Here is a 144,179-nt window from a genome sequence, read left to right as displayed (position 1 = left end):
GACAGTGAACAGTACGTGCACGGGATGCGGCAAAGAATCCCTTGATTGGCTGGTTTCTGCTTCTGGGGGCACCAGACTGTCTAGTGCGCCTGTCGACCGTTGGCTAGCGCTGATGTGGCCACTAGCCATTGCATGGCTGGTACACCGGACTGTCCGGTGCCACGTGCGGACCGTCTAGTGAATTATAACCGTCGTAGCTAGGAAAACCCGAGAGCAGCGAGTTCAGTCGGACCGTGCACCGGACTGTACGGTGGGTGGCACCGGACCGTCCGGTGCTACACAGTCCAGCAGATTTTTCTCTGTTTCACGCTTTGTCTTCTTTTGTTCCTTCTTTACTTTACTTAGCTGAGTCCCTTGCACTTAGACAAATATGATTAGTACTCAAATCAATTGATTGAGTGTCCAGAGCATACCTTTTAGCTTGATCCATATAGCTTTGCACCAAGTCCTCTTCCGATCTCATTTTGACTCAGGCATTTTTGCTCAACATTATGTTAGTTCAAATATAATGTGTTGTGCATCTAATAACCAAAACAATATAGAAATGGCCCAAGGGCACATTTCCCTTTCAGAATCCAAGCCTCATTTTCGACTTCATACATCTTAAAATAAGCCTCACATCTAGAAATCCACAGACGGGGATTATCACCTTCAAACGCATGAAATGGTAATTTGGGTAACTTGCCCAAAGATTTAGCTCCCAGTTCACCCGATTGCATCCGGTGGCCTCCAGATTCAAACATGGACCCTGGCCCACAAACAATAGGTGAAAGAGGTGTGAAGGAAAATTGATTCGTACCCTTGGACCCATTAGGTAGATAGGTCATAACCGATCCAAAACCACGATCCTTGAGCGGTTGATCTTCACGATGTTCGGTCGGAGCATCATCATCAGGCCCGATGAGCAGCCTCCTAGCGGAACAGTCGGGCTTCTGTAGCAAGGGCAGTTCGGTCGGGCCTTCCAGGGACGCACGATCCCAGATCTTGTTCAACTTACGAATCTAGCTTCACATCATCCAGGGCGGCTTCGACTCTGGGTCTCCAGGATGAGAACTCCTCTCCCATCGCCTCTAGGGCTTCGATGCGATCATCCCGAGATGTCGCCAACTCGGAGATCTTCTTCTCCAACTTGTGATCCATCATCGAGAACTTCTCCATTTCTTCCAAAATCACCTTGGTGTTGATGTCCATGGCAACTTGATGATGTCATTGTAGAAGCGTGAAATGATCGTGAGATGGAACATGCTCCAGCGTGAATCGGCCAAGATCGTGAATCTGATACAGATGTTAACATCAACCAGGAAGAGTAGAGAATCGGAGATGGAAGAACAGCAACAAACTGGGGAACAAGCAGTTGGGTATTTGGTAAGGAAAACTGAATTTTGTTACATATTTTGATGCCTTTCTCTCTTGCTCACCACGACACTTATTTACCCAGCTCGTGCAAGAGCTCCCTCACATTGGACACACACACACAGCGTGACCCAAGCTAGGCCTTAACCCACTCTGGGCTGGATACACACACATTTGGCTTGTGCTCCCTTTTTTCTATTCTTGGCTCAGTATCATCTTCTTGCACATGATCAGCCTCTTCACACCTCTGGGTCGATTCCTTCTCCTCCTCATTGCTGACAGTTTTGTACCTCGCTCCAACAAGTAATTTTATTGTGCGCGTTCTAGGCTCCGTAGGGTGTGCGCGAAGGGCGCAAGATTTGTACTAGTTCGGGCAGAATGTCCCTACTTCCAGTCATCGGTGGCTTGCACTACCGGAACCACTGATGATCAAACTCGTTGTAGGGATTACAAGCAGTCGAGAGAGAAAGGAGAGGCTCCCAGATCTCTTATCGGGGGTGGAAGTGGAGCTTAGAAGCTGCAAGGTGTTTGGTGGAAGTGGAGTTAAGTCTTGGCTTGGCGGGGCTCTGGCATTCTTGTCCTCGTCGGCACTCCTCATCATATCCGTGCTTGTGGGTTTGTCTGCTTCTGAAGGTGTTTGGTTGTGCCCAAGAGTTCTCTCTTCGATTCCCTACCCGGAGGTCAGTCTCTTCCTTTTATAGGCCGGGGCAGGGGTTGGCCAATGATGGCTTCCCTAGGAAGGAGCCGTAAGGTAGGGGTAAAACCTAGTTTTACCCCGAGTGAGGCCACGCGTTCTCGTGGGACCCGAGGCTGTCTAGCTGTCTCATATTTATTGTGGTGGATGGCGTGGGGAGGCATTGTGAAAGTCACCTAGAGGGGGGGGGGGTGAATAGGCGAAACCTAAAATTTATAAACTTAAACACACACTAAGGCCAGGGTTAGCGTTAAAATTAAATTTGAGCGTGGAAGATTGTTTCTCTTGCTAAGAGTTTCTCAATTGATGCGAATGACGTTTGGAAGCAAACTCAAGTCAATGTTAGCAAGGAAACTTTAGAGAGAGGAAAGAGGGCAAACAAATCAAGCGAAGATCAATGCAAGTGAACATGGTGATTTGTTTTACCGAGGTTCGCTTCCAAAGAACCTAGTCCTCGTTGAGGAGACCACAAAGTCTGAGTCTATTTCAACCCTTTCCCTCTCTCAAACGGCCACTTAGACCGGATGAGCCTTCTCCTTAATCAATTGGGTCACTAAGACACCACAAGGACCACCACACACTTAGGTGTCTCTTGCTAGCTTTACAAAGCACTTAGATAAATAAGGATGAGAAGGATAAAGCAATCCAATCAATAAGAGCAACAAATGAACACAAAACTCTCTCTCTCAAGTCACTAAGTGGTTGAGTTGATTTTGAGACTTGGAGATGATTTGATCTTTTGGAATGTGTATTTGAGTGAATGTTATTGCTCTTGTATCGAATAGGAACTTCAGAAAACTTGGATGCCATTGAAGGAGGTGGTTGGGGGGTATTTATAGCCTCCAACCACTTCCTAGTCGTTGGCTGAGTTTGCTGGCGATAGGCACACCGGACAGTCCGGTGGCACACCGGACAGGCACTGTCCACTATCCGGTGTGTGCCACATCAGCATGCCCGTTGGGGTTTGGAGCAGTTGACCGTTGGAATCCTTTGTCCTTTAGCTGCACCGGACAGTCCGGTGCCACACCGGACATGCTCTAACTTCTCTGCACTGACTTCTGTCGTGCACTGTTCACAACCGTTCACTTTGGGGCAGGCGATCGTTGGCGCAGGTTACCGTTGCTCCGTTGGCTCACCGGACAATCCGGTGCACACCAGACAGTCCGATGAATTATAGCGGAGCGTGCCCTGAAGAAACCCGAGAGCGAGTTGTTCGAGTGTTGCTCGGCCTGGTGCACCGAACACTGTCCGGTGCGCCACTGGTAGCACACTCTCAAGTCCTTTGTTCCAAAATTATTTGAGTCCCCAACTTAATTTCTTTCTTGGTTTGTGTTGAACCTTATGCACCTGATATAAAAGACATCTTGGCAAACTAATTAGTCCACGTGGTTTATGATGGACGTCAACCAACAAAATCGATTATAGGAAATGATTAATCCCATTTTCCTTTCACATTGGTTCCAAACGTCATCGCTATGGCTACGCCAACCCCTGATTTCCGTAGTCTGCAGCTCGGCGTGACCCGTGGTGTAGTGCCCCGCGGGAGGTCTGCTCACTCAAGCCTAGTACGATAGGACAAAAATGCGGACGCAAGACGAGGGGCGCGCGGGCCATTAATGCACCGCAATCCGAGGGCTTGTATGTCATGAGCGCTATGTGGCCCGAGGGGTCCATAAGTCATGAGTGGGAAGCGGATCGACGCCCACATCGTGGCTCGGTGCGAGGCGTGGTTAATGCGGTCAGTTATTTATGGCGAGCCAGTCTGAGGCTAGGCGCAGGATCCACTCGAGTGGCTCCCTTTCGACATGCCCAACTTCCAAAGTCAGGCTCCGACACGCCCGACCCCGGGCTCGGTGTCGCGGGGTCCGATCGGGGGCGAGTCCTTCCTGGGTTGGCGCACCTGGCTCTTCGGACTGACTAACGGGCCCCAACCATCAGGGGCTCTTTCCTTAGTGCGCTCACTGAGCAGTGAGCCCTAGGGACCGGGGTTTGTTCCCATGACAATATTGGGTTTTAATATGGAAACTATACAACTGGATACCATGAAAACAAAGTAGAGTATTTATTGAATCAGGATACATGAGTGTATTCGATTAATTTGAATACCCTAGAGAGAGTACAATCTCTCTTATTATAGTGGTTCAATGGCGCACTAAATAAATTTCCTTTCCATATAGCTGAATCCCAAATAAATCTATACAGAGTAAACCAAAACTAAGTATAATTTTTGGATCATATAGAATTTGAATTTCATGACATAGGACATGATAATGTCCGGTGATACACAATGTACTACTTATGGTAGTAGAAAATTGGACTAGTTATATTTCCAAGGATAAGTTAGAGATTCTGGAAACCTCATTTGCTGAACTGAACATTAAATTTGGTCCAGTAACTCTCTTGCGTCTAACGAGTTAGAGGTATAGGTGTACCAAATATGTGAATTTGGAATATATGAGTATGCTAAGCATACAACGACACGTGTGAACAAATGTGAGATTTGTCACTATTGTTATATTTGTTTAAAAAAGACATCATACATTTGTAGGATCCATTACGTAATGAATTGCCATGGGCATTAAAGTCCTAATAAACAAGTTGAGTAAACAATCGTTTATGATTTGGGCAATGTTATGCTCTTTGTTGACTACTCGAATAAAGTAGTAAAGAGTGGATGGACCATACTCCTCGCATATTCAATTTTCTTTTAGAAAACTGATTGCAGGAGATGTATAAAAATACATATGCACATGTGTAGTGGGTTTAGTGGATGGACATACTTGTGGAGAATGAGCCATCATAACAATGAGGCTATAATACATAGATGATATCTTTTGATAAACAATGTCCATGTTGGAAATTTAATCCCATCAAACGTGAGTTATAACAATTTTCCTAATAGAAATATTAGCCATATCCTACATGGTGTAATCAAGTGAGTAATAAATTTACTATATAGTAAATTATATAGCAATAAAGCGTTGTGGTGTAGATTTTTGTTCTCAAGGTGGTACTTGAGTTTGGACTGACCATTTGAACAAACAGTAAAGCTATCACTAATGTTTTGGACTCAATTCCTATGGGAATTAGTTGGGATGAAAATGGTTACGGATTTTTTTGGAATTCCGGAAACCGATTTCGAAATTTTTCGATCGGATTCACCGGTAACGGTATTTTTCGAAAACGGATTCGGTTTTCGGAATTTTCTATCGGAATCGGCGTGGTGTTTTACCGACCGTTTCCTTCGGTTACCGATTTTTGTTAGAAATTATCGGATTTGTGTCTCGGAATTTTTTTCGGAATTTTCCAGCATGTGATTTTTTTCGCATCGCCTGTACGTCTCTGGATAAGAATTACTTATTTTTGTATTTTTTGGACACTTTGAGATTTTTTTGGGGATAGATGGTATTGGAAGACAGTTGAGATTAATGATTTGGTCTCTCGAACGAATCCACAATTTTCTATGCAAATGTTATGTATTAGTAATATATAATGATAGAGAGCCGACAGTCTGCCATTTCCACACACTAGATTTTAGTGTTTTCCTGTGAGGCTGTGAAAAAACTCTTTATGTGAGGAAAAATTATTTCATGAGTAAGCATGCCATGTCAGCTAAATCGAGTGAATATTGTGAATTGTGAACTTTGAGTCTGTGAACTTGTGATCTTTATGAACTTGTTATACTTTGAACTTGTTATATTGTGAACTTGTGATCTTTGTAAACTTTTTATATTATAAATTTGTGATCCTTGTGAACTTGTTATATCATGAATCGTGAACTTGTGGTCTTTGTGATCTTTTGTCAACTTTGTTGTATTGTGAAGTTTGATATGTTTACCGATCGTATTTTAGATTTCGACCGTTATCGGTGTATTTTCCGCACCGAACTTTCGTTTCCGAAATACCGATATCGTTTCCGTTTCCGGAGTTACCGTTTTCGATTTTGTTTCCGATAAAAAATATGAAAACGGTAATGTTTTTAGTGTTTACCTACCGTTTTCATCCCTAGGAATTAGTGATGTAAGAATCATTACCAAAACATTAATAGGGGGTTGTCACCAAAATAACGCAAAACTTTCTTGCTACGTATTTAAGCAAAATTGTTGCTCAAATAATCCTTAATTCAAGATGAGTCTTGAATTGGTGTATGGATACTATTTGTGAAGTCAAGATGAATCTTAAATCACAAATAGTATTGACCTTATATTGGTCAAAATTGAGGCCATATACAAAGTGCTACTTGGAGGATATTTTGTGAACAACAATTCTCTCATGGATTAAAAGTCCTAGAGATTAACTTGTGGCCAATAAAAATTGGTATTGGACATATGGCTGTGATTTGCTGTTCATATCACTCTTTGAGAGCAAACCATAAAGTTCATGGGTTTTTATCCATGATATACATAGATTTATGACCTTCATATGTATTTTATTGAGATAAAGTCTATATTTTACTTGATCTATAACTAATGGTGTTCCATTATAGGGGTCATTAATACCACTATGAATATATAGATCAATAGGATGAAATTTATATCAATTGACCATGTGGGATATTTGGGACCATCAAGAGGGACTTAATCTAACTCTTCCTTGATCACTATGGAGTTAATCTCAATGTGTGCAAATACTTTGGAGGTAATCACTAAAAATAGTGTAGATCTCATTATGGGGCATAGTAAGTGCCACTTGTGATTTGCAACTTCGTATTAACACATTAGGTAATCACTCATAAAAGTGTAGACCTTATTGATTAATTCATTTTTCATATTGGGTACACACGTTGAGGATTAATATCACGCAATAGTAACTATGATACTACCATGTGTATGGCCAATAGGAATTATGAATTATAGTAGTCACCTTTAAGAAAAGTGTAGACCATTATTCCAAATTTAGATATTGGGTATGCACGTTGAGAATAGGTATCCCACAACAAAAACTAAATGTTACCTTGTGTATTGCCGACATCCAAATTTTGTGAACATTGTGTTATACAAAGTGAGATAAACATATAAATGATTTTGCATTTAAATGGATTAAGCATTTTTGGCTTTTAATGATAAAAGCATATGTGTCGGGGGCAATAATTAGGGACACCCGAATTAACCCCCTAACAAACGCATTCAGAGAAATAAGGACTAAACTCTCGAGGGGTGACAGTCGAGCCACCTATAAAAACCGAGACATCTCTCTGAGAGTCTCCCACCTTGATCAGGGCTCCGCCTCGCTAGAGGTCGCTGCCGCTCAGACCGTCTCGCCTGAGCCAGCCTCAGGTAGATAAGACAAGGACGCCCGAAAATAGGTAGGGGACATGCGCATTTAATACGTATGCTGACCCACGATGTGGCAGCAGAGCACAGTGACGGACAAGATAGCGATCACGTCTGGCGCAACATCATGATTACGTCTACCCTATTGTGTGTGCACATTGCCTGACACCCTCCGATGGGACGCCTAATACAACAAGTCGAGCGGACTGGCCTTCAGGCGCAATTCCTTCGCCTCGCCCAAAGTAGGATCCAGCCTGCGGGCACAACCTCTCCGTCTCGCCCGACCCCGGGTCCAGCCTTCGGGCAATTTCTCCGCCTCACCCGACGCTAAGTTCGGCTCTCGAGTGAATTCTTCGCCTCGCCCGAGCTCGGCCTCGGCCACCAACTACGTTGCGAATCCCGTAGACGGTCACTCTACCCGGTTGTAGCGCACGTTAAGGGACGGTTTGCTAACGCCTCGGGAAGACTTCCGCCTCAACCAAGTAGGGGCTCTGATCTCGATGAGTGTAGCAGTCAATCTCGAGGTCATCACGTGCCAGGACGATGACGCACCCCGTAAGCAGCCTTTGGCCGATATCCTGGCGCTGTTACAACAACTACAGCATGGACGACCTCTCCCTCGGGGGGCTTGGGCGTACGAGCAACCCCTCGGTCTTTGCCTCAGCACTCTACGAGAAATCAACAGGCGCGAATCAACAACACAGTTCGTCGTCACGTCGGCTTGCAGACGTAGGGGCGTCCCTCCTTCAAATATAGCACTCGACTTCACTACAGACACTCCCTTTCGTGTATAAGTAGGGCAGTGGTCCCTCTAGGGAGGGACATCGACACACATGCCAACGAACGCTCACTCCTCCACATTGTCTTAGATATTGGCACTTGCCTCAATCATCTTTAGGGACCTGGGGACTTCCCCTCTCCCGCTGTGCTTATAAAACCCCTACTACAGACACCACGGTGAGAGTAATATAAGCTTCATCCCCCTCTGCTAGAAGTAGGGCCTTGTGCTGCCTGAACCAGGATATCTGCTTGTGTCTTTCCGCACACCATCTAGAGTCGGCCACGCGACACATTTACTAGTTGGTTAAGGACCCATGGTCCAAACACCGACAATACGACATAAACAAAAAATTGTATGAAGTCCAATAAATGGATCGTTGAATTGAAAGTCGCCTAGAGGGGGGTGAATAGGCGAAACCTGAAATTTATAAACTTAAACACACACTAAGGCCGAGGTTCGCGTTAGAATTAAATCCGAGCGCGGAAGATTGTTTCTCTTGTTATGAGTTACTCAATAAATGCGGATGACGTTTGGGAGCAAACTCAAATCAATATTGGCAAGGAAACTTTATAGAGAGGAAAGAGGGAAAACAAATCAAATGAAAATCAACACAAGTGAACGCGGTGATTTGTTTTACCGAGGTTCGGTTCCAAAGAACCTAGTCCCTGTTGAGGAGGCCACAAAGGCCGGGTTTATTCCAACCATTTCCCTCTCTCAAACGGTCACTTAGACCGGATGAGCCTTCTCCTTAATCAATTGGGTAACTAAGACCCCGCAAGGACCACCACACACTTAGGTGTCTCTTACTAGCTTTACAAAGCACTTAGAGAATAAGAATGGGGAAGGAGAAAGGCAATCCAAGCAACAAGAGCACAAATGAACACAAAAACTCTCTCTCGAGTCACTTAGTGGTTGAGTTGATTTTGGGACTTGGAGAGGATTTGATCTTTTGGAATGTGTCTTGGAGTGAATGTTATTGCTCTTGTATTGAATAGGAACTTCAGAAAACTTGGATGCTATTGAAGGAGGTGGTTGGGGGGTATTTATAGCCTCCAACCACTTCCTAGCCGTTGGCTGGTTTTGCTGGCGATGGGCACACCGGACAGTCCGGTGGCACACCGGACATCCATTGTTCACTGTCTGGTGCGTGCCACGTCAGCACGTCCATTGGGGTTTGGAGCGAGTTGACTGTTGGAACCCTTGTCCTGTAGCTGCACCAGGCAGCTCGGTGCCACACCGGACATGTCCGATGACCTCTGATTTTGCTGCTCTGACTTCTGTCGCACACTGTTCACTTTTGCAGTCGATGTTTGACGCATAGTGACCGTTGCTCCGCTGGCTCACCGGACATGTCCGGTGCACACCGGACAGTCCGGTGATTTATAGCGGAGCGCGCCCAAAGAATTCCCGAGAGTGGCTGGTTTGCTTGGTCGCGGGCCTGGTGCATCGGAGACTGTCCGATGCACCATTTTCCAGCACTCTCTCAAGTCTTGCTCCAAATAATTTTGAGTTCCCAACTGAATTTCTTTCTTGCTTTATGTAGAACCTTATGCACCTGAGGTAAATGACATCTTGACAAACTAGTTAGTCCACGTGGTTTGTGATGGATGTCAACCACCAAAATCGATTATAGGAAATAATTAGGTCCATTTCCCTTTCAATCTCCCCCTTTTTGGTGATTGATGCCAACACAAACCAAAACAAATAAAAAGTGTAGAAATATAACTAGTTTGCAATTGGGATAGATGTGCATAGGTTACTTAGAATTAAACCATTGAAAGACTTTATACATATGTCTAAGAGTGAATGTGATTGCTTTTCTCCTATTTAACATTTTGGACCATATTTGCACCACTTGTTTGTTTTCACAAATCTTTTGGAAAAATCATTTTAAAATCTTTTGCAAATAGTCAAAGGTATAGGAATATAATTGCAAGAAGCATTTTTTAAGATTTGAAATTCCTCCCCCTGTTTCAAATGGTTTTCCTTTGACTAAATGAAGCTCCCCCTGAAGAAATTCTCCCCTTAGCTTTCAAGTGGGTTTTTAAACGATTTTCCCTTTTTGAAATAGATGCCAAATGAAATTATACCTATTGAAATCTCTATCCTTATTGAAATTTTGAAGCCAAATGAGATACCAATTGAAAATCCATTTCCTCTAGTTTTTGACAAACAATTTGAAAATGGTGGTGGTGCGGGTGGTGCGGTCCTTTTGCTTTGGGCTTAATACTTTCTCCCCCTTTGGCATTAATCGCCAAAAACGAAGAACTTGAGAGCCCTCTGCATTTCTCCCCCTTTGGGGCCTAATACTTTCTCCCAAATGGTGAAAATATGAGTGAAGGGTCATACCAATTGAGAGTTACGTGAGTAATGACAAAGGGTAAATGAGACCGCAGAGTCGGAGTGGAAGCCTTGTCTTTGCCGAATACTCCATTTTCCTTTCAATTTAAGACTAAACATGGAAATATACTTGAAAGCACATTAGTCTTAACCTTGACACAAGAAGAATAAGAAATATGCATTTGTACCAAATGAAAGAGACATGATCAAAGATATATTCATGAGCTATATGTGCAATGTTTCAATCAAAATTCCGAGAATCAAGTATATTTAGCTCATTCCTAAGTTTGCTAAAAGTCTTTTCATCCAAAGGCTTGGTGAAGACATCGGCTAATTGGTTGTGGGTGCTAACATAAGTAATTTCGATATCCCCTTTTGTTGGTGATCTCTCAGAAAGTGATACCGAATGTCCATGTGCTTAGTGCGACTGTGTTCAACGGGATTATCCGCCATACGGATTGCGCTCTCATTATCACATAGGAGAGGGACTTTGCTCAATTTGTGGCCATAGTCCCTAAGGGTTTGCCTCATCCAAAGTAATTGTGCACAACAATGGCCTGTAGCAATATACTCGGCTTCGGCGGTGGAAAGAGCTACGAAGTTTTGTTTCTTTGAAGCCCAAGGTCAAGAGCTACCGACTTACTACCTTTTGATCTATGGATTTACCTCCCGTGTCGAGGTCGATATGCCCATTGGTTCCCATGGGTGTCTTGATGGGTTTGCCATTCTTCATTCCAAATTTCTTGAGTATATCTTGAATGTACTTAGTTTGGCTAATGAAGGTGCCCTCTTGGAGTTGCTTGATTTGAAATCCAAGGAAGTACTTCAACTCCCTCATCATAGACATCTCGAATTTCTGTATCATAATCCTACTAAACTCTTCATAAGATGACTTGTTAGTAGACCCAAATATAATATCATCAACATAAATTTGGCATATAAACAAGTCTTTTGCAATTGTTTTAGTGAAGAGAGTAGGGTCAGCTTTATCAACTTTGAAGCCATTAGTGATAAGAAAGTCTCGCAGCATTCATACCATGCTCTAGGGGCTTGCTTGAGCCCATAAAGCGCCTTTGAGAGCTTATACACATGGTTAGGATACTCACTATCTTCAAAGTCGGGAGGTTGCTCAACATACCCCTCTTCCTTGATAGGGCCATTGAGGAAGGCACTTTTCACATCCATTTGATATAGCTTAAAGCCATGGCAAGTAGCATATGCAAGCAATATACGAATGGACTCAAGCCTAGCTACGGCTGTATAGGTTTCATCGAAATCCAAACCTTCGACTTGTGAATATCCCTGTTGGGGACTTGTTCTCAAATGCTAGGAATTAAGAACAAGGAAACACAAAATGTTAAATGTTAATATCCTTCGCCCTTCGAAGCATTATTTCCCTGAGGATATAATGATTTTTGGACGAAGGTTATGAAGGACATACCTTCATCAGCATAAAATATAATAATGAAGAAGGAATCATATGAAACATATAAGTTAACATGAACGGTTATGTATTATTAACAACTCATTTCTATTTTATTATGATGGAAGAATAGAAATGATATCAAATTACAAATGTACCTTCAGCTTGTGAGAAGGTAAAAGTACAAGTGTGACGCAGCCAATGCCAAATCAGCGTGAACAGTACAGGAATACTGTTCACCTATTTATAGGCACGGGTCGCAGCCCATGCAAAATTACATTAATACCCATTACATTTAACAATAACCCTATAGTAATTCTTCGAGGTCTAATTTGGCTTTTCATCTTTAAGTCGGTTCCCCTTTTCTGCCGTTATGCCGAAGCTTTTCTGCACATAGCTTCGTGATCGTCTTATCCTTCGTCGTGATCGCCTTTCGTCCCAGTCAAGCTTCGTCTTTAACCGTGCTTTTGTATACCCGCAATCTAACTTCGAAGGTACCTGTTTACATATTTCTCTTGGAAAACATTGTTAAATCATGTTTTTGAGGACCTTCGGAAGCCGAAGGCCCCCAACAGTAGCCCCTCGCAATATTAATTTGTTAGAATGATAAATTCAGATTGCGAAATGGACAAAGGCTATAAGCCGAAGGTCCGAAAAAACACCTTCCTTTTGCTAGAATAGCAACAGTCATTGGCAAATGGGGCCCTCCAGTCTCCGACATAATAGGTTTATAAATACGGGCTCGCCACAATTTATTGGGCACGCTCTCTTGCCATCTGTTTTTCCTGCTCAAATAGTTTTCTGCCTACAAATATTTGGTTGCATCCCTAGTTTTAAGCTTCAGAAGCGAGAGGCAAGAATTCCGAAGGAATGTCTGAGGAGAAGAAGGTTGCTGCCGAAATGAAGCTGAGCCTTTCTGAAGAGATGCATCTGGGTTTTCTTGAGTCAATGGCGAAGACGAATACGGAGAAGATTACAAGGGAGATTTTAGAAGGTTTATCTGAAGATACTGGTGAGAGTGACAGTTACGATGCAGATAGCGGGGACCCTTCTTCCATTATAAGGGTGTGGGTTCAAACCCCACGGTTGGCGCCAATGTTGGGGACTTGTTCTCAAATGCTAGGAATTAAGAACAAGGCAACACAAAATGTTAAATGTTAATATCCTTCGCCCTTCGAAGCATTATTTCCCTGAGGATATAATGATTTTTGGACGAAGGTTATGAAGGACATACCTTCATCAGCATAAAATATAATAATGAAGAAGGAATCATATGAAACATATAAGTTAACATGAACGGTTATGTATTATTGACAACTCATTTCTATTTTATTATGATGGAAGAATAGAAATGATATCAAATTACAAATGTACCTTCAGCTTGTGAGAAGGTAAAAGTACAAGTGTGACGCAGCCAATGCCAAATTAGCGTGAACAGTACAGGAATACTGTTCACCTATTTATAGGCACGGGTCGCAGCCCATGCAAAATTACATTAATACCCATTACATTTAACAATAACCCTATAGTAATTCTTCGAGGTCTAATTTGGCTTTTCATCTTTAAGTCGGTTCCCCTTTTCTGCCGTTATGCCGAAGCTTTTCTGCACATAGCTTCGTGATCGTCTTATCCTTCGTCGTGATCGCCTTTCGTCCCAGTCAAGCTTCGTCTTTAACCGTGCTTTTGTATACCCGCAATCTAACTTCGAAGGTACCTGTTTACATATTTCTCTTGGAAAACATTGTTAAATCATGTTTTTGAGGACCTTCGGAAGCCGAAGGCCCCCAACAATCCCTTTGCAACAAGTCGGGCTTTGTTCCTTGTCACCACACCATGCTCATCTTGCTTGTTGCGGAATACCCATTTGGTACCTACAACATTTTGGTTAGGACGTGGAACTAAATGTCATACCTCATTCCTCGTGAAGTTGTTGAGCTCCTCTTGCATTGCCACCACCCAATCCGGATCTCTTAGTACATCCTCTATCCTGTATGGCTCAATAGAGGACACGAAAGAGTAACGTTCACAAAAATGTGCAACTCGAGACCTTGTGGTTACCCCCTTGTGAATGTCACCAAGAATGGAGTTGGTGGGGTGATCTCTTTGAATTGCTTGGTGGACTCTTGGGTGTGGCAGTCTTTGATCCTGAATTTCTTGTTCGTCTTCTTTGTCTTCATTATCATCATCTCCCCCTTGATCAATGTCCTCCTCTTGAGGTGGCTCATCGTCTTGATCTTCATCCACTTCTTCTTGAGCCTTGTCCTCATCTTGAGTTGGTGGAGATGCTTGCATGAAGATGATGGTTGATCTTGTGTATGTGTGGGCTCCTCGGATTCCTTTGGACACACATCCCCAATGGACATGTTCCTTAGCGCAACGCATGGAGCCTCTTCATCATCTAGTTCATCAAGATCAACTTGCTCCACTTGGGAGCCATTAGTCTCATCAAACACAATGTCGCAAGAGACTTCAACTAATCCAATGGACTTGTTGAAGACTCTATATGCCCTTGTGTTGGAGTCATAACCTAGTAAAAAGCCTTCTACTGGTTTAGGAGCAAATTTAGAACTTCTACATCTCTTAATAAGAATAAAGCATTTGCTCCCAAAGACTCTAAAATAAGAAACATTGGGCTTTTTGCCAGTAAGAAGTTCATACGATGTTTTATTGAGGATTCGGTGAAGGTATAACCGGTTGATGGAGTAGCAGGCGGTGTTAATTGCCTCCGCCCAAAATCGGTCCGGTGTCTTGTACTCATCAAGCATGGTTCTTGCTATGTCCAACAGAGTTCTATTTTTCCTCTCCACTATGCCATTTTTTGAGGTGTGTAGGGAGAAGAGAACTCATGCTTGATGCCCTCCTCCTCAAGAAATCCTTCGATTTGAGAGTTCTTGAACTCCGTTCCATTATCACTTCTAATCTTTTTTATTCTTAATCCGAACTCATTTTGATCTTGTATTTTTCCTGGAAAAAGAATACCCAAGTGAAGCGAGAATAGTCATCCACAATTACAAGACAATACTTACTCTCGTCGATGCTTATGTAAGCGATTGGGCCGAATAGGTCCATGTGGAGTAGCTCAAGCGGCCTGTCGGTTGTCATGATGTTCTTGTGTGGATGATGGACTCCAACTTGCTTCCCTGCTTGGCATGCGCTACAAATCTTGTCTTTCTCAAAATGAACATTTGTTAGTCCTAAAATGTGTTCTCCCTTTAGAAGTTTGTGAAGATTCTTCATTCCAACATGGGCAAGTCGGCGATGCCAGAGCTAGCCCATATTAGTCTTAGCAATTAAGCAACTGTCTAGTTTAGCTTTGTTATCATTAAAATCAACTAAATATAGCTGACCATCTAACACTCCTTTAAATGCTATTGAACCATCACTTCTTCTAAAGACAGTAACACCTATATCAGTAAAAAGACAGTTGTAGCTGAAAGGGAAATGTGCCTTTGGGCCATTTCTAAGTATTTTGGTGATTGAGTGCAAACACAAGTGCTTAAATGTGAAAATATGCCCAAGGATGAACAAAGTGCAAATCTTCAACAAAGGTATGTTTCTAAGTCTTAGTACATTGGCTTTGAGTACTAATATATTTGTTTAAGTGTTAGAAACAGAAAGAAGAAGAGAAGAGAGACTTGGCTGTGTGCAGCCAAGGGGCTGTTTCGGTCTGGGGCACCGGACTGTCCGGTGGTGCACCGGACAGTGTCCGGTGGTGCACCGGACAGTGTCCGGTGCACCAGGCTGCCTCGGCCGAAGAGGCCACTCTCGGGTTTTTCTCCGGCGACTTCGGGTAAAATTCACCGGACAGTCCGGCGGCCGGGCCAACGGTCGGCCGCGCGATCGGCGCGCGACACGTGGCCGAGCCAACGGTCGGAAGGAAGCACCGGACTGTCCGGTGTGCACCGGACTGTCCGGTGCGCCAGATCTGCAACGGTCGGCAACAGTTGGCTTCACCATTTAAGGAAACAAATCGGGCACCGGACAGTGTCCGGTGTGCACCGGACTGTCCGGTGCGCCCGACGACAGAAGGCAAGGATAGCCTTCCAGATGTGCTCTCAACGGCTCCTAGCTGCCTTGGGGCTATAAAAGGGACCCCTAGGCGCATGGAGGAGACAACCAAGCATTCCTTGAGCACTCTTGATCACTCACACATCAATCTCGCACACTTGTTCGACATTCTAGTGATTTGAGCTCCGTTCTAGTGTGCTAGTCTTTTGAGCTCAAGTCTGGGTCTTGTGTGTGCGTATTCGCTGTGATCTTTGTGTCGTGTGTGAGTTGCTAATCCCTCCCTTGCTCTGTGATTCTCTGTGAACATCTTTTGTAAGGGCGAGAGGCTCCAAGTTGTGGAGATTCCTCGCAAACGGGATTGAGAAAAGAAAAGCAAGAACACCGTGGTATTCAAGTTGATCATTGGATCACTTGAGAGGAGTTGAGTGCAACTCTCGTCCGTTGGGACGCCACAACGTGGAGTAGGCAAGTTTTGTACTTGGCCGAACCACGGGATAACCACTGTGTCATCTCTGTGATTGGATTCTTGTGGTTATTGTGTTTTGACTCCTCTCTAGCCACTTGGCATAAACTGTGCTAACGCCTAATCAAGTTTTGTGGCTATAAGTTTAAGTTTTTACAGGATCACCTATTCACCCCCCCTCTAGGTGCTCTCAATTGGTATCGGAGCCGTTCTCTTCAAGAAAGGGACTAACCGCCCGAAGAGATGGATCCTAAGGGGAAGGGAATTGTGATCAACGACAAGGAGAAGGAGTCCTTCGTCAACGAGCCAAGGGATGACAAGTCCAATGACTCGGGCTCGGGCCACAAGCGAAGAGATGGGAAGAAGAAGAAGACAAGACGCATCAAGGAGATCGTCTACTACGACAGCGATGAGTCCTCTTCTTCCCAAAAGGACGACGACCACGACAAACAAAGGAAACCGGTTAATTCTAACTTTTCTTTTGACTACTCTCGTATTCCGCAAAGTTCAAATTCACATTTGCTTTCTATTCCACTCGGCAAGCCCCCACACTTTGATGGGGAGGACTACGGATTTTGGAGCCACAAAATGCGTAGTCACCTATTCTCTCTCCATCCTAGCATATGGGAGATTGTAGATAGTGGAATGCACTTTAATAGTTCGGATAGTCCTATATTCATTAATGAGCAAATCCATAAGAATGCACAAGCTACTACTATTCTTCTAGCCTCATTGTGCAGGGATGAATATAATAAAGTGAGTGGCTTGGATAACGCCAAGCAAATCTGGGATACCCTCAAGATCTCTCATGAGGGAAATGACGCTACCTTGCTCACCAAAATGGAGTTGGTGGAGGGCGAGCTTGGACGGTTCGCGATGATAAGGGGCGAGGAGCCAACTCAGACATACAACCGGCTCAAGACCCTTATCAACAAAATAAGGAGCTACGGAAGCACGCGATGGACGGACCACGACGTCGTCCGACTAATGCTCAGGTCCTTTACCGTTCTTGATCCTCATTTGGTGAATAATATTCGTGAGAATCCCAGGTACACCAAAATGTCGCCCGAAGAAGTCCTAGGAAAATTCGTCAGCGGGCGAATGATGATCAAAGAGGCAAGGTATGTGGACGACGCCTTGAATGGACCGATCAACGAGCCGCAACCTTTTGCTCTCAAAGCCACAGGGAACAAGGAGGCGCTACCCAGCAAGGTGGCGCAAATTGAGGCGTCCGGTCTTAATGAAGAAGAAATGGCCCTCATTATCAAGAGATTCAAGACGGTGCTAAAGGGTCGCAATGGACAGCCGAGCAAGACTAAGACCAAGGGGAAGCGATCATGCTTCAAATGTGGTAAGCTTGGTCATTTTATTGCTAACTGTCCCGATAATGATAGTGACCAGGAAAAGGGAAACAAGAGGGAAAAGAAGAAGCATTACAAGAAGGCAAAGGGCGAGGCGCATCTAGGCAAGGAGTGGGACTCGGATTGCTCCTCGTCCGACTCCGACAATGAAGGACTCGCCGCCACCGCCTTCAACAAATCAACCCTCTTCCCCAACGAGCGTCACACATGCCTTATGGCAAGGGAGAAGAAGGTATGTACTCGCAACTCTACCTATGCTTCTTCAAGTGAGGACGAATCTAGTGATGAGGATGAAGTAGATTATTCATGTTTGTTCAAGGGCTTAGATAGATCTAAGATAGACAAAATTAATGAATTAATTGATGCCTTGAATGAAAAGAATATACTTTTAGAAAAGCAAGAGGATTTGTTGTATGAAGAGCATGATAAATTTGTTGAGGCACAAAAATCTTATACTTTAGAAGTTAAAAGAAATGAAATGCTTTCTTTTGAACTATCTACTTGTCATGAAACCATTTCTACTTTGAAAGGTGTCAACAATGAGTTAAATGCTAAATTAGAAGTAGCAAATAAATCCAATTCTTGTGTAGAACATGTTGAAATTTGTACTAGGTGTAAAGATTTTGACATTGATGCTTGTAGTGAACACCTAGTTTCAATTTCCAAGCTTAATGATGAACTGGCTAGTCTTAATGCTCAACTTAAGACTAGCAAGAATGATTTTGATAAGCTAAAATTTGCAAGGGATGCCTACACAATTGGTAGACACCCCTCAATTAAGGATGGACTTGGCTTCAAGAGAGAAGCTAAGAACTTAACAAGCCATAAGGCTCCCATTCTCGCCAAGGAGAAAGGGAAGGCCCCTATGGCTAGTAATGTGCAAAAGAACCATGCTTTTATGTACTATGATAGGAGATATTCTAGAAATGCTTTTAGAGGTCATGATGTGTTTGATTCACATGCTTATGACTCTTATGCTATGACTGCTTCTAGTTCTCATGTTATGCATGGTAGAAATATGTCTAGGAGAAATGCTATTCATCATGTGCCTAGAAAGAATGTTATTCATGCTCCTAGGAAAGTAGTGAATGAACCTTCTACAATTTATTGTGCTTTGAATACTTCATTTGCAATTTGTAGAAAGGATAGAAAAGTAATTGCTAGGAAGTTAGGGGCAAAATGCAAAGGTGATAAAACTTGCATTTGGGTCCCTAAGGAAATTGTGACTAACCTTGTAGGACCCAACAAGAGTTGGGTACCTAAGTCCCAAGCCTAAATTTGCCTTGCAGGTTTATGCATCCGGGGGTTCAAGCTGGATTATCGACAGCGGATGCACAAACCATATGACGGGGGAGAAGAAGATGTTCACCTCCTACGTCAAGAATAAAGATTCCCAAGATTCAATTATATTCGGTGATGGGAATCAAGGCAAGGTAAAAGGTTTAGGTAAAATTGCAATTTCTAATGAGCACTCCATATCTAATGTGTTTTTAGTTGAGTCTCTTGGATATAATCTGCTATCTGTGAGTCAATTATGCAATATGGGATATAACTGTCTATTTACAAATGTAGATGTGTCTGTCTTTAGAAGAAGTGATGGTTCACTAGCTTTTAAGGGTGTATTAGACGGCAAACTTTATTTAGTTGATTTTGCAAAAGAAGAGGCCGGTCTAGATGCATGCTTAATAGCTAAGACTAGCATGGGCTGGCTGTGGCATCGCCGCTTAGCACATGTGGGGATGAAGAACCTTCACAAGCTTCTAAAGGGAGAACACGTGATAGGTTTGACTAACGTGCATTTCGAAAAAGATAGACCTTGTGCAGCTTGTCAAGCAGGTAAACAAGTGGGAGGAGCGCATCACAGCAAGAACGTGATGACCACTTCAAGACCCCTGGAGCTGCTGCATATGGACCTCTTCGGACCTGTCGCCTATCTGAGCATAGGAGGAAGTAAGTATGGTTTAGTTATTGTTGATGACTTTTCCCGCTTCACTTGGGTGTTCTTTTTGCAGGAAAAGTCCGAAACCCAAGGGACCCTCAAACGCTTCCTCAGGAGAGCTCAAAATGAGTTTGAGCTCAAAGTGAAGAAGATAAGGAGTGACAACGGATCTGAGTTCAAGAACCTTCAAGTGGAGGAGTTCCTTGAAGAAGAAGGGATCAAGCACGAGTTCTCCGCTCCCTACACACCACAGCAAAATGGTGTGGTAGAGAGGAAGAACAGGACGCTCATCGATATGGCGAGGACGATGCTAGGAGAGTTCAAGACCCCCGAGCATTTTTGGTCGGAAGCCGTGAACACGGCTTGCCACTCCATCAACAGGGTCTACCTTCATCGCCTCCTCAAGAAGACGTCGTATGAGCTTCTAACCGGTAACAAACCCAACGTATCGTACTTTCGTGTATTTGGGAGTAAATGCTACATTCTAGTGAAGAAGGGTAGAAATTCTAAGTTTGCTCCCAAAGCTGTAGAAGGGTTTTTATTAGGTTATGACTCAAATACAAAGGCGTATAGAGTCTTCAACAAATCATCGGGCTTGGTTGAAGTCTCTAGCGACGTTGTATTTGATGAGACTAATGGCTCTCCAAGAGAGCAAGTTGTTGATTGTGATGATGTAGGTGAAGAAGATGTTCCGACGGCCGCTATACGCACCATGGCGATTGGAGAAGTGCGGCCACAGGAACGAGATGAACAAGATCAACCTTCTTCCTCAACTATGGTGCAACCCCCAACCAAAGATGACGAACAGGTACCTCAAGTGGAGGCGCTTGATCAAGGGGGAGCACAAGATGATCAAGTGATGGAGGAAGAAGCGCAACCGGCACCTCCAACCCAAGTTCGAGCGATGATTCAAAGGGATCATCCCGTCGACCAAATTCTGGGTGACATTAGCAAGGGAGTAACTACTCGATCTCGATTAGTTAATTTTTGTGAGCATTACTCCTTTGTCTCTTCTATTGAGCCTTTCAGGGTAGAGGAGGCCTTGCTAGATCCGGACTGGGTGTTGGCCATGCAAGAGGAGCTAAACAACTTCAAGCGCAATGAAGTTTGGACACTGGTGCCTCGTCCGAAGCAAAATGTTGTGGGAACCAAGTGGGTGTTCCGCAACAAACAGGACGAGCACGGGGTGGTGACGAGGAACAAGGCTCGACTTGTGGCAAAAGGTTATGCCCAAGTCACAGGTTTGGACTTTGAGGAGACTTTTGCTCCTGTGGCTAGGCTAGAGTCCATTCGTATTTTGCTAGCATATGCCGCTCACCATTCTTTCAGGTTGTACCAAATGGATGTGAAGAGCGCTTTCCTCAATGGGCCAATCAAGGAGGAGGTGTACGTGGAGCAACCCCCTGGCTTCGAGGATGAACGGTACCCCGACCATGTGTGTAAGCTCTCTAAGGCGCTCTATGGACTTAAGCAAGCCCCAAGAGCATGGTATGAATGCCTTAGAGACTTTTTACTTGCTAATGCTTTCAAGGTTGGGAAGGCCGATCCAACTCTTTTTACAAAGACATGTGATGGTGATTTGTTTGTGTGCCAAATTTATGTCGATGACATAATATTTGGTTCTACTAACCAAAAGTCTTGTGAAGAGTTTAGCAGGGTGATGACGCAGAAATTCGAGATGTCGATGATGGGCGAGTTGAACTACTTCCTTGGGTTCCAAGTGAAGCAACTCAAGGACGGCACCTTCATCTCCCAAACGAAGTACACGCAAGATCTGCTAAAGCGGTTTGGGATGAAGGACGCCAAGCCCGCAAAGACGCCGATGGGAACCGACGGACACACCGACCTCAACAAAGGAGGTAAGTCCGTTGATCAAAAAGCATACCGGTCAATGATAGGTTCTTTGCTTTATTTATGTGCTAGTAGACCGGATATTATGCTTAGCGTATGCATGTGTGCTAGATTTCAATCCGATCCTAAGGAGTGTCACTTAGTGGCGGTGAAGCGAATTCTTAGATATTTGGATACCAGAGCCCGAAGCAGGGCGTAGCAACCAAATCCTAAGGGGTCTACCTTTGACTTAGTTGGATACTCAGACTCCGACTATGCTGGATGTAAGGTCGATAGGAAGAGTACATCGGGGACGTGCCAATTCTTAGGAAGGTCCCTGGTGTCATGGAACTCTAAGAAACAAACCTCCGTTGCCCTATCCACCGCTGAGGCCGAGTATGTTGCCGCAGGACAGTGTTGCGCGCAACTACTCTGGATGAGGCAAACCCTCAGGGACTTTGGCTACAATCTGAGCAAAGTCCCACTCCTATGTGATAATGAGAGTGCTATCCGCATGGCAGAAAATCCTGTTGAGCACAGCCGCACGAAGCACATAGACATCCGGCATCACTTTTTGAGAGACCACCAGCAAAAGGGAGATATCGAAGTGTTTCATGTTAGCACCGAGAACCAGCTAGCCGATATCTTCACTAAGCCTCTAGATGAGAAGACCTTTTGCAGGTTGCGTAGTGAGCTAAATGTCTTAGATTCGCGGAACCTGGATTGAATTGTAGCATACATGTACTTATGCTTTTAATCATGTTCCTTTTTGCATTTTGTTGCTTATTATGGTGCTCAAGTTGTACAAACACTCCCTGGACCTCACAAGTCCGTTGCAAAGTAATGCACATATTTAGGGGGAGATGTGTTACAACTTGACCCTTTGAGACTAACCATGTGCTTGAGTTTGATGTTTTAGTCTCGAAGGAGGATTGAAAGGGAAATGGTGGACTTGGACCATGAAAGACTTCCACTGCACTCCGATGAGAGGGTAACTAATTCCAAGTTCATCTCATGAAATCTTATTGCCATTTGCTCTTAATTGAAGACTTTGGTGAGGCAATGGGGTTAAAAGGCCAAGATTGATCCCGTTTTGGTGCTTGATGCCAAAGGGGGAGAAAATAAAGGCCAAAGCGATTAAATGGATCAGCTACCACTTGAGAGATTTTGAAAATAATAGAATAGAGTTTTTGTGTTGTTAAACTCTTTTATTGTCTCTCTTGTCAAAAATTGGCTTCTTGTGGGGAGAAGTATTGATTATGTGAAATAGGGGGAGTTTTTGAAATCTTTGATCAATCTCTTTTAGAATGACTCTCTTTATACTTCAACATGTGTGTTTGACTTAGAGATAGAGATTTGAGTTTGATTTGCAAAAACAAACCAAGTGGTGGCAAAGGATGATCCATATATGCCAAAATTGAATAAAACTCAAAGTTAGTTTTTATTTGAAGTAGTTTTGCACTTGTTCCACTTGCTTTATGTTGTGTTGGCATAAATCACCAAAAAGGGGGAGATTGAAAGGGAAATGTGCCTTTGGGCCATTTCTAAGTATTTTGGTGATTGAGTGCAAACACAAGTGCTTAAATGTGAAAATATGCCCAAGGATGAACAAAGTGCAAATCTTCAACAAAGGTATGTTTCTAAGTCTTAGTACATTGGCTTTGAGTACTAATATATTTGTCTAAGTGTTAGAAACAGAAAGAAGAAGAGAAGAGAGACTTGGCTGTGTGCAGCCAAGGGGCTGTTTCGGTCTGGGGCACCGGACTGTCCGGTGGTGCACCGGACAGTGTCCGGTGGTGCACCGGACAGTGTCCGGTGCACCAGGCTGCCTCGGCCGAAGAGGCCACTCTCGGGTTTTTCTCCGGCGACTTCGGGTAAAATTCACCGGACTGTCCGGTGTGCACCGGACTGTCCGGTGAGCCAACGGTCGGCCGGGCCAACGGTCGGCCGCGCGATCGGCGCGCGACACGTGGCCGAGCCAACGGTCGGAAGGAAGCACCGGACTGTCCGGTGTGCACCGGACTGTCCGGTGCGCCAGATCTGCAACGGTCGGCAACGGTTGGCTTCGCCATTTAAGGAAACAAATCGGGCACCGGACAGTGTCCGGTGTGCACCGGACTGTCCGGTGCGCCCGACGACAGAAGGCAAGGATAGCCTTCCAGATGTGCTCTCAACGGCTCCTAGCTGCCTTGGGGCTATAAAAGGGACCCCTAGGCGCATGGAGGAGACAACCAAGCATTCCTTGAGCACTCTTGATCACTCACACATCAATCTCGCACACTTGTTCGACATTCTAGTGATTTGAGCTCCGTTCTAGTGTGCTAGTCTTTTGAGCTCAAGTCTGGGTCTTGTGTGTGCGTATTCGCTGTGATCTTTGTGTCGTGTGTGAGTTGCTAATCCCTCCCTTGCTCTGTGATTCTCTGTGAACATCTTTTGTAAGGGCGAGAGGCTCCAAGTTGTGGAGATTCCTCGCAAACGGGATTGAGAAAAGAAAAGCAAGAACACCGTGGTATTCAAGTTGATCATTGGATCACTTGAGAGGAGTTGAGTGCAACTCTCGTCCGTTGGGACGCCACAACGTGGAGTAGGCAAGTTTTGTACTTGGCCGAACCACGGGATAACCACTGTGTCATCTCTGTGATTGGATTCTTGTGGTTATTGTGTTTTGACTCCTCTCTAGCCACTTGGCATAAACTGTGCTAACGCCTAATCAAGTTTTGTGGCTATAAGTTTAAGTTTTTACAGGATCACCTATTCACCCCCCCCCTCTAGGTGCTCTCAGTAGCCCATTTTGCATAATTGAGAAACAAAAAGCAAATTGTAATCTAAAGAATCTACGAGAAAAACATTAGAAATGGAATGGTCAGGGGATATAGCAATTTTACCCAAACCTTTGACCAAACCATGATTTCCATCCCTGAATGTAATAGCTCTTTGTGGATCTTCATTTTTCTCATATGAGGAGAACATCCTTTTCTCCCCTGTCATGTGGTTTGTGCACCCGCTATCGATTATCCAACTTGATCCACCGGTTGTATAAACCTACAAAACAAATTTAGGACTTGTTCTTAGGTACTCAAACGGTCTTGGGTCCCTTGACATTAGAAACAAGCACCTTGGGTACCCAAACGCAAGTTTGTGGACTCTTGTGTTTGCCTCCAACATATTTGGCAACTACTTTGCCTGATTTGTTAGTTAGCACATAAGAAGCATCAAAAGTTTTAAATGAAATATTATGCTCATTTGATGCATTAGGAATTTTCTTTTTAGGCATTTTGATATGAGTGGAATGCCTAGAGCTAGAAGCCTCATTCTTATACATAAAAGCATAATGAGAAACATTATGAGGTTTTCTAGCATGGATTTTCCTAATTTTATGCTCAAGATAGTTTGCAGGATATAAAATGTAACCCTCTCTATCCTGAACCATGAGAGCCTTACCCTTAAGAAAATTAGATAGTTTCTTGGGGGCATTAAGTTTGGTGTTGTTTTCACTTCCTTGTTGGAAACCAATCTCATCCTTAATGCTAGGGCGTCTCCCATTATAGAGCATGCTTCTAGCAAATTTAAAATTTTCATTTTCTAGCTCATTCTCGGCAATTTTAGCATTTAATGTAGCTATGTGATCATTTTGTTAATCATGGCAAGGTGATCATCAATAGCTTCAACATTAATATCTCTACATCTAGTGCAAATAGTGACATGCTCGACAGTAGATGTAGATAGTTTGCAAACATTCAATTCTTCTATCCTAGTAGTTAAACTAGCAATCTCATCTCTAAGACAGGACATTGAATCATTGCAAATGCTATGCTCCCTAGACAAGTTTTCACATTTTTCTACTTCTAGAGCAGAAGCATTTTCCAATTTAACAAATTTTTTATTTTCCTTAACGAGCAAGTCCTCTTGGCATTCCAAGAGATCATCCTTCTCGTTAATGGTTTCTATTAATTCATTCAATTTTTTCTTTTGGTCCATGGTAAGGTTGACAAAGAGAGAAATTAAATCATCTTCATTATCACTAGAGCTACCCTCATCATCGGATGTAGTATATTTGGGGGTATCTCTAGAATGTACCTTCTTCTTCTTGCCATCCTTAGCCATGAGACACTTGTGACCGACGTTGGGGGAGAGGAGGCCTTTGTTGACGGTGATGTTGGCGGCGTACTCGTCGGAGGAGGAGTCGGTGGAGCTCTCATCAGAGTCCTATTCCCGCCCCATGTGTGCCTCACCACCCTTCTTCTTGTAGTACTTCTTCTTATCCATCTTCTTCTTCCCTTTCTTGTCTTCGTCCCTGTCACTGTCGCTAGAATATGGACATTTAGCAATAAAGTGACCGGACTTACCACACCTGTAGCACGCCCTTTTGGAGCGGGGCTTGTAGTCCTTCCTGTTCCTTTGCTTGAGGATTTGACGAAAGCTCTTAATGATAAGAGTCATCTCCTCGTTGTCGAGCTTGGAGGCGTCGATTGGTAGTCTACTTGGTGTAGACTCTTCCTTCTTCTCCTTCGTTGCTTTGAATGCAACGGGTTGCACCTCAGGTGTAGAGGTAGCGCCTTGCTCCAAGTTGACAATATGTTTGGAGTCTTTGATCATAAGTTCAAAGCTCACAAACTTGTCAATTACTTACTTGGGAGACATCTATTTATATCTAGGGTCTCCACGGATTAGTTGCACTTGAGTGGAATTACGAAAAACAAGTGATCTAAGAATAACCTTGCCCATCTCATGGTCATCCCACTTGGTGCTCCCGAGGTTGTGCACTTGATTGACCATGGTCTTGAGCCGATTGTACATCGCTTGCGGCTCTTCTCCTTTGTTGAGGACGAATCGACCGAGTTCTCCCTCGATCGTCTCCCGCTTGGTGATCTTGGTCACCTTGTCCCCTTCGTGCGCTGTTTTGAGGACGTCCCAAATTTCCATGGCGTTTTTCAATCCTTGCACCTTATTATACTCCTCTCGACACATGGAGGCGATGAGTATAGAAGTTGCTTGGGAGTTGAAATGGCTAATTTGGGCGACCTCGTCCGAGTCGTAGTCCTCATCGCTTACTTGAGGTGCCTGCGCTCCAAACTCAATAATATCCCAAATACTTTCGTGGAGTGAGGTTAGATGGTGCCTCATTTTATCACTCCACATTCAATAATCTTCACCATCAAAATATGGTGGTTTGCCTAGGGGTACCGAAAGTAATGGAGCGCGCTTAGGAATACGAGGATAGCATAGAGGCATCTTACTATACGTCTTGCGGTTGTGGCGCTTCGAAGTTGTAGACTCGGTGCCGGATGTGGAGGGTGATGAAGAGTCGGTCTCGTAGTAGACCACCTTCTTCATTTTCTTCTTCTTCTTGTCACCCCTCCTAAGTGACTTGTTGGAGGAAGAGGATTCCTCCTTGTACTTGTCGTCGTACTCCCTTGACGGAGTCCTTCCCGAGCCTACGGCCTTGTCGCCGGTGACGATCTCCCTCTTGGAGTGATCTCCAGACATCACTTCGAGTTTGTTAGACTCTTAATGAAGCACTGACTCTGATACCAATTGAAAGTCGCCTAGAGGGGGGTGAATAGGCGAAACCTGAATTTTATAAACTTAAACACACACTAAGGCCGGGGTTAGCGTTAGAATTAAATCCGAGTGTGGAAGATTGTTTCTCTTGCTATGAGTTGCTCAATCAATGCAGATGACGTTCAGGAGCAAACTCAAATCAATACTGGTAAGGAAACTTTAGAGAGAGGAAAGAGGGAAAACAAATCAAATGAAAATCAACACAAGTGAACGCGGTGATTTGTTTTACTGAGGTTCGGTTCCAAAGAATCTAGTCCCCATTGAGGAGGCCACAAAGGCCAGGTCTATTCCAACCCTTTCCCTCTCTCAAACGGTCACTTAGACCAGATGAGCCTTCTCCTTAATCAATTGGGTCACTAAGACCCCGCAAGTACCACCACACACTTAGGTGTCTCTTGCTAGCTTTACAAAGCACTTAGAGAATAAGAATGGGGAAGGAGAAAGGCAATCCAAGCAACAAGAGCACAAATGAACACAAATACTCTCTCTCTCAAGTCACTAAGTGGTTGAGTTGATTTTAGAACTTGGAGAGGATTTGATCTTGAAAGCATCTAGGCCCCTGTAGCATCCCAAAAATTCAAATCTTGAAATTTCCTCAAACTTGCTCTAAATTCAAAATGAATTTTAAATTTTGTTTCAAAATGTTTGTTTGCGAGTTGATATCAACAAATAAAATATAGTGGTCTATATTCTCTCTAAAATCCTCCTCAAAGTATCCTACAAATATTTCCCCAGTAATCCCCTCTGATTCTTTCCAGAATACTGCCCAAATATTCCACCGATAATTCTCCAAATATTTTCCTCCTGAGAAATACCTTCAGAATCATTTTTAAAATCCCTACAAATATTTTCTTCATAATTTTCCTCATGCTCATACGTATACGTATGCCTCTGGTGTCATACAATGAGCTCTACAAGCTAATTACACTTATACAAGACAAATCCATGCTTATCTCCCACTAATCCTCGCATCCTCTCACTAATCCTCGCATCCTCCCACTAATCCTTGCCTCCTCCCCCCTAATCCCCCACCTTGGCAATAAATAGAGGGGCAAGGGCCTCCTCTCAAGCCACCCCAAGCCATTTCATGGCAACTCTCCCCCCCACACGCCCACTCCACCTCCCACACAAGCACACACTAGCACAAGGATTGTTCAGTCGTTCTTCGATCATTCGTTCACCTGTTCTTAGTTTGTTCATTCGTTCGTCCGATCGTTCATGGTTCGTTCGATCGTTCGATCGTTCGTCCGTCCAAATAATCTTTGTTCAGCCGTCATGCTGCCGAAACTCCGATCGTTCGTTCGTTCGATCATTCGATCATTCGTCCGTTCATAGTTCCTATTCATCATTCGTTCATAGTCCCTATTCATTGTTTGTTCGTCCAAATAATCTTTGTTCAGCCGTTATGCTGCCGAAATTCCGATCGTTCGTTCGTCCGATCATTCGATCGTTCGTCCGTTCGTTCATAGTTCCTATTCATCATTCGTTCATAGTCACTATTCAGCGTTCATCATTCGTTTATACGAACTATTCAGCGTTACTATTCACTGTTACTATCCATCATCGTTACTATTTAATGTTACTATTCATCATTGTTACTATTCATCGATGATATCTATCGTTACTTTTTCGTCGTCACTATTCATTGTTACTATTCATCGATCATCCGATCGCCCCAGATTTCAGCTGCTCATCCATCATGTTGTCCAGCTCACCTAAGACCAGATAGACCAATATTCCAGTCATACGAACTCTGGTGACTGTGATTTTCCTTCCAGTAAGAACTTTCCATCTAGTCACCCATCCCGGGTTTCTCCAAGTTGAGCATGCTTAACTTTGAGATTCTTTCGAACCAGGCTTCCAAACTCAGATTCCAATAATTCTTGTTTCTAAATTCTTATCAGATTATTCCCTATCCAACCATGTCATCCCTTAAGCATGGTCCATATTCCAGAAAACTCCCAAAATACTCTTGTCCCATATTCTGCCTATAATTTCCCTCTACAGACTAAGTTAGACGATTCATTCGTCACTATTCTCACCAACAGTGAACTCCACTGTGCTACACCACATACACCCAGCTACCCTCTCCCTCTCCACACACTCAACACCCTCAACCAAGGCAAACACCCCACCCACTCAGTTACTCCGCTCTGCCGGCTACGCGCATAGTGTCGCTTCGCCTCCAATCCACCCTTCTGGTAAGCATCTCCGCTCCACCACCAGTAATATCACAACACCACATGACACAGATTCTACTCAAGACTCTACCCATCCATATATCGCCATTAGGACCACTATACTAAATATTTGTTGATATACTTACTGGTTTGTATGTTTGCTTGTTCATGTTGCATAGTTATCGGAGCGTTCGTGTCGTCTTGTGGAGGCCAGATTAGCAAGTCTACGCCCGGCAGTGGAGCTAGAAGCCAGCTCCGCGAGCTCTCACCCCTTCGCCGGTTTAAGCAACAACAAGCTCACTGGATCCCTTTGATGCATAAATTACCTATGTCTTTTCAACCACAACCCTCAGCCTGTTATTTTATGCATGATATGATTTTGCTGCTAAGAAACAAGTTATTATGGCCACCTAGCCCTTGCTGCAATCAATCTTTATAGTCCTTGACATATTTGTTACAAATGATTTGAGAAAAGGTGTGAGTTTTCCAAAGAAAATGTTTTTTAAAATGGGTATGATGAAGGGTTGTCACCCTTATCACCCTTGAGTGGGATGATCAGGGACTCCCTGGTTTAGGGGAGGGCCTAAGGTGATGGCTCAGCTGGTTTAGGTGTGAGCATGAAGGATTGTCCCTCTCGCCTAAGGACCGGTTTGTCATCACTCCTTACCTATACTCTTATCAAGTACAACCACTCGAGACTGTATGGGCGATCGCTCAATCTGAACTTGTACGGTCCAAACCCTAGGGTTTAGATGGCTGGGGAGCACTGGGAGGATAAGGAGGGGGAATGTTTTGTCCGGTTTGGGCATGGTGGTGGCCTGACTCCTTCCGGTATAATCGTTAAGGTAAGGACGTGCAAGGAAAGAGAGAGATTCGACATTCGGATCTCACGACGGTGAGATTGCAGAAACTGGACTAGTGGGTAAAGTGTACACCTCTGCGCAGAGTTTGAAAACCTATTCGAATAGTCCGCATCCACGGATATGGATGAGTCATGGCATGGATTTGACAATTAGTGTTTTGTTTTCCAAAAATGCTTTTGAAAAGTGGTTTTAAAAGGTCCAGTGGTTGAGCCGTGAGCTATGGTGGACGGGAAGTCCAGTAGCTGTTTTTGAAAATGAAAACTAGTGGGAAATTGCTGAGATACCTGGATGGTTTAGTCCAGGGGATTTTGTTCTATATTGAAAAACTTCCTGCTCCTTTGGGAGAGAATGCGCTTTGAAAAATACAAAATGTTTTACAAAATAACTCTGCATCAAACATTGCTCTTTCTGCAAAATATCTTGAGCTCCACATATTCCATGCATTATATCTGATTTCCCCATTCCGTGGGTGAAGGTGGGCTGCTGAGTACATAAGTACTCACCCTTGCTTATTTGTTGTTTTCAGAGAAGGAGATCTTTGATCGGGTAAGAGTTACGCCTACTCCCAACCTTGCCTGTGGCTGTTGGACCGCTGATTTGCTTCGCTGCGTATATCGGGCTGCTTCAGCCCCAATCTAATGATATGTCCCGAGTTGTGGACCAACTCTTAAAGTTGATCGCCACATTTATAGGTTTGTCTCGTTTGAGCAGATCTAGAATCATCTGATGTATAAATGTGTTTACTAGCCTCCCGGGACTAGTAATTTGTATCACATTTGAGTCCCAGAGGATTGGGGCGCTTCAGGTGGTATCGAAGATGTTAGGTTGGCCGCAGGACGTAACCCTTAGCCTTGATCCAAAAGTTTTTGAGTCAAAACTATTTTCTTAAAAAAATTCTTGCTCTCATCCCTTCATTTAAAAAAATGTTTTCCCCTTTCCTTCTCTCAGAAGTCAGATGGAGGTTCACGGCCAAACCAACTTTTGCCAGAATGAATATGGTTTCCCCAAGTTGTTGAGAGCATGCATAGTTCGCCTCGGAATCAGGAGCCAATCAGAGTATGATGGTCGTGAATTCATCGAGCATGGCACAGAGAAGTGTGTAGTGACTGTATACATTGGATCCAGTTCGCACCATGTGGAATGGAGTGTCACTGCTGCGGGGCACAGATTCAAAGATGCCTGCCAAGTCATCGCTCGCAAGGCATTGAGGGCCCTATGTCAGATTTATGAAGAAGAAGTGGCCGACACCCCGCTCAGACTCTTTCTGCCCTTTCAGAGAGACCGTCCAGTTTGGATGGCCAGGATGCGTGCATTGGAAGGGCAACAACTGCTTGAGGACGACCCCACAGTCATGTACATCACCGCATACCTACTCACCCTAGATGCACAGTATGATTTCTTGGCTCGGCACCACCGTCAGATGATTGCCCGAGAAGAAGATGCAGAGAAGCGCAGCCGTAAGCTCCATGTGGATCTCACCACAGCTCAAGCCCGTGCAATTGCCTTGGAGAGTCGTGAAGTCATTGCTGTTGAAGCCTTGAAGCAAGCCAATGATGAGCATGTCCAGAAGTTGATGGAGGCCTACTTGGTAACTCGTAACCAACGTAGAGCCCTGCGGATCCAAGAGCCCGCTTCATCCAACCCAGTTCAACCCATGAGAGGTGAGGATCCCCAGATTCTTGAAGGTCACCCGGTCTCTATCAGAGGAGAGAAGAAGGCTTGGGAACTCCCCGAAGGAGCCATAGTCTTGGAAGGAATTCCAGTCTCCCCTCAGGCTATGGATAATCAAGAGCACCCTGAATTCCCCCAAGATCCCCCGCCAGAGTTGTTTGAGCCCCTCACCATGAAGAAGATTCCAGCACCCTCCCTTGAGATCAAAGAAGAAGCTGCAAGCACCCCATCAGCACCATCGCCCTCTGAGGAGCTACAAGAGCTAGTCCCGCTTGAAGAGTTCGACCTCGTCTTGCCACCTCAGTCGCCGCTAGAAGTCATCAACATCAGCTCCCTCTTGACCCATCCAGGAGATGTCTCAGATTGAAGTTGTGTGCCAGCCTTGCTAGAAGAGAAGCTGCCATATCTGAGTTAGTTATGCCCAGTCCTCTACATGTATTGGGTAGTGAAGTTTTTCTTCACTTTGGCCAGAGCCCTGCATGTATGAGAGGTAATCGTGTAGACCCATGTTTTGAAAAACTCTATTTGTGTGGCCCCCTAGGACATTTCAAAATGAATTTTGCTTGATGTTTTATCCTCTTTTGAGTGCATATGTGATGCCTTAACATTAGTGCTCATAACTCGCATTTAAGCATAGTTCTCAGTTCAGGAGCCGAGCAATAGTAGTTATGCTTAGCCCTCGAATCTGAGTAGTCCGTGCTTTGGAAAAACTCTATTCTTCCCCCATTCAAAACATTTGATTTGTTTGTGCTTATCATTGCTGAGCTTGTGTGTTTTCTTTCTTTTTAAGAAAGGTTTTCTCTAAAAACATAAATCACAAATTAGAGCTAAATCTCACCTTATGCTTCCATTCTCATCTTAACCCACCTCAAGAGAAAAGTACCTTACCCAAGAAGATACCAGGAAGCTTACTCTTGAAGCCTGGAATAAGCTACAGAAGGAACCTGTCCAGCCGCTCAGTCAAAAGGACCGACCATGAGAATCAAAGCACTGCCCCCGAGTCAAAGTAAACAGAAAAAGAGGGCAGAAGAAGTTATTACCATACAGAAAGGCAAAGATTCTTGGACCCAGAAACCACAAACATCAGGGTCATCGACCCCACCACTCACCCGTGCCCCCTGCACGCGTACCCTGCCTCCATGCGCACTACCACCGCCGCCCACACCCCCTTTGCAGCGCACCCACCGCCGCCATCATCGCCTGCAACAGCCCCCCTCCCCATGTCACGTGGCACCTGCTCCATCATCACTGCCACACTGCACCGAGCACCACCTCGCATACCACTCGCCTATAAAACCCCTCACCAGCTCCCTCAACTCCCATCTCGCTCAGAGCAAAGTACGCACCTGATAAAATTCCCTCTACCAAACCACAAGCAACTCCATTTTCCACTCCCTCGCCCCTAAAATCACAATGCTTGGTGATTCTTGGGTTGAAGACTATTGTACATGGTTCATAGTCTTCGGTTTCCTCCTCTGTATGATGGTAATACCCTTTGATAGAATCCTCTAGTGGGAAGAACAAAGAGAAAGAAAGGAGCAGTGAGAAGAGAAAAGAAAAAAAGCAAAGAGAAGATAAGAAGAAGGTTCTCCCAACATCAACTTGGTGTCACTCATCTCTCCGCAGCCTGCTCAAGCAGCAACGGTAGAAGAAGGCCCAGTAACACCCTTGTTATGAGGTACTTCAAGGAGTTCAAATCCCCAAGATTCAAGAGTTCTACCCTCATTCTTTTAAGTGGGGTAGTGTTCCAGTAAGGTTCCTGCTATGGAGAAAAAGAAGAAGGCCTGTAGCAAGCTTGTGGAGGACCAGATCATCCAAGCATATAGTTTCTCGATGAGAAGTGGTCACCCAAGTTTTGTTGATGAAGCACTAGAAGACCAATCAAGGAAGGAATCCATGTGGGAGTTCACAAGAGGAAGGTTTGCATGTTGGCATCGATGCTTCTTCAATAAGCTAGCTGCCAAGCGAAAGCTAGAAGCCTGAAGATGATCTTTGAGTAGCCAGAATCAGCGTTGCAATCGGCAACCGGATGCTCCGCAAAGGCCGGATTTCGTTGAAGCTCCATCTCCTCGAAGGGTCTGCAAAGTGAAGATATGTAGCTGAAGTAAAGCTATACTCATAACCCTTCTAAGTTGAATCTCGAAGAAAGATTCATTTTAAGTGGGGTAGATTTGTAGCATCCTAAAAATTCAAATCTTGAAATTTCCTCAAACTTGCTCTAAATTCAAAATGAATTTTAAATTTTGTTTCAAAATGTTTGTTTGCGAGTTGATATCAACAAATAAAATATAGTGGTCTATATTCTCTCCAAAATCCTTCTCAAAGTATCCTACAAATATTTCCCCAGTAATCCCCTCTGATTCTTTCCAGAAATACTGCCCAAATATTCCACCGATAATTCTCCAAATATTTTCCTCCTGAGAAATACCTTCAGAATCATTTTTAAAATCCCTACAAATATTTTCTTCATAATTTTCCTCATGCTCATACGTATATGTACGCCTCTGGTGTCATACAATGAGCTCTACAAGCTAATTACACTTATACAAGACAAATCCATGCTTATCTCCCATTAATCCTCGCATCCTTCCACTAATCCATGCCTCCTCCCCCCTAATCCCCCACCTTGGCGATAAATAGAGGGGCAAGGGCCTCCTCTCAAGCCACCCCAAGCCATTTCATGGCAACTTTCTCCCCCCGCACACGCCCACTCCACCTCCCACACAATCACACACTAGCACAAGGATCGTTCGGTCGTTTTTCGACCGTTCGTCCACCTGTTCTTAGTTTGTTTGTTCGTTCGTCCGATCGTTCATGGTTCGTTCGTTCGTTCGTCCGATCATTCGATCGTTCGTCTGTTTGTTCGTCCAAATATTCTTTGTTTTGCCGTTATGCTGCCGAAATTCCGATCGTTCGTTCATTCTGAGAGCACCTAGAGGGGGGTGAATAGGTGATCCTGTAAAAACTTGAAACTTAATCCACAAAACTTGATTAGAAGTTAGCACAATTAAGCCAAGTGGCTAGAGAGGAGAACTTGCATAACACGATGACCACAAAGAGATCAACACAGAGATGGCACAGTGGTTTATCCCGTGGTTCGGCCAAGTCCAACACTTGCCTATTCCACGTTGTGGCGTCCCAACGGACGAGGGTTGCAATCAACCCCTTTCAAGCGGTCCAAAGACCCACTTGAATACCATGGTGTTTTGCTTTCACTTTACTATATCCCGCTTGCGAGGAATCTCCACACCTTGGAGCCTCTCGCCCTTACACTTTGAAGTTCACAAAGAAGCACGGAGTAAGGGAGGGATGAGCAACGCACACAAGACACGAAATCAGAATACCAACACGCACACAAGTCACAACAAGAGCTCACAACACAACCCGGCGAGTTCAGAACTCAAATGGAGCTCTAGTTGCTATCACGAAGAATCAAATGCGCGGAATCGAAGTCTTGGTGCTTAAGAATGCTTAGAGAATGCTTGGTGTCCTCCTCCATGCGCCTAGGGGTCCCTTTTATAGCCCTAAGGCAGCTAGGAGTCGTTGAGTGCATTCCAAGAAGGCAATTCTTGCCTTTTGTTGTCTGGCGCACCGGACAGTCCGGTGCACCACCGGACACTGTCCGGTGTGGATCTCTTTCCTTATTTGGCGAAGCCAACCGTTGCAGTCTTGGAGCCGTTGGCGCACCGGACACTGTCCGGTGCCCCATCTGACCGTTGGCTCGTGCCACGCGTCACGCACGGATTCCGCGGCCGACCGTTGGCCCGGCTGACAGTTGGCTCACCGGACAGTCCGGTGCACCATCGGACAGTCTGGTGATTTATAGCCGTACGTCGTCGTCGAAGTCCTGAGAGCAGCCAGTTCGCTAGAGCCAGCCTGGCGCACCGGACACAGTCCAGTGCACCCAGACCGAGCTGCATTTTGGCTGTACTTAGCCAACTTTTCTTCAAAATAATTTCTCCTGTTTCTAGCACTTAGACACAATACATTAGTCTTCAAATCAATGTGCCAAGTCTAGAAACATACCTTTTCTCTTGATTTGCACTTTTTGAGTCCTTTGCACAATTTAACACTTAGGCACTTGTGTTGGACACTTAATCACCAAAATACTTAGAAATGGCCCAAGCTCACATTTCCCTTTCAATCTCCCCCTTTTTGGTGATTTATGCCAACACAATAAAAAGCAACTAAAAGAAGTGCAACATCAATGCAAATGAAAACTCAAATTTGTTTTGAATCATATTTGGCATATTTGGATCATTCTTTGCCACCACTTGGTTTGTTTTTGCAAATCAAATTCAATTTCCTATCTCTAAGTCATACACACTTGTTGAGACATAAAGAGAGTTGTTCCAAGAGAAATTGATCAAAGATTCAAAAACTCCCCCTATTTCCCATAATCAAATATTCTCCCCACAAGAGACAAAGAAGAGTATTTTGACAACCAAAACTCTAACTCTACTTTTCGAAATTCTCAAGTGGTAGCTGATCCATTTGTTGCTTTGGCCTTATTTTCTCCCCCTTTGGCATCAAGCACCAAAATGGGATCAATTTTGGCCCTTAAACCTCATTGCCTCACCAAAATCTTCAAATAAGAGTACAAAGGCAATAAGAATATGGAGATGAACTTGGAGTGAGTTACCCTCTCATCGGAGTGCAGTGGAAGTCTTGCATGGTCCAAGTTCACCTTCCCCTTTCAATCCATCTTTGAGACTAAATCAAGTGAACTCAAGCACACATTTAGTCTCAAAGGGTCAAGTTGTAGCATGCCTCCCCCTAAATAAGTGCATCACTTGCAAATGGACTTGTGAGGTCCGGGGATCATGAGTACAACTTGAGCACCATAAATAAACAACAAAATGCATAAGGGAACATGATCAAAGCATAAGACACATGTATGCTACACATCAATCCAAGTTCCGCGAATCTAAGACATTTAGCTCACTACGCAGCCTGCAAAAGGTCTTCTCATCTAGAGGCTTGGTAAAGATATCGGCTAGCTGGTTCTCGGTGCTAACATGAAACACTTCGATATTCCCCTTTTGCTGGTGGTCTCTCAAAAAGTGATGCCAGATGTCTATGTGCTTTGTGCGGCTGTGTTCAACAGGATTATCCGCCATGCGGATAGCACTCTCATTATCACATAGGAGTGGGACTTTGCTCAGATTGTAGCCAAAGTCCCTGAGGGTTTGCCTCATCCAAAGTAGTTGCGCGCAACACTGTCCTGCGGCAACATACTCGGCCTCAGTGGTGGATAGGGCAACGGAGGTTTGTTTCTTAGAACTCCATGACACCAGGGACCTTCCTAAGAATTGGCACGTCCCCGATGTACTCTTCCTATCGACCTTACATCCAGCATAGTCGGAGTCTGAATATCCAATCAAGTCAAAGGTAGACCCCTTTGGATACCAGATCCCGAAGCAAGGCGTAATGACTAAATATCTAAGAATTCGCTTCACAGCCACTAAGTGACACTCCCTTGGATCGGATTGAAATCTAGCACACATACATACGCTAAGCATAATATCCTGTCGACTAGCACATAAATAAAGTAAAGACCCTATCATAGACCGGTATGCCTTTTGATCAACGGACTTACCTTCTTTGTTGAGGTCAGTGTGTCCGTCGGTTCCGATTGGAGTCTTTGCGGGCTTGGCGTCCTTCATCCCAAACCGCTTGATCAAGTCTTGCGTGTACTTCGTTTGGGAGATGAAGGTACCATCCTTGAGTTGCTTCACTTGGAACCCCAGGAAATAGCTTAACTCGCCCATCATCGACATCTCGAACTTTTGAGTCATCACCCTGCTAAACTCTTCACAAGACTTTTGGTTAGTAGAACCAAATATTATGTCATCGACATAAATTTGGCACACAAAAAGATCACCATCACAAGTCTTAGTAAATAGAGTTGGATCGGCTTTCCCAACCTTAAAAGCATTAGCAATTAAAAAGTCTCTAAGGCATTCATACCATGCTCTTGGGGCTTGCTTAAGTCCATAGAGCACCTTAGAGAGCTTACACACGTGATCGGGGTACCGTTCATCCTCAAAGCCAGGGGGTTGCTCCACGTACACCTCCTCCTTGATTGGCCCGTTGAGGAAAGCGCTCTGCGACTTGGGCATAACCTTTTGCCACAAGTCATGCCTTGTTCCTTGTCACCACCCCGTGCTCGTCTTGTTTGTTGCGGAACACCCACTTGGTTCCCACAACATTTTGCTTGGGACGAGGCACAAGTGTCCAAACTTCATTTCTCTTGAAGTTGTTGAGCTCCTCCTGCATGGCCAACACCCAGTCTGGATCTAGCAAGGCCTCCTCTACCCTGAAAGGCTCAATAGAAGATACAAAAGAGTAATGCTCACAAAAATTAACTAATCGAGACCGAGTAGTTACTCCCTTGCTAATGTCACCCAAAATCTGGTCGACGGGATGATCTCTTTGAATCATCGCTCGAACTTGAGTTGGAGGTGCCGGTTCACGCTGGGCATTCGGGTTAGCCCGAATTTTCGGGTCGGGTAGTTTGGGCTTTTAACAATTCGGGTTTTCAGAAACAATACCCGAATATGTACCCAATTTAAGCAAAACCCGAAAATTCGGGTACCCAAAAAATTCGGGTTCGGGTTCGGGTAGCCCGTTCTACCCGATTTCGTTGCAGATCAATGTGACATCAAATATTTGCACATGTATTTTTAAAAAAAATACCAGGAATCAAACAACATTATAGCGTTACTATTTTCACATATATTTTGACAAAAGAACCAGTAGACTTGCTGCTCACTGGTCACTGCCATAGACTTAAACCAGACAATGTCACAATGTAAAACAGGTGCACAGGCACAATACACTAGCAGAAGCGTACAACACATTATAAAATAGTACCATATTTAAAGTCTTAAACCACTTGAGTCAGACACAAACATAACAAGTGAGCCAGACACAAACGAAGTCACAATCTACATTTTTTATTAAATTGTAGATGTTCCAAGATCAATAGAGTTGCTTCCGATCTTGATTGTTACATTTGTCTTTGAACTAGCAGCTTGTTTCGCCTTCCCAAATTCTTCAAACAATTCTACAATGAGATAAGCCAATGCAATATTAGTAATGGAAATATGTAGTGACCAATTAAAGAATTTTAGCAGTAAGAGAAATAAATTTATACCTTCTTCCAACTTGGTTAGTTCTTCAATATTCTCTGTAATGTCAATTGGTATTGTCCATCTTAGCCAATCCTGTGTACAGACTAGAGATTCTAGCATGAATGGAGTAAGAGAGCTGCGAAAGTCATCTAAAATGCGTCCACCTGTGCTAAAAGCTGACTCTGAAGCTACACTTGAGATTGGTATAGCAAGCACATCACGAGCTAAGCGAGATAGAATTGGAAACCTTTGCTCAGATGCCTTCCACCACACTAGAAGGTCAAGCTTCATTTCTGTGTCTTCAGTTTCTTCAGCAAGATATTTATCAAGTTCAGACTTGTTATTGCTATTAGAACCAGTTCCTAGCTTCATCCTTTTAGCAATTACTTCTTTCAGTTTCCCTCCTCTACCTCCCTTTGATGCAATTGAATCACTTACATCAGTTGTCTCTTCACTTGAAGAATATAATTTCCTGTATTCTTCAAAAAGGTCATGAACACAATTATTAATAGCTTCCCAAACTACTTGCCCCCTTTCCTCACCAAATATCTCTTCAACAGTTATCTTTGTGTACATAGATAACTTGTATCTTGGATCAAGACAACCAGCAACAAAGATGAGTAAATTCATGTTTTCCTTCTCCTTTCCCTTTCCTCTCCCTTTCTCCTTATCATTGGCATTCCCATCGATGTTTTTGCTAGTGTGCCAAAGTCCCCAGTATTTATCAAATTTCTCCTTCATTCTTTTGACCATTGATGCTTGGAAAACATCCTCACTATTTAGCCATGATTGAACCAACAAATGAACTTCTCCAATCTCATGAAACAAAGTATGAGAAGTTATATGGTTTGTGGCTGAAACACGAACAGTAAGGTCATGGAAGTGTTCTAGAAAATCAGCCATGTTCTTTGCATTTTGCCAGTCATGTTCCTCTGGGTGACCATAACCATCCTTTTCTTCAGATAGGTCATTCACATAACTCATATCTTCATCAGCTAGCCTTGTGAACACCTTCTCGTAAACAAGAGCAGCTTTTAGCATGAGAAATGTGGAGTTCCATCTTGTTGGTACATCAATCTTCAAAAATTGCTTGTTGGTCAACTTCTCTTCCTCTATAAGCTCTTTAAATTTGACAATCCTTGAACCACCATTTCTAATATATCTCACAGCAGCTCTAATACGCTTCACAGAGAGGTCTACTTCTTTTAGTCCATCATGCACGATGAGATTAACAATGTGTGCTGCACACCTCATATGCAAGTACTTGCCACCAGCTACATTGGTTTTGGTCAAGTGCCTCTTCAAATACCCAATACAATTGTCATTAGCGCTTGCATTGTCCACTGTTACTGTCATAACTCTCTGTAAACCCCAGTCAGTCATGCATCTCAGCACATTTCTTCCAATATCATCACCTTTATGCCCCTTTACCATGAAAAATCCAATTACTTTCTTATGCAGCCTCCAATTTTCATCAATAAAACTAGCTGTCACTGTCATATAGCTGTCCTGTTGCTGTGAAGTCCAACCATCTGTTGTTAAGCACACCCTTTGACAAGAATCTTTGAAGAATTTCTTTAGCTTGGCTTTCTCTTGGAAGAAACAACGCACTACATCTCTAGTACAGGTTCTTCTAGATGGAGGTTGAAATCGTGGACAAGCTTTGGATAGAAACTTCCTCAATCCTGGTTTTTCCCCAAAGCAAAAGGGTTGCTCATCTTCTATGACCATTTCTGCGAAAGCCAACCTTAATGCTTCTTGATCAAACTTGAAAGTGCTGATACCTTCACAATGTGTTGCTTGTAGAATACCCTGTGATGGATCTTTATTGAACTTATTTGGATTGCGCTTACAAACGACAAAATGTCTCTTCAAAGAAGATGTGCCATGTCGGCCAGCTTCTGCCTTCATGTTTCGGTGGCAATATTTGCACCTAGCAGTCTTAACAATACCTTTATCATCTTTTATCTTAATGAAGTGTTGCCATATCTCTGACCTTGGTTCCATTTCCTTTCGTCCCCCTCCCTGATCCTCTGTTTGAGCTGAAACTGGTACCTCTTGTGGTTTTGATGTTGGTGCAACAATTACTGCATTATGATTGTGTGATGCTTGAGTACTAAGTTCAACTGATTCAACCTCCATCTCTGTGTGCTTATCAACTTCTGTCATCTACAAGAAATAGAATAATAAAAGTGAACAACATGCAGTCCAAACAGGATACAATATTTATTCAGAGCAAACTTGTTAGACATCTTGCATTATTCTTTTATTTATTCAGAGCAAACAACATGCAGTCCAGACGCTGGAGTATTCACAGCAAGAGCTAGTCCAGACGCTGGAGTATTCTTTTATTTATTTAGAGCAAATATTTCACCGTGCAACTTACCTTGATTAGTTGAGGAAATAACAAACTCTAAAAAGTGGAGTATTGGATGGAATCACGGAAGAGCACGGCGTGCTGGCAGTACGGCACCACGGCCAGGTGCTGGAGTATTGGATAGTTGGATGGCAGTGCTGGAGTATTGGACGGATCCGGCCAGGTGCTACGGGCTACAGAGTACGGCACCACAGCGTGCTGGTACATTGGATTATTGGACGGAATCAGGGAAGAGCAAGAGCTAGTGTAGTAGTGTACGCACCACATCAGCACAGTTGCACGCCTGCTTTGCTGAATCGCTGATGGCCGGAACTCAGAAGTCGGAAGCCGGATGCTCCAGACGGCCACGGGTGACACCGCGGCAGTGAGCTGTGAGCCAGCCAGCGACTCCTTCCTGGCGGCTTGCGTGGATACTGGATAGACTGGAGAGTGAAGACTAGGGTTTGCTACTTTCTAATTTTAGTTGGGCTGGGCCGATGTATGTCGTCTATGTGGTGATGTTTGTACAGTTCGGGTATTTGGGTATTTCGGGTACCGGGTGTTGCTACCCGATTAAGCCCGAAATAATATCGGGTTTTAAGGTTTACTGCCCGCATAAATATTTCGGGTATCGGGTATTGGGCTATACGGGTTCGGGCTCGGGTTTTTCGGGTTTCGAGCTTCGGGCTCGGGTTTTATGCCCACTGTGAGTGCCGGTTGTGCTTCTTCCTCTATCACATGAACATCTTGTGCTCCCCCTTGATCATACGCCTCCTCTTGATGAACTTGTTCATCGTCTTGAGTTGGGGGATGCACCATTGTTGAGGAGGAAGGTTGATCTTGCTCCTTTTGTTCCTGTGGCCGCACATCTCCAATCGCCATGGTGCGCATTTCGGTCGTTGGAACGTCTTCTTCGTCTATGTCATCAACAACTTGCTCTCTTGGAGAGCCATTAGTCTCATCAAATACAACGTCGCTAGAGACTTCAACCAAACCCGATGATTTGTTGAAGACCCTATACGCCTTTGTATTTGAGTCATAACCTAACAAAAACCCTTCTACGGCTTTGGGAGCAAATTTGGAATTCCTACCCTTCTTCACTAGAATGTAGCATTTACTCCCAAAAACTCGGAAATACGAAACATTGGGTTTGTTACCGGTTAGTAGCTCATACGAAGTCTTCTTGAGGAGGCGATGGAGGTAGACCCGGTTGATGGCGTGGTAGGCCGTGTTCACGGCTTCCGACCAAAAGCGCTCGGGGGTCTTGAACTCTCCAAGCATCGTCCTCGTCATGTCTATAAGCGTCCTGTTCTTCCTCTCTACCACACCATTTTGCTGTGGTGTGTAGGGAGCGGAGAACTCGTGCTTGATTCCTTCCTCCTCAAGATACTCCTCCACTTGAAGGTTCTTGAACTCGGACCCATTGTCGCTCCTTATCTTCTTCACCTTGAGCTCAAACTCGTTTTGAGCTCTCCTTAGGAAGCGCTTGAGGGTCCCTTGGGTTTCAGATTTATCCTGCAAAAAGAATACCCAAGTGAAGCGAGAAAAATCATCAACTATAACAAGACCATACTTACTTCCTCCTATGCTCAGATAGGCGACGGGTCCGAAGAGGTCCATATAAAGTAACTCCAAGGGTCTTGATGTTGTCATCACATTTTTGGCATGATGAGAGCTTCCCACCTGTTTTCCTGCTTGACAAGCTGCACAAGGTCTGTCTTTTTCGAAAGTAACATTAGTTAGACCTATCACGTGTTCTCCCTTTAGAAGCTTGTGAAGGTTCTTCATCCCCACATGTGCCAAACGGCGATGCCATAGCCAGCCCATGCTAGTCTTAGCAATTAAGCATGCATCTAGACCAGCCTCGTCTTTTGCAAAATCAACTAAATAGAGTTTGTCGTCTAATACACCCTTAAAAGCTAGTGAACCATCACTTATTCTAAAGACAGACACATCTACATTGGTGAATAGACAATTATATCCCATATTACATAGTTGACTTACGGATAACAAATTATATCCAAGCGACTCTACTAAGAATACATTAGAAATAGAGTGCTCATTTGAGATTGCAATCTTGCCTAAGCCTTTAACCTTGCCTTGATTCCCGTCACCGAATATGATTGAATCTTGGGAATCTTTATTCTTGACGTAGGAGGTGAACATCTTCTTCTCCCCCGTCATGTGGTTTGTGCATCCGCTGTCGATAATCCAGCTTGATCCCCCGGATGCATAAACCTGCAAGGCAAATTTAGGCTTGGGTCTTAGGTACCCAACTCTTGTTGGGTCCTACAAGGTTATTGACAATATCCTTAGGGACCCAAATGCAAGTTTTATCTCCCTTGCATTTTGCCCCTAGTTTCCTAGCAATCACTTTCCTATCCTTTCTACAAATTGCAAATGAAGCATTGCAAGCATGATAAATTGTAGAAGGTTCATTTATTATTTTCCTAGAAACATGAACAACACTTCTTCTAGGCATGTGATTAATAACATTTCTCCTAGCTAGTTTTCTATCATGCTTAATAGAAGAACTAGAAGCAACCATGGCATGAGAATCAAAAGCATCATAACTTCTATAACCATTTCTAGAATGTCTCCTATCATGATACATGAAGGCATGGTTCTTTTGAGCACTACTAGCCATAGGATCCTTCCCTTTCTCCTTGGCGGAGATGGAAGCCTTATGGTTTGTTAAGTTCTTGACTTCCCTCTTGAAGCCAAGACCATCCTTAATTGAGGGGTGTCTACCAATCGTGTAGGCATCCCTTGCAAATTTTAGCTTGTCAAATTCACTATTGCTAGTCTTAAGTTGGGCATTAAGACTAGCCACTTCATCATTTAAATTAGAGATGCAAACTAGGTGTTCACTACAAGCATCAACATTAAAATCTTTGCACCTATTGCAAATCATAACATGTTCTACACAAGAGTTAGATTTATTTGCTACTTCTAGTTTAGCATTTAAATCATCATTAACACCTTTTAAAGTAGAAATGGTTTCACGACAAGTAGATAGTTCACAAGAAAGCATTTCATTCCTTTTAACTTCTAGAGCAAGAGAATTTTGTGCACTAACAAATTTATCATGCTCTTCATATAAAAGGTCCTCTTGTTTTTCTAGTAATCTATTCTTATCATTCAAAGCATCAATCAATTCATTAATTTTATCAATCTTAGTTCTATCTAAGCCCTTGAATAAGCATGAATAGTCTATTTCATCATCATCACTAGACTCATCCTCGCTTGAAGAAGCATAAGTAGCATTGTTTCGAGTATATACCTTCTTCTCCTTTGCCATGAGGCATGTGTGATGCTCGTTGGGGAAGAGGGATGACTTGTTGAAGGCGATGGTGGCGAGTCCTTCGTTGTCGGAGTCGGACGAGGAGCAATCCGAATCCCACTCCTTTCCAAGATGTGCCTCGCCCTTCGCCTTCTTGTAGTTCTTCTTCTTTTCCCACTTTCCACTATTCTTTTCCTGGTCACTATCATTATCGGGGCAATTAGCTATAAAATGACCAATCTTACCGCATTTGAAGCAGGAGCGCTTCCCCTTCGTTTTGTTCTTGTTGGGGTGCTCCTTGCGACCCTTTAGCGCCGTCTTGAACCGCTTGATGATAAGGGCCATTTCTTCCTCATTAAGCCCGGCTGCCTCAACTTGCACCACCTTGCTAGGTAGTGCCTCCTTGCTCCTTGTTGCTTTGAGAGCAACGGTTTGAGGCTCGTGGATCGGGCCATTCAATGCATCATCCACGTATCTCGCCTCCTTGATCATCATCCGCTCGCTTACAAATTTCCCAAGAATTTCTTCGGGCGACATCTTGGTGTACCTAGGATTTTCACGAATATTGTTTACCATATGTGGATCAAGTACAGTAAAGGACCTTAGCATTAGGCGGACGACGTCGTGGTTCGTCCATCGTGTGCTTCCATAGCTCCTTATCTTGTTGACGAGGGTCTTGAGCCTGTTGTATGTCTGGGTTGGCTCCTCCCCTCTTATCATCGCGAATCTCCCGAGTTCGCCTTCCACCAACTCCATCTTGGTGAGCATGGTGACGTTGTTCCCCTCATGTGAGATCTTGAGGGTGTCCCAGATCTGCTTGGCATTGTCCAAGCCGCTCACCTTATGGTACTCGTCCCTGCACAATGAGGCTAACAACACAGTAGTAGCTTGTGCATTTTTGTGAATCTGTTCATTGATAAACAAAGGACTATCCGAGCTATCAAATTTCATTCCACTCTCTACTATCTCCCATATACTAGGATGGAGAGAGAACAAGTGACTACGCATTTTGTGACTCCAAAATCCGTAGTCCTCTCCATCAAAATGAGGAGGTTTACCAAGTGGAATGGAAAATAAATGAGCATTGGTACTTAGAGGAATACGAGAATAATCAAAAGAGAAGTTTGAATTAACCGTCTTCTTTTTCTCATAGTCGTTGTCGTCGTCCTTTTGGGAAGAAGAGGATTCGTCGCTGTCGTAGTAGACTATCTCTTTGATGCGCCTTGTTTTCTTCTTCCTCCCATCTTTTCTTTTGTGGCTCGAGCCCGAGTCAGTAGGCTTGTCCTCCTTTGGATCATTGACAAAGGACTCCTTCTCCTTATCGTTGACCACCATCCCCTTGCCCTTAGGATCCATCTCTTCGGGCGATTAGTCCCTTTCTTGAAGAGAACGACTCTGATACCAATTGAGAGCACCTAGAGGGGGGGTGAATAGGTGATCCTGTAAAAACTTGAAACTTAATCCACAAAACTTGATTAGAAGTTAGCACAATTAAGCCAAGTGGCTAGAGAGGAGAACTTGCATAACACGATGACCACAAAGAGATCAACACAGAGATGGCACAGTGGTTTATCCCGTGGTTTGGCCAAGTCCAACACTTGCCTATTCCACGTTGTGGTGTCCCAACGGACGAGGGTTGCAATCAACCCCTTTCAAGCGGTCCAAAGACCCACTTGAATACCACGGTGTTTTGCTTTCACTTTACTATATCCCGCTTGCGAGGAATCTCCACAACTTGGAGCCTCTCGCCCTTACACTTTGAAGTTCACAAAGAAGCACAGAGTAAGGGAGGGATGAGCAACGCACACAAGACACGAAATCAGAGTACCAACACGCACACAAGTCACAACAAGAGCTCACAACACAACCCGGCGAGTTCACAACTCAAATGGAGCTCTAGTTGCTATCACGAAGAATCAAATGCGCGGAATCGAAGTCTTGGTGCTTAGGAATGCTTAGAGAATGCTTGGTGTCCTCCTCCATGCGCCTAGGGGTCCCTTTTATAGCCCTAAGGAAGCTAGGAGCCGTTGAGTGCATTCTAAGAAGGCAATTCTTGCCTTCTGTCGCCTGGCGCACCGGACAGTCCGGTGCACCACCGGACACTGTCCGGTGCGGATCTCTTTCCTTATTTGGCGAAGCCGACCGTTGCAGTCTTGGAGCCGTTGGCGCACCGGACACTGTCCGATGCACACCGGACAGTCCGGTGCCCCATCTGACCGTTGGCTCGTGCCACGCGTCACGCGCGGATTCCGTGGCCGACCGTTGGCCCAGCTGACAGTTGGCTCACCGGACAGTCCGGTGCACCACCGGACAGTCCGGTGATTTATAGCCGTACGTCGCCGTCGAAGTACCGAGAGCAGCCAGTTCGCCAGAGCCAGCCTGGCGCACCGGACACTGTCCGGTGCACCACCGGACAGTCCGGTGCACCCAGACCGAGCTGCATTTTGGCTGTACTTAGCCAACTTTTCTTCAAAACAATTTCTCCTGTTTCTAGCACTTAGACAAAATACATTAGTCTTCAAATCAATGTGCCAAGTCTAGAAACATACCTTTTCTCTTGATTTGCACTTTTTGAGTCCTTTGCACAATTTAACACTTAGGCACTTGTGTTGGACACTTAATCACCAAAATACTTAGAAATGGCCTAAGGGCACATTTCCCTTTCACATTCGATCATTCGTCCATTCGTTCATAGTTCCTATTCATCGTTCATCGTTCGTTCATAGTCCTTATTCATCGTTCGTCCGTTCGTTCGTCCAAATAATCTTTGTTCAGCCGTTATGCTGCCGAAATTCCGATCGTTCGTTCGTCCGATCATTCGATCGTTCGTCCTTTCGTTCATAGTTCCTATTCATCGTTCATCGTTCGTTCATAGTCATTATTCATCGTTCATCATTCGTCCATACGACTATTCAATGTTACTATTCATCATCGTTAATATTCATTGTTACTATTCATCATCGTTACTATTCATCGCTGTTACTATTCATCGACGATATCTATCGTTCCTTTTTCGTCGTCACTATTCATCGTTACTATTCATCAATCATTCGATCGCCCCAAATTTCAACTACTCATCCATCATTCTGTCCAGCTCACCTAAGACCAGACAGACCAATATTCCAGTCATACGAACTTCGGTGACTGTGATTTTCCTTCCAGTAAGAACTTTCCATCTAGTCACCCATCCCAGGTTTCTCCAAGTTGAGCGTGCTTACTTTGAGATTCTTTCGAGCCAGGCTTCCAAACTCAGATTCCAATAATTCTTGTTTCTAAATTCTTATCAGATTATTCCCTATCCAACCATGTCATCCCTTAAGCATGGTCCATATTCCAGAAAACTCCCAAAATACTCTTGTCCCATATTCTGCCTATAATTTCCCTGTTAGACTAAGTCACACGATTCATTCGTAACTATTCTCACCAATAGTGAACTCCATTGTGCTACACCACATACACCCAGCTACCCTCTCCCTCTCCACACACTCAACACCCTCAGCCAAGGCAAACACCCCACCCACTCAGTTACTCCGCTCTGCCGGCTACGCACATAGTGTCGCTTCGCTCCAATCCACCCTTCTAGAAAGCATCTCTGCTCCACCACCAGTAATATCACAACACCACATGACACAGATTCTGCTCAAGACTCTACCCATCCATATATCGCCATTCTGACCACTATACTAAATATTTGTTGATATACTTGCTGGTTTGTATGTTTGCTTGTTCATGTTGCATAGTTATCGGAGCGTTCGTACCGTCTCGTGGAGGCCAGATCTGCAAGTCTACGCCAGTCAGTGGAGCGAGAAGCCAGTTCCGCGAGCTCTCACCTGTTCGCCGGTTTAAGCAACGACAAGCTCACTGGATCCCTTTGATGCATAAATTACCTATGCTTTTTCAACCACAACCCTCAGCCTGTTATTTTATGCATGATATGATTTTGCTACTAAGAAACAAGTTATTATGGCCACCTAGCCCTTGTCGCAATCAATCTTTATACTCCTTGACATATTTGTTACAAATGATTTGAGAAAAGGTGTGAGTTTTCAAAATAAAATGTTTTTCAAAATGGGTATGATGAAGGGTTGTCACCCTTATCACCCTTGAGTGGGATGATCAGGGACTCCCTGGTTTAGGGGAGGGCCTAAGGTGATGGCTCAGCTGGTTTAGGTGTGAGTATGAAAGATTGTCCCTCTCGCCTAAGGATATGGATGAGTCATGGCATGGATTTGACAATTAGTATTTTGTTTTCCAAAAATGTTTTTGAAAAGTGGTTTTTAAAAGGTCCGGCGGTTGAGCCGTGAGCTATGGTGGACGGGAAGTCCAGCAGATGTTTTTGAAAATGAAAACTAGTAGGAAATTGTTGAGATACCTGGATGGTTTAGTCCAGGGGATTTTGTTCTATATTGAAAAACTTCATGCTCCTTTGCGAGAGGATGCGCTTTAAAAAATACAAAATGTTTTACAAAATAACCCTGCATCAAATATTGCTCTTTCTGCAAAATATCATGAGCTCCACATATTCCATGCATTATATCTGATTTCCCCATTCCGTGGGTGAAGGTGGGCTGCTGAGTACGTAAGTACTCACCCTTGCTTATTTGTTGTTTTTCAGAGAAGGAGATCGCTAATCGGGTAAGAGTTACGCCTGTTTGCAACCTTGCCTATGGCTGTTGGACCGCTGATTTGCTTCGCTGCGTATATCGGGCTGCTTCAGCCCCACTCTGATGATATGTCCCGAGTTGTGGACCAACTCTTAAAGTTGATCGCCACATTTATAGGTTTGTCTCATTTGAGCAGATCTGGAATCATCTGATGTATAAATGTGTTTACTAACCTCCTTGGACTAGTAATTGTATCACATTTGAGTCCCAGAGGATTGAGGCGCTTCAGCCCCTGGTTGGTTTTAGTGATTAATGACAATGTAATATTATATGTGACTAACATGTGTTTTGCAGAGACAAATGGTAAGTTAGGTCGCATTACAGGTAGATGTACTACAACGGTGAAAACAATCCCGAAGATAAGAACTTGAAGCGACGGCTAAAGCGACGAAACAAAAAGTGAAGGTCTTCGTATTGCGAGTGTCAAGGAGTTGCGGACACTCGTTATATAATTAGGTCTTTTATTTTGTTTTAGTCATACTATAAAGAGGGGTTGTCGATGATTAGTTTGACCAAGAGAGTTCTAGTGTAGTGTTGGTGCATATTCACACTCACATATAGTGCTAGGTGTCACTCTAGAACATACTCACAAGTTAGAACAAAAATCGATTTGAAAAACAGAAGAAAACTGAAACTAGGGTTTCTGGCTTTGGGGCACCGGACTGTCCGGTGCGCCCTCTGTCATGTGGGGCCAGGTTGGCCCGGGGAAGGCCCTTCCCCTGCGCAGAAACCCGAGAGCGCACAGTTCAGAAGATGAATTATAGTGGCACACCGGACAGCGCACCGGACTCTCCGGTGCGCACCGGATAGTGACTGTTCACTATCCGGTGTGCCATCTGCCCAACGGCTAGCTGTCAGAACTAGCCGTTGGAGTCGACCATTGGCGCACCGGACTGTCCGGTGCGCCCATGCGCAGCAGAATTCCTGTAATGGCTAGTTGGTGGGTGAGGGCTATTTATACCCCCTCCACCCACCATATTGATGGTCTTGCTGCCCATATTTACTCCCACACTTTCGTAGAGCATTGCAAGCACCACAAAGCCTAGTGAGGTGATTTGATAATCTTAATCCTGCATTTGGACCTCATTAGCGCTAGCGAGAGCCACCTAGAACACACACTGCATGCATTAGGCTTCTCTTGGTCAAGTGAAAGTCTACGACTTGTTACTCTTGGTGATCGGCATCACCTAGACGGCTTGGTGGCGTTGGGAGCTCAGATCACCTTGGAAATCTTGTTGGTGACCTGACTCAAGTTTGTAAGCGGTCGTGAGGGATCCACCGCGCCGGAGTGGCAAAGGATCATCTCGTAGTGAGCACTTGGTTCTTGCGAGGACCAAGGGGGAGCGATACCCTTACGCGGGTGCTCCAACGAGGACTAGGGGAGAGTGCCGACTCTTCGATACCTCGGGAAAAATTGGAGGAGTCTTCTAAACCTTGCTTTACATTCCACACTTAATTGAAGTATTTTACATTGTGTATTTGTTTTGCAAGTATTTGAACTATTGTCTTAGTATTGTTGTATTTCTAGTATTATTCGCTTATTGCTAGTTGTTGGGGTGAAGTTGGACTCTTGTTTAGGTTTTAATTATTGTTGATTTTTAGAAAAGCCCAATTCACCCCCCCCCCCCCTCTTGGGCATCGTGATCCTTTCAATTGGTATCAGAGCCTTGTTGCTCTTAGATTAGCTTAACCGCTAGAGTAACGATGTCCTGTGGGGATGGACCTCCTCCCGTTTTTGATGGTGACGATTTTCCATATTGGAAAATTCGTATGGAAGCTTATTTAGAGACTATAGACATTGGTGTCTACAAAGCCGCCACACAAGGGTTCCCCGAACCTAGAGATCCCACAAATCTTGTAGGAGAAGAATTTAACTATGAGAAATGGAATGCTAAGGCCAAAACACTCTTTTTAGAGGCCTTTGCAAAGATGTGTTCAATAGAGTTAGAAACCATAGAAATGCTCATGATTTGTGGATGGACATATGTGCTCTACTTGAAGGAACTAGAAGTGAGCGTGAGGAGAGATATCACATTGCTATGAGAAAATTAAATTCTTTTCAGATGCTTGCTAATGAAAATGCCAATGTTATGTACTCACGCCTCAATATTCTTGTAGAGGAAGTAAATGCCTTGGGGCTTACACAAATTTCACAACCGGATGTTGTGAGGAAGATTCTCAGTTTCCTCCCAATTGACAAATATGGACACATTGTCACAGTGCTGCATCAGATGGATCTTTTAGTTGCCACTCCTACACAGATATTGGGAAAGATCAATATTCATGAGATGTACATGCACATCAATGACAAGGATGAGTCATCTTCCAAGAGAAAGGATTTGGCTCTCAAAGTAAATCAAGAAAGAAAAGGAAAAGCTAAAATACAAATTGAGGAGGAATCCTCAAGTGATGATGATCTTGATGCTAACATTGCCTTGATGGTGAGGAAGACCACCAAGATGTTAAAGAAGCTCAACAGAGAAGGCATCAAGTTTGACTCAAGAAAAAAGAAATTCTTTTCTAGTAAAAGAAAGCCCATTTCTGAAATGGATTGGTACAACTGTGGAGAGCTTGGTCATCTTGCTCATCAATGTAACAAGCCTAAGAAGAACAAGTTCAAGGGCAAGAAAGAAGATGACAGTGATGACGAGAAAAAGGAAAAGAGATTCTTTAAGAGGAAGGATGGGAAGCACAAGAGGTTCCACAAAAAGAAAAATGGGAAGGCATACATTGTTGGTGACTGGCTCACAGACATTGGGTCATCAAGTGGGTCTTCTTCAAGTGAAAAAGAAAATGATGAAAAAGTTGCCGCCATCGCTGGGGACTTCTCTTCACCACCACCATCACCCTCATCGACTTCTCACCTATGCTTCATGGCTAGAGGTGAACGGAAGGTACAAAATGATAATGATATTATTGATGATAGTGATAGTGATGATGAATTTGCTTCACCTTCCTATGATGAACAAGCTGACTTCCTCAAGGAATACACTCAAATCATTAGGAAGTCAAAAGCTAAATGTGATAAGTTGAAAGATGAAAATGAATTTTTAAATGCCAAATATGACATAGTTATGAAAGCTAGTGATGAAATGAAAAAAGAAAACAAAACTATGTCATCCACTGTAAATGAGCTTACATCCTCCCTAAAAGATGCTAAGGATAAGTGTGACAAGTTAAATGAAGCAAATAGGGAGTTCAAAGATAGACTAGTAAAAATTAAGGAAGACTATACTAAGATTAAATTTGATCATGATAATCTTCTTGTTGAAAATGAACTTTTATCTTGCAATACACATGAGGCTATTAACCCTGTTGTCAAGATTGATGTAGCAACCTCATGTGATGATTTGAGCCAAGATGATCAAACTAGTCTTCATGATGAATTGACCAAAAAGTTGAAGTCTTGATATTAGACAACCAAAATTTGAAGAAATATTTGACTGATGCAACTACTAGAGGAAAGGTTGCCATTGAGAACAATGACTTCAACAATGAGTTGGCAGTGGATAATGAAAGGCTTAAAATGAGGTCAAGAAACTTAAGAGTGAAAATGAACATCTTGCAACAAGTGTGCAAAAGTTCAACAAGGGCCAATACCTCCAAAATGAATTGCTCATGAACACTATCATGAAAAACAACAAGAGTGGTATTAGATATAATTCATTTGTGCAAAAGAAAGCTACAATTCAATACAAGCCAAAGCAGACTCATAAGCCTATCAAATGCTTTGAGTGTGGAAAAGAAGGTCATTTTCCCACAACTGCAAAGCCAAGCCACCAACTCCCTTGCCAAAGCACTCAAGAGCATTTGCCTTCAATGCTCATTATGTTCTAAGAAAAGTAGCAAATGGTAAAGTCAGAGTTACATTCCTAGGTCCACCATGCAAGAGTAGACCTAGACAAATTTGGGTTGCAAAGTCCTTGATTGAAAAAGTCACTGGTCCTACGCAAAATAGGGCCCTCAAAGTTCAAGCTTGATTTATCTGTGGATGTAGGTGACCTACAAGACCGGTGGGAGCCATTGGGTTATTGACAGTGGATGCACACAACAAATGATAGGCAACCCACAGATGTTCACCTCACTTGATGAGAATGTTGATGGACAAGACAAAATCACATTTGGGGATAATTCAAAGGGAAAAGTTCAAGGACTTGACACGGTGGCAATTTCAAATGATCTATCAATTTCAAATGTTCTCTTGGTTGCACCCTTGAGCTTCAACTTATTATCAGTAGGTCAACTCTGTGATCTTGGCCTTCAATGCTTATTCACCCCTACAGAGGTTATTGTATCAAAAATGGATGATGAATCAATGGTGTTCACCTCTGAAGATGCATACTTAAGAACTTGCCTCTTTACTAAAGCATCAGTTGGATGGCTATGGCATAGAAGGATTGCACATGTTGGAATGAGCACACTCAAGAAAGTATTAAAGAAGGACATGGTTAGAGGACTAAAGGGTGTTGTATTTGGAAAGGATAGGCCTTGTAGCGTGTGGCCTTCAAGTATTTCGTATTGTAACAATATTCAATCCATGTCAAGCTAGAAAGCAAGTTGTAACACACATCCTACAAAAGTTTTCATGTCAACATCAAGGCCACTGGAACTACTTCACATGGATCTATTTGGACCAACAACTTATACAAGTGCTGGTGGCAACCTCTACTATCTGGTTATAGTTGATGATTTCTCAAGATACACTTGGGTGTTCTTTCTCCATGATAAATCTGAAGTTGCATCTATATTCAAGAAGTTTGCCAAGAAAGCTCAAAATGAATTTGATTGCAAGATCAAGAAGATTAGAAGTGATAATGGAAAAGAATTTGATAACACCAACATACATGAATACTGTGATGAAATTGGGATCAAGCATGAAGTTTCAGCAACATATACACCTCAACAAAATGGAGTTGTTGAAAGGAAGAACATGACCTTGATCACACTTGCAAGGACAATGATTGATGAGTATAACACACCGGAGAGGTTTTGGGACGAAGCTGTCAACACTGCATGTTACGCATCAAACAGGTTATTTTCTCACCGGCTACTTGAGAAGACTCCCTATGAACTGCTAAATGGGAAAAAGTCAGACGTCTCCTTTCAGCTGTTTGGATGCAAATGCTACATCTACAAGAAACACCATCACCTAGGGAAGTTTCAAAGACGTTGTGATATTGGTTTTCTACTTGGTTATTCATCAAAGTCCAAAGCATATCGAGTATTCAATCATGCCACTGGCGTGGTAGAAGAAACATATGATGTGGAGTTTGATGAGACTAATGTCTCCCGAGGAGTACTTGAAAATCTTGATGATGTAGGTGATGAGCCACTTAGGGAAGCCATGAAGAACATGCAAATTGGAGCTATCAAACCAAAAGAAGATGAAGAAGAGGTGCAAAACATTGACAGACCTTCTTCATCAAGTGTACCACAAGATGATAAAAAAAGATGAGAGGCATGCAAATGAAGATACATTTGTCTCTCATGAACAAGCAAGGGTACACGCCGAAGATGTTGATGCTCCAGGATCTTCTTCCCAAGTGGTTGACAGGAGAAACTCATCACTACTTCAAGCACACCCACAAGATCAAACCATTGGGAGTCCTTCACAAGGGGTTATTACTTGATCACATAAACATGCTTCATTTATTGAACATCACTCCTTTGTTTCTTGTGTTGAGCCTAGATGTATAGATGAGGCGCTACGGGATCCGGACTGGGTGAACGCCAAGCATGAAGAACTAAACAACTTCACCTGTAACCAAGTTTGGACCCTGGAGAAGCCTCCACAAGATGTAAGGATCATTGGAACAAAGTGGGTGTTCAGAAACAAGCAAGATGATCAAGGCGTGATTGTGAGGAACAAGGCAAGACTTGTTGCAAAGGGCTTCTCTCAAGTTGAAGGCTTAGATTTTGGAGAGACCTTTGCACCAGTTGCTCGACTTGAAGCCATCCGTATCCTACTCGCATATGCATCATGCTATGATATAAAGCTTTATCAAATAGATGTAAAAAGTGCATTTTTAAATGGCTTCATAAATGAACTTGTATATGTTGAGCAACCACCCGGGTTTGAAGACCCTAGATATCCTAACCATGCTTACAGGTTGTCCAAGGCGCTATATGGGTTAAAGCAAGCTCCAAGGGCTTGGTATGAGCGTCTTCGCGACTTCCTCATCGAAAAGGGCTTCAAGATCGGGACCGTCGACACAACCTTATTCACAAAGAAGCATAACGGTGATATTTTCATTTGTCAAGTATATGTTGATGACATAATCTTTGGCTCGACAAATGATTATCATTGCAAGGAATTTGGTGAGTTGATGTCGTCAGAGTTCGAGATGTCTATGACTGGTGAGCTTACGTACTTCCTCGGCTTTCAAGTCAAGCAAATGAAAGATGGTAACTTCCTCTCACAAGAGAAGTATATCAAAGACTTGTTGAAAAGATTCAACGTGGAGAAGTGCAAATCAATCAAGACACCTATGCCAACAAATGGACGTCTCGACCTAGATGAGGGAGGTAACCCGGTTGATCAAACTCTCTACCGTTCTATGATTGGTAGTTTATTGTATCTTACTGCATCTAGACCCGATATCATGTTTAGTGTCTGTATGTGTGCTAGATTTCAATCAAATCCTAAGAAAGCTCATCTTCGCGCTGTTAAAAGAATTCTTAGGTATCTCAAGCTCATCTTCGTTGGCCTTTGGTATCCCAAAGGAGCTACTTTTGATTTAATTGGCTATTCCGATTCGGATTATGCTGGTTGCAAAATTGATAGAAAAAGTACTTCCGGGGATGTAATTTGCTTGGGAGATCACTAGTATCATGGACATCCAAAAAGCAAAAATAGTGTTGCCTTGTCAACCGCCGAAGCGGAATACATTGCCGCGGGTGCTTGTTGCACACATATTTTATATATGAAACAAACTCTTCTAGACTATGGTGTAGTTCTAGAAAAGGTACCTTTGTTGTGTGACAATGAGAGTGCTGTTAAAATTGCTAATAATCATGTACAACACTCTCACACCAAGCACATTGATATCCGTCATCACTTCCTTAGAGATCATGTTGCTAAAGGAGACATTATTTTAGAAGGAGTGAGGTCTGAAGATCAATTAGCGGATATTTTCACTAAGCCACTTGATAAAACCCGCTTTTGCATGTTGAGATATGAATTAAACATACTTGATCTCAAAAATTTTATTTAAGATCTCAAAATGGTGTTGTCAAGCCTGCATTGCATATTAAATTTCTTGTATTGCATCTAGGGCTTGTCTAACCTAGTTAAGATAACCGCCAACAAAGCGAGTGAAAAAGCTTAACTTGGGCTCAAACTTGACAAGTCTTAGTTTTTAAGCTTTTGGTACTTAAATTCTTATTTACTATGCAATTATTGGTTCTTGAGATATGCATGTGGTACTACACTTAGGGGGAGTATTCAAAACTCAAATTGTTCATGAAAACCCCTGGTGCAAAGCCAAAATGCAAATCTCACCATTTGACTATTTTCTCTAAAAATTAACTAGCCTATGGCAAAATATTTTGAAAATTATGGGAAAATATATGAGGGTGCCAATACCTGTCCCAACAGGTGTTCTTTTGTGCGATTATAAGTTGGGATTTGGTTTGGTTAAAAACTAGATAGAAATTTTGAAAATTTTCAAAATTCCCTCTGTCTGGGCTCACCGGACAGTCCGGTGTGCACCGGACACTGCACTGTCCGGTGCACCAGCCGCGCGCGCAGATCCTCTTTCTGCTGTGTGCTGCCCGGTGGTTCACCGGACAGCTACTGTGTGATGTCCAGTGTGCATCGGACAGGCATTGTAGACTGTCCGGTGCACCCATAACTCGTTTTAAAAAACGGCCTCCAGCCCGAGACCGAGCCAGAGGCCCACTCCTTCTCTTCGCTCTCTGGCTCTTGTCTCTCTCTAGCGACTCCACCTCACCGGCGACGACCCCCCTCGCCGGCGGCCACGCTCCCTTGGTGGTGCTCCTGCTCGATCTCCTTACCTCTTCTCCCCTGGTGAGCTTACCCACTGCTTTCCCTCCCCTCTTCTCCTCTCATCTATGTCAATGAAGGCAGTTTTCAAACCCTCTTTTGAACTCACTTCAAATCTTGTGAAATCTGTTGATCCAAGCACTTGTGAGTGTCCATGTGTATCATTTGAACACCCCTGCAGGTTCCTAGCTCCCTTTGGGAGGGTTTCAATCTCTAAAATGGCTATTTCACCAAAACCCTAGAACCCTGCACGCCACGTGCTCGGTGAAATGCCCAAACCAGCCAAATTTGTTCCAATCAATCCCAATTTTTTCAGGCACCTTCATGATACCTCCAGTAACATATTCACCAAATTTCACGCCAATCCGATATCATAGGCTCCAAATTTCCACAAATCCCCATATCTAGCGATCGATTCCGAGCCGTGTGTCCAAATTCCAGTTCCTTCGCCTAAAATCAAACCAAGCGCACAATTCACTCATATTTAACCATATAAACCTATTCGTGAAGTATCGGCTCAATTCCAAGTCATTTCATGCTTCAATTTCAATTTCAAACCTCCTATGGTACTATTCCTCGTTCAAACGTCGTTTTCGCGTCGTTTGACCTCTATATCGTCAAATCACTCGTTTTCTGTGTCATAATTCTATGTGTATATATTTATTCACATTTCATATACTTATGACTATGTGACTAATACATGCTCACCTCTTCTGTCATTTCAGTGACCTCGCTTGCTCGTGAGCCCGTCACCTGTCCTGCCTAGATTCTCCCTCGTGGGATTTCTAGGTATTTATCACCTCAGTCATAATCATTTCCTCTACTCTCTTCTGGTGCTTAGTTTTTCTCTCTCATATGCAGTCTTCAGGTCAGGATGGTGCACACGAAGAATGTGTCAGCGCCAGGGGGAGGAGACGACGAGGACCCTCCTCGCCCCTTCAGGCAGGTCAAGGGGAAGACCGTCTACTTGGAGCAGCAGGAAGGCTGCAAGAAACGGCGTTTGGATAGAGCAGCTGAGAAGGCAGAGAGAGGTGGTCAGCTGCAGATTTCATCCGATCAGATTGCCTACAGAGTTCGTCGACTCGCCTCTCGGCCTCGCTCCTCCGCTCCCTCTACACCCGCCACTGCTACCACTCCACCTCCCACTTCGCCCGCTCTAGTCACTCCTGAGCCATCCACCACTTCAGCCATACCTACCACCTCCACCACTCATGCTTCCACTGCTCCTCCTCCCGCTCCACCCATTCCACCTGCCCGCTTCCGGGAGCGAGATGAGACCGAGGTGTGACCACTGGCTGTCGATCCTCGTTTGATCGATCTTCAGCGTGCTACAGCGGCCCGGGTACGTCGGTTCAGACACGTACCCGTGGAGTCATGGCTACCTACTCAGAGAGACCCTGTAGTGGCAGATCTATTCAGCACCAGGATCCAGGAGTCATTCTTTCGGGCATAAATGTCAGCCCAGATAGCTCTGCGAGCGCACCAGCTATTGGATCTCCCTGCGTTTCTGCTAGCCACTGGTGCGGATTCTGAGGTGCACCTTTCCTATCTACCTGGTCTACTCACTCTACTGACTACCAGCGGCAGATATGTTGAGGAGTGGGTCCGAGTGTTCTATGCTTCAGTATGGATCGACCCCAATCACCAGTGGATGAGGTTCCGCTTTGAGCGAGAGGATGTTACTATTCATGCCAGCCAGATTCGCCAGCTGTTTGGATTTACCGAGTCGTCGACTCGCCTTCATAGCTTGTGCTACGGTACCTCTGATCCTCCTCGTTGCCCTCACGGTGGTGTTGCTCTAGCTACAGCCCACGTCGCGGCCCTGTTCCGACCGCCTTTCACAGATGGGTCGCGACGCTCTCCGACAGATTTCACTCCAGCGGCCAAGTACTTATATCAGCTCATGAGACGGACGCTACTGCCTCGGATGGGTTATATAGAGGCCACCACTCACATCCAGCTCTGGCTACTTGGTGCACTGATCTCTCATTCAGAGTTTGATGTGGTTGATTATCTTATATGTGAGAGATCGAGGACACGGTATTGGATGGTCTTCGTGCTCGGCGACAGCTGCCGTATGCACATTATCTCTGCTACATTTTCGCACAGCTGATCCAGCCACCGTAGTTCCAGGGCACTCTTGAGGCCTCACGCCTCCACTTTGGCTCCTACGGTCCAACCCCTGAGGACCAAGTGTTGGTACCTAATCCAGTGACAGACATTCAGGCAGAGGATGCCACATTCCATCAGTTCAAGTCACAGGGCACAACAGTTCCTGATGATGATGATGATGATTTTGGGATCCGCCTCCGCCTCCTATGCCTCCACGCTCGCATGATCATGAGGCCAGGAGTTCCCGTGCTACCCCTGCTGCCCCTCCTACCGTTGATCCTGCTCTGGCTACGATCCTTCAGTCTCTTACGCAGCAGCAGGATCTTATAGGATCCGAGCAGGCTCGACAGGCAACCGAGCAGGCTCGATAGGCAGCTGAGTAGGCTCGTCAGGCAGCGGTCCAGCAACATATGTCCGAGAGGATGCTTTCCCTGTTTCAGACTATTCAGGACAGACAGGACACTGCAGCAGCATTTTTTGGCAGACAGGGCTGAGCACCGGGCCTTCATGACTCACATTCTTCAGCATACCAGTGTTCAGATCCCTCCTGTTAAGCCTCCACCCCCTTCAGCTCTTCAGGCCGCTGTTGTACCAGCAATTCAGACAGGACCCCCACTACCTTCATTCGGTCCTTCTTCCTCTCCGATTCGGCCGGTCACCCTGGACTTCTCGTCGCCGGTTATCAGCTTCGTCAGTGCTCAGCCGCTAGTGCCACCAGCTCTTACTGTTACCACTGCTGTTGTGGCGGTGTCTGTGATTTCTTCAGCTCCGGCAGCTCCTGCAGCGCAGCCTCAGTCTGAGTCAGTACCAGCTCCAGCTTCTACGACAGATCCTGGATCCGAGACTGACTCTGACCCTGAGCTGGCGTTTGCTCTTCTGCCACGATCGTGACCGGATGCGCCCCCGCCTCCTTCTTCCTCTTCTGGTCTGTAGGTTCGGGTTCCCTTTTGGTGTTTGATGCCAAAGGGGAGAGATATGAGAGTTGTGAGAGCTAGGGGAGTTAGGGAGTTAGTAGAGAGTCTTGTGTATTTTGATGTAATATATGTGCTTGATACTCTCTGTACTAGCTCCACTTTTCTATGACGATTTTGGCTCACAAACTCTATTATATACTCTCGATGCTTCTGTTGACTGTGTGTGTGTTGTGTTTTCACCTAATATGTTATCACCAGCCTTCTAGTTCTTGTTCATCGATTTCATTTCACTTTTATATGAACAAGAAACTTACGTTGTGTATGCGCTCATTATTATTATTACGTTACACACTCCTTCTGTAAAAACTTATAGAGTATAACTAACTATCTTCTCTATTGACAGAAATTTCAAACAAATTACTCTCACAATCTTGTAGGGTTGTCATCAATCACCAAAAAGGGGGAGATTAAAAGCATCTAGGCCCCTGGTTGGTTTTAGTGATTAATGACAACGTAATATTATATGTGACTAACGTGTGTTTTGCAGAGACAAATGGTAAGTTAGGTCGCGTTACAGGTAGATGTACTACAACGGTGAAAACAATCCCGGAGATAAGAACTTGAAGCGACGGCTAAAACGACGAAACAAAAACTGAAGGTCTTCGTATTCCTAGTGTCAAGGAGTTGTAGACACTCGTTATATAGTTAGGTCTTTTATTTTGTTTTAGCCGTACTATAAAGAGGGGTTGTCGATGAGTAGTTTGACCAAGAAAATTCTAGTGTAGTGTTGGTGCATATTCACACTCACATATAGTGCTAGATGTCACTCTAGAACATACTCATGAGTTAGTACGAAAATCGATTTGAAAAACAGAAGAAAACTGAAACTAGGGTTTCTGGCTTTGGTGCACCGGACTGTCCGGTGCGCCCTCTGTCATGTGGGGCCAGGTTGGCCCGGGGAAGGCCCTTCCCCTGCGCAGAAACCCGAGAGAGCACAGTTCGGAAGATGAATTATAGTGTCACACCGGACAGTGATTGTTCACTGTCCGGTGTGCCATCTGCCCAACGGCTAGCTGTCAAAACTAGCCGTTGGAGTCGACCGTTGGCGCACCGGTGGCCCACCGGACTGTCTGGTGCGCCCATGCGCAGCAGAATTCCTGTAACGACTAGTTGGTGGGTGAGGGCTATTTATACCCCCTCCACCCACCATATTGATGGTCTTGCTGGCCACATTTACTCCCACACTTTGGTAGAGCATTGCAAACACCACAAAGCCTAGTGAGGTGATTTGAGAATCTTAATCCCGCATTTGCACCTCATTAGCGCTAGCGAGAGCCATCTAGAGCACACACCGCATGCATTAGGCTTCTCTTGGTCAAGTGAAAGTCTACGGCTTGTTACTCTTGGTGATCGGCATCACCTAGACGGCTTGGTGGTGTTGGGAGCTCGGTGATCACCTTGGAGATCTTGTTGGTGACCCGACTCAAGTTTGTAAGCGGTCGTGAGGGATCCACCGCGCCGGAGTGGCAAAGGATCATCTCGTAGTGAGCACTTGGTTCTTGCGAGGACCATGGCGGAGCGATACCCTTGCGCGGGTGCTCCAACGAGGACTAGGGGAGAGTGCCGACTCTTCGACAACTCGGGAAAAACTGGAGGAGTCTTCTAAACCTTGCTTCACATTCCGTACTTAATTCAAATATTTTACATTGTGTATTTGTTTAGCAAGTATTTGAAGTAATGTCTTAGCATTGTTGTATTGCTAGTATTATTCGTGTATTGCTAGTTGTTGGGGTGAAGTTGGGCTCTTGTTTAGGTTTTAATTATTGTTGATTTTTAGAAAAGCCCAATTCACCCCCCCCCTCTTGGGCATCGTGATCCTTCCAGATCTTTTGAAATGTGTCTTAGAGTGAATGCTATTGCTCTTGTATTGAATATGAACTTCAGAACACTTGGATGCTATTGAAGGAGGTGGTTGGGAGTATTTATAGCCTCCAACCACATCCTAGTCGTTGACTAGTTTTGCTGGCGATGGGCACACCGAACAGTCCGGTGGCGAACCAGACAGCCAATGTTCACTGTCCGGTGCGTGCCACGTCAGCACGCCCATTGAGGTTTGGAGCGAGTTGACCGTTGGAACCCTGTGGACAGTCCGATGCCACACCTGACATGTCCGGTGACATCTGACTTCGCTGCTCTAACTTCTGTCACGCACTGTTCATCACTGTTCACTTTTGCAGTCGACCATTGACGCGCAGTGACCGTTGCTCTGCTGGCTCACCGGACATCTCCGATGCACACCGGACAGTCCGGTGAATTATAGCGGAGCGCTTAGAGAATTCCCGAGAGTAGCTGGTTTGCTTGGTCGCGGGCCTGGTGCACCGGACACTGCCCGGTGCGCCATTTTCCAGCACTCTCTCAAGTCTTGCTCCAAATAATTTTGAGTCCCCAACTGAATTTCTTTCTTGGTTTGTGTTGAACCTTATGCACCTAAGATAAATGACATCTTGACAAACTAGTTAGTCCCCGTGGTTTGTGATGGACGTCAACCACCAAAATTGTTTATAGGAAATGATTAGGTCCATTTCCCTTTCATGAATAAAATAAGTTGATGTTCATTGGGTTTGTTGCATACATACTCTTTGAACAACACTAATAATGGATATTTTACACTAATAAAACATCAATGGGACAATTGTTAATAAAGTCGGCCAAAACAATGGATTGAGCGATGACAAACTCTACCAACAAGATGGAGAGCCGGAAGCGGAGCTCCACTTGCGCGTGGAGAAGGCACATGGCTCTCTACAGAGTTACTCAACCATGGTGCTTGGTCCTCGCGTGGGCTACCCTTTGCGTTGGGGCACCAACGAGGATTAGTCGGACCTTGCATGGTTCCGGATACCTCGATAAAACTACTAACATCATATACGAGAGTTTGCTTTCCCTATAGCTATTTAATCTTTTGCGTTTACTCTCTCTACTTAAGTTGCAATCTTTAATATTCTTAGTGTAGAATATGTAGGATTAGAACTTAGGTTGCATAACTGCTTTTGCGGTAGATATAGCAACACATAGACTAAACCTAGTGTACACATTCTAGATTATTTATTTACGTAGGTTTTTTCTAGGGATTTTTTTGTGGGCTAGCTTAGAAATAAGTTTTAGAAGTTCTAATTCACTCTCCCCTCTAAGACGTCATCGTTTACTACATATCCCCAAACGAAATTTATCTCTTGTAGAGCCCAAATTAATTATGACCAACAAAAGCGACAAATTCTGTCCCTCAACTAGTTTTACCCTCACTATTGGTCTACGAAAGGATAGGTTGGGGATGGCACCAGGTAATACATGCAACTAAAGTCGTATTTATTTCTTACTATGGTAAAATTAAGATTAAAACTTGCACTAGCATAAACATGTGTAAATAGCTTAAATCAAATAGTATGAAATACATAATAAAGGGAGAAATTTGTACGTTTATTTCTTGATGACGATCGTGTAGAAGAAGACGACAGCGACATTTAGCACCATCTTGTTCTTGCTGACGAAGTAAAACGTCCACACGACGAGGAGAAAGATGAGTCATGTTATCAAAGTTGAATATGACAAGTGATCGAGCAGTCACATAGAGTGTTTCCTAAAAATATTATTCGTACTCTGTTGGTATAGGATTGCTGAGCATGCCAGTTTTAAAGACCTGAACTCTTATTTGTCGGTGCACGCTGATGATCAAGACGAAGTAGCATATGCAACGGTGCAACAGACGAAGAGGCGAAACCTAGATACCTTGGTGTGTTTTATTTATCGATGAGAACATCCATACGAATTTACGGGAAGAAATCACGTTAGCGTTTTGATGTACCAAAACCGAGTCGGTTCTGTACTTCTGTAGATAAAAAATCCCTTAATCAACGTGTAGTATATTCCCTCTGCCCAAAATAGTATTCATTTTAGGGGTGTTTTATATATGTGTCTAGATCTATTATCATCTATATGAATATGGACATAAAAATATGGAGCTAAAACGAACAATAAAATAGGATGGAGTGAATATTATATAAAAAGTAATGAGAGAAGTCTATTTGTTCACTTTGTGTGACATCTCCCCCGCCAAATTCTGTGTAGTTGGAAAGTGAGACATGACACAAGCGTTGAGAACTGAAATGTAAAGTGAAAGTAGAGAATGGAAGAAGTGTATCTTTGTATTGATCTATGTACATATTTATACAAGAATGGAAGAAGCATATGTGTCGGGAGCAATAATTAGGGACACCCGAATTAACCCCCTAACAAACGCATTCAGAGAATCTCGAGGTCATCACGCGCCAGGACAATGATGCACCCCGTAAGCAGCCTTTGGCTGATATCCTGGCGCTGTTACAACAACGGCATGGGCGGCCTCTCCCTCGGGGGCTTGGGCGTACGGGCAACCCCTCGGTCTTTGCCTCGGCTCTCTACGAGAAATCAACAGGCGCGAATCAACAACACAGTTCGTCGTCACGTCGGCTTGTATACGTCAGGGCGTCCCTCCTTCGAATACAGCACTCGACATCACTACGGACACTCCCCTTCGTGTATAAATAGGCAGTGATCCCTCTAGGGAGGGACATCGACACACACGCCAATGAACACTCACTCCTCCACATTGTCTTAGATATTGGCATTTGCCTCAATCATCTTTAGGGGCTTGGGGACTTCCCCTCTCCCGTTGTGCTTATAAACCCCTACTACAGGCACCACGGTGTGAGTAATATAAGCTTCATCCCCCTCTGTTGGAAGTAGGACCTTGTGTTGCCCGAACCAGGATAACTACTTGTGTCTTCTCGCACACCATCTAGAGTCGGTCACGCGACACATTTACTAGTTGGTTAAGACCCATGGTCCAAACACTGACAATATGGCATAAACAAAAATTGTATGAAGTGCAATAAATGGATCGTTGAACAAAATAAGTGTATGTTTATTGGGTTTGTTGCATACATACTCTTTGAACAACACTAATAATGGATATTTTACACCGATAAAACATCAGTGGCACAATTGTTAATAAAGTCGGCCAAAACAATGGATTGAGCGATGACAAACTCTACCAACAAGATGGAGAGCGTTGAACAGAAACTTGGAAAGTACGAGAGGGCAAGTGAATTCTTGTCATAGGACATAGGTACTCACAGTGGATAACAGTGTCATTATTCTTCTTGTCAAGACCATACCTGATCTTGTTCACGTTGTGATTTGGAAAGAACATTGAAAATGTCCTAAATGCATATAGATGCAGATAGAAAAAGGACCAAGAACAGAAAATAGAGTAGAAGACAATCATACTCATATAAGACTATTTATCTCCTTTAATGTTCTCATGGTGAAGAACAACTTGAGTGCTTGAGTGCCTCTATTCTTCTTTCTCTTATGCTCAGAGGAGAGCGTGCATGATAACGTGTTGAGAACTGAAATGTAAAGTGAAAGTAGAGAATGGAAGAAGTGTATGTTTGTATTGATCTATGTACATATTTATACGTGCGGTGAATAGGTACCTAATCCTAGCAGGCAATTGTTCACTGCATCCATGCCAAAGGACATGCCCTTTTGTTACATAATTAACTAACTAATCTATGTCTAATCCCCTTGCTTGAAAAGATGTCTTGTGGTAGATGAGATCACTTGAAGAGGTGTCTCTTTGGGGAGACATCTTTTCACAACAACAAGGTTGTAGAAAGTGGCAATCGTGTCCATGTCACAAGGGCCTGAGGGATAGCATTGTTTAGCCGATGATCTAGAACCGTCGCTGGTTCAGCTGTTGAGGCCTGCAACTGTCAACACATGATGACTGCGACTGTCAATAGTAAGATGATGTTTGGTTCACGCATTTGTAACGTAATAAGGGCATGTTTGGTTCGCTACCTAACTTGCCACACTTTGCCTCACTTTTCTGCCTAAGGTTAGTTCTTCAATTCGAACGACTAACCTTAGGCAAAGTGTGGCACAGTTAGCCACGAACCAAACAGGCCCTAAGTAACTAGTAATGTTAAACTATGTTTATTTAAGTCCAGTCGTAATCAAATACCACACTAGAAACTGATACCAATCTATTCAAACTTATTATCGCTGCTATTCGAGCGTGAATCGTTATCTTTACCGTTTATGTTATATCTTGTGAACTAAACATCATCTACGTTGTAGGCTGTAAGAAACTGCTCCGAGTTTCTCCATACTCTTGTGTGGGCCAAAGAACTTTTATGAAAGTTTAGGAAAGAGGCGATTGGCGACCGAAGACGATGTATATGGATGAGTCATATCAGAACTTTATCTCCCACTAAGAATTGTTGTTCATCAGTACGGTTCTTGTTGGAAAAAATAAAACATTTAGTTTTATTTTAATTCAAAAATAAAGTAAGATTATCATAACATATATGTACATAAAACAAATAGATTAAACATGCATATCATGTAGATTAAAATTTACACTAGCTAAAAAATATTTAAACTATATGAAAGACATGATTAAAGAGAGATGATTGTACGTTTCTTTTTTTTATGATGATTGGGTAGAAAAGACGATGCTGACGTTCTTGCTAACGATGTGAAACACCTGCACGACAAGGAGGAAGACTAGCCAGCCGTGGTGACGGAGTTGAATACGACAAGTTAAGATAAGTGATCGACGCAAAACGCTCAAGCTTTTTACATTCCTGGTTTGACGCAAAGAAAGGCTTTGCATTCATTGACTGGCTTGTGAGCTGAATATACAGGCTTATACAAAAGAGATTGCCTCTAACATGGACCTCAACGGCAAAAATATACAACTGGGCCCAGTGTCGTGGTTACAATTTGACGACTCAAGGAGTTTGCCCTCACAAGAACCACCTCCAGCAACCTAGGGTCAAACTACATGGAAGGTAGCAGTGTGGCACCAAAATGGTGAGGAGAAATAATTATCTACCTGACACCGAGGAGGCTACAGTTAGCTCAAAGTTGGGAATAAAGAGCACTATCATCCGCACACATCTTCCACAGCACGGACGCCTACAAAAGCATAGGAAGGTTATCAGAAAACTGAAAACAGAGGCCCTGCCATTCCATAGATGCTCCAGCAGCAAATAAGGCCCTGGTGACTCTAGTGAGACAACTCTCACCACTGCACCCCAGACCTGTGAGCATGTCTGGATAGTAGATACCTGTACAGGTAACTTTACAAGGGGAAGGGAGGCTCTTCAGAAATGCAGGCCCAGTATGGTTCAGCATCATCCTTGTCCTGAATTTGAGGGGTGAGCATATACACCACCTTGGACAACAGGCCTCTGCTGCTGCTGCTGCTGCTGCTGAGACTGGAGTTGCTGCCGAGACTGTTGTAGCTGCACCTGGCCACCAATGCCATATCCATGTACAGGCACACCACCGGACATTTGCCTTTGCGGCATGCTTTGGCTGGATGATGGCAACACCCTATCACTTCCAACAAAGGTGTCTTGAGGTGAGCTAGCTAGCTGCGAGGTTGAGGTAATTGCACTTGGGTCATGAGATGACTCTTGTTTCCGCTGGCTTATAGATGAGATTCCTGGGCTGCCTGAATCTGTACTTCTTGCAAGTGAGGCAGATGACATTACCTGGTTATGCTGTACTTGGTCAGCAGGTAACTCAATCCTGCCATCTGTGTTCACATGCCGATTCTGTTGCATTATCAACCTTTGCATATTATTCTGTGACGGATTCATGAACCGTAGTTGCTGCTGCTGCTGCTGTGCCAACTGTGAAGGCGTATGGAGTGAACCTTGCTGGGAAGTTAACAAGGCATGGTTGGAAGAACCCTTGACTGCACCCTGATTACTAATATCCGGTGTCTGCATTGGAGACGGAGGCATCTGAGAAGTGTATACATTTGGTTGATTCCCAGGTTGAGGTATCAATGGGATTGATCCTTTACTTACAACAAAATGCCCTGGACCCTGTTGCATCATATTCTTATCAGGAACTTGATCTTTACAGCTTGTTGATATGCCACTTGCTTGAATAACATCCACAGGACTCTGCTGCATCATGTTCCCTCGGCCTAAACTCTTCATAAGCTTAGCTTGTTGACTGCCTTGATTTCGTTGCTGTTGATTTTGTCTAGGCTGCTGCTGGCCCTGTTGCTTCTTCTGTTTATGTGTAGTGGTGGCTGAAGGCTGATGGGGAAGCATTGAGTTATCTTGTGCATTTTGTGCAGGATATTGCTGCTTATGTTGTGTCTGTGTAGCTGGGATTACGCAAGTTGCAGATCCTTGGCTCTGCTGTTGCATCGGTGAGCCATTCTGTACAGCTGACACTGCACTGGCAACAGATAATGGACGCTGTTGTTGGGGCATCATCTGTTGCATATGCCTCTCTTTGGCCAAGCGCATAGCATAAGCCTGCTGTTGCTGTGGATTTGACTGGTTTGTTCCTTGGGTATGAAGAAGGTGTGTGTTTCCATACATGTGTGATTGTTGTGGCATCTGATGTGGTTGGGACTGCTGGGCAGGTAAAGATTGAACAGGTGAAGATGCCCCAGTGTTGGAATATGGTGGACCGCTGAAATGCACAGCATGATTATTTCCTTGCGAGACTTGTAACTGAAACTCTGGCATCATCATCTGTCTATGCTCCTCTGAATTCTGGCCAGGCTACAAGAAACAGATAATAGTATTAGTAACTGCAGAAAAGCACAAATGGAAATTCTAAATTTATCCATAACTTTCCTTGCTCAAACAAAATTAACGAACTAAGCTTTTTATTTGACACAATAGTAACCAGTAAACCTTTTTGCCTCAAGCAAGTTAGTAATAGTAGTAACAAACATTAATATCCTAGGTCATGGTTCTAACATAGGGACTGCTAATTTCATCACGCTATTAAAAAAACTCGGCCGGGGAGGGAAAGACTGTCCTCCCGGTATTATATTAAGAAGAGACCGAAACATGGTCCCGGCCGAGAAAATCCCCGAACACTGGCCCCCCATCACTAGCGGGCCGTCACCGCCCACTCTGCAACGGCCCAGCCGGAGGGTGGCGCACAGGACGTAACCCGGGAGTGAGCGGAGCACAGCGAGGGGATTTTTTTAACCAAGCCAGAAATTCGCCCCCGAGGGGGATCGAACCCAGGACCTGGAGGTGCTACTCGAAAGCCTTAACCATTACGCTAGAAGCCCTTTCGCTCATCACGCTATTATATAAATACAGTTCCTTGGAGTATAATCCATCTACTCTAAATATCTCTTAAATGCTTCCACCCATGTCTGGAGGCTTCGCCGGATATGTACAAAATTCTGAACCCACCACAAAATAACATTGGAGAATCTTTTTCTTCGATCCACCCAAACGCCAACCCCTACCACAACCTGTCCACATAGATCATCATTTTAGATTCGATAGCTTATTCTATAACCACAGATCCAATGTTGAATAAGCTTTTCTATACTCATTGCCACACCTTACCCTCTTCGCTACACAACATACATATCTCAACTAAACTTAATTGTTGAATGTGTCATCTTTAGGTCACATGGGATACAACACCACAAGGGTGGTCATCGTCCTGTAGAAACTTTTGGCTTTTGTGGTTCCCGTTATCACGTTACTTCCTACCAAACATAGGCTGCTACCTTTATGAGCACACACAATGACAAAAAATTCTTAACATGGAGAGGAATATTATCAATTCAAAAAGAGTACTACAACAGCACGATAAAGGGGTCACAAAAATTTTCTGCTCAACATACCAGCATTTAACCATTTTCCTTGAATGTCCCACTAACATATGGCAATATTTCAAGCCCTTCAAGAAAGATGATTAAGTGTCGCCCCCTATTAATTTGTTCTCTGGCTACTTTGTTAGACTTCGCTAATCCTACTTGCCCTTTTTCATGAAACCATAGCCATGGTATGAAGTTGGTCATAATATTCATTATTCAAAAAGGATCAAGGGAGCTAATTTCCAGTGAATATTCAATAAATGACTAATCAGGCAAATTGCCTCCTTTGCTCCAATTATTCAAGTTTTCGGAACTACAGTTGCCGCATTTTCAACGCATCACTAGCGATTCACAAACTCAAGGCCAGCGTTCAACCAAGTTCACCTATATAGCGATTCACAAACTCAGGCGAATGTCTCTCTCTATTGGGTTGGTCGGTTGTGAATCATGGCAGCTAATTTGGAAATCATGGGCACCCACCTAAAAAGTGTCGATTTGTCCTTTGATTGGTGGCACAAAATACGTGTCGGATGACGGACAGGCTAGCCCATAGAGGTTTGCTTCACCTGGCTAAATGTTTGTTCTGTGATCAGGAAGCTGAAACCACCCAGCATATCTTATGTGCATATATTTTCTCTAGACAAGTGTGATCTCTCTCACCTTTCTGTCACTATGATCTCCAAGACCTCTTGCCGCCTCCTCTGGATAGCGACTTCTTTGGATGGTGGATAAGGATAAACGAGTTGACCCCTGGTGATTTCAAGCTAGGCCTGAATTCTCTGATGTCTGATCACCTTGGTTGCATGGTTGTTGTGCAAGCACCGCAATGATGCTGTGTTCAATGGCCGATCCTATCATGCAGAGTTCTTAGACAGGTTTATGAAGAGGGTCACCCTTGGTGTCTGGCTGGTGGCAGGGGTTTAACCCATATGGAGACGTATATCAGTTAAAGCTGGCGGGTAGTTCCAATCATGCTGTTTTTTTCGATCAAAAGGCATAAGTGTAACTTTGCCATAGCGAAGTGGACGGGCGTGGATGGGTGCATGTGTAAATCAAATTGAATACTTACCAAATCATAAACACAGCAGAATATGTAACGAGATTAAAAAATCTTAATGCATATCAGATTGAGTGCTTACTCTAAACATCTGCATTGGGTCACGTGGCCTCAACATAGTACTTCCAGGTCCCAGTATGGCACCAGGATGAACGTTTACAGTATTTTTTAAGCCTTGACCATCGGTGGGTGACATGTTTCCAAGAGAACCAAGCCTTGGAAAACCTGGCCTAGTAATAGGTGTACCTCGATTTAGTCCAGCCATGATTCCAACACCATGGGCAGGTGGCATCATTCGGGCACCCCGATCAACACCAGATGGCAACACACCAGGAACAGGAACTCCAGGTTGCTGAAGGTTTCTGCCATTTACCATCTGGTTATAATGAATTCTTGATTGCTCGTCACCCTGTATCGAGGTTGGTCTAGGCACACCATACCTCTGAACATCCCTGCAATTGAGATTTTGCAGAAACAAATATAAACACGGAATGTTTTACATATCAGCTAGAGAATAATCAGACCATTTACCTAGAGGGAGCATTCAAAGGCAATGGTGAATTGCTTCCCAAAACCATACCAGGAGAACCTGGTAATCTTAAGTTCATATTTGATGTAGGAAGAGTAGGACCAACAGAGCAGTTATTGTTTGAAAGACCTAACCCACTTGTATTGGATCCTGTAAGTGCATCCGAGTTCGAAGGTCCATCGCAAAGGTCAAGTGGCCTATAACAAGATTAAAATTAGATAAAAAACATGGTGGTATAAATATGATATGGACAATATAGCAAGTTGTAAGTTCATAACATAATTAGATAAGAGAGGTAGTTCAAACTTCAAAGTGGATAGTTCATACGTCAAAATGACACCAGATAAGTTCCCTGGACATGCTTGAGAAAGTGCAAAACCATGAGAAGTATGAAGTGGATTTTTTTGCCTCAGCTCATGGATCTCATCCTAATAAGAAAAATATGTAGAGACATGAATATCACTGTGAGCAAATGCCAATGATACAAAAAAAAGAGTTCCAGATTGAAAGAAACATTAGAGGCAACTTATCAAAATAACTTAAATACTCCCTGTCCTGTAATCCAGTGTATTCAAAAATTGCATCAAAATATCAGGGATTTGTAGGGAAAAAGGATAAGCTTGTATCAAAATTTTGTGCTCTTGTATCATTAAATTATTATTTTTTAAAGTAAACTAAACACACATCCTTTAATCATGCGGAGGATAGCCATGTATATGTGGGAATTCCATAAATTACAAAATCAAGTCAGGGGTACATGCATCTATCATACTCTCTGAATTTGTCTGAATCACAAGAATACACTATTACAGGATAGAGGGAGTAAATATGAATATTCAGAAGAAAAAAACATGGTTCTGGTTTCACCATACATCACATGATAGGTTGTGCCCTGACTTGAAATGCAAATTGAAATATTCAAAACTTTCAAATTAACCAAAAATAAGTATAGTTAAATCATATAATGCATGGTTGACTGTAATTTGAATTGGACTGCAAATTGAATTATACATTCTAGAAAAACAAAAAACACCATAAGCAATTGTCAATAACATAATATAAGAGCCTATATTCATACCAATATCAATGCAAACATTTTTTTCTATGTCAGTAGGGATAATGATTTAGTAGCTCCACAGAATAATAAAGGCATATATCACATAGAGGGGAGGATAAAAGACTAATCCATCAATGCACCAGAACATGCAGTTAGCATCTCCATTACTTTCCTTGCACATGCCTAAAACAGTTAAGTTGTCCTAACAAACTGCAATGACATGGTCTATCAAGTATCAAACAATAGCAAAAAAAGAACAAAAGAATGAGCAGATACTGCCTACATCCCAGAATGGAAACACATTCTGAACAGGGAACAGTCATACAAAATAGATTTACCCTTACAATATTTGTCAATTGCTAATATCAATATCATCTCGAAGAACTTTGAAAGTTTGAATACAAATCTATTGATGCAAGTTTATGTCCTAAACTTGTATTTAACTTATCTTTAGTCAGTTTGTGAAATTTGACTTTCCTGTGTCTTTGACGGTTTTTCTCCCTGTCTTAATGTAGCCATCAAGAGGACCGAGGAGGAGAGGGATCTGTGGGTGTTAGGAGGGGCTAAAAACTTAGATCTCCTAGCAGCCCCAATCCTAGGTCTTTAGATCAGAGTAGTTCCTGGTTTTTTTCCTTATGGATGTCTTTTTGTTTCTCTGTTTTCGGCCGCCTTAATGGGGTTTTTTGTATCTCTCTGTACTGATCCGTCTGGGATCTTTTCCCCTCTCTTCTTAATGAAATCATGTGCATGTCTCTTGCGCGTTCGAGAGAAAAAAAAAATTGACTTTCCTAACACAAAATATGCTTATCATTTAAGGGCAGAGGGAGTAGTAAATTACACATGTTACCACTCCGATCGAAAACAAAGTTGTTAGGACATTGACACTAATGAAGTAAAATTATAATATTGTTTTATGAAAACATTCTTTAGCAATTATTCTAGTAACATAAATTTTATTTCATTAATGCATGTGATTCTTCATATATTGACGATTTGACGGTCAAAGCTCAAAAGATTTGAAGGGAACATGGAAGCAAGAGATTACAAACATATTACATCCCAACCACGAATCATTTATGATGTTTTCAAAAACATAACACTAACCTTTCTACGAGTTTGATGCAATTTTTGACCAAGCAATATTATTTTCTCGAAGTGTGTCTTGAGAGTCCCTTCCTCAAACGGTCCTTGAAGGCGCTGAAACAGTTGCCTTGCACTACCCTGGTATTAAAATAATGAGGGTCAGTGTTAAAGACTGATAGCAAAGTTCTTGTAAGTTGCTACGGTTTCCATTTATGCTTGAGTATAGAGTATAAAACACAAAGTCATGTACTAGAAGTTGGTTGGGTGGGTGTGAATGTGGGTGTAGAGCCAACAACCATGGTCTGATCCCCATTTGTATATAATTTTAGCTTTTTACCATTTAAATGTGAGGGGTATAACGACGGTGGAAACCGTGGAAATCGATGCTTTATATAGTAGAGAAGAGTGTATCTTTGGTCAATACTCCATTCCAAATTATAAGAAATTTTGGTTTTTCTAGATACTTACCTGCTATGCACTTAGATATACACTGTTAGAGATGTAATTGCCTTGCACTTCAAGCCATATTGGCCCAATATATATGGTCAACCCTCCACCTAAGGGTGCGGCGTTTCCCATCTATCTTTCTACATGGTATCAACAGTCTAGGTTTTTCTCCTGCCCCAGCGCAGCAGCCGGCCAGCCGCCTACCCCGCCACCTCCCCTGTGGTCCGACCCTCCCTCCCTTGGGCGCCTCCTCCTACACACCCCCCAACACCTGTCAGCACTCCTTTCCAGCCCTGATTGCCGGTCTGCATCTTGTCGTCCATCACCACCACCTCGACGACCAGTCCATAGCAGACCAGCGGCAGCCTTCCTGCTTGGCACCCACATTCTGCAAGTCTACTCAGGCCTCATCCCTAGGCCAACACCACCTTTGATGGGTCCCAGGCGTCTCCAACCACCCATCCATGGCCGCAGCAAGCTGGGGCTGGTCTCAACCTGCCCCTGGGTGGCAGCGGCAAGCACCCTCCCCCAGCTAGGATCCATCTGGTCTGGTGGCTGCCCTGCAGCAGCTACAACCCCAAGGATCCAGTCGCTAGGTCCTCAACATTGTCGCCACCTTCCACATGCCATCCATCAGATGGTATATTCCTCTCCCGCTTCCCTCCCTTCCACTCTTCCATTACTGTTAACAATGGCAATCTCTTTCTGTTCTTGTCCAGGGCCACTCCCTTCTTCCAACTTCATCCTCTACTTCTCATCGTGGGCTCTAGGCAATGTTCTTGGTGTCCCCTCTCATTCGTAATCTGTTGTCCGCTCGTCGGTTTACTCACAACATCCTTTGCTCCAATGAATTTGACCCCTTTGGTCTCTCTGTTAAGGATCTTCAGACCAAATGAGAGATGCTTTGCTGCGCTAGTGACGGCGATCTCTACACCTTCCCTACCGCTCATGCCCATCCGTTTTACGGCACCATCGTCTTGGTCACCCTGACCTAGCTGCCTTACCCTACAGAATACCAGTCATCTCTTGTAATAAAATAGATCGCTCTATTTGCCACTCCTGTCAGCCTTGCAAACATATGCGGCTACCTCTCTTGTAACAAAATAGATCGCTCTATTTGCCACTCCTGTCAGCTTGGCAAACATATGTGGCTACCTTTTGCTAGTTCGAACTCATGCACCTCTGCTCCCTTTGAGCTTCATTGTGATGTCTGTACTTCTTCGGTTCCTATTATTTCGGGTTGTCTTTACTATCTTGTAATTCTGAATGATTTTAGTCATTTTTGTTGGATGTTTCCCATGCAACATAAGTCTAAAATGCATTAGCTAATCACTAATTTCTTTCATTTCATGTGTACCCAGTTCAACTCACCCATCAAGTGTTTTCAGACGAATAATGACAGAATTTTAACAATGCCACCAACTCCATCCTTGCTTCTCATGGCACCCTATTACGCCTATCTTGTATTCCTGCCCATACACCTCCACTCAAAATGGGAAAGTTGAACGCATCCTCCATGCGTTTAAAAATTCCATCCGCCCCTTGCTCCTTCATGCGTCCATATCGTCCCCTTATTGGGTCGAGGCCCTAGCAACTGCCACCTACCTCATCAATAGGCACCCGCCATCCACAATCACATGGCCCACAATTACATGCCCTTAAAGATTCTCCATGGCACGACCTCACCTCACCCATCTTTGAGTTCTTGTTCGCATGTGCTTTCCTAACCTCTATGCCACTGCCCCTAATAAACTCGCTCCCTGATACATGGCTTGTATCTTCATCGGCTATCCCTCATCGCATAAAGGATACCACTACCTCAACCTTGCCACTCATTGTCATCATCTCCTGTCATGTCATCTTCAACAAATAGGTCTTCCCTTTGCATCCTTCTCTACCCCATCGTTGCGCTCTTTCGATTTTTTTATTACAAATGATGTTGTGCCTCCCCTCGTCGTCTCGACTACAATCACACTGTCCTGCATGGGTGTTGAACAGTCTCTCCCTTCCACGAGCGTTTCGCACTCCGCCGACATTGAGAAGACCCACTCCCATGTAGGTCCTCTGGGCGAGTCACCTGCCTTAACCCGTTAGCCTCCCCTATTGTTGCTGCTCCGACCATCCATGTTGTGCCTTCTGCAGTATCACCTACACCAGCACCTGTTGTTGCACCGACCCCGGCTAATGGCCGGTTTGGGCGGGTCTATGAATGTCGCCCCACACCTATTCCACCAATCCTTCAAGCTGGCCAGTTCGGTTTGGTATACATGTGCCGGCTTTGGCGGACCAACATCCATGGGTCGTTGCCAACTAGGCGCCCAACTACTTCACCTGGCACCCCCTGCACCCTCTGCTCCACCACGATGTCCCATGCAGGGCGCTCTGCCTCCGGCACTTTTGTGGCGCATCACCGGGTCCATGACAGCTTCCCTCAAACTGCATGTCTACAACTCTAGTGCTACAAATTCTTTTGCCTCTCGGGCGCCATCAAACTACCATAGCGCGCCCAACTAACAACATTGGTGGGTTCTTATGGTTGATGAGTATCGAGCGTTGATCGACAATGACACATGGCGTATCGTCGGCATCCTAGCGCCAATGTGGTTGATCTTCAAGCACAAGTTCTTGCTCGAATGGTACATTTTCCCTCCACAAGGCATTCTGGGTGGTCTGGGCTTTTCACAACAACACGACGTCAACTACGATGAGACCTTCAACTCGGTAGTCAAGCCTTCCATCATTTGTGTCGTCCTGAGCATTGTTGCCTCTCATGCCTGGCCCTTCCATCAGCAAGACGTCAAGAATGCATTCCTTCATGGCCATCTCGAGGAGACAATCTATTGTCAGCAGTCGTCTGGCTTCGTCGACCCCTCCACTCTTAATCATGTTTGTCTGTTGCAAAAATCCCTCTATGGTCTAAAGCAGGCTCCTCGAATGTGGTACCAGCACTTTGCCACATACATACACAACCTCGGGTTTGTTGCTTCGACCTCTGACATGTCCCTCTTTGTTTACAAAGATGGAGACTATGTTGCCTACTTGCTACTCTACGTTGACGACGTCATCCTCATCGCACCCTTAACGCAACTGCTGCAGCACTTCACCGTGCGTCTCCAAATCGAGTTCACCATAACGAACCTAGGCGCTCTTCACCACTTTCTCGACATCTCCCTCACGCGCTCCACTTACATGAGTGTCATCTCTTGTTGACACTCATGTAAAGCTCTCTTTCACTAACGACGCGCCTATTGCTCATTTGACAAAGTATCAGAGCCTCACTGTCGCTTTGTAGTATCTTACACTTACTCGGCTCGACTTGGCGTATGTTGTACAACAGGTTTGTTTCTATATGAATGATCCCAATGAGCCCCGTCTTGTGTTGATAAAGTGTATCCTCTGGTACATCAAGGGCATGTTGTCCTATGGCCTTCACATCGGCATTGGCCCGGTCTAGACCTTGACTGCTTACACAAATGCAAACTCAGCTGGTTCTCCTGATTCCCGACATTTTACCTCCGGTTATTATGACTACCTTGGTGATAATCTCGTCTCTTGGCCCTCAAAACACCAGACGACTCTCCCGCTCCAGTGCCGAAGCAGGTTATCGTACCATCACCCATACTAGTTAAGGCAACTAATACAGAAACTTCACATCTCCATTCTTTCGACGACCATTGTGTATTGTGATAATGTGAGTGTTGTATACTTGTATATATGACGGTCAATCTAGTGCATTATCGTCGCACAAAGCATATTGAGATTGACATACACTTCATCCATGAGGTCACGTTGGGACAAGTTCAGGTGCTCCACGTGTTGTCCTCTCACCATTTCACCGATATCATGACCAAGGGCTTGCTTGTTCAGTTGTTTACTGAGTTTTAATCTAGTATGTCTCCATGATTCTCCTGTGCACTGCGGGCGAGTATTAGAGATTGTACTCCAAGCCATGTTGGCTTTGTTGGAATCTGCGCCGGAGAGACAACCCTGCAGGTTGTCGGCGAGTTCCTACCTCCCAGGTAAGTTCTTCAGGTATGAGAAAACCTCCCAGGGACTCACGCGCACGCGAACTCTTTTGGAGAGGAACACAGCAGATTTGGTGGCGGCCTATTGACTGCCTTTTCTTAGCCTCTAAGGCCATATATTTATAGACTTTCATAAGGAAACAAACTAGCTATTACAAGGGAATAATCCGGACTGCTATCAGTCCTGATCTTGCTGATTGGATCCGTCCATATAAGATTGATCCACTACCATACTAGCTATTTCCTAAAACAGAATAAGTAAACTAGCACCAATCAAGGATTACTTTCCTAACAATCTCCTCCTAAGCCTTGTGGTGCAATCTGTCTACATCCACCAGTCCGACCTTAGAGCGCAACTCTTGAAATTTGGTCTTCCCAAGCGGTTTCGTCAGGAAGTCCCCCAGCTGTTCTTCGCTCCTGATGAAGTCCACTTTGATCTGCCCATTCTCAGCACACTCCCGAACAAAATGATACTTCACTTCTATGTGCTTGCTCTGACCATGTAGCATTGGGTTCTTAATGAGGGCAATAGCTGATTTGTTGTCCACTTTTAGCATTGGAGCTTTCAGTGATACTCCTTGTACTTCGGCCAGTACCCTACTCAACCATAATGCCTGACAAGCCGCATTGGCAGCAGCTATATATTCTGCTTCACAGGTTGATTGAGCCACCACCTTTTGTTTCATCGAAGTCCAAGTAACTGGACTATTGTTCAGGAAGAAAACCACTCCAATAGTGCTCTTCCTGTTGTCAACATCCCCAGCATAATCACTATCACTATACCCAATCAGCCCAGCCTCCTTCCTTCCTTTTCTTCCAAACCACAAACCCCAATTCTTGGTTCCCTTCACATACCTCAGAATGTGTTTCACAGCCATCATGTGATCTTTGTGGGGTTCTTCCAGAAACCGGCTGACATATCCCACAGCAAACGCAAGGTCAGGTCGAGTGTTGACCAAATACCTCAAGCTTCCTACTATGCTTCGGTATACCGTGACATCCACTAGGGGTTCAGTGCTCAGTTTGCTCAGCTTCAACCGTGTCTCCATGGGAGTCTGACACGGGTTGCATTATCTCATTCCATTCTTCTCCAGAATTTTTTCTGCATAGGCTCCTTGGCTGAGAGATATTCCCTCCTTATTTTGCCTTACTTCAATTCCCAGATAATATTTCAGTAACCCCAGATCTGTCATCTTGAAAACAGCTGCCATCTCTTCCTTGAACAGCTTGATGTCCTCACAATTTGTTCCAGTGATTATCAAATCATCAACATACACGCCAACCACCAACTGTGACTTGATGTTTCTTCTGAGATAAATAGCAGGTTCTGAAATGCTCTTTCTGAAACCAAGAGATTTCATTGTCCTGTCCAGTTTCTCATTCCAGGCTCGAGGTGCTTGGTGTAGCCCATATAGTGCCTTCCTCAGCTTGAGCACCTTGTGTTCTTTTCCAGTGACCACAAAACCTGTTGGCTGCTGCACATATACCTCTTCACCCAATTCACCATTTAAGAATGCTGATTTCACATCCATATGATGTACTTCCCAACTCTCATGTGCTGCAAGTGCAATAAGCAACCTCACAGAATCAAGCCTGGCTACTGGAGCAAATACTTCATCATAGTCAATACCATGTTGTTGTGCATATCCCTTCACTACCAGTCGTGCCTTGTGTTTGGATACTGCACCTTGTTCATCCCTTTTCACCTTGTATACCCATTTAAGACCGATTGCCTTGCGCCCTGGAGGAAGATCCACAAGAGTCCAGGTCTGGTTATCTTCAATTGATTTCATCTCCTCCATCATTGCTTTTCTCCAGCTCGGACTCCTTTCTGCTTCACCAAAAGAGACCGGTTCATCGGCGCTTACTGCATGTAACTCCTCATCTAGCAGCCTCCTTGTTGCATAACCAGGTGGAGTTTTGGATTCCAGTAGTCCATCTACCTTGCGGAATCTAAGTGGATCATCTTCTGCTCTATAGGCATCTAGATACTCATCAATATTTCCCTCCGGTGGTGAAGCAAACTCCACTTCCTGCATTTCATCCTCCTCTTCTGAAACATGCCCTGTATCAACATGAGGGGTCCGAGGGGACAGACCTCCAGCTGAATGCTCATCTTCAGATTCCCCAGCAGTTTTCTCATCTCCTTCAGGATGTGTCTGCTTTCTGATGGCATATTCCATTGTGAACACATCTTGATCTTCATTTTCTGAATTGATGTCCTCCTGGGTTTCCCAATCCCACTGAGCCTGTTCGTCGAAGATGACATCCCTTGAAATATGAACACGCTCGGTGATGGGGTCGTAAGCCCGGTATGCCTTTGTGCCTTCTTCATAGCCAATGAAGATCATTTTCCTTCCTCGATCCTCCAACTTCTTCAGATGAGGAACAGTGTTTCGGACATAGACAATGCAGCCGAACGTCTTGAGGTGGTGAACTGCTGGTTTCTTGCCATGCCATGCCTCAAATGGAGTCATCCCATCTACGCTCTTGGTTGGGCACCTGTTCAAAACATAAACGGCAGTTTTTACTGCCTCTCCCCAAAACCAGCCAGGGAGTTTCTTTGCCTTCAACATACTCCTTGTTGTGGCCACAACAGTCCCATTCCGGCGTTCCACTACGCCGTTTTGTTGAGGACTGTACGGCGCAGTGTGTTGTCGGTGAATACCACTGGCCATACAATACTCCGCAAATTCACCCGAGGTGAACTCCCCACCTCGATCAGTTCGAAGTGTCTTCAACTTGAGTCCAGATTCCCTTTCAGCTTGCATCTGAATTCTTTTCACTGCATCAATAGCTTGGTCTTTCGACGAGATTGCAGCCATCCACATATATCTACTCAAATCATCCACCAACAGCAAGAAATATTTGTTACCTCTTGGTGTCATTGGGGCAATAGGACCACACAGATCACCATGTACCAACTCCAAGCGTTGTTTTGCCCGGTATTCTGCCTGCGCTGGAAAAGAGGTGTGTTTCTGTTTGCCTGCCTGGCATGCCTCACACACCCTTTCAACCTGTCCGAGCTTGGGCAAGCCTTGGACCAGTTCTTCCTTCTCCAGTTTCCGCAGTGCAGCCATATTAACATGACCAAACCTCTCATGCCACCGCCAGGCTACTTCATCTTCGCGCCCACGCACTGCTAGGCACACAGACTGTTGTATCTTCAAATGAAGGAGGTACAACCTGTTTTCAGCCTGCACTATTCTTGCCAGTAATCTTCCATCAGGTTCCCTAATATGCATCACCCCATCATCAACATGAATCTTGTACTTTGCTTCATCAAGTTGCCCAATACTGATGATATCTGTTGTCAGGCGAGGAATAAAATAAGCCCCAACAAACGACCGGGTCTCGCCATTCTTGCGCATAAACTTGATGGTTCCTCGTCCCTCAATCTGAGCCACCAAGTTGTCATCGAACCTGACAGTACCCAGCACTCTGGTATCCAGATCGGTGAAAACAGCCCTGGATCCGGACATATGATTTGTGGCTCCAGTGTCCAGGATCCAGGTTCCCTCCTCTAATTTCTCCTCTTCTTCATGCCGTAAAAACACCTTCTCCTCCCTGATCTCTAGATGAGAACTAGACATCTTGCAGCATGGTTTAAGTGTTGAGGTTTTTACCGGGAACGTCTTTGCCACAAGAAGTGTAGCCTCCTCTTCTTCTTGGACAGCATGTGCTTGCTCCTTCTTGTGCCTTGACGGACACTCTCGCGCCCAATGTCCCATCTTGCCACACCTTCTGCACTCATCACCAGTGACCTTTCCAGCCGGTGGTCCACCTGATGAGCACCCTCCTCTGCCCCGACTGCGGCCACGGCCCCGACCACGGCCACGGTACCCTCCATCATGGCGCCCTGATCTTCCACCCGAGCTGCTGCCAGGATGGTGCTCGATTTCCTTCTTGCGCCGGGCATTCCACTCTTCTTCCGTGAGGTAGAGTCGACCACTGTGCTGAAGTGATCCTGGGGCCTCCTCAAAGGCGTCCTCCGCTGCCCTCAACCTCCCCACCATGTCAGACACAGTGAGGGTTGACAGGTCGAGAAGAGTGGTGATGGAGAGGACGATTTGCTTGAAGCGTGGTGGAACGCTGCGAGCAATCTTCTCCATGATCTTCTCTTCTTCCACGCCAGCTCCAAGAGTGGAGAGTTCCGCTGCCATGCCATTTAGGCGCAGCGCGAAATCTTCAACGGACTCACCGTCATTAAACGTTGCCAAGTCGAACTTCCTCCGAAGCAGCACAGCAGCAGTCTTCTTCATGCGATCATCGCCGACCCGTAGGTCTGCAATGGTCTTCCACGCCTCCTTTGTCGTGGACTTGTCTGCGATCGAAGACACCATCTCTGGTGGCACTGCGCTGCAGAGAGCGTCGAGTGCCATCATTTCTTCATGGATGTCTGCTCCTCCGTGCTCGATGACGTCCCACAACATCCTCGCCCTCAACTTCACCTTCATCAGGAGTGTCCAGTCCGAGTAATTGGTCTTGGTGAGTGTGGGATATCCACTCCCTGCACTCACCTCACAAATTACTCGCTGGACCACTGCTCCATCTTTGGAGGTGTCGTCGCTGGACTTCCTGAATGTCGCACTGCTATCAACAGTTTTCGACATCTTGCTCCTCCTTAGCTTTGATACCAGTTGTTGGAATCTGCGCCGGAGAGACAACCCTGCAGGTTGCCGGCGAGTTCCTACCTCCCAGGTAAGTTCTTCAGGTATGAGAAAAACCTCCCAGGGACTCACACGCACGCGAACTCTTTTGGAGAGGAACACAGCAGATTTGGTGGCGTCCTATTGATTGCCTTTTCTTAGCCTCTAAGGCCATATATTTATAGACTTTCATAAGGAAACAAACTAGCTATTACAAGGGAATAATCCGGACTGCTATCAGTCCTGATCTTGCTGATTGGATCCGTCCATATAAGACTGATCCACTACCATACTAGCTATTTCCTAAAACAGAATAAGTAAACTAGCACCAATCAAGGATTACTTTCCTAACAGGCTTGCCTTCTACTCCAAGCCATATTGGCCATATATAACCCCACACACACATAAGGGTGTGTGGTGTTTCTCATCTATCTTTCTACACTATGTCTAGATACGTACTAAAAAGCAATGTATCTAGAGCCAAAACATCTTATAATTTAGATCAGAGTGTGTTGCATTGTTGAAGAAAAAAATTCATTTCCTTTCTATAATCGCCATAATATTTTTGGGAAAGATGTAGCAGATAGAAGCCACTTGACCGAAAATCTAGAATCATAATCTTCCAAAAAAAATCATTTCCATATACAAGCTGAGAAGTGAAATAGATGAAAGAATAATGGGAATTAACCTTTGGAATCCCAGGCAATGCAGAAGGATAGTGTTGAGATGAGCCTGAGTCATCAGCGCTGTCAGCACCGTCGCCACAACTTCTATCGGTGAGAAGTTTATGGCGTTCCTTACACTCATTAGGCCTTCTGTATATGCACTGCGAAGAAGATGCTAAAATCTTGAATCAAGTAATAAAATATAAAATGTTTTTCAATTAGCAATAGACTATTGCAAGTTTACAACAATTAAGATCCAAAGCCCTGGAATATTATATACATAAATCAGTTACAAAGAGGAACACAAATAACATAAACTTACTCGTAACAGGTTGCAACAAAATAGTTGCTTGGCACATTTTGATGATTCAGGAGAAAAGTAAATGACTGATACCAAATCAAAACAGTTATCCTCAATAAAATGTTACCTTCAATTGGATGATGCTGTTAAGGGCATCACTAACCAATTCCCAGTTTTCACCCATATCATGGACAAGGACAACAAGAGCCTGGTATGAAAGAAAATTAGGGTATTGCCAACAAATAAAAAATAAGACCCACAATATTGCAAAGACAGTAACCTGATCCTCAAAACTTGACCATGGACTTCCAGGACCTGAATGACCAGCTCGCATCTAACAAAAAGATAAGAATTTTAGAAAGCTTTTTCAATAAGAAACACAAACTATAAAAAGCAAAGAGTGGCCACTGTGGCACTGTCTAGTGGCGTGCAGTAAAGTGTGCCTCCCCAAAGAGCTTGGTGGATTTCTTGGAATTTCTAATATCCAAAACCTTGGCTGGGCTCCTCGGTTGAGATGGTTGTGGTTGAAGAAAAAGAGATCCTACTCATCCTTGGACAAATTTTCACGTGCCGGTCCATAAGTGTGTCGAAGTGAAGCATTCTTCTATATTGCTGTGGTTTCAGAGATTGGTAATGGTGCTGCGACTTTGTGTCGGACTGACAAGTATATTTACAGCCAGATCTTGTCCCTCAAGTCTTGGTGTTAGTTCCCAAAAGAAAAAAGGAACAATTGAACAGTTCTAAAAGCTTTAACTAACCTTAGCTGGGTTCAGGATATTGAGGGTGCCTTATCTGCTCAAGTTTTCAGTGTGTTTCACCCTTTTGGATCTCATCTCAAAAGTGGTACTAAAATCAGAGGTGGGAGACACTGACATTTGGAGGCTCTCTGGTGATGGGCATTATTCAGAAAAATCCACCTAGGAAAGCCTGTTTCTTAGTATGGTAATTTTCAGTCCTTATAAGAGGATTTTGAAAACTTGGGTGTCTAGGAAATATCGTTTTTTAATGAGGGTAGTGGTACGTGAAAGGTGTTGGACGGCTGATCAATTGGCACAGAGGGGGCTTCCTCACCCTTCCTGCTGCCCCTTTGTGACCAAGTTGAGGAAAATATTAACCACTTGATGTTGACATGCGTCTTCACACAAGAATTCTAGTTTTTCCTTCTGTGGCCAGTCAGCTTAAACATTATCACTCACCAATCTAATGAGATCTCCTTTGAGGATTGGTGGTGTTAAGGCCCATTAGACTGTCTCCAGTAGAGTGTAAAAAAGGGATGCGGAACTGTATATGACACTGTTTGCATAGAGAAGTTTGAAATGGGGGATGGGATAGGGGATCTGTTGGAGATAGCCTTAGGCCCAGGCCTACTGCCTATATATATTCTATAGTCCATAGGGACTAGTTATCTGTTGTTTATCCCGAGGCAAATCAATGATGGCAAGGTGATGGTTGCAATGGTCAATAGCACTAAACCATCTATGATTATGAGCTTGTCCAAATTCACAACTTCTAAGGCTATTTGGTCTCATATGGACCGTTTTGTTCAAGATAGTGGTGCTCTTTTACATACTCTTATGCAGCAGACTCATGTCATTGAGCAACATGATATGCCCATTGATGAATATTACTCAGCTTTTGATCGTCTTATGAGTGCATTGCCCTCCATGGTGCCTGCTTGTACAGTTGTGCCTTGTCCAACTCATAAGTTCATTGAGAAGTTCTTTAACAACAAATTTGTTATGGGACTTTGAGTTGAATTTGATTCTCTTCGTGCAAGGTTGCTTCATAGTTTTGATACTCTCACCATGGCTCGGGTGTTGTCTGGATTATTTGCTGAAGAGACTCGTCTTAAGTCTATGTCTTCTATTACTGGTGTTGGTTCTCACAGTGTGTTGGTCACTGCTCAGATGCCCAAGAGTACCTCTTCTCAGCCTTGTGAGCATTGCAAAAAGACCACTCATCGCTCCGAGAACTGCTTTGCTAAGTTCCCGGAGAAGTTAGCTGATTTTCGTGCACGTCGTGTTACTCGTGGTCGTTGTACAGGACCATCTCCTAGAGGCTCATTTGTTGTTGCTACTTCGTCTGCTGATGCTTTGCCATCATCTTGGGTTCTTAGCTGTGGAGCCTCATTTCATGTGACATCTGAGCAGTCGTGGCTGACGTCTACTACACATGTCACTAAGGGTGCTCCCATTCAGACTGTTGATGGTACATTATGTGATGTTAACCACAAGGGTTCTCTTTCAAATCCTAATTTTATTGTCCCAAATATTTTCTTTGTACCTGAGTTATCAATGGATCCGCTATCAGTGGGACAAGTTACAGATCACAATTACTTGGTTGGATTTGATGACTCATCTTGTTTTGTACAGGATTGGCGCACAAGGGGTGTGAATATGTGATTGGGACTGATCGTCGCCGTAAATCTTCTCTCCTCTACATCTTGGACACCTTGTGTCTTCCTTCATACCATACATTCACCTTGCTCTTCCAAACCACCTGTCATCCAGACCTACATTCGTCGTTCCTGCTCTATTTCCACGGCTAGTCCTGATACTGATCCTGTTCTAGATTCTTGTACTAACAATATTGGGCCTCATAATGTTTTTAATCAGGGCTATCGTCTTCGTGATCGTGGCTCCATTGAACCTCTGGATCGACACGGTTTTCCGCGAGCTGGTGCGGCAATTGTTGAACCATCCACTTATCAGGAGGCTTCTGGGATTCCTGAATTGTAGTTTGCTATGATCAACGAATTGTCTGCTCTTGAACGCACTAGCTCGTGGTTTTCAACAGATTCAAGGACTTGATTGTGAGGAGACTTTTGCACCTATTGCACATATGACTATTGTCTGTACCTTGATTGTAGTTGCAGCCTTATATTCTTGGACTATCTCTCAGATGGATGTCAAAAATAATTTTCTTAATGGTGATCTGCATGAAGAAGTTTATATGCATCCTCCTGTGGTTGATGCTCCCCCAGGGCATGTTTGTCGTCTCCGACGCGCCTTATATGTTCTGAAACAAGCTCCTCGTGCTTGATTTGAGAGATTTATTTTTGTCATCACAGCTACTAGTTTTTCTTCTAGTGATCATGATCCTAAATTATTTATTCATATCTCTCCAAAAGGCCGCACTTTACTTCTATTATATGTGGATGATATACTGATTACAAGTGATGATTCAGAGCATATTTCTCATGTTAAGAAGCATCTTAGTAAGGAATTTCAGATGGCTGGTTTGGGTCCTCTTACCTATTTCTTAGGCATTGAAGTTCAACAGACTCCAAAAGGTTTTAATCTGGCACAGTCCAAGTACATACAAGATCTTGATCGCTCTAGACTTACCGATACACACACAGTTGTGACACCAATGGATATTCATTTACAACTTCGTCCGACTAACGGGACACTACTAGCAGTTCCATCTTGATATCAACATATTGTGGGCAGCCTTGTTTATCTCACAATCACCAGGCCTGATATTGCTCATGATGTTCGTGATCTCAGCCAATTTGTATCAACACCTACCTCAGTTCATTATGGTCATTTGCTTCATGTGCTGAGATATTACGCGGAACAAGATCTGGATGTTTACTCTATGCTTCTGATAGCCCAATTCAGCATCATGCTTACTGGGATGCCACTTGCATAGTTGCATAGTTGTTAAGGCGGTAAGTCGAGGTAAGGCGAGTGATCCCATTGAACGTCGCTCTATTACACGTTATTGTATTCTCCTTGGATCCTCTCCTATTATCTGGAAATCCAAGAAGCAAGCGACAATATCTCATTCAAGTATTGAAGCAGAACTTTGAGATCTTGCTATTACTACTCCTGAAATTATTTGGCTACGCTGGCTCTTAGCTGATCTCGGTGTCTCTTGTGACACTCCTATACCTCTGTTATGTGATAACATGGGCGCTATACAGATTTCCCATGATCCAGTGAAGCATGAACTTACTAAACACATTGGTGTTGATGCATCGTTCACTCGGTCTCATTGTCATCAGAAAACTATTGATCTTCAATATGTACCCCCAGAATCTCAATTGACAGATTTCTTCACCAAAGCGCAAACCAAATCACAACATCAGTTTCACTTGATCAAACTCAATGCTTCAGATCCTCCACTTCCACCTTGAGTTTGAGGGGGTGTTAAGGCCCATTAGGACCGGGCCTACTGCCTATATATATTCTATAGTCCATAGGGATTGGTTATCTATTGTTTATCCCAAGGTTAGTAATAGGTGGGACAGAAGCTCAGGGAGGGTGTCTGATCACTTAAGAAAGGGTCTGGACTACATCATCTTAGAGGTCTGGACATTGTGGAATCTTCATAATGGTTGTGTGTTTAATGGTGCACCTCCTAACCTAGCTAGAGCACTACTGCTTGCTAGTAAGGAGCTTCATTTTTGAGGTTTCTCAGGGGTGAGAGGCATCAATCGCCTCCTTGCCCAGGGGCCGATTGTGTATTGATTGTGATAGTGGTCAACTCCAAATATTGTTATGGGCACGACTGTTTGTGATAATAACTAGAATGATAATTACCAAAAGATAATAATACCTTGAGTCCTTTACTTTTTCTTCCACGGGTGCTGATTTTTATAACCCTCGTAGGATTTGCCATGTTGCTCATTTGTGATGCAGCAAGAGAGGCCATTGGACCAATTGGTTTAAGAGCTTCCAGTGAAATATCTGGTGCTTGATTCAACAATTTAGGCTTCTTAGCAGCATGTAGGCCATTAACCACTGTTGATAAATCAATAACACCTAACATGTGAGGAGCCATTCACATTCAAATGATAAGAACAAGTTGTGCCCATGTGACATTAGTGAAAATATGATGATGAAGTATGCTATCCGAAGAATAGATAAGAGAGTACCAAAATTCCCATTTGTCTCCTGTCTCTTTTTAATATAATCCTTCTGGTACAGAATAGAGAAAACATGTTAGAAACTAAGTATAGTGATGTTAGGTTATCTTGTCGAATTCCCAGATCTCAGCATTAGAACACACAGAAGAGCACTACACTACATGATGCACGTCTAAATTCAATTAGTAAAAATATTTGTTTTCAGAACCTTAAATCATTTCAGACCATTGTTGAGCAATTTGTGACTAAATAGAAGTATGAATATCCACCACAAAACTTAAATCTTGATATAAGATGTAGTTGCAAACATAGTTATCAAGGTGACATAAGGCGATCGACCCCCTTTTACCTTTTTAGACAATGAAGCGTAAAACAAGGCGACGAAAATTATTTTTTAGATAAATATAAAAAATAGGAACAAATATTTTATTTATGTATATATATATATATATACATAAATCTTAATAAGTAAGCTAGCACAATCATAAAGCCTATTAGGCCCATTTCAGCCTAGTAGAAGAGAGAAACAAAACAAGAAAAAAAAACCCAGGTACAGCCCAACCCAGCCCAACATACCAGGGTTAATCTAACCAGCTGCCTATCCTCTCTCTCTCTGTCTCTCTCTCTCTCAGGCTCTCAGCCGCTCTCTCAACCGCCGCCGTCGTTCTCCTCTCTGTCCCTCTCCCACGCGCCGCCGCCGCCGCCGCACTATTCTCTCTCCCTCTCCCCAGCACGCCGCCGCTGTGCCTCGCCTTGATGGCAACAGACGCCTTACGAGTCCAAGCTCGCCTTACCGCTTAAGTGACGCCTTAATAAACTTGGTTGCAAAGATCTATTCCAAGCAATATAATCAAATATAGCAGAAATAATATACCTGCTCATACTGAGCTATCATATCGATCTGAGATCTATGATCATAATTGCCCTGAAAAAAACACCAGAAACTTCCTCTATCAAACAAAGCCAACAACAAATATAATTAAAATTTTGCACAAAGCATTAACCTTTCCAGGAGCCCTCAACGAACAAGATTCGGACACATTTGGTAGTGCCTTGTACCCTGGGTGCTTAGTCTTTTTCTTCTTTTTAGATTTTGTCGACACCTCACTACCATCATACAACAATTGCCTGTCAAAATCAACAGTGGACTCTATATCTGCATTCTTCCTAGAAAATGACCCTCCATGTAATGAACTTTGATCATCTTGACAGGAGTTTGTATCTCCACTAGATGCGTCCGTTTTATTTGTGAATTGAGGGGTCCCAGAAGCACCAGCAGGAAATGGACTCACAACCCGCTGCCTAGCTGCTGTGCGGATGCGTTTTATAGGAATGGAGAGGAAGTCTGTTTGTTTGCCATTCGATAAGAGTTGCTGGTTTCCTGATTTACTTTCCAAATACAGTGGTTCGTAAGGACTGTCAACACCAATTTCATATGACCTTGCGCCATTCATCCTCTGAGGCAAATGGTGCTTCTTTTTGTGACTATTTTTTGATGCCAAACCACCATTATAAGCTCCAGGCAATAAGTAGGTGTGTGCCTCACTTTCGTCATCTCCATATGCATTCTCCATAGGGACATCTAGACCAAATTTAGGGTTGGCAAGAACATGAAAAAAACACATAATAACACAGTAAATTAGAGAATAGTGGTATACAGTTCATGTTGGTAAGAATATGGAACACATAATAATACCTGTGACAGATGCATATGTTGATGGCTCATAATCATCCTTGAGTACAGTGTCACCAATTTTCTGGAACAAATATATAAGTCCGTTTTTACCACAAAGAAAAGGGCAGAAATGTAAACGGACATAACAGTATTGTGTCAACATGTATCTTATAGCCATTTCTTGTTAGCAATTTAGTGTTGACAAAGTAGCTATTAACACCCAAGATTCTATATCCCATAATACCAAACAAAATACATAAAGCAGATACTTGGGAAGAGACTAGTGCATTTTGTAACTCCACTGCTTAACATTGACACATGAAACTTTCTTCGAAACCAGCAATTGAAGATCAATCACAAGTGAAACGACAGCAACAACAAAGCCTTTACTCTTAAGCATGTTGAGGTACACTAGTGAATGATGCTCAACAAGAGCCATAAGAACCAGAGAGAGAGAAAGAAAGCGAGAAAGACAAAAACAATTTAGTAACATAGTATTACTGTTAACCATTGCAAAATGATACACAAGTGAAACACTTGGCCATGTGTTCTACCAAAAATATAAATGTTTCAGTGTGTGCTCAAGTTTTCGACATTTAAGGGCATGTTTGCTTTGCTCCCAGACTGCTATGCCTGGCACGAGCATCGCCCTTAGGCATCCGGTTTCGGAGGCAGGCAGCTCGCCTGGGATGCCAGGAAGCAAACACGCCCTTAACAAATAACCTGATGATCAAAAAATGCAAGGGCGTAATTCAATAAATCTTAGAGTACCACGAGTACCTCGTTACCTTGTTATTATAAATAAGGAGACGGTCCATAGACTCCCTGTATGCCTGCATTGCACCGGGTGCTACGCCATAAAAGAGATTTGCCTGAAATTAGGGGGGGGGGGGGCATTACCATTTTTTTCACCTCCTGTGAGATCATATCAGGTTTTACTTTTTATTTAAAAAAATAAAAAATAAAAAACTTGATCAACCTAGGGTAGATGGCATTGTGCGAATAGGCACCCAAATTTGAGCCAAAGGAGACACAAGTCTGTCATGTACGGTCGCACATACAAGCGCGCCCGTGAAACGCGTCGGGCAGCTGAACGCGCTGGGCGCGCGCGAGAGCTGGACGCGGCCAGCAGCTAAAGAAGGAAACAGCAGCGCAGAAGGAAAGGAAGCAGAGCAGAGGGAAAGCAGTCCTAGAATAAAGTGATTGACAGCGGCTAAATAGGAAAGTAGCCAGGGGCTAAGAAGGGAAGTAGGATATCCTTTTCCTAGAATAAAGAGGTTTCCTTCTGCAGTAGGGATAAGAAGGAAAATAGGGTTGCTATTACTATAATCAGGGAGTAGTTTCCCTCCTTGTGGTCGGCCATTTGGCTATAAAAGCCTGTGCCAGCCCACTGGAGAATGACAGCAAGAATTTACCCATAGTCTTCTTCTCCCTACCGATCTCAAGCCACCAGCAGAAGGGTATAACTTTGTGGTGAGGTCTGGAGCGCGACTACGAGATACGTAGTCGCGGTCCGGCGACTCTGGGAGCCGAGACACTTGACAGCCTGGTATCACGATCCCGGCGATCCTCTCCTCCACGTTCCACTTATCTGCCACCAGCCGACCCACTCCCAGCCGCTGCGCCACCATCACCCACATCTTCGTCCGCTGCTTCCTGTGTTGCGCCCATGGCCGACAACAGCGACCTCAGGGTCACCATTGTGCAGCTCGCCGAAAGCGTCAAGGCCGTCAAGGCCCTTCAGGCGACCGCGGAGGCCAACGCCAGGGCCATCCTCGAGCTGTCCGGCTCCAAGCAAGTCGTGGGCGAACACAAAACCGACCGGCCACCTCCACGTTTCCAGAAGCTCGATTTCCCCAAATACGATGGCAAGTCCAACCCCCTCCTTTTCATTAATCGGTGTGAGTCGTACTTCCACCAACAGCGAATCATGGAAGAGAAGGTCTGGATGGCGGGGTACAATCTGGAGGACGGCGCCCAAATGTGGTGGATCCAAGTCCAGCAGGACGAGGGCACGCCATCCTGGCGCCATTTCACCGAACTCATCAACCTCCGGTATGGACCACCACTTCGATCCGCGTCGCTCTTCGAGCTCGCCGACTACCGGCGCACGGGGTCGGTCACAGAGTACCAAGACCAATTCCAGGCGCTGCTTCCCCGCGTCGGGCACCTGGAGGAAGCACAAAGGGTCCAGCTCTTCACAGGCGGCCTGCTACCCCCGCTCAGCCACGCCGTCCGCATCCACAACCCGCACACGCTGGCGGCTGCGATAAGCTTGGCGCGACAACTAGAGTTGATCGCGCACTCAACGCCGGTATCACCACCGCCGGGTCGTGCCGCGCGCACCGCCGCAAGGCCCTCAGCCGCGCCTCGCCCTGCCAGCACCGAAACTGGCCCCGGCGCCGCCTCCAATGAAGCGCCTCTCCCAAGCGGAACATGTGGAGCGACGGCGCCTCGGTCTCTGCTACAACTGCGACGAGAAGTACACACGTGGCCACAACCGCACCTGTCGCCGTCTCTTCTTCATCGATGGGGTGGAGCTCTCCGACGCCGACGACGCTGCAGGGGCCATAGACCAGGACACCGAGGCGCCTGTCTTCTCCCTCCAGGCCTTGGTCGGGGTCCCCGTCGCCGAAACGATGCAGATCGCGGTCGCACTTGGGCCCACGTCGCTGGTAGCTCTGCTGGACTCCGGCAGCACACACAACTTCATCTCGGAGACGGCGGCCCAACGCTTCAGCCTATCGCTGCACCAGCGACCCCGCCTAACGGCCATGGTCACCAACGGCGAACGTGTTACATGGGCGGGCGTCATCAAGGCAACACCACTCTTCATCGACGGCGCACCATTCCCGACCGACCTCTTCGTGATGTCGCTGGCAGGCTACGACGTGGTGCTGGGCGCACTGGGACCCATCATCTGGGATTTGGCCAACCACAGGATGACATTCCAGCACCAAGGGCGCACTGTTTGTTGGTCCAGCGTCCCGACACCATGCCCGCCGACTCTCAGCGCTACCACAGCCAGCGAGCCCCTCCTGGATGGGCTCTTGGCCACCTTCGAGGACATCTTCGTCGAGCCCACAGGACTACCTCCCAAGCGCGCGCATGACCACCACATCATCCTCAAGCCGGACGCCCAGCCGGTGGTCGTCCGCCCCTATAGGTACCCGGCGGCGCACAAGGACGAGCTCGAGCGCAAGTGTGCCGCCATGATCGAGCAAGGCATCGTCCGTCACGGCGACTCTCCGTTCTCGTCGCCGGTCCTCCTCGTCAAGAAGCTAGACGACTACTGGCGCTTCTGTGTCGACTATCGCGCCTTGAATGCACTCACCGTCAAGGACGCGTTCCCCATTCCAATGGTCGACGAGCTACTCGATGAGCTCCATGGCGCGCAGTTCTTCTCCAAGCTGGACCTTCGGTCCGGGTACCATCAGGTGCGCATGCGGCCGGAAGATGTGCACAAGACGGCATTTCGCACCCACGACGGCCTCTACAAGTTGCGGGTGATGGCATTTGGGCTCTGCAATGCCCCGGCTACGTTCCAGGCCCTCAAGAATGACGTACTTCGGCCTTTCCTGCGTCGTTTCGTCCTCGTCTTTTTTTACGACATTTTGGTCTATAGCAAGACATGGGCGGATCATCTTCGTCACCTTCGGGCCGTCCTCAACGAGCTACGCCATCACCATCTCTTCGTCAAACGAGCCAAGTGCTCCTTTGGCGCCTCTTCAGTCGCCTACCTCGGCCATGTGATATCTGCGGATGGAGTCGCCATGGATCCAGCTAATGTGAAGGCCATCCTCGACTGGTCGACTCCTCGTTCGGCTCGAGCCGTCCGTGGCTTCCTCGGCTTAGCAGGCTACTACCGCAAGTTCGTCCACAACTACGGCACTGTTACAGCGCCCCTCACTGCCCTCCTCAAGAAGGTTACTCTTGGGACAACGAAGCAGCCGCGGCGTTCGTGGCCCTCAAGACCGCGGTCACCACAGCCTCGGTTCTGGCCATGCCAAACTTCGCCATGCTCTTCATCGTCGAATGTGATGCGTCGTCCCACGGGTTCGGCCCCGTCCTGGTACAGGATCGGCACCCAGTCGCCTTCTTCAGCCGACCCGTCACCCCACGACACCGCGCCCTCGCCGCTTACGAGCGGGAGCTCATCGGCCTTGTCCAGGCAGTGCGGCATTGGCGACCGTACTTATGGGGGCGACACTTCACTGTCAAGACGGACCACTACAGCCTCAAGTACCTTCTCGACCAGCGTCTGGCGACGATTCCGCAACACCACTGGGTCGAGAAGCTCTTGGGCTTCGACTTTTCGGTGGAGTACAGGTCGGGTGCAACAAACACCGTCGTCGACGTCCTCTCCCGCCGCGATACGGAGGAAGGCACCATGCTGGCCATCTCCGCGCCCCGATTCGACTTCATTGATCGACTATGCCACGCACAGGCCACGGATCCCGAGCTGGCCGCCATACATGTCGAGCTTCGCAGGCAAAAGAACGGCGTCGTGGGCCATGGTGGATGGCATGATAGTGTTCGATGGGCGCCTCTATATCCCACCTGCCTCACCGCTCCTGCAGGAGATCCTGGCCACAGTCCATGACGACGGCCATGAGGGTGTCCATCGTACTCTCCACCGACTCTGCCGCGACTTTCATTTCCCCAACATGCGCAGTTGGGTGCAAGACTTTGTGCGGGCATGTGCAACCTGCCAGAAGTACAAGTCCGAACACCTCCACCCGATGGGATTACTGCAGCCTCTACCGGTGTCATCCATCGTCTGGGCGGACATAGGTCTCGACTTCGTGGAGGCACTACCCCGCGTGCACGGCAAGACGGTCATTCTTTCCGTCGTGGACCGCTTCAGCAAATACTGCCACTTCGTTCCCTTGGCGCATCCATACACCGCCGAGTCCGTGGCGCAAGCATTCTTCACCGACATAGTGCGCCTCCATGGGATCCCACAATCCATTGTATCCAACCGGGACCCAGTATTCACCTCGGTGTTCTGGCGTGAGCTCCTACGCCTCATGGGCAAAAAAACTACACATGTCGTCGGCATTCCACCCCCAGACGGACGGCCAGACAGAGGCACCAAACCGTGTCATTATCATGTACCTACGGTGCTTCACCGGGGATCAACCCCGACAATGGCCGCGTTGGCTGTCGTGGGCTGAGTACATCTACAACACCGCTTACCAGTCCTCACTCCACGAGACACCATTCCGGGTGGTCTACGGACGCGACCCGCCTTCCATCCGCTCCTACGAGCCCGGTGAGACTCGTGTGGCGGCTGTCGCCCAGGAGATGGAAGATCGTGCGGCCGTCCTCGACGATGTCAGGTACCGACTCGAACAAGCACAAGCAGTACAGAAGAAACACTACGACAAGCATCACCGCCAGGTGTCCTACCAGGAGGGCAACTAGGCTCTTCTTCAGCTCCGTCAGCGCCCAGCCACATCCCTGCCGCATGCGTCCAAGGGAAAACTCAAGCCTTGTTACGTCGGACCATACCGCATCACGGAAGTCATCAACGACGTAGCCGTGTGTCTGCAGCTTCCGTCGGGAGCCCGTCTTCACGATGTGTTCCATGTCGGCATGCTCAAGAAGTTCGTCGGCACCCCACCAGCCACTACTCCACCAATGCCCCATAAAGTCCATGGTGCGGTTGTGCCAGAGCCCGCAAGTGTCACGCAAGCTCGCCTGGCACGCGACATTCGCCAGGTGCTTGTCCAGTGGAAAGACGAGCCTGATACATCAGCAACATGGGAAGACCTCGACGATTTCCGCGTCAGGTACCCAGACTTTCAGCTCGAGGACGAGCTGGACTTCGACGGAGGGGGAGATGTCATGTACGGTCGCACGTACAAGCGCGCCTGTGATACGCGTCGGGCAGCTGAACGCGCTGGGCGCGCGCGCGAGCTGGACGCGGCCAGCAACTAAAGAAGGAAACAGCAGCGCAGAAGGAAAGGCAGCAGCGCAAAGGGAAAGCAATCCTAGAATAAAGTGATTGACAACGGCTAAATAGGAAAGTAGCCAGGGGCTAAGAAGGAAAGTAGGATATCCCTTTCCTAGAATAAAGAGGTTTCCTTCTGCAGTAGGGATAAGAAGGAAAGTACAAAGTAGGATTGCTATTACTATAATCAGGGAGTAGTTTCCCTCCTGGTGGTCGGCCATTTGGCTATAAAAGCCTGTGCCAGCCGACTGGAGAAGGACATCAAGAATTTACCCATAGTCTTCTTCTCCCTACCGATCTCAAGCCACCAGGAGAAGGGCATAACTTCGTGGGAGCCGAGACACTTGACAAAGTCTGAGAGATGTAACCCATGTCTCCCACCAACTGAGCTAGGAACAGTTGTTGTATCAAGTCTATTTACTAGCACTTTGATGAAATGAAGAAAAAAGTAAAATGGTATAAACAAAGAAACAGAGTGTTCAGAGAGAGTACTTCTGAAAGTTGATCAGGTACTTTCAAAATGCCAAAATCATTTAGCCTGTCAGGAGTTGATGGTGCTTCGGCTAATGGCAGAAATTCAGATGCATTAATGTTATACTCAAGAAACCTAAGTGCAAAGCTCTGAATAGGAGACTGGCGCGACTTTTCTTGCTCCAAACACTCCTCATCCTGTACAAATTCAAATGACACCTCAATATCATATGCGATTATGCAAGATACACCAAGCTATATAAACATGAAGCTCAAGTGTCAAGAGCCATAAACAATTCCATTAAACTGCGACGCTTACAAATAAGCATGACGTTTTTAAGGCTATCTCCAGCAGCTTACACATCCCTATACCCATATTCAAACTCCACTCTATGAACAGTGCAAAAGTGTGTTTTGGGTGACCATATGGATGAACTGCTGGGCACGGTCTAAGCATTCTGGCACACTAAAAAAATAATCAGCACATTCATTTTGCTTACCGCTTTTCCGGATTTGAACCCACCAAGCTTATTTTCCTCTAGCTCATTCGGTTGCTCGATTTTTATTGGTTTAGGAATACCACCACTAGCTCGTAAAGTATGGACTGAACACCAAAAGTTCATAATACCATTGGCTAGAACTCTAGCAACAGATTTCTGCTTTCTCTGAATGCTTGCTTCTTCAAATACCGCTCGACCTCTAGAAGAAATCCAATGGGACATCTGTGCTGCAACTGTATTTTTCCACAAACGCTCCTATTATAGAAGCAAGTTGTTCAAATAAGCTTTTCGAATCAACGATGGGGAGCTGCAAAATATTTCAGTTTATAGAAGGAACACTTGAGGAAGAACCTGTGTGAAGTCATTTGCCATCCAGACCATCTCCTCCAGAACAAAATCCCAGTGGCTCTTCTGCTTCTTCTCTAAAGAAATATTGCAGAGAGACCATTCACCAGCCCTCTTAATATTTGCCTGTCCCAAGTAATGTGTTTTCCCTTTTTAGAAGCAAAAAATAGCACTATGAGAAAGGAGGGGATTAGATACTAGGTATACCTCTATATACCGTGCCCTTCTGAGGATAGCATCTTCGTGATCCTTCTTTGCCACGACAGAATCTTCATATTCCTTCTTTGCTACCTTCTCCTGATCTCTGCTAGATTTATCAACATCATTTTCTACAAAATTACTCACATCGCCTGCGTCTGAAGCAGGGGGCACAATAACAGACACTAGCTTTTGGGCAACACTCAATTCACTTGCATTGTTTCCGTCAGAATCTTTGCATTCCTCCATGTTCCCTTTTCCCTGATTAGAAGAAGCAAGCTGTTCTGCGTTATTTTTTGAATCTACTGCATTGTTAGAAACTTCTGTTCCATCTCTTGCATAAAAGGAATTGCTAAATTCAGGATAGACAGGAGTAGAACTGTCATTCAAAATGACAGGCCCACTACTAACTTCCAGTTGACAATCTTTCTTGTCATCCTTGTCATCAGGTAGGATCTTATTCAAGCCTTCATCAGCCATTTCATCTGCATTCACTGGTACAAGATTCTCATTTTGGTCTGGATGTTCAGTAACAGCTTTGGCAGCATATTCATGAATTGGATCAACTTCATTTTCATTCAAACTAGCACTTTTCACAGCAGAGTAAGGTGCTGCACCATTGTTATCCATACCATATGCATGAACGTCAACCACACTTACCATAGATGGGTTATTACCTGCCTTCTCAAGAGTTTGTGCTTCTTTCAATATTTCATTGGATATATATGGGAGAGAACAAACTATCCTTGAAGCAGCTACTTTTGAAATAGCATCTGGGGATTCCACAGAAACAAATGCAGTAACCATCTGATCACTTACAGTAAGACGAGAATTATCCGGCACACTGTTTGGTGAAATCTCAATAGCAGGACTACCATTGTTGCTGTTTGATAACTCATTTTTCGGTGCTTGATTGCCTTCAGGAATTGCTTGAACATTTTCTGTCTCCATTTCCACCTTATCATTCAGTAATGATGCATTTGTCACCAAATTTTTAGAGTTAGGACTAGTCGGTTTTGAATCACCAATGGATGAAACACCATTATCCTCAGTCTTGGTTTCTGGGATTAATCCTGTCACATCTTTTTGCTGAGAACTTAATGGAGGAATTGGTGGATACCTAACAGATACACTATATGCATTCTCTCTGATAGGCTTTGACCTACGTCGTGCATACGCTTGGCTCTTTGGACCAAGACGGTACAACCCAGAATCTTCTTCTTTTGCATTGTTCTGACCATCACAGTGCAGGAACTGCTCAGCTTGAGCTGAATTAGTTCTCTTTGTTCCACGTTTCACAATTTTATCCACACCCATGCTGCTGGCATCTCCATCCAAAAGCGTAATATTATCGGCTGTATTGCCTTCACGGCACAATGAATTTCCTGGCTTGTCGTTACTTTCAACAGAATCCCCATGAGGTGATGTAGCAAATGCAGAACTACCTTTGGCCTCACTGCAGTACAACAGATATTAGATGAATAAACAATGTTATCAAATGATAGATTAGTAATTAGGATGAATAAACAATGTTATCAAATGATAGATTAGTAATTAGGTATCACCTTATCACATTTTGTTCAGCTATCTGTTCTGTCACAGAAGTGGACTGTACACTAAGGGAAGCTACATGGCCAAGTTTGAAATCCAAGGGATTGCCTCCCTGCAACAATAAGTAAACAAACAAGGAAAAAAGTTCTGACGCAAATTCAGTGTGCAAACCATAAGGATGACAACGCAAACCTTCTCCAGAAATTCAAGCTCTCTCCTTCGTTCTTCACGAACATCATATTCCTGCCTGGAGTTTTGCATTACTGAGCATCAGGTATGCAGAGAACCAATATGCAAGTTCAGAGCAAGGTCTATTAGTTTATGTACCTGAGCTCGTCCTGAGCTTTCTCTATGGCTGCTCGACGTGGTGAAGCTTTAGTGTCAATGCTCACACCACATTCAGCAATACCTCCCATAGAGCACAGCTCAATAGCCACTAGACCAGAGAAGCATGGTTTGCCCATGCATCATTATATGTGCATATAGTCAGCAGTGTGTGCCATTAAACTGCACAGTATCCTCTCAGATTCCCAAGTCCAGAAAAGAGACACGCTGTTTCCTGCAAACCAAAAGCCATTCAACATACGCCCAATTGATGATATAACAAACAATGAACCACTCGGAGTTTCTAACAGAAACGTAGTCTATTCACAACAATGCAATGAGCCAATGACATACTTTGACATAACAGCATGTGACAAACAAACGAGAGCAAGCACTGCAAATGACATGGCATCCCTTGCCAAATTAACAAGAAATGGCAGCATTTGCCTTATCAAGTAATAAAAAAATATGACCTGAGAGGCTGCTTAAACGATGTTATTAGTTTCCAACCAGAGGAAAAGTCCAGGACCGTCAGAATAAGTACAGAAAAAATCACATTTTTGAGCCCGCCCACACCATTTTCCCAAAACTGAAAAGTGGCATGACGTGCTTTAGGCTCATGCACGTTACTAGTTAACTCTGGCTCAGGGACTATTACGTGGAGCGGACCAGTGCATGTACCACCCCACGCCCGCCAAAACCCAAATGCAGAACAATTCAGCAGCAACCAGCGCAGTCCCCCCGCACTGACCACTCGGACCTCCCACATACAGCACGGCACGGCATTCTACATACCTGAAATGCAACCCTACGGGTCTGTGGGGGGGCAGAGGGTGCCAAATGGGGCGCCCGATTGAGCAGGGAATGAACCTGCACGGCCCCACGCCAGGAGCTAGGGTTAGGGTTTGGGGCAGGGGAGCTCGGGGAAACCCACGAGGCAGTGTGCGGAGGGCTGAGAGGCACCTGTGGAAACCTCAAGAGCGGAAAAGGCCTCGCCGGAGGCGGTGGTGTCGACGATAGAGATCGGGCGCGGTGGAGCGGGGTTGCAGGGGCAGGGGCAGGGGCAGGGGCTGGGGCTGGGTGGTGCGTCGTCCGTATGCAGGCGAGGAGGTGTTTTTTCCCTGGGGAAGAAGGGGAGGGAGGAGAAGGTGGTGCGCTCGGCGCGACGGGACGCGAGACGGGCCGTTCCGGTTCGGTCTGGTGCGTGTGAAGTGGTCCGATCTGACCCGGTGGCCTGTGGGGTTAGGTTCGGGTTGCAGGACTTGTTAGGCATGGATGAAATTGCTTGTGGTTCGTTGGTTCGCTCGGTTCATGATCGGCTCTGTTTGTAGAAGTCGTTTAAAAAAGGGTGAATAGGTGAAATCTGAAATTTATAACTTTAAACACACGCTACAAGCTGGAGTTAGCGTTAGAGCGAATATCAAGTCCGGGAGAGAGGGAAAACAAATCAACCAAGAAAATAAAGTGGATGACACGGTGATTTTTATCGAGGTTCAGTTCTAAAGAACCTAGTCCCCGTTGAGTTGGTCACAAAGATCAGGTCTCTTTCAACCCTTTCCCTCTCTCAAACGGTTATTTAGACTGAGTGAGGCTTCTTCCTCAGTCTCACGGGTCACTTAGACCCCGCAAGGATCACCACACAGTTGGTATCTCTTGCCTCGCTTACAAAGCACTTCAGAGTAAGAAGTGAGAAAGAAAATAAAGTCAAGCCAAGCCAAGGAAACAAGAGCAACAAGAAACACAAGTGATCCTCTCACGAGTCCTAATGCACTAGAATTGAATTGGGGACTTTGATCGGATCGGTGGCTTTGATTTGTGGCTTTGAGTGTTGCACTTTGCTCTTGTATTGAATGAGAAGTAGTAAATGCTTGGATGGTTGATGTGGAGGTGGTTGGGGGTATTTATAGCCCCAACCACCAAAACAACCGTTGCGGGTGGTTGTTGTTGATGGGCGTACCGGACAGTCCGGTGCGCCAGCCACATCACCCAACCGTTAGGGTTCTGACGCAGTGGATCGTTGGAGCGCTGACTTCTGGTGGCACCGGACAGACATTGTTCCTTGTCCGGTGCGCCTCTAACCTCTACTCTGACTTCTGTCGTGAACTGTAGCGCTGTCAAAGCACTGTGCAGTCGACCGTTGCGCGAAGGAGTCGTTGCTCCGCTGGTGCACCAGACAGTCCGGTGGCACACCGGACAGTAGGACTGGGCATTCGGTTCTTCGATTCGGTTCGGTTCCTCGGTTCTTGTACAAATTCGGTTCTTCAAAAAACTAGAACTGAAATAGCAAGATAAAGAAATCAGAACCGACTAGTTCGGTTCTCGGTTCTTCGGTTCGGTTCCTCGGTTCTAACCGAACTGTAACAGCCACTCTAAAATTCTGAATAACGACAACTTTTGTGAGAAATTTCAGCAACATCTCCCCACAAACAACCATAAGTGCACAATGACCATAATTTCATAGATAATATATGGATAATTAGAGGTTCAACATAAGTCGATAACACAACATCTGAAGTTACAAACACATGTAACAAATTGAATCTAATACTTTTGGGTCTTTCGGTTCTTTGGAGTGCAGAACCGAAAATATCTCATTTATTTCGGTTCTCAAAAAACCAGAATCAAATTTTATAACGGTTCCTTCGGTTCGGTTAGTTCGGTTTCGGTTCTCGGTTATTTCGGTTCGGTTCCTCGGTTCCGGTTCTTTTTACCTAGGCCTACCGGATAGTCCGGTGAATTATAGCGGAGTGGCACTGAAGAAACCCGAAGGTGAAGAGTTCGTTGTTATACGGTCCTAGGGCACCGGACACTGTTCGGTGGCACACCGGACAGTCCGGTGCGCCAGACCAGGGCACACTTGGTTTTCTTTGCTCCTTTCTTTTTGAACCCTTTCTTTAATCTTTTTATTGGTTTGTGTTGAACCTTTATGCACCTAGGGAATATAATCTAGAGCAAACTAGTCTTTATCTTTACTACTCTATTAAGAAGGGAGTGTCAGCGTCCACAACTAAGGTGCCCCCGCCTCCCCCCGCGCGTGCCCTCGCCTCCCCCCAGTCCGCCCACGCCGCGAGCCCCCGCCTCCCCCTAGTCCGCCCACGCCGCGAGGCCCCGCGCCGCCGTGATTCCCTCCCCACGCTCGCGCCGCGTCCGCAGTGACCGTACCCCTCTTCCCCCTCCGCGACCGCGACCGCCGTCGCCCCCACGCATGACCGTGCCCCCGCCGCCCCCCGCGCGTCTTCCTCCCCGCATGCCGCACGCGCCAGCCATCGCCCCCGCATGCAGCACGCGCCCGCGAGCCCCCGCCCTCGAGCTCGCCCGCGCACCAATCTCGCCGCCGGGTATCCCGCCCGCCACCAAACCGCGCCCCCTGCCCTCGCCCTCGCCCTCGACGGCGCTGCCCTGTGTGATGGCGGGATCCGCGGATGCGCCGCCACCAATCCCGCACCGCCATATTAGGGTTCGCGCAGTGATCCTGCCCCCACCAACGGCGTCACAGAGCCCGCCTACACCAAACTATGCCCCCTGCCCTCGCCCTCGCAAAGGGCAGCGACCGGTGGAGGTGGCGCGCGCGGTGGCCGTCCGAGGTGAGCGAGTCGTTGCAACGCACGAGAGGAATCGCGGGGGCCGGAGGAGCAGCGGCCGGTGGAGGTGGCCATCCGAGGTGAGCGCTCCGCTTCCCCACGACCGGGCTCGCTTGCTCGCTGGGAATCGGGTTTCAGATCCGCGGATGGGGGCTCTAGATGCGGTCGCTGTTCGATCCGGGTTGCGCGGATTTCCCGCTGAATTAGTTGGCACCCGGATCAGACACGTGTTTCATCTGTTGTGTGGTTGCAGCCGTGGAGAATTGTTGCGATTGGGTCTCATTGTTGCGATTGGTACACGTGTGATGTCCCTAACTGAGGGGAGTGAGGATCTGCGTAAGTAACTGGTTTCGAATTTATCGACAGTGGGCTCGCTGGCGTCGGCCCGTCCAGGAGGAGCACGACGGCAATGGAGTCCTCCTTGGGGAAGTCGAGGAGGTCGTCGATGTGGTGAGCCGTTGTTCTTGGCCCCCGCCCAGCCACGCAACCCTCTCCCCCCCGCGAGATCAGCCCCTAACCTGTTTCAACAGATCTGTCCCTCAGTCACGCACCTCACCGCCAACTCGGTGTCCTCTCCCCTCCGTGTCCGGCATGGCGCAGCTCACCTCCATATAGTGCCTCTGCCCATGTGCTGTCATCCTCTCTAGAAAGCTCCACTCAGTCCATGCCCCAGGGCGCCCTCCTCCCTCGAGGGATTCCTGGGCTTCGCAGCTGCTGCGGGCGCTCAAGTGTCTCGCGCAGTCCCTTGGCAGTGGCGTCGTACACTTTCTCGTGTAGTCCCTCAGCGGCGGGGGCGGCTGCGTGCAGTCCCTTGGTGGCGACGTCATGTCTGGGAGTGTCGTTTCAGATGAGGTATAGCATGGCACAACCGACCAAGCTGGGCACTGTAGTGCATCCATCGATCTGATCCAGTCTTGCCACGCCCACCTAAATCCTATCTGATTTGTACACCCGCCTCTCTACTCTACAAGACCTGGAGGACGAGCCCAGCGTGACAAGAAGTTCGATGGTGCGGCAATAGGCCACACATGTAATATATTCAATCCCTTCCCATTGAAACTACAATATTTTTTACTGCATTAGTTAAGAAAGCATACATGTACAATAGATATGCAATATGCAGCAATAGATATAACAAAAGATCTAACAAGTATGGAAACAAACTAAATAAGCATGCCTCAATATAGCAATCGCACAGTTGAGCACCACTTGCTCATAGACATAACACAATGCATATATATGATATAAAATCGATAAAAACATGTAATGGGGTCATCCAATCAGGAGACTTTCAAAAACACTAGGACAGTCAAGTGAGTTGGAGAAAACATTAAATATATATAACAAGTTCCCCAAGCCACATTGGTTGCCTTGCATTAGATGTTATTTTCCAATTTGAAGTCGGTGCATTTTTGTTGACAATTCTTTCTCTTTTTATTTCATTTTTCTATATTATTGTGAATTACTAAACCTTGGTGATAGGCCAGAGCAACTTATTGTGACAGAGATTGCAGTGCCACCTGTTTCTATATGGCCTTCTGTTGTTGTTGGTAATAGTAGAACAGGGTTTGCTTTCTGTTTCTTAAGAGCTACTGTGCTTATCCTCATTTTTGTTTGGTGATTCAGAATAGCAGAATAACCTTGTGATCATGAATTGCAGTGCCACCTAAGCTCGCCCACGCTATGCATGGAAGGAGCGGTCGCAAAGCTCGCCCCAAATCTGCTTTGCCCCCGCCCTGGCTCTCAATCCCGCCATCCTCCAATCCGCCGATACCAGCACCCTTCAACCGGCCAATCAGCCCAAATCGACATCGCTCCATGGATACTGAGAAAGGTTTCCATCGACGGCATGACCTATTTGATAACATGTCAAGCTGGACACCACACCAAACCCCATCCTTCTCTACTCTCGCCTAGGAAGACTACAGTCAGGTACGATGATGCAGTGTATGTAGTTGACAAGCCAGTGTATGTATTTGAAACTTCTACTGTGTGCTACTGGTATCCTAGGTTTTTTTATCAGTTGCATTTTTAACCGATGTAAGATTAAGCAACCGATAATTAGAGGTACACGTGAGCATATGTTTTTTAGCAAATAATTAGAGGTACACTTTAGCAACCTATTTGATAATACACAGTTAAATGTGAAACTTATACCGTTATTGCAATTTTTTGTTTTTTCAATTTAATCATGTGCTTCTGTATCATAAGTTTTTTTCCACTATATAGATTGCTCTTATCAGTTGCTTAATCTTGTGCTTCTGAATCATTGACACTGGCCTGTTATGCTACTCCCTAAGTGTAAGTGAAGATGTACAGTCTCTACCCTCTTTAAATACTGCCAAGACATGCACATTTCTCACTGATTCACTAGCATTTGCAGGAAATGATTGACCAGAAAGAACCATCATGCTTGCTGCTGCAAGTTTGTGGCCTCCAATCCCTCCTTTATGTTCTTGGCTGGTACCATTGTTGGTCGGACAAGATAATTCATTCTTCACACATGGTTCCTTTAGTTGTGAGAGATTTTCTGATTTTATCTGTTCTGTCAAAGGGCACAGATTATTTGCCTCCAGACTTATTTTTGTAAATTCATACCTGGGCAACCTAAATCCAGTGTCTGATCTTCATTCTTTTTCTGTTCAGTGCTAATAGAAGAAGGAATCAATGGTACTGTTGATGCCTGTGACATGTAGGAACGTCTTGGGCCATCAGTTAATCTGCGAACAGTCTTGGAATCTTGGACCTTTTCCCGTTTGACACAGGAGCTGAAACTTAATCCAAGATCAGAGACACCCCATCTGTGAATGGCACTTAGCTTTCCCCCTGAATCACGGTAGAGCAAACTGTAATAGCTCTTCAGTTGGTATATATTATGTTTAACTGTATCATGCTTGACTATTACTTTCGATGATGACAGCTCCTGAAAGGTTGCCATGCCACTTCGAAGTATCTAAAAACTAAGTGCCTCCCTGACATGATGTTGAATGGTTAAATAATTCAAGGTGAAATCGGATCTGTAGGTGTTGATTTCCCCCATTTTTCACTCCAATATTGCATATTCCATTAGCCTGTGCAACCGATTGAAACATGTTTTCAAGAAATCCTTTTTATGAGTGCAGGTGCAGTACAATGTGGCATTCGGCAATTCCTTCCCTTCAATGCTACCGAAGTCTATCTGTTTTTGCTTATTAAACCTACTATTGGTTCAGTAATGGATTGCATATACTAAAGTAGTCCTGAAACATCACATCATTGTCTCTGCACCTCTACATAATTATATTATGCTTAAAGTCTACCACAATTGTTATTTCAACATGAACCACAGGTTGCCCTGAATACTTATTTTTTGTTGCATTTTTATTGACCTTACTGCTAGATGTTGGACTTGGGTCCTAATACAGACCAACAGTAACTAGAGTAGTAGTAGATGGACAACCATTGATTTGATTACTGTGTCTGCCTGCCTCCATTGATTCAAAAAAGAAAAAAATCATGTTGATTGCTTGATGTTGTCCTATTCTCCCAGGTTTCACTAAACAACATGTTTATAATTGTAAATCCATGTGTGTACTCTGATATGGATACTGGTCACATTTCACAACACACACTTTTCGTTAAATTGGTACATGATACTGTACCCTGCTTGAATATCCCATTGAATTTTATTTCTGTAATTCTTGCAGTGTGATCTATTTTACATTTTGATTATGTGGGGTAGACATCTCATGTCGCGATTAGATCACGTCCCATATCCCATATGAACAGTTAAAATAGATCAAACATGGGGATTGGATGAGCAAGAAGATGGTACCAGAACTGTCGGACGAAGATGGGTAGGAGGAACACCATAGGGAGTAGCAGGAGAGCTGCAAAAGGTTGGATTTGAGTTATAGCATGGGCCAGTAATGAGCAAGAAGATGGTACCAGAACTGTCGGACGAAGATGGGTAGGAGGAACACCATAGGGAGTAGCAGGAGAGCTGCAAAAGGTTGGATTTGAGTTATAGCATGGGCCAGTAATAATAAAGCTGGTAGGCAGGTAGGTGAAGATGGAGAAACAAGAGAAGGGGTCTTTAACCTCATGTAGTGTTTTTCTTTGCTTGCAAATATAAAAATAGAAAGTAATGACCAGGTTAAAGCAGTGTCAAATCAGAATTTTGATCTTCAGTGGCAAATTTGAATTTGGTTTTTTAAGGGCAAGTTTGCAGTTGGCGTGTGTGGAAACAGAGGTAAATATGCAACTTTTCTGGGCTATGATGATGTTGTTTATCATGCCTAAGTGCCTAACAACTTAATATGTATATTGTATACTTGTATATTGACATTTTAGTCTCATATTGTTGTCACTTGATACAGGGATTCACAACATATGCTGAGAGGAGGATTGTTGAGGTTGTGCAAGGGGAGGAGCGGGCAGCCTTAAACATGGGGATTGGATGGAGGGGGTTGAACAGGATGATGGAGAGGTTTAAGGATAACATGGAGTTCACCAAGTTGAAGCCGAAGATGGCAGGGATTGACCCTGATGATGTTTACTCTGAAGTGCCCTATGAGAAAGGTTTCCAGTTCCTTTGGAGAATTGAGCGTGAGGTGGGTGGAAGTATGGAACATGGCAACTCTTCTACTCTTCCTTGCAACATTCTTTCAGTAAAATTACTTCAGTATTGGACTAATTTCTAACGTGATGTCTTATGCATGTTGCTTGTATCAGATTGGCAGGCCTGCTTTCGACGAGTTTTTAAAGAAGTACATTGCAACCTTCAAGTTCCAATCAATAGATACAGAGACATTTCTTGAATTCCTCAAAACCAATGTACCTGGGATAGAAAACAAAATTGACCTTCACCTGTGGGTTGAGGGGACTGGTATCCCTCCTGATGCCATGGAACCAGATTCAGCTACTTACAAAAAGATTTGCTCCTTAGCTGCAGAATTCAAATCTGGAAAACTTCCAAGTGAAGATGAGGTGGCAAAGTGGAGTGGGCAAGGATGGGAACTTTACATAAAAAATCTACCAGCAGATGTTGAAGCCTCACAGGTATGGGCTCTTATCAAATACCAATGTTATCTCTCATTTATTGGTGTCTGAGAGTTACCCTGGTGCTTATGATGATTCTATTCAGAATATGATGAGTCCCATAGCACGACACTCTTGTTTTTGTAGTTTACGCTGTATAAATGAACCTTGAATCCTGGTCATGTATTTTAGAAGTTTCCTTTGCTATTTATTCTTTCTGAACATCTTATGAACAGTCGTAATAGGCTAGAGCTAAGCATGTCTTTTACAGTTTTCCTCTGTGTTAGAATTATAGGGGAAATCACTGTGACTTTGGTTATCCGTACGCGAGATATTTCTCTAGATACAATGGATTTTTATTTGTGGCAAATCCTAATGTTCAATTACTTTTCCAGTTTGATAGATACAATTTCCAAGCTTGGGTTGCAGATATCATCTGTCCTGCTTCATATGACTATTGTGATTGATAAAATCTTGGAGAAAGGTACCGTTGAGTACTTAATAGTGCACACGACCATATTGGAGTACTTTACAATTGCAGATAAGGTAATCGGATTGTATCCTGTGTTGTGCAATGTTTATTTTACCTGCCCTCTGCTGTGAACTAAGTATTCAATTTATCACATTGTAACCTATGTCTTTTGTAGACATCAACCTCGGATGCTATTTGTCAACTTATCCCCCTTCTTACTCAAGGGGCATTAATCATAGATGGAGATGAACCTACAAACGCTCCAGAACTACCAAAGAAAGCAAAAGCTAAGAAGAAAAGGTCGAAAGAGCCACTTATTGTTCGGATCATGCAGACAAGGGAAGGATTAAAACTAGGAATTAGTTGCCTCAAGTATGGCAGTGCAAAGGTATATCTGCACAAGTTATTATATTTTAACTTCAGGTCAAACACTTTCTCCGCTACTATCCACTGGTGTTTTATTCAGTGTTGCTTTAGTTTTGTAAATTTCTGTGGTGCTTGTATATCTTTGCAAATTGAATTATGCACTACACCGTACCAAGTCCATCTTTACTGCTCAAGAGGTTACTGTCGGTGGCCATGGGATGTTTTCCTCCCTCCATGATCTCTGAAATGTCTCCCGTATTTATAGATTAGCTTTGGAAGATACACGATTGGCCAAGCTTGAGCATGGATGAAAATTCCCAGATGATCGCAAAGATTGTTGTGGTTTGTAATGATGCAATCATTGGCCACTCTGAGCATCAATATGTTGCTACAGGGATGCCCACAAAAGCTGCTCTGAAGGTATAATTTCTTCATGTGATAAAATTTCCTTTCATTTGGGGTGCTGTTATAGTTAAGTTGTTTTTTTACTGTGAAATTATCTTCCATGTAGCTTTGGAGCAGGAAATGTATATCTGCAAAAGGTTAATAGCAATTTATACAACAAAAGAAAATATGATTTGCCCTCATGTTTCAGCACAATGCTTCCACCACCGCGGCCGTAGAGGCGGAAGCAAGGGGTTGGGCTTCTGTCGGTGTTGGACAGCGCGATGCCAAACGTGCCAGCCACTCTTGCTGCCGTCCGCCTCCCTCTTCCACGATAGGTTCGCCCGCACCGAGCCTAGACGCAGATAGCTCTCGACCGTCCGCTACAGCGCTGTCGAAGGTGAATCTTATTCTCTTCTGCTCACAGGTTGCGAGGCTTGGGCTGAGAAGTTAATTTAGCTGCTCTTTTGACGTGATGGTACGGTTCAGAGACGGTAATGGAGGAGGCCTCGCCCGAGACGGTGGAGGAGCCACTGCTGGTGAGCGCAATCAGAGGGAAAAAGGTTGAGAGGGCACCAATCTGGCTCATGAGGCAAGCCGAGAGGTACATGAACGCAAGTCCACTTCCATTTTGTGACAGTCTTCTATGTTGGTCTGCTAAGCATTTCTGTAATTAACATTCCAGTGCGTATCTCGAAGGAATGAACTAAATTGTTTAGTAGTATTATATAGTAGTAGTCTCCAAAACCGATTGATAAAGTATTTTAGAAATAGAGGAATTAACCAATATTCTTCATAGTAGTGAACATAAATGCTAAATGTTTGTCGAGTGCTGTGATATGTGTCACTTCATGATCTGTTATATAACGTGCTTTCGAACTGGGCCTTATTGCTTAGGAATATGTCCCATATGGTATTCACTACAAGTTTTAATATTAGATTACAGATATCATACTGTACCCAAAAGTTGCCTTCACATGAGATACAAAGCCTGATTTTATTCTTGACCCAAGAAATGCAAACGCCTTGAGACCAAAGAAGGTTGTCATAAGGTCAAGGATAGGGATGGCAGTTGGACCCGTGGGTATGGATACCCGCGGGTTTCGTACCCACCGGATATGGATACGGGTACAAAAACTCACCCGTGGGTCCTATCGGGTCGGATACCCGAAATACATCGGGTCGGGTATGGGTAAAATACTTTACCCACGGGTATCCAGTGGATACCCGAAATATCAATATACCTCTTTAAATGTGCTACATCCACTAAAAATGTGCTACATTCACTAGAAAAACTCACTCGCATGTGTTGTTGATTAATGAATATTAATTTGTGTTGTGTTAACAATCAGCTGTAATGTAATCGAGACCAATGAGACATTGACAATGTTATAACTGTCAACTGTCATGAACTCATTAAGCTTTTATTCTCTATACTCAAATTTAAATTTATTAGATGTGATAATTATGAGTTGAGATATTGTATCGACGTGTAGCCAAATATAGTCATTCTCGTGTTGCATTGGTGCTTAGATATAAAATAAAATATTTTATGCATTTATTATAACACTGACCGGATGTTATTTAGTCCACAATAACATATCCACTGGATACCCGATACCCGGTGGATACCCGATGGGCATGGGTATGGGTACAGTTTCTCGCCCGATTGGCTTGGTGGGTATGGATATTTGTAGAAGTCTCGGGTACAATTTCGGGTCGGGTATTATTACACCCGAACAAAACCCGACCCGCTGCCATCCCTAGTCAAGGAACTAGAAAAGTTATATGTTTTTGTGACAGTATGACCTGAGTTGTCTCTCATAGCTACAATAACTTTCAGGATTACCATCTCTGATGAGTGATAAAATGTGTTAATGGTCATTGGTGCTTAACTGAGTTACCGCCTAACATTTTATATATGTATATGCTTTGTGATAGTATTGGACTTTTTTTCCTTATTGGCACAATCGTTTTTGACTTGTTCTGATTTTCTTTTTTTTCTACCGGCTTGCAGTGCCTCAAGATTCTGAAGGTTTCTGTCAACCTGACATGCACCACGGAATGGAGGTTCGCCTTGGTTTGTCCAAGGGACCTATCTGCCCTAGCTTCAGTTGAGGCAGTGAATGTAGTTCTGCGGTTCTGCCGCACATTGATGCACCTTAGTACAGTACACTCGGGTTAATAAAGACCACATTAGGATGGTGAAACGGTGAAAACTGATGGCTTGCATATGTTCAGAGTGTTATGTTGTAATGAATGCATACTGCGAAGCATCGCAGTTGAGCTTTAGGATCTCTGCAGCTGCAGGTGACTTCTTTCGTACTCGAATTAGAGTTAGCTGTGAATTGCAATTCTTTTGTTATTTTTCTCTAACTTGTACGAGGAAAGCAATCCATAGGAATTTTTAAATATGCAAACAAAATCCATAGGAATATTTGGTGCATGGCTGATTTTTTTCACTAATTATCTAGATCAACTCACTTGTTATTATTGTTGAGTTGATTCTTGATAGCATCACTAAACAATGACATATCCGTGTACAAGTATCCCCTGTTGCAATGCACGGGCATATACCTAGTTAGTCCAATTATTTGTGTAGGGCATTCAACCACCAAAATTATTTATGGGAAAAGGTTAAACTCTATTTCCCTTTCAATCTCCCCCTTTTTGGTGATTGATGCCAACACAAACCAAAGCAAATATATAAGTGCAGAATTGAACTAGTTTGCATAAGGTAAGTGCATAGGTTACTTGAAATTAAACAAATTTATAGTTTTACTTGATATGCATGGTTTGCTTTCTTTTATTTAATATTTCGGACGACGCTTGCACCACTTGTTTTGTTTTTGCAAATCCTTTTGGAAAGTTTTTTCAAAATCTTTTTGCAAATTGTCAAAGGTATGTGAATAAGATTTCAAGAAGCATTTTCAAGATTTGAAATTTCTCCCCCTGTTTCAAATGATTTTCCTTTGACTTAAACAAAACTCCCCCTGAGTGAAATTCTCCTCTTAGCTTTTAAGAGGGTTTTAATAGATATCTGTTGGGGACTTGCTCTCAAATGCTATAAATTGAGAACAAGGCAACACCAAAACATGTTACTTGTTAATGCCCTTCGTCCTTCGAAGCATTATTTCCTCAAGGATATAATGATCTTCAGACGAAGGTCATGAAGGACATATCTTCATCATCTCAACATACATATATGTATAAATATTAACAACGAATGAAGCATATAAAGCATAAAAAACAATGTGAACAATAACATTATCATATATATATTTCTTAGTATATAATCGTAAGTTAATATAAAGACAATATTGAATTACATTTGGTACCTTCGGCTTGACAGAAAACAAAGGTACGGGTGTGACGCAAAAGCAAATGCCAAGTCAGCGTGAACAGTACGGGAGTACTGTTCATCTATTTATAAGCACGGGACGCAGCCCATGTGAAATTACATCCATGCCCTTTACATTTGCTAATGACTCTAAGGTAATCCATCAAGGTCTAAATAGCCATTTCCCCTTTAAGTCGGTTCTCTTTTCTGCTATCATGTCGAAGCTCCCTTGCGCGTAGCTTCGGCGTTGCGTCAACCTTCGTATTGTTCGTGCTTCTCACACTATGGTTCTGATCCGAGTCCGAAGGTACCTATTCATGTATTACACTCCGAAAACATTGTTAAATCATGTTTTTGAGGACCTTCGGAAGACGAAGGCCCCCAACAGTAGCCCCTCACAATATTAATTTGTTAGAATAACGAAATCAGATTGTGATATGGACGAAGGCTCTAAGCCGAAGGTCCGAAAAAACACCTTCCCCTTGCTAGAATAGCAACAGTCAATGATATACGGGGCCCTCCAATTTGGAGCGCACTGGGCGTATAAATAGGAACTCACACCGACTGCACTTGATACACTGCTTGTGCCATTTGCCTTGTTTTCTCAATTTTACAACTTGTGCTTACTAGCGCTTGGTAGCCTTCAAGCTTTTGAGCTTCGGTTTGAAGGACACGTTTTCGACGTTTCCGAAGACAAGATGTCTCAAGACAAGAAGACAGTTGCTGAGACGAAGCTGAGTGAAGAGAAGAAGCTCCTTGAGGAGAAAACTGCTGGATTTGTTGAAACAATAGCGAAAACAAATACAGAGAAAATTACCAAAGAGATACTGGAAGTCTTGTCTGAAGATACTGATGATAGCGACAGCTATGATGTGGAGAGTGGAGGCGAAGACTCTGAAGATCGGCCTTGGCGGCCAAGTCATGCAGTCTTCGGGAAATCAACTATCAAACAAAGTCATCTTGATAATATGAGAGGAAGGTATTTTCGAGATATGTCTATTGTGAGGGCTGACGCAGACAGAGTCGTTCCTGCTCCCGAAGAAAACAAAGTTGTGATCTTCCGAAGCTTCTTCAAAGCTGGACTTCGGTTCCCGTTGAGCAGATTTGTGGTTGAAGTTTTAAAGACAAACCAGATTTTCCTTCACCAGATTACTCCCGAAGCAATTATCAGAATGGGGATCTTCATCTGGGCTGTGAGAAGTCAAGGTCTAGAGCCAAGTGCAAGATGCTTTTGCACTATGCATGAACTTTCGTATGAGACGAAACTCTGGGGTAAAGAACAATATCATAATAGCTTTGGTTGCTATAGCTTTGTCGCTCGTTCTGGCACAAGCTACCCAGTGCCAACGTTTCGGAAGAGATGGCCCGAGGCCTGGATGGAGGAGTGGTTTTACGTGAAAAATGATTTGAAAGCAAAAGAGGACATTAAAGAAATCATCATGTCCCCATCTGGTCCCGCTTCGGCCTCCGAAAACCGAAGGTAGAAATTGATGAGGCAGTCGAAGCATGTCGAAGGGCCTTCAGCACAGTTTGCTCTTTTATTGGGACAAGAGACTTAATTCAAGAGCATGTAGCCTACAGGATATGGCCACTGGTAGACAGCTGGGAAATGCCGAAAGAAACCATCACTAACCCTAGCGAAGGCGGCCTGGTTCAATTGAAATACACCTTCAGATTTGGAGACCAGTTTGTCGAACCAGATGATGACTGGCTGAAGTGCATTGAAAACACTAGCGATGAGCTACTTGGAGCATATTCCAAGTCCGAAGATAATGCACTATCTGCGGCCTTCGGGAGCCGAAAAAAGAAAAAATTAAATAGGGTTTTTGATGCTATTGGATTTGTATACCCTGACTATCGCTATCCGCCACGGGGCAGAAAAGAAAGGGTGCAACCTCTGGAAAGGTTGCTGCTTCGGCTGCTCCAAGCGAGCCTGCGCCGAAGAATAAAAAGTTGAAAGTTCTCACCCACCGACCCTGCTATATTGAATCGGCCATAGTGCCTGAGTTTAGCGGGGAAACTTCTTCATCTATTGAAGCAAAAGGAGCTGCTCCTCCTACGCAGAAGATTGAAGAGCCGACTGCAATGCCGAAGGCACCTTCGGCCAAGTTAGCTGAGGCGAAGACTGATAAAATTGAGGAGCCAAGAATCGAAGGGACAAAAACATTAGAAGTTTTAAGCCCTTCGGCAGAAGTGGCGGTGCCGAAGGCGCAAAAAGGTCTTATGGCGACTCCCAAAAGAAAAAGGATGGCAAGTGTATTAGATGTACTAGAGTCAGTAAAAGCTTCAAGTTCTATTCCTTCAGGGAAAATTGCCGAGGTTAAAACAAAACCGGCCGAAGTTGAGGCTGAAGTGGGCCAAGGTAGCGACGAAGCTGGGCCTTCAGAGCCTGCTGATAAACAACCCTCGGAGTTTGAAGAGAAAGTGGCAGAGAAAGAAGCTACAGAACAGAGTTTGCCTGAGAAAACTCCCGCGCCTGCTCCCGAAGCTTTAAAGGAAAAAAATTGAATATATCATCTGTCACGCTTCGGGAAAGAGACTCTCTAAAGAACAGGAACGAGAAGCCCAATACTATGCCTAGAAGCTGAAATATCCGAAGGGGGCGCTAGTGTTCAACGGCAGCGGAGAAGAGGATTTTTTGTATTATCTCCCGGACAGCAAAGAGATATCTGTCTGCCGGGAGATGAGCAGAAGCTTCGGATTCCCAACATTAGAAGATGGGCTTTCAGTATTGTCGAAGGATGAATTGGCCGACAGCTTAGCATATAACAGTATAAAGGTGTGTAAATCAATTTTTAAAAAACTAATTTGTTCATTTGTTTATACTTAATACTATACTCCTTTTTCAGGGCTTGATTCTTAGCAATGCCCTTAGGGCACAGAAAAATATTGAAGACGAAGGATGCACAATAGCTCTGAACAACCTTCGTTCGGAAGTAATTGAACTAAGAAACGAAGGCCTTGAAAAAGATAAAATATTACTTTTATTGGTGAGCAAAATAAAATAAGATGAGGCTATTTCCAAGGCTCAAGCTGAGGCCCAAAAAAGCGAAATTGAAGACCTTCGGAAACAGCTAGCCGAGACCAAATTGAAATGTGTTGTTGCCGAAGCTGACCGAGACGCCAGTGAGTACTGGAAAAATTATTTTGAAAAAAACAGTTGCAGAACTTCGTGCATCAAAAGAAAGATGCTTTGAAAAATCTGTGGAATGTGTAAAAAGGATAAAAACTAGCTTTGCCAACGTGGACGCGTACTCAAGCGAAGACAACTTCATACGGGGCGATCATGAAGGCGTAATCGTGTGGATCAGTGGTGAAACTGAAGCTTTTGAAGAGATTTTGAGTGACCGCGGGGACGTTTGTGCCTTTTCTGGTGCGAGGGGAGTTGCAGCCATCTTGGAGAAGGCAGGTTGCAAACATGTTAAAACCTTGGCCCAAGCCGAAGCTGCCTTCTCCATCGACGATACAAAGGACCCCTCGGCCGAAGCAAGCTCAATAGGCGGAATTTTTTTCACTGATATCTGGGAAAATGGCGGCCGAGGGATGGCCCATGAAATAATGAAAAAGAGCGGAAAAGATATTCATGACACTCGAGAAGCAGCGAAAGCAGCTGAAAAAGCTGCGGAACTTGAAAGACGGATAGGTATTACTTAATGCAGGGGTGAAAACGGTCGGAAACGATAGGTAAACACTAAAACCATTTTCACTTTCATATTTTTCCTCGAAAACGACATCGGAGACGGTAACTCTGGAAACGAAAACGACATCGGTAATTCGGAAACATCGGAAACGAAAGTTCGGTACGAAAATTACACCGGTTACGATCGAAATCTAAAATTCGATAGGTAAAAACTTTAACATGTACCCTTAATTGACTTCAAAAAATCACGCAAGTCATACATTTATATAAAATTAGTAATAATATATAAGGTAGGAAGTCATAATAAATATATAAGGTAAGAAGTATACAATAATAAAATCATTATTATGCATTTAAATAAAGTAGAATCAATATATGTATAATGATATGACACTTACATTCTATTTGTACCCCTACTATTTGGCATAGTCAATATAATTAGTGTCCTCTTAGTCCATTTAAGTTCTCGTGCAAATTATGAATATATGTATCAAGAGTAATAATAGATAAGAAAACATAAATAAGATTTATAAAAGTTTCAAACGATTCTAAACTATATATCATCAGATAGATCTTGATTTAGAAAAATAATAAAATTAGTTTCACATTTTTCTAAGCTAAGATGAATTTATTATGAATTTATAAAGGTCAGCTCAGATTTAATATTTTCCTGAAAAAATACCGAATTTATTACCGACGGTAAAATACCGGATAAAAACGGTAATTTTCGAAAACAGTCGGAAAAAGCCTAAAGTGTTTCCGTTTCTGATTCCGATTTTTTCTACCGATTTCGTTTCCGTATTTTTGGTAACTGTTTCCGTTTCCGTGTAGATCTAGATTTCGATAAAACTTCGAAAACGATTTCCGGTATCCGAAAATTACCGTTTCCATTTTCATCCCTAACTTAATGTCTTTTAACTTTATTGTTGTTTTTTTGGCTTCGAACTAGTTCATGTCTTCTACTGCAGCTGAACTATCTCCTCTCCCAGAGCCATTCGACCCACTGGCCAACCTAGAGACAAAGAAAACAATAGAAATTATTAATATGGTCGAAGCTATTGTAGACGAAGTCGTTGCCAAACTGCTGACCGAAACTGCAGATAAAGTTTTGAAGGAAGAAGAGTAGCTATTGTAAAAATATTTCTAGAATATCAACGTAACATTTGCTGAACTATGCTTGTAATATTTGGTGCTTGAATGTAATATATGAATTGTTTGTAATTCAGTTCTTTGCGATGCATGAAACTTTATGTACATACCGTTTTTGAGCCTTCGGCGAAAAAACACCTTCCCTTCTTTTCATGCTTCGCAAAGAAGAGCTTTTATGCTTCGTAAAAATCATCCATACTTTGTAAAACATCAATGTTTCGTGAATAATAGATCCCTTTTTCTGCACCGGAACTGATGAAGCTTGTAATTCTCAGCTTACTTTGTGCCTTGGTATCTTTTCATTTTTTGTAAAGCATTGCCCGAAGATCGGCCTTGTTTTCAATTGATATCATTGATGTGATACGATGTTTGATGTGATGCTATGATGTATGATGCGATGATATGATGCAAAGAATGATGCTAATGTATCGTGCAAATGAATGCCCAAACACACACATCTGAAGCTTCATCCACAACCTTCATTACCTAGGGAATGACTTAAATCTCTTTGCCGTTTACTTTTCGGTTGCACCGTTTATTTTTTGGTGTAAGTTCTTCATTCCCTAAGAAACGTCTTTTGAACTTCTTCGCCTTCTATTTCGGTGGTATTCGCGTTGACTTTTCGCGCTTTGCCTTATATTTCGACGGTATTTGGCTCTGCATTCCCTAAGGAACGACTTTTGAGCAGAAAACTTACGCTGCGCTCCCTTAGGAACGGCTTTTTGAAGCTTCAGCAAACTTACACTGCGTTCTTTAAGAACGAATTTTTGTAGCTTCGGTGAAATTTTTAATGCGATTTTTATTTCTGTATTCTTGAAGGAATGTCTCTTTGTAGCTTCGGCATTCTCGTAAGTCTATGACGAAGGTATATTTCATTTTGACATAAACGAAGCTAGTACAGCGAATTAAAAATAGCAAGAAAACTAGGTTTACATTGATTGTTCCTTATTAAAAAGAAAACGACAGTGAATGTAAAACTGTGCCAAAGGTAGGATATCTCTCAATATATATGTTTTGATTCTGGCATAGTGCTGTTAACTGTGCGAGCTTCGGACCCCTCCCTGAAATCTCGCTGCTGATGGGTCCGTTGGCTCCCTTCTGGCTGCTGACCTCGTTAGTAGACAGGCTGTAGTGGCGGCGGAGGTGGGAGCTGTGGCCAAGAAACTTGCGGCTGACTAGCCGAAGCAACAGAAGCTACGGGATGATTACCCACATGTTCTGGTATGTAGGGTGAATGACACGAAGCAGTGTGCTGGACCTGCTTCGGCTTCTGCAATTTCTTTTTGCTTTTGGATGGTGATTTGACACGTTCTTGTATTGTGGACCTTGTCTTCTCCACAAAATAGGCAGTAGATTTTCCTGGGCTGGTCTCCATATCTTCCTCCGAAGCCCCTGGCGCCTCTACCTCTTGGAGCTGGCGGCCGGAAAGAGCTTTGTTGATGTCTCAAAGCTTGCGAAGAATACTGTGGTCTCTGCTGTTGACTTCCTCTGTCGTCACTCTAGATGGAGTTGTGAATGGACCTGACATGCCTCGGGTGGATTGTTCCTCCGAAGCCCCTAGTCATTTCAGAGAACCTATATGTTTCCTCCCTTCTTTGGCGAAAGTCATTGTCGGCCCGGATGTACTCATCCATCTTCTGAAGCAGCTTCTCCAGAGTCTGTGGAGGCTTTCTAGCGAAATACTGAGCAGTAGGTCCTGGCGAAGCCCCTTAATCATGGCTTCAACAACAATTTCATTAGGCGCTTGTGCTCTGAGACGCAAGAACCTTCGGACATATGCCTGGAGGTACTCCTCATGATCTTGTGTGCACTGAAACAAGGCCTGAGCTGTGACTGGCTTCGTCTGGAAGCCTTGGAAACTTGTCACCAGCATATCCTTGAGCTTCTGCCACGAAGTAATGGTCCCTGGCCGAAGAGAAGAATACCATGTTTGGGCCACATTCCGAACTGCCATGAAGGACTTGGCCATGACAGCTGCATTGCCTCCATATGAAGATATAGTTGCTTCATAACTCATCAAAAACTGCTTCGGGTCTGAATGCCCATCATACATAGGAAGCTGAGGTGGCTTGTATGATGGAGGCCATGGAATAGCCTGCAGTTCTGCTGCCAAGGGAGAAGCATCATCAAAAGTAAAGGTATCATGACTAAAATCATCATACCATCCATCGTTGTTGAAGAAGCCTTCTTGATGAAGCTCCTGTGTTGGGGCCTTCGATCTTGTTCGTCTTGAACAAGATGGCGTACTTCTTCGGTGGCTTCGTCGATCTGTCTTTGAAGATCAGCCAGTCGGGCCATCTTCTCCTTCTTCTTTTGCACTTGCTGATGGATTATCTCCATGTTTCTGATTTCTTGGTCCAACTCCTCCTCCTGGAGTGTTGGACTAGTGGTCTTCCTCTTCTGGCTTCGGGCCTCTCGAAGAGAAAGGGTCTCCTGGTTCGGGTCTAGTGGCTGCAGTGCAGCAGCCCCTGTCGCTGAAGCTTTCTTCAGTGGCATGACGAAGGTCAGTGCTTGCCGAAGGTGGTCGAAAAGAGGGTTCACTGGAGGTGGGCGCCAATGTTGGTGACTTGCTCTCAAATGCTATAAATTGAGAACAAGGCAACACCAAAACATGTTACTTGTTAATGCCCTTCGTCCTTCGAAGCATTATTTCCTCAAGGATATAATGATCTTCGCACGAAGGTCATGAAGGACATACCTTCATCATCTCAACATACATATATGTATAAATATTAACAACGAATGAAGCATGTAAAGCATAAAAAACAATGTGAATAATAACATTATCATATATATTTCTCAGTATATAATCGTAAGTTAATATAAAGACAATATTGAATTACATCCGGTACCTTCAGCTTGACAGAAAACAAAGGTACGGGCGTGACGCAAAGGCAAATGCCAAGTCAGCGTGAACAGTACGAGAGTACAGTTCATCTATTTATAGGCACAGGACGCAACCCATGTGAAATTACATCCATGCCCTTTACATTTGCTAATGACTCTAAGGTAATCCATCAAGGTCTAAATAGCCTTTCCCCTTTAAGTCGGTTCTCTTTTCTGCTATCATGTCGAAGCTCCCTTGCGCGTAGCTTCGGCGTTGCGTCAACCTTCGTATTGTTCGTGCTTCTCACACTATGGTTCTGATCCGAGTCCGAAGGTACCTGTTCATGTATTACACTCCGGAAACATTGTTAAATCATGTTTTGAGGACATTCGGAAGACGAAGGCCCCCAACAATATCAATTGGAAATATATTGAGATGCTAGTTTTGAAAATATACCAATTGAAAATCATCATGCCAATTTGAAATATATTAACAAAAAAATTCGAAAGGTGGTGATGCGGTCCTTTTGCTTTGGGCTAATACCTCTCCCCCCCTTTGGCATTAATCACAAAAAACGGAGACTTTATGAGCCCTTGAAACGTTCTCCCCCATTGGTACAAGTAAATATGAGTGAAAGATTATACCAATTTGAGAGTGATGTGGAGTGATGGCGAAGGGTAAATGATACCGATAGAGTGGAGTGGAAGCCTTGTCTTCGCCGAAGACTCCATTTCCCTTTCAATCTATGACTTAGCATAGAAATACATATGAAAACACATTAGTCGTAGCCATGAAAGAGATATAATCAAAGGTATATAAATGAGCTATGTGTGCAATGTTTTAATCAAAATTCTGAGAATCAAGTATATTGAGCTCATTCCTAAGTTTGCTAAAGGTTTTCTCATCTAATGGCTTGGTAAAGATATCAGCTAATTGTTCTTTGGTGCTAACATAAGCAATCTCGATATCCCCCTTTGTTGATGATCACTCAAAAAGTGATATCGAATGTCTTTGTGCTTAGTGCGGTTATGTTCAACGGAATTATCCGCCATGCGGATGGCACTCTCATTAAGACAAGCATTCAACTGTTGATGATGAATCACCTCTCGATGCAAAAATAGATGAGCCTACCAGATTTCGTATATATCACAACAAAGAAGATACATCTGGAACAAAGATTATAAATCTGGTGCCAACGGATGAATGCAAAATTGCATTGCAGCATAATAAACTAAAAAAGGACATGTCAAGTGTAATCGTCCAAGAAGGTATTAAAATTGTATGTTGGTTATATGTACTATTATTATTTGATTAGTTTGTATATTAATAAACTTCGACCATTCTATGTCTGTTTGGTTTCTAGATCATATGTGTAATAAAGTGATCTTGCCCTTACCGAGTCAATTAAAAACATTCCTTATGCAACAATGGATGTAGAACTTGTATATGTTGGATCTCAAGTAATTTCCAAAAAAATTATGGAATGTTTATTCCAACCAGATTCTTATTTGGGCGATGAGGTAATATATTTTTTTGGTACGCGTTCGCACACAAAATTATGCATTTAATTAAATAATATAGTTTTTGTACATGTATTTGCAGGTCATAAATTCTTACATATACTTATTGGTAGCACAAGAACATATGAAGCAACGTCCTGGTGGTATAGTCCTCATAAAGATTACATTTGCCAGTGAAAAATTTTAAGCGAGATGCTGGTGATGTTCGAGAATTTGATGATATATACTGTGAAACTTCACTGGTATCTTGTTGTTCTTAATGCCAAAAGAAGAGAGATACAAATACTCGATTCACTGGGTTCTTCATTCGATCATAAAGATCTCGATTATGTTGTGAGTAAATAAAACCTGCTACTAATTTTTGTGTGGTTATGAGTAATTTTGTTGATGTGATTTATGATTATATTTGTAGCTAAAGGGTTTGCAAAAGCAAATAGATGGTGTGTCGCAATACATGAAACTTAAAGATCATAATAATTGGACAGACCTTCAAGTTGCCTCTTGGCCTCAGAAACTTATAGAGTTTAAAGATGCCAAGCAGACAGATAGGTATATGCTCGATTTTTCTGAAACCGTTTCATTTAAATTGGAAACATATTTGATTTGATTTTTAAATATAGTTCTTCGTGTGGACTTTCCTACTTAATTATATAGAGTATTGGACAGGAGTCGAACTATCAGACAATTTTACACAGGTATACCAAAAAAAGTTATCATATACATATCTATAGTGATATGAACAATAACACCATTGTCGGGGACCATAATTAGGGGTACCCTCAAGACTCCTAAATCTTAGCTGGTAACCCCCATCAGCACAAAGCTGCAAAGGCCTGATGGGTGCGATTAAGTCAAAGGTCGGTCCATTCGAGGGACGCGATCACGCCTCGCCCGAGCCCAACCTCGGGCAAGGGCAGCCGACCCCGGAGGATCTACGTCTCGCCCGAAGACCCCCTCCAGCAACGGGCATACCCTCGGCTCGCCCGAGGCCCAGCCTTCACCAAGAAGCAACCTTGGCCAACCTGCCACGCCAACCGACCAAATCGTAGGGGCATTTAATGCAAAGGTGGCCTGACACCTTTATCCTGACGCACGCCCTCGAGTCGACAGAGCCGAAGTGACCGTAGTCACTTCGCCGCTCTACTGACCGGTCTGACAAGAGGACAACGTCGCCTGCGCCGCTCCGACTGATGTGCCACTCGACAGATTGAGGCTAACAGCAGCCAAGTCCGGCCTCAGGCGCCATAGGAAACTCCGCTTCGCCCGACCCCAGGGCTCAGACTCGGGCTCAGCCCCGGAAGACGACGAACTCCGCTTCGCCCGACTCCAGGGCTCGGACTTGGGCTCAGCCCCGGAAGACGACGAACTCCGCTTCGCCCGACCCAAGGGCTCGGACTCGGGCTCAGCCCTGGAAGACGGTGAACTCCGCTCCGCCCGACCCCACGGCTCGGACTTGGGCTCAGCCCCGGAAGACGGCAAACTCCGCTCCGCCCGACCCCAGGGCTCGGACTCGGGCTCAGCCCCGAAAGACGGCGAACTCCGCTCCACCCGACCCCAGGGCTCGAACTTGGGCTCAGCCCCGGAAGACGACAAACTCCGCTCCGCCCGACCCCAGGGCTCGGACTCGGGCTCGGCCCCGGAAGACGACAAACTCCGCTCCGCCCGACCCCAGGGCTCGGACTTGGGCTCAACCCCGGAAGACGACGAACTCCGCTCCGCCCGACCCCAGGGCTCGGACTTGGGCTCAGCCCCGGAAGACGACGAACTCCGCTCCGCCCGACCCCAGGCCTCGAAAGACAGACTCGACCTCGACCTCGGAGGAGCCTCCACCTCGCCCAACCTAGGGCTCGGACCGACCACGTCAACAGGAGGCGCCATCATTACCCTACCCCAAGCTGACTCAGGCTACGGGGAACAAGACCAGCGTCCCATCTGGCTCGCTCCGCTAGACAAGTAATGATGGCGCCCCGCACGCTCTATGACGACGGCGGCTCTCAGCCCCCTTACGGAAGCAAGAGGACGTCAGCAAGGACTCGACAGCCCCGACAGTTGTCCTTCCACCAGGCTCCAGCGCTCCTCCGACGGCCACGACACCACACGAACCGGGTGCCAAAACCTCTCCGGCTGCCACGATGGCATGTACTTAGGGCGCTAGCTCTCCTCCGCTAGACACGTTAGCACACTGCTACACCCCCCATTGTACACCTGGATCCTCTCCTTACGCCTATAAAAGGAAGGACCAGGGCCCTCTTACAGAGGGTTGGCTGCGCGAGGAAGGACGGGACGGCGCTCGCGTGAGGCCGCTCGCTCCCTCCCGCGTGGACGCTTGTAACCCCCTACTGCAAGCGCACCCGACCTGGGCGCGGAACAAACACGAAGGCCGCGGGATTTCCACCTCTCACGCCCGTCTCCCTCTGGCTTCCTCCCCCCTTCGCGCTCCGTCTTGCGCCGACCCATCTGGGCTAGGGCACACGACGACAATTTACTCGTCGGTCCAGGGACCCTCCGGGTCTCGAAACGCCGACAGTTGGCACGCCAGGTAGGGGCCTGCTGCGTGTTGACGAACAGCTTCCCGTCAAACTCGAGATGGGCAGTCTCCAGCAACCTTTCCAGCCCGGGACGGTACTCCGTTTCGGGAGTCTTGAGTTCATGTCCCTCGACGGCAGCTACGACATGATACTCCTTCCCTCGCCGCGCGACAGCGACAATGGCGGCCGACAGCCCGCCCGCCGGCGGCGGAATCGACGACGTCTTCCCCGCGTGGTGGAAGTACAACATTTGAGCTCGCCCCGTCCCCTCCCCCGCCGACGGAGGAGGAGGCGGGGCAACCAAGGCCAAGCAGGAGGCGGCACCTCGTCGGCTATCGAGCGAGTCGACGGTGCCGGCGCCCCAACGGGGGACACGTTGGGCATCGACCTCGCGTCTGAGACGAAGACGAGCGCCGTCTCCCCGCAACACGCCAATCCCAAGCCAACGGACGACGCCAGCACGCTCGCGAAGGACTTGCTGGGCGTCACCCTCGTACCTGAGACGACGGTGCAGTCAGCCCCTGACGTGACTTCATCACTGCCCATCGACCAAGAGGTACCAACCGGTTCCCATCTCACGCCTTTTGGATTCAGCCTCGACCCACCAAGCGACTTCGCTTTGGTGGACGCTCTCGTAGAGGCGAGTCCAAGCCCTCTGGGGTATCGTATGCGGTCACCCTGAGACCGGCTGACGGACGTCTCGACCTACGGGCCCTCGGGGTCCGAGGAAGATGACGAGCCCGACTTCTATTGGGATTTCTCCGGACTTGGTAACCCCAGCGCCATGCGGGACTTTATGACCGCGTGCGACTACTGCCTTTCCGACTGTTCTGACGGTAGCCGCAGCCTCGGCGACGAGGACTGCGGCCCAAGTCGTGAATGTTTCCACGTCGATCTAGGGGGTCCCAACGAAGGCAACCATCTTGGTATGCCGGAGAACGGTGATCTCCTTAGGCCTGTGCCTCGCGTTGACATCCTACGTGAGCTAGCTGTGGTCCCCGTCCCGGCGGGGGGTCATGACCCACAGCTCGAGCAAATCCGCGAGATGCAGGCCAGGCTCGACGAGGGGGCAGGAACACTTGAGCCGATCCGCCGGGACATCGGGCAGGAATGGGCGGGCCAACCTCCGGCCGGAGAAGGGTATCCAGCACCGCATCGCCGACGATGTCAGGGTAAGGCCGCCACCGACTTCTAGTGGAGTCAGCCAGAACCTGGCTGGAGCAGCAATGCTTCTCCGCGCGATGCCAGAGCCACCAACCACCGAGGGGCAGCGTATCCAGGGAGAGCTCAAGAATCTCCTGGAGGACACCACGGTCCGATGGGCCGAAAGCTCCGCCTCCCGAAGGCAGGGGCACCCCTCGGAACATCGCGCCGCGACTTCCCGATTCATGCGGGAAGCCTCGGTCCACACCGGGCGCACGCGCAACACAGCGCCTGCGGTCCCGGGTCGCCTCGGCAACGAGCACCATCACCGCAACCGTCGGGCCCACCTCGACGAGAGGGTGCGCCGAGGCTACCACCCCAGGCGTGGGGGACACTACGACAGCGGGGAGGATCAGAGTCCCTCGCCCGAACCACCCGGTCCGCAGGCTTTCAGCCGCGCCATACGACGGGCGCCGTTCCTGACCTGGTTCCGAACCCCGACTACTATCACAAAGTACTCGAGGGAGACGAGACCAGAACTATGGCTCGCGGACTACCGACTGGTCTGCCAACTGGGTGGAACGGACGATGACAACCTCATCATCCGCAACCTCCCCCTGTTCCTCTCCGACACCGCTCGCGCCTGACTGGAGCACCTGCCTCCGGGGCAGATCTCCAACTAGGACGACCTGGTCCAAGCCTTCGCCGGCAATTTCCAGGGCACATACGTGCGCCCTGGAAACTCCTGGGATCTCCGAAGCTGCCGACAGCAGCCGGGAGAGTCTCTCCGGGACTACATCTGACGATTCTCGAAGCAGCGCACCGAGCTGCCCAACATCACCGATTCAGATGTCATCGGCGTGTTCCTCGCCGGCACCACCTGCCGCGACCTGGTGAGCAAGCTGGGTCGTAAGACCCCCACCAGGGCGAGCGAACTGATGGACATCGCCACCAAGTTCGCCTCCGGCCAAGAGGCGGTTGAGGCTATCTTCCGGAAGGACAAGCAGCCCCAGGGCCGCCCACCGGAAGATGTTGTCACACCCGGGTTTTCGGGGCACCAAGACCCGGGCGCGAACATAATCACCAGGTGTGCTGGGACCAAGTCTCACACATATGATGAATCATGGCACAGGATCGAATGTCACATCTTTACTAAATATCAGGAGTTATATACAAAATAAATAAATAATTACATTATAAGGAGACAATGGTCCAGCAACCCAAAGTTGACTGGGAGACGACGGCCTAGACCACTCACGAACTCATCACAGCATCCTCCACGCGCCTCATCCTGTGGTACCTGTTCTTGACCTGTGGGGGGGTGTGAGACAGCAAGAGTGAGCTCACATACGTTCATAGCTCAACAAGTTGTGGGGAATAATGTGCATGAACTCGCCAAAGGTGGGAGCTCATGTGAAGTGTAAGGCTTACCAAAGAGGATGGTTAGAGCTGAGCATTGCTTTTAAAGTTGGTCAAAATTTTATTAGCAGTTACTAAGTATAAGTAAATACCAAACCCAATTAAGTAGTAGAACAAAAGTAACAACATCACCTGCGATGCAATGCATATGACAAATTGAATTTAGTTCCATAAATTAATCATGTGAGGGTCCGAGCTGCTCATGACCGTGAGCACGGCTAGTATACCAGTTTTACACTCTGCAGAGGTTGCACATCTTTACCCACAAGTCATGTTACCCATCTGCCAAGGGATCGCGACTTCCCATACACCTCTACTGAGGAGGCGAGGCAGGGTAACACTACGAGGTCTTTACAAAGTTCCACTAGCTTCAGAAAACCCGCTACAGTTTATAGGAAGCTCCAATGCAGGAATCCCTTGCAGGACCGCCATCGCAGCAAAATCCTCCCGAGGACCTCCCTACACTGACCACTCCCCTACTGCCCTTGCCCCTTTCGGGTAAGGTAGTCTTCCACTAGCTTTCCTAATTAATCAGCCAAGGGCGTCCCATTAAACCCTTGTGGTAGCATTGTTTTCCCGGGTGGTCGCTCCATGTTCCAATTAACATAATGATCTTATCATGAACGATAAATAACAACGGATAACAAAAGTATAATCATGAGTAATGTATCTTCATACCCAAAACCACATAAAGCACTAGCAAGTACTACCCAAAAAGTTCAGTGGTAACAAGGTATAAAGATAATCAAACTAGGGTAACCTATTGGGTCCCATCAAAATTAACCTATACAGATCATTATGATTAATCAGAACATGACTGGGTAAAAAGAAGTGATCAAGGGCACAACTTGCCTGGCACTTGAGATTCCAGGTACCAACTTGCTCTTCTGATGACACGTGACCTCACACTAGTCGTAGCAATACAAACAAACAGTGTATAGGAAAAATTAACATCACACCAAATATAAGAACAACCTGCATAAGAATATTCTACGCGATGATACGAGATCGTGGGTTCGAGGACCATTAAATTCGGAGCTAAAATGAAGAATTTATGGATAGAACGATATTTTAGGCACAATAAATCTAATATATGTTGCATTTAAACGAAACATGTATTAAATTGAAATATTTGAGTTGATATTAATCACTTTAACAATTATTCATAATAAGCGTAGATTACAACTATAAACTAGATTAACTAGATTATCTAGCTAATTAACATTAATTAATCAATTAATTAATTAAAATATATGGCCTAATTAAAACAATGTTATTACTACATACACAAAATTAATATGAACCTAACACAACTTGAACAGATTAGAAATAAATTAATTGACATAGAAGATATCACATTTTTAATAAATTAGTAGGACTGCACACAAATAGATGACGTGGTATGATTTAATTGGTTAGAACGGAACCATATGAAAAATCGCGGGTACATGGACATGGAGATCTAATATGTAAAATCCAGGTGTGGTCATCATCTACCCCAATCCATCTTTTATTTTAGGAAGGGACAACAACAACGAAAAAAAACAAAGAGAAGGCGTGCTCGGCCACCACCATCCTATGGCGTGGAGGGGGAAATGTGCACACCGTGGGTCTTATGCAGGGAGATGGGATGGGACATGGTGCCCACAAGTGGGAGTTGGTCAGGCGCTTGGCTTGGGGTTCCATGGCAGAGCATGATCGGCACATGGTCCCAGCACTCCAGCCCGCAAACGGTGGACTTGACTTGTGCAAAAGCAAGCTGAGTCTAACAAGCAACAAGCAGAGGCTCTCACCAATGATTCGAGGCAGTGGTGAGGCCGGTCTTCAGCGCACGGCGGCATGACGTCGAAGGATGTAGTCAGGCGGTGGAGCAGCTCCCTGACGAGAGATTCCCATGGCTTCGGGCTCCCATATTCAGACCAGGCGACACAAAGATCCCCGTGCGATGATAAAGTATCTGCACTAATCGCTGGAACTGGAACGACGGTACGGGTATTTATGGCCTCGGGAGCAAATATCCTAGCGGCTCTTTCGGAATTCGGTTGAGGATATGCTTGGTTTCGAGAAGATTTCTGTTACGATTCCCAGGAAAACCCAGCAACCCGACGACGGGCAGCTGCAGGTAAACGTTTCTCTATTTCTTTCTTATTTTCTGTTTTTAGTTTTATTTTTCTTGTAATCCAATTTTCAAAAAAATAATGAATTAAGTTTTTTTTTAATTCCAAATTTAAATCAGAACTCAACTTACACAAAATTACCATTTTATTTATTTGTTTGTTATTTTGTTCACGTAAGCCCATGCTTTTAAGTACGTAATTTATACGCCCACACAAAATAGATATGTTTAGGAAAATAATTTCTAGTATGTAACATTTAATAAGAAATGCTTTAATTTGAACCATTTTATTGAATACTTATATATATATATATATATTCTGGAGTGTTTCTAACTACATATTTTATAAAGGAATTTATTTCCTTTATGAATAGACACTTTTATTCTAACATGTGGTGCATATTCCTAAATGAAAATTTACTACATATGTTAATTTAACTTATATAGGGATATTGTATTTAACTTCTTATTTGAAAAGACATGTATTTAAATCATAGAATGAATTTACCCTAAAATAGGATTTTGGGTGCTACAGATGTCCCCGAGACGTCAGCGCGGCGCCAAGAAGAAAGGCAAGAAGAAGTCGCAAGCAAAACGCGACGCCGCCGACGCGGACCTTGTCGCCACCGCCGAGTACAAGAACCCTCGGAAACCTCCCGGAGGTGCCAACCTCTTCGACAAGATGCTCAAGGAGCCGTGCCCCTATCATCAGGGCCCGTCAAGCACACCCTTGAGGAGTGCGCCATGCTTCGGCACCACTTTCACAAGGCCGGGCCACCCGCGGATGGTGGCAGGGCTCACGACGACGACAAGAAGGAAGATCACCAGGCAGGAGAGTTCCCCGAGGTCCGCGACTGTTTCATGATCTACGGTGGACAAGTGGCGAATGCCTCGGCTCGGCACCACAAGCAAGAGCGTCGGGAGGTCTGTTCGGTAAAGGTGGCGGCGCCAGTCTACCTAGACTGGTCCGACAAGCCCATCACCTTCGACCGAGACGACCACCCCGACCGCGTGCCGAGCCCGGGGAAATACCCGCTCGTTGTCGACCCCGTCATCGGTGACGTCAAGCTCACCAAGGTCCTCATGGACGGAGGCAGCAGCCTCAACATCATCTACGCCAAGACCCTCGGGCTCCTGCGGGTCGATCTGTCCTCAGTCCGGGCAGGCGCTGCGCCTTTCCACGGGATAATCCCCGGGAAACGCGTCCAGCCCCTCGGACAACTCGATCTACCCGTCTGCTTTGGGACGCCCTCCAACTTCCGAAGGGAGACCCTCACGTTCGAGGTGGTCGGGTTCCGAGGAACCTAACACGCAGTGCTGGGGAGGCCATGCTATGCAAAGTTCATGGACGTCCCCAACTACACCTACCTCAAACTCAAGATGTCGGGCCCCAACGGGGTCATCACCGTCGGCCCCACGTACCGACACGCGTTCGAATGCGACGTGGAGTGCGTGGAGTACGCCGAGGCCCTCGCCGAATCCGAGGCCCTCATTGCCGACCTGGAGAGCCTCTCTAAGGAGGCGCCAGACGTGAAGCGCCACGCCGGCAACTTCGAGCCAGCGGAGACGGTTAAATCCGTCCCTCTCGACCCCAGCAGCGACGCCTCCAAGCAGATCCGGATCGGCTCCGAGCTCGATCCCAAATAGGAAGCAGTGCTCGTCGACTTTCTCCGCGCAAACGCCGACGTTTTCGCGTGGAGTCCCTCGGACATGCCCGGCATACCGAGGGATGTCGCCGAGCACTCGCTGGATATCCGAGCTGGAGCCCGACCCGTGAAGCAGCCTCTGCGCCGATTCGACGAAGAAAAGCGCAGAGCCATAGGCGAGGAGATGCACAAGCTAACGGTGACAGGGTTCATCAAAGAGGTATTCCATCCCGAATGGCTTGCCAACCCTGTGCTTGTGAGAAAGAAAGGAGGGAAATGGCGGATGTGTGTAGACTACACTGGTCTAAACAAAGCATGTCCGAAAGTTCCCTACCCTCTGCCTCGCATCGATCAAATCGTGGATTCCACTGCTGGGTGCGAAACCCTGTCTTTCCTCGATGCCTACTTAGGGTATCACCAGATCAGGATGAAAGAGTCCGACCAGCTCGCGACCTCTTTCATCACACCCTTCGGCATGTACTGCTATGTTACCATGTCGTTCGGCTTGAGGAATGCGGGTGCAACGTACCAACGGTGCATGAACCATGTGTTCGGCGAACACATTGGCCGAACGGTCGAGGCCTACGTCGATGACATCGTAGTCAAGACGAGGAAAGCCTCCGACCTTGAAGTGACATTCCGATGTCTCAAGGCGAAAGGCGTGAAGCTCAATCCCGAAAAGTGTGTCTTCGGGGTTCCCCGAGGCATGCTCTTGGGGTTCATCGTCTCCGAGCGGGGCATCGAGGCCAACCCGGAGAAGATCGCAGCCATCACCAGCATGGGGCCCATCAAGGACTTGAAAGGCGTACAGAGAGTCATGGGATGCCTTGCGGCTCTGAGCCGCTTCATCTCGCGCCTCGGCGAAAGAGGCCTGCCTCTGTACCGCCTCTTAAGGAAGGCCGAGTGCTTCACTTGGACCCCTGAGGCCGAGGAAGCCCTCGGGAACCTGAAGGCGCTCCTTACAAACGCGCCCATCTTGGTGCCCCCCGCTGCCGGAGAAGCCCTCTTGATCTACGTCGCCGCGACCACTCAGGTGGTTAGCGCCGCGATTGTGGTTGAGAGACGAGAAGAGGGGCATGCATTGCCCGTCCAGAGGCCAGTCTACTTCATCAGCGAGGTACTGTCCAAGACCAAGATCCGCTACCCACAAATTCAGAAGCTGCTGTACGCGGTGATCCTGACGCGACGAAAGTTGCGGCACTACTTCGAGTCTCATCCGGTAACTGTGGTGTCATCCTTCCCCCTGGGAGAGATCATCCAGTGCCGCGAGGCCTCGGGTAGAATTGCAAAGTGGGCGGTGGAAATCATGGGCGAGACGATCTCGTTCGCCCCTTAGAAGGCCATCAAGTCCCGGGTGTTGGCGGACTTCGTGGTTGAATGGGTCGACACCCAGCTCCCAATAGCTCTGATGCAACCGGAACTCTGGACCATGTTCTTCGACGGGTCGCTGATGAAGACAGGCGCAGGCGCAGGCCTGCTCTTCATCTCGCCCCTCGGGAAGCACCTACGCTACGTGCTACGCCTCCACTTCCCGGCGTCCAACAATGTGGCTAAGTACGAGGCTCTGGTCAACGGTTTGCGCATCGCCATCGAGCTAGGGGTCCGACGCCTCGACGCTCGTGGTGACTCGCAGCTCGTCATCGACCAAGTCATGAAGAACTCCCACTGCCGCGACCCGAAGATGGAAGCATACTGCAATGAGGTTCAGCGCCTGGAAGACAAGTTCTACGGGCTCGAGCTCAACCACATCGCCCGACGCTACAACGAGACTGCGGACGAGCTGGCTAAAATAGCCTCGGGGTGAACAACGGTTCCCCCGGACGTCTTCTCCCGAGACCTGCATCAACCCTCCGTCAAGACCGACGACACGCCCGAACCCGAGAAGGCCTCGGCCCAGCCCGAGGCACCCTCGGCTCAGTCCGAGGTATCCTCGGCTCAGTCCGAGGTACCCTCGGCACAGTCCAAGGTACCCTCGCCTCGGCCCGAGGCACCCTCGATCAACCCGAGGCACCCTCGGCTCGGCCCGAGGCACCCTCGGCCCCCGAGGGTGAGGCACTACGCGTCGAGGAGGGGCGAAGCAGGGTCACGCCTAATCGAAACTGGCAGACCCCGTACCTGCAATATCTCCACCAAGGAGAGCTACCCCTCGACCGAGCCAAAGCTCGGCGGTTGGCGCAGCGCGCCAAGTCGTTCGTCTTGCTGGGAGACGGGAAGGAGCTCTACCACCGCAGCCCCTCGGGCATCCTCCAGCGATGCATTTCCATCGCCGAAGGTCAGGAGCTCCTACAAGAGATACACTCGGGGGTTTGCGGCCATCACGCAGCACCTCGCACCCTTGTTGGAAACACCTTTCGACAAGGTTTCTACTGGCCGACGGCGGTGGCCGACACCACTAGAATTGTCCGCACCTGCGAAGGGTGTAAGTTCTACGCAAGGCAGACCCACCTGCCTGCTCAGGCCCTACAGACCATACCCATCACCTGGTCGTTTGCTGTGTGGGGTCTGGACCTAGTCGGCCCCTTGCAGAAGGCACCCGGGGGCTACACTCACCTGCTGGTCGCCATCGACAAATTCTCCAAGTGGATCGAGGTCCAACCCCTAAACAGCATCAGGTCCGAACAGGCGGTGGCGTTCTTCACCAACATCATCCATCGCTTTGGGGCCCTGAACTCCATCATCACCGACAACGGCACCCAGTTCACCGGCAGAAAGTTCCCGGACTTCTGCGAGGATCACCACATCCGGGTGGACTGGGCCATCGTGGCCCACCCCATGACAAATGGGCAGGTAGAACGTGCCAACGACATGATTCTGCGAGGACTCAAGCCTCGGATCTACAACGACCTCAACAAGTTCAGCAAGCAGTGGATGAAGGAACTCCCCTCGGTGGTCTGGAGCCTGAGGACAACGCCGAGCCAAGCCACGGGCTTCACACCGTTCTTCCTAGTCTATGAGGCCGAGGCCATCTTGCCCACAGACTTAGAATACGGTTCCCCGAGGACGAGGGCCTACGTCGACCAAAGCAATCAAGCTAATCGAGAAGACTCACTGGACCAGCTGGAAGAGGCTCGGGACATGGCTTTACTACACTCGGCGCGGTACCAGCAGTCCCTGCGACGCTACCACGCCCGAGGGGTTTGGTCCCGAGACCTCCAGATGGGCGACCTGGTGCTTCGGCTGCGACAAGACGCCCGAGGGCGACATAAGCTCACGCCTCCCTGGGAAGGGCCGTTCGTCATCGCCAAAGTTCTGAAGCCCGGAACGTACAAGCTGGCCAACAGTCAAGGCGAGGTCTACAACAACGCTTGGAACATCCAACAACTATGTCGCTTCTACCCTTAAGATGCTTTCAAGTCGTTCGTATGCCTCGTTCCAACGCAAAGTTTAGTCATCAAGGAAGGGTCAGCCTTGCCTCGGCAAAGCCCGACCCTCCCTCGGGGGCTAAAAGGGGGGGAACCCCCTTTGCGCCAAAATTTTCCTTGGAAAAAGATCTTTTTCGCCAGAATGTCTTTCGTGCTTTTCGACTACTTCGAAAGTGGATCCTGAAAACGACGGAGTACACGTAAGCAGCCAAGGCTGACCGAGCCGAGGGACTCCTACGCCTCCGGGATACGGATACCTCACTCATCACCTTCTGCGATAAGTAACTCGCGCTCGGATAAGTGATTCCGCAGACCGAACAAGTCTTCATGCTCGAAAGCTCCTCTGCCGGAATGATTTTTCGGGTCTTCTCGACTGCGTCGGTGACAGAACCCTATGGACGAGTGAGAGTGCGCGTAAGCGGCAAGGCCGACCGAGCCGAGGGATTCCTACGCCTTCGGGATACGGATACCTCACTCATCACCTTCCGTGAAAAGCAACTCTCGCTCGCACAAACAATTCTGTTACCGACAAATAAGTCCAGACACTCGAAACAAAAGGAAAAGAAACGCAGCTTTACAACACGATGATGGTATGTTTGGGCCTCGGCGGCCGCAGAAAACATACACACACTACAAGATAATCCGATCCTACAGGCTCGGACCTTGACAGTTGAAGGGAGCAGCAGCACCCTCGGCGTCAACTACACCTTTGGCGAGGTCCGACCTAGCCTCGGACGGCGACGCGGTCGGAAGATCTCTACTCTGAAGGACGACATCAACACCACGCCCAGGCCATCGCCGCCATGGTCTTCTCCAGGAATCCGGCTCGAGCATACGGCTCGGCCGGCCACCCCGAGGCCTCGGCCAGCTGTCCCCCGAAGACATCAGCCCGACCTGAGGCCTCGGCAACTCAACTCCGGCGTCGGTCCCACCAGCGGACGACCCGGCCAGGCTCCGACCGACTAAGTCTTCTTTTCGAAGCCAACTCTGCCTCTGTTCGAGCTGACACCGCTACCCCCGGCTTCGGCTCATCGAAGAGCGGCCGAGGGGTTCCTTTAACTAAGCAAGAGAAGCCTCGGACAGCAAGACCGACCGAGCCGAGGGACTCCTACGCCTCCGGGATACGGATACCTCACTCGTCACCTTCGCACGAGGCGACTCACGCTTGGTGAAGCGGTTCAGATAACCAACAGGCGAGTCTTAGTGCTCAAAAATGAGAAAAAAACACGGCTCCGTGCCGAAAATACATACATGTTCAGGCCCCGACAGCCACAATGAACAAAAGACCGGCATTCAAGGTGCCATTACAAATGGAACCCCGGTTCCACCTCCGCAGGTACGAACAACCCCACACGATTGGGGGCCTGCGGAGCAATAGAAGACCGACGAACGGCTCGCCGTCGCCCGCTCCAGCAGCGGCGGCGACGACGACTTCTGCTCCGGGGGGCCGAACAGCAGCAGCGATGACCTCAGGGCGGATGCTGCTACCATGAGGCCCTCGCCCATGCCCTCACTCGAGAGGCAAGGACGAGCAGAAGGTCGTAGAATTGGAGGTCAGTCCGTGGGCGGCACCGGCTATCTCGTCGGCGGAGAAACCTCTTCCGGCTGCCGTGGCGGAAGGCGGCGCCGGGAGCGGCTCCGAAGCCACTCGGCTCAGAGAGCTAGGCACGCGGCAGCTGCCAACGCCACGAACGGTGAACGCCCTTCCCCCCGATCACTAAGGGAAGGAGCGGGCCGCCGCCCGCGCAGGGACCGACCCCAACTCGGCACACTCCCCTCCCCAGCACTGATGATGAAAATCCTTGAAGCTAAGGGAGGGGCAGAGGCCGCAGCCCGACTTGCTTCTCCCCATCCAGGGGCTGGTGGTCACCGTCTTGGGTGACCACCGGCGAGGGGATGCAGCCGGGCTGCATGATGAAAATCCTTGAAGCCGAACGATGGCTGAGAGGTACCAACTTCCACGAAGTTGCGTTCCTCCAACGACAAGGCGGAAGGATTGCGGGTGTTCCCCATCCGGGGGCTCGGAAGGTGGAAAGACACGATGCATAAGGGAGCATGAAGACATGGTCGCCTTCCAAGGGGGTCACCCTCCTTTTAAAGGCGACTCCCCCTACTTGCGTCCCCAGCCGTCGTGGGCTGAGTCTTCTCCAACACGCTCCAAGGTCCTCCCCCTACGGCGCGGGGGCTGGGTCCCACGCGTCATGCAAACTGGCCCAGGGCAGAAGAAGCCAAACCGCCACGCGCGGTGCATGCAACCGCCCAGCGGTTACAAGCATTCCTCCACTTTCGCCCAGACCAGCGGGTGAAAGGGTGGGCAGCCATGCAGGCGGCATGCAACCGCGCCAAGTGGGCGCACCCCTCCGACTTCCAACGCACCCAGCATGGAGGCCCAGGCCCACGCATCATGCAACCGGCGCGCCGGTTGCTACGTGCGAGCAACTGCACCGCCACTCGCACCACTACCACGCCTCCTCGACTGCGGAACCAGTACCGCGACTCGAGGCAACCCTGCGTATGACCCAGCAGTGCCAGCCAGGCGCGATGGTCAATACGGCCAAAAATGGGCCGGCAGTAATGGCGGTGGCAGGCGGGCAGGAGCAGCGGTCACGTCGTCAGCCAAGCTTACGTCCCATCCAGGGGCAGCGAGAGAACCCTCTCTCATGGCGTGAAGACGACGCGCCCGTGTTCCGTTCCTCGAACGGCTCACGCACGCGCAACGGCCGCCTCGCGAACCACTCGCCCCGTCACATTAACTCCACGGCGGGACAGGCGGCGCCTCAGGCAGGAGAAGCAAGCGACGCTTCGCCTTCGCCATAATGACCGCGTCAAAAAAGGTACGCCACATCATTCGATTTTGTATCCTTTTCCTTTTCCTCTTTCTCTCTCTTACAACAGGGACCGGGAAAGGGGGATACCCCGAAAAGGATCCTTCTCCATGAAGGGAACAGGCCCCGAGCCTCCCTACTGATCAGAGGTTCAAAGGCTGGCCCCTCGGAGGGGTTCAACAGCCGCCTCAGAGCGCTTGGGTTCCGTGCCCACTACTGGTCAGAGGTTCGAAGGCCGGCCCCTCGGAAGGGTTCAACGGCCGCCTTAGGCCACTCGGGCTCCGCGCCCACTACTGATCAGGGGTTCGTAGGCTGGCCCTCGAAGGGTTCACAACCGCCTCAGACACAGAGCGAGGGATGACCCTGGGTACGTTCGATACATAACCAAGGCTCGGGCTACGCTCCCGAGGTACCCTAGGACATTTCCGAGACCAGTGGGAACGATCTTGTAACGGAATCCCATCAGAGAGAGGCATCGAGCCCTCGGACCCCGTCGAAAGGGGACCGGGTCCGGCAGATCACCCGCAGGTACTTTTGGAGCGCGCCTCCGGGCCTCTAGCCGACCCCTAACAAATGGAGCACGGGCGTCCACTCGGATTACCCGCCAGCAGCTCACCGGAGACACCATGTTTGGCGCCCTCCGAGGGCAACATGGCGCTTCCCCCCTCCTCCTTGCGGAAAGGCGACGCAGGGGCATATGTAAAAAAGTCGAGTCTGTCCTTGACCGTCCTCTCGCCCTGTGCAGAGGCTCGGGGGCTGCTCTTGCAAACCCGGCTCCGGCCAAACCGTTGACAGCGTCAACATACCAGCCCGAGAACTTGGGACCCGACCGTGCACCCGGGCTACGGCCAGCTCGCATGAGGGAACAACCAGACCAGCCGAAGTGTTGCGAAATGCATTAAGACCTCGAAGGAGTCAAACCACTCCTCCGAGGCCTCGGGGGCTACACCCGGCGGGTGCGCTCGCGCGCACCCACCAGAACAAAACGCAACCGAGAAAGGCTGGTCCCCTTGCAAAAAAGTGCGACAAAAGCCTCCAAGCGAGTATTAACACTCCCTTCGAGGCTCGGGGGCTATTGTCGGGGACCATAATTAGGTGTACCCTCAAGACTCCTAAATTCAGCTGGTAACCCCCATCAGCACAAAGCTGCAAAGGCCTGATGGGTGCGATTAAGTCAAAGGTCGGTCCATTCGAGGGACGCGATCACGCCTCGCCCGAGCCCAGCCTCGGGCAAGGGCAGCCGACCCTGGAGGATCTACGTCTCGCTCGAAGACCCCCTCCAGCAACGGGCATACCCTCGGCTCGCCCGAGGCCCAGCCTTCACCGAGAAGCAACCTTGGCCAACCCGCCACGCCAACCGACCAAATCGTAGGGGCATTTAATGCAAAGGTGGCCTGACACCTTTATCCTGACGCACGCCCTCCAGTCGACAGAGCCGAAGTGACCGTAGTCACTTCGCCGCTCCACTGACCGGTCTGACAAGAGGACAGCGCCGCCTGCGCCGCTCTGACTGCTGTGCCACTCGACAGAGTGAGGCTGACAGCAGCCAAGTCCGGCCTCAGGCGCCATAGGAAACTCCGCTTCGCCCGACCCTAGGGCTCGGACTCGGGCTCAGCCCCGAAAGACGACGAACTCCGCTTCGCCCGGCCCCAGGGCTCGGACTCGGGCTCAGCCCCGGAAGACGACGAACTCCGCTTCGCCCGACCCCAGGGCTCGGACTCGGGCTCAGCCCCAGAAGATGGCGAACTCCGATCCGCCCGACCCCAGGGCTCGGACTGGGGCTCAGCCCCGGAAGACGGCGAACTCCGCTCCGCCCGACCCCAGGGCTCGGACTCGGGCTCAGCCCCGGAAGACGGCGAACTCCGCTCCGCCCGACCCCAGGGCTCGGACTTGGGCTCAGCCCCGGAAGACGACGAACTCCGCTCCGCCCGACCCCAGGGCTCGGACTCGGGCTCGGCCCTGGAAGACGACGAACTCTGCTCCGCCCAACCCCAGGGATCGGACTTGGGCTCAGCCCCGGAAGACGACGAACTCTGCTCCGCCCGACCCCAGGGCTCGGACTCAAGTTCAGCCCCGAAGGACGACGAACTCCGCTTCGCCCGACCCCAGGGCTCGGACTCAGCCCTGGCCTCAGCTGACGGTCTCCGCCTCGCCCGACCCAGGGGCTCGGACTCGACCTCGGCCTCGAAAGACAGACTCGACCTCGACCTCGGAGGAGCCTCCACCTCGCCCAACCTAGGGCTCGGACCGACCACGTCAATAGGAGGCGCCATCATTACCCTACCCCAAGCTGACTCAGGCTACGGGGAACAAGACCGGCGTCCCATCTGGCTCGCTCCGCCAGACAAGTAATGATGGCGCCCCGCACGCTCTATGACGACGGAGGCTCTCAGCCCCCTTACGGAAGCAAGAGGACGTCAGCAAGGACTCGACAGCCCCGACATCTGTCCTTTCGCCAGGCTCCAGCGCTCCTCCGACGGCCACGACACCACACGAACCGGGTGCCAAAACCTCTTTGGCTGCCACGATGGCATGTACTTAGGGCGCTAGCTCTCCTCCGCTAGACACGTTAGCACACTGCTACACCCCCCCATTGTACACTTGGATCCTCTCCTTACGCCTATAAAAGGAAGGACCAGGGCCCTCTTACAGAGGGTTGGCCGCGCGGGGAAGGACGAGACGGCGCTCGCGTGAGGCCGCTCGCTCCCTCCCGCGTGGACGCTTGTAACCCCCTACTACAAGCGCACCCGACCTGGGCGCGGGACAAACACAAAGGCCGCGGGATTTCCACCTCTCACGCCCGTCTCCCTCCGGCTTCCTCCCCCCTTCGCGCTCCGTCTCGCGCCGACCCATCTGGGCTGGGGCACGCGGCGACAATTTACTCGTCGGTCCAGGGACCCCCGGGGTCTCGAAACGCCGACAACCATGTATTTTCTTACTTTGCAGGCCGATATAAAAAACTTTAGGCCAAAATTGGCCGCTATTTTATTGTCTTCGGATTTAAACAAGAGAAAGGGATGTCCGTTATATAAAAATAATACAAATAAAAGTACAAGAGACAATGAGACAGGCTCCAATGATGTTGAGGTTTTAGAACCCTCCCCAAATCCTAACAAGAGGAAACGAAGCCCTAAAATTAGCCCCGAAGATGATCCTATATCATTATATTTTGAAGAAATATGTGCTAAAGAAGAGAATGATGTCATCCCTACTCCAACCCCTGTTAATGGGTGTGGCAAGGACTCTTTAATGAGTGGTCTTTCCACCAAGGATATGCCAGTGAGAAAAAGCAGATATGCTAGAGTTTCTATGAGATTATATCATGGCAGTTCAAGGTGCCACAATTTTAGAGTAAGTTCCTTATCTTTTATTTATTTATTTAATAATCAAGTTATGTGTATTACTCAGATATAATTGAATATTTGTTATATAACGTTGCTATACAGGGCTAAATGGGTCCAAAGCTTCAAACCATATTGGATAGATTTGACAGTCAAGACACTACATAAATTGTTAAATGTGAATAAAGATATGTCTATAGATTGTTTTAACATGACTGTTCGGATTCTTGTCCATAATGAATGAACCAAAAAGGTTGTCTCTTGCAAAACGAAAGATTACAAAACATTATATGGACCTGCGTTTCTGTGTAAGTTTGTTATTTAAATATTGTTATAACATGTATGATAATATCTTATATTTCCTATATTTATTTATTATATTATTATGTTTTCTTTAGGAAATGTGTGGTTTTGACGAAGAAGCGAAGTCTTGTAAGGATCCTAGCATAATAGAATTGGCAAAACATTAAACAATTGGTCTCAAATGAATTATTACATCACACTTTGCAAATTTGTAAGTCATAATTCCTTTGATCCCTATAGTTCAATAAGTTGTACAAACATATAATGCTAATGTCTCATGGTTTGCAGGTTCTTATGCCATGAAGATACTCTACAGGCTATGTACTTGTCAGCGTTTCGACCCCGAGGGGTCCCTGGACCGACGAGTAAATTGTCGCTGCGTGTCCCAGCCCAGATGGGTCGGCACGAGACGGGACACAAGGGGGAAAACAGTAAGGGGAAACCGCAGCCTCGTGTTGTCCTGCGCCCAGGGCGGATGCGCTTGCAGTAGGGGGTTACAAGCGTTCGCGTGGGAGAGAGAGAGAGAGAGAGAGAGAGCGGAGCCTTGTGTGTCGACCCCTTCTCCCGCGCGGCCACCCTCTCGTACGAGAGCCCTAGACCTTCCTTTTATAGACGTAAGGAGAGGGCCCAGGTGTACAATGGGGGGTGTAGCAGTGTGCTAACGTGTCTAGCAGAGAGGAGCTAGAGCCCTATGTACATGCCGTCGTGGTTGTCGGAGAGGTTTAGGCACCCTGTTCATGTGATGTCGTGACCGTCGGAGGAGCGCTTGAGCCCTGTGGAAGTACAGCTGTCGGGGCTGTCGGATCCTTGCTGACGTCTCATTGCTTCCGTAAGGGGCTGAGAGCCGCCGTCGTCATGGAGCACGCGGGGTGTCATCATTACTTGTTTACCGGGGCGAACCAGATGGGACGCCAGTCTTGTTCCCCGTAGCCTGAGCTAGCTAGGGGTAGGGTAATGATGGCCCCTCCTGTGACGTGGTCGGTCCGAGCCCGAGGTCGGGCGAGGCGGAGGCTCCTCCGAGGTCGAGGTTGAGTCCGAGCCCCGGGGGTCGGGCGAGGCGGAGACCGTCGTCCGAGGTCGAGGTTGAGTCCGAGCCCTGGGGTCGGGCGAGGCGGAGACCGCCTTCCGGAGTTGAGGCTGAGTTCGAGCCTTGGGGTCGGGCGAGGCGGAGTCCGTCTTCCGAGGTTGAGGTTGAGTCCGAGCCCTGGGGTCGGGCGAGACGGAGTCCGTCGTCCAAGGTCGAGGTTGAGTCCGAGCCCTGGGGTCGAGCGAGGCGGAGTCCGTCGTCCAACGTCGAGGTTGAAAGTCGCCTAGAGGGGGGTGAATAGGGCGAAACTGAAATTCTCAAAATGATCACAACTACAAGCCGGGTTAACGTTAGAAATATAATAGAGTCCGCGAGAGAGGGCGCAACACAAATCGAAAGCGAATAATAAAGTGAGACACGTGGATTTGTTTTACCGAGGTTCGGTTCTCTCAAACCTACTCCCCGTTGAGGAGGCCACAAAGGCCGGGTCTCTTTCAACCCTTCCCTCTCTCAAACGGTCCCTCGGACCGAGTGAGCTTCTCTTCTCAAATCACCTGGGAATCAAACTTCCCGCAAGGACCACCACACAATTGGTGTCTCTTGCCTCAATTACAAGTGAGTGTTTGATCACAAGAAAGAATGCCAAAGAAAAGAAGCGATCCAAGCGCAAGAGCTCAAATGAACACTACAAATCACTCTCTCTAATCACTAATGCTTTGTGTGGAGTTGGGAGAGGATTTGATCTCTTTTGGTGTGCTTTGCAATGAATGCTAGCTCTTGTATAGTGGTTGGAAGCTGGAAAACTTGGATGCAATGAATGGTGGGGTGGTTGGGGTATTTATAGCTCCAACCACCAACCTGACCGTTGGTGGAGCTGTCTGTTCGATGGCGCACCGGACAGTCCGGTGCACACCGGACATGTCCGGTGCCCCAGCCACGTCACCAGTTCCGTTGGATTCCGACCGTTGGGGCTTCTGACTTGTGGGCCTGCCTGGATGTCCGGTGCACACCAGACATGTACTGTTTACTGTCCGGTGTGCCAGTATGGGCACGTCTGACTTCTGCGCGCGCTGCGCGCGCATTTAATGCGCCGCAGGTAGCCGTTGGCGCGGAGATAGTCGTTGCCCCGGAGTTGCACCGGACAGTCCGGTGTACACCGGACATGTCCGGTGAATTATAGCGGACTAGCCGTTGGTGAAAGGGAAATGTGCCCTTGGGCCATTTCTATGTATTTTGGTGATTGAGTGCCAACACATGTGCTTAATTGGGAATTTATGTACATGGATGAACAAGGTGAAAATCATGAAGTAAAGGTATGTTTCTAAGCCTTAGTACATTGGTTTTAAGTACTAATATATTTGTCTAAGTGTTAGAAACAGAAAGAAGAAGAATAGAGAAAAGGAGAAGGGACTTGGCTGTGTGCTGCCAAGACCCAGCTCGGTCTGGAGCACCGGACTGTCCGGTGTGCACCGGACAGTGTCCGGTGCGCCAGGCTGGCGCGACTCGAACTGTCCGGTGCCCCCGACGACAGAAGGCAAGGATGGCCTTCCGGATTTGCTCTCAACGGCTCCTAGCTGTCTTGGGGCTATAAAAGGAGCCCCTAGGCGCATGGAGGAAATACACAAGCAACCTTTGAGCATTCTTGATCATCCACACTAAGTCTCTGCGCATTTGTTTGTGTTTCTAAGTGATTCGAGCTCTGTTCTAAGTGAGAACTCTGAGATAGTCTTGTGAGCTCGATTCTTGGTCGTGTGTGTGCGCTTTTGCTGTGGATTTGTGTGTGTTGCTTCCCTCCCTTACTCTGTGTTTCATTTGTGATCATATACTTGTAAGGGCAAGAGACTCCAATTTGTGGAGATTCCTTGCAAACGGGATAGTGAAAGGAAAACAAAACACCGTGGTATTCAAGTGGGTCTTTGGACCGCTTGAGAGGGGTTGATTGCAACCCTCGTCCGTTGGGACGCCACAACGTGGAGTAGGCAAGCGTTGGTCTTGGCCGAACCACGGGATAAAACCACTGTGTCACTCTGTGCTTGATTCTCTTGTGGTACTGTGTTTTGTTGAGACTGTTGAGACTTCACCTTAGCCACTTGGCAATAATCGTGCTAACACTTAACCAGTTTTTGTGGCTTAAGTTTGAAGTTTTTACAGGATCACCTATTCACCCCCCCCCCTCTAGGTGCTCTCAATTGGTATCAGAGCCGTTCTCTTCACAAAGGGACTAACCGCCCGAAGAGATGGATCCTAAGGGGAAGGGTATAGTGATCAACGACAAAGAGAAGGAATCCTTCGTCAACGAGCCAAAGGACGATAAGCCTACCGACTCCGGCTCGGGCCAAAGACGGAAGGAAGGGAAGAAGAAGAAGACCAGGCGCATCAAGGAGATCGTCTACTACGACAGCGACGAGTCTACTTCTTCCCAAAAGGACGAGGACCACAACGACTACGAGAGAAGAAAACCGGTTAATTCGAACTTTTCTTTTGATTACTCTCGTATTCCGCAAAGTTCACATTCTCATTTGCTCTCCATTCCACTCGGCAAGCCCCC

At 46.1% G+C, this 144,179-nt stretch overlaps 2 protein-coding genes and 1 long non-coding RNA gene across 11 annotated transcripts; 2 read left to right on the top strand and 1 right to left on the bottom strand.

Moving 5' to 3' along the window:
- Positions 1-66,866: 66,866 nt before the first annotated feature.
- Positions 66,867-100,856, bottom strand: LOC103651525 (Chromatin modification-related protein EAF1 B). 8 transcript variants are annotated; one of them, XM_020550556.1, is made up of 24 exons: positions 100,587-100,836; positions 100,419-100,493; positions 99,627-99,858; positions 99,492-99,546; positions 99,314-99,411; positions 97,758-99,204; positions 97,557-97,676; positions 97,206-97,460; positions 96,727-96,903; positions 91,067-91,150; positions 90,300-90,360; positions 89,608-90,185; positions 89,478-89,528; positions 88,613-88,655; positions 88,294-88,478; positions 84,011-84,064; positions 83,858-83,938; positions 83,453-83,590; positions 73,665-73,781; positions 71,831-71,931; positions 71,506-71,700; positions 71,057-71,426; positions 67,387-68,850; positions 66,867-67,234 (listed from the first exon to the last, which is right to left on the bottom strand). In XM_020550556.1, the coding sequence occupies exons 3-23, from the start codon at positions 99,761-99,763 to the stop codon at positions 67,453-67,455; spliced, it is 5,745 nt and encodes a 1,914-aa protein (XP_020406145.1). In that variant the 5' UTR covers positions 99,764-99,858; positions 100,419-100,493; positions 100,587-100,836; the 3' UTR covers positions 66,867-67,234; positions 67,387-67,452. The 8 variants fall into 8 exon arrangements, with proteins under 8 accessions (XP_020406145.1, XP_008675390.1, XP_020406146.1 ...); XM_008677165.4 differs by having other exon boundaries at positions 66,905-67,234; positions 88,294-88,499; positions 100,587-100,854; XM_008677168.3 differs by having other exon boundaries at positions 100,419-100,846.
- Positions 100,857-107,487: 6,631 nt separating this feature from the next.
- Positions 107,488-108,295, top strand: LOC103651524 (leucine aminopeptidase). The gene is made up of 2 exons (XM_008677163.2): positions 107,488-107,796; positions 107,918-108,295. The coding sequence occupies exons 1-2, from the start codon at positions 107,503-107,505 to the stop codon at positions 108,293-108,295; spliced, it is 672 nt and encodes a 223-aa protein (XP_008675385.1). The 5' UTR covers positions 107,488-107,502.
- A 1,366-nt stretch (positions 108,296-109,661) lies between these two features.
- On the top strand, positions 109,662-111,914 carry LOC103651523 (uncharacterized). Of its 2 annotated transcripts, none has more exons than XR_564797.3 (3): positions 109,662-109,845; positions 109,935-110,049; positions 111,463-111,914. It is a non-coding gene; the product is annotated as an uncharacterized lncRNA (long non-coding RNA). The 2 variants fall into 2 exon arrangements; XR_002268502.2 differs by having other exon boundaries at positions 109,720-109,783; positions 109,873-110,049.
- The last annotated feature ends 32,265 nt before the right edge of the window (positions 111,915-144,179 follow it).

This window comes from Zea mays, chromosome 3 (assembly GCF_902167145.1).
Source record: "Zea mays cultivar B73 chromosome 3, Zm-B73-REFERENCE-NAM-5.0, whole genome shotgun sequence".
Lineage (NCBI taxonomy): Eukaryota > Viridiplantae > Streptophyta > Magnoliopsida > Poales > Poaceae > Zea > Zea mays.
Note: the sequence above shows the minus strand (reverse complement) of the source record. Positions and strands in the feature narration are given on the sequence as shown.

Excerpts from the sequence above, each read along its gene's own strand:
- LOC103651525 (XM_008677164.3), bottom strand. The coding sequence starts at position 99,763 with ATGGGCAAACCATGCTTCTCTGGTCTAGTGGCTATTGAGCTGTGCTCT. Across the intron at positions 89,529-89,607 it reads CGTTGAGGGCTCCTGGAAAG|GGCAATTATGATCATAGATC; the intron begins GTTAATGCTTTG and ends TGTTTTTTTCAG. Across the intron at positions 68,851-71,056 it reads ACCCAATGCAGATGTTTAGA|CCTGGCCAGAATTCAGAGGA; the intron begins GTAAGCACTCAA and ends TGTTTCTTGTAG.
- LOC103651524 (XM_008677163.2), top strand. The coding sequence starts at position 107,503 with ATGTATATTGTATACTTGTATATTGACATTTTAGTCTCATATTGTTGT. Across the intron at positions 107,797-107,917 it reads TTTGGAGAATTGAGCGTGAG|ATTGGCAGGCCTGCTTTCGA; the intron begins GTGGGTGGAAGT and ends TGCTTGTATCAG.